The sequence below is a fragment of the Melozone crissalis genome, unplaced genomic scaffold (genome assembly GCF_028551555.1).
Source record: "Melozone crissalis strain CALT ecotype California unplaced genomic scaffold, PUWL_Pcris_2 ptg000033l_1, whole genome shotgun sequence".
Taxonomy (NCBI): Eukaryota; Metazoa; Chordata; class Aves; order Passeriformes; family Passerellidae; genus Melozone; species Melozone crissalis.
In genome coordinates, this window is record NW_026535811.1 from 8679786 (window position 1) to 8820057 (window position 140272).

At 42.5% G+C, this 140272-nt stretch overlaps 3 protein-coding genes across 3 annotated transcripts; 1 reads left to right on the plus strand and 2 right to left on the minus strand.

Moving 5' to 3' along the window:
• Window positions 1-1717: 1717 nt before the first annotated feature.
• MANSC1 (MANSC domain containing 1) lies at window positions 1718-5974 on the minus strand. Its single transcript, XM_054282155.1, has 3 exons — window positions 5755-5974; window positions 4777-4917; window positions 1718-2904 (listed from the first exon to the last, which is right to left on the minus strand). The coding sequence occupies exons 1-3, from the start codon at window positions 5972-5974 to the stop codon at window positions 1931-1933; spliced, it is 1335 nt and encodes a 444-aa protein (XP_054138130.1). The 3' UTR covers window positions 1718-1930.
• A 3839-nt stretch (window positions 5975-9813) lies between these two features.
• Window positions 9814-68471, plus strand: BORCS5 (BLOC-1 related complex subunit 5). The gene is made up of 4 exons (XM_054281975.1): window positions 9814-9899; window positions 10351-10494; window positions 50865-51022; window positions 66703-68471. Exons 1-4 carry the CDS (start codon window positions 9842-9844, stop codon window positions 66931-66933), a joined length of 591 nt encoding a protein of 196 aa, XP_054137950.1. The 5' UTR covers window positions 9814-9841; the 3' UTR covers window positions 66934-68471.
• A 6100-nt stretch (window positions 68472-74571) lies between these two features.
• Window positions 74572-97284, minus strand: DUSP16 (dual specificity phosphatase 16). Its single transcript, XM_054282056.1, has 6 exons — window positions 96695-97284; window positions 95358-95496; window positions 84082-84245; window positions 80867-81026; window positions 80059-80182; window positions 74572-76383 (listed from the first exon to the last, which is right to left on the minus strand). The coding sequence occupies exons 1-6, from the start codon at window positions 96923-96925 to the stop codon at window positions 75261-75263; spliced, it is 1941 nt and encodes a 646-aa protein (XP_054138031.1). The 5' UTR covers window positions 96926-97284; the 3' UTR covers window positions 74572-75260.
• Between the last annotated feature and the right edge of the window lie 42988 nt (window positions 97285-140272).

Consider the following 140272-nt stretch of genomic DNA (forward strand, 5'->3'; position numbering starts at 1 on the left):
GCCCCTCTGGAAAGATCCAGACTAGTCAGCTATCAATTAATTCCCTGATAGTTCTTAATCCAACATGTATTCTTCTCAGTATCTAATCTAAACCATCTCTCTTTAATTTAAAGCTACTCCCCCTTGTCCTATCACTGCATGTCCTTGTAAAATGCCCCTCTCCAGAAGAATACATATCCTGTGCTCTGAACAACCCTGAGATACATCTGCTGGTTTCTCTTGAATATTTTGCTACTGTACTGTAACCATATCAATTAATACCAACCACCTTTCCCTCCAACAAATTATTTATTGCAGCAGAAATGCACAGTGAGCATTCGGGGGTTGTTCTCAGCACCTCTCCTGCTGTAAAGACACCAGCAACAAAGAAAGTTCCTCATGAAGGTTGCAGTTCTTTTGAGAGAAAATGATGGTGAATCTCAGATCTGCATCTGTGTTTTTACAGCTAGGACTAGTACTTATCATTCTGTGAACTCATTTCCCAAAAATGGGAAATTTCCTCCTTGTTATGTTCCTTGACCAGAAACCTCTGAAAATAGCTATTAAAATAAAAAAGGGGAAAAAAATGAAGTTTAACAAAGAACAGTCAAAAAACAAGCTGATAAATTTGAGGTGCATTTCTAAATTTGAGGTACATTTCTTCTGTAATTTTGTTCAATTTTAAGAGGTTATCCAGACTGCTTTTTTTTTGACAATTGTCAGACTTAAACAATGTAGCAGACCAGCTGTTTTTATATATATAAAGCAATTTGCAGCCTCCATAGAGTAAGAATTCAAGTTCTTGACACAAGGAACACTGACTTTTCTTTGATCTCTGAATAACGGAATTTTCAGAGAATTTTCTGCATTTAGTTATTTAGAGCTTTCAGAAAACTTGCCTTGAGGCCATTTTTTGGATCACACCTGCTTCCCACTACACTAAGCTCAACAGATCTAAGAATCTCTTGGATGTGAGTCAAATTTCATATTTTGTAATAGAATTGTTTCCTTGCATTTGTGAGGCACCCTTCTTTCTCTGCTGTGACATTTGCTGTTGATCATGCCACCTGACATGAACACTTTGAAATCCAGCCTTTCATTCTAAAACCAGGTTTAGACTGACTGCACATGAAGGGAAATTTAAATAACATGAACTGGAAGTTGTGTGGCAGTAGATGCTCCCACTTACTCTCCCTGTTGAAGAGTCAGGAAAATATAGAATAATAGAGTTGTTTAGGTTGGAAAAAACTCAAATATCAAGATAACTGTTACTAAGCAGCCATGCTTATTACCAGCCACATGAAGGGGATGCTAGAAATGAAGAGGGTGTGCTTTGAGAGCACTCACATTTGCAGTATGTAGTTTTAAGGATACCTGTGATGTATGCAGAAGAAGAACTTTAAAGATATGTATATAACCATAAGCTATATTTAGATAAGGAAAATTAAATTATGCCATATGTAATACATTTTTTTCCTGTTTGTACCTAAAACCATTTGGATGCAAAGCTCTATTACTAAGTATTTCTTTAAAGCTACAAGTAGGGTAAATAGGATTGCACCAGCATTTGGTGCAAATAGCACTGAAAACACCCACGTGCTGCACAGGTACTCAATTTATTAGGTGTACTTCAATTTCACTAATCTTGTCATAGTACAGATTAAGCTCATGAAATTCCTTTTCTCCTTAAATGTAAGACCTTCTTAGCTTAACTTGGATTTAGATGTTTACTCTCAGGATTTAGGAATAAATCAAAAATGACAGACATTATAGTTCAGCACAGACAGAGCATTCCTTCTCACCACCAAACCCATCTCCTGTCTCCTGCTTTCCCATTAGAGCCCCAAAAAGGAATCCATCCTCTTCTGAGATTTCAATATCTACTGTTCCATTTCAGAGTTCTCCTCTCAAAAGTGAGAGGTGCTCCCCACAATTTTATTCCCTCTCCCAGTCAGACATCAGCATAAATTCCATTGATCAAATAATCCAGCCTCGTGTAACGTCTCTTCTGAAGAGATTCATGGATTTTCCTCCCTGTCAGCACAATAACCAGCAACAGGAACATCATCCCAAAGAACAAAGCTGCTACAAGGCTGCTTTTTTCCCCCAGCTGAAAGACACCTTTCCCTCTCAGAACACCTTCTGACAGGGAGCTCTCTGAGTCAGATGGGTCATAACCCTGAAGGTCATTTTGGGAAGATGCAGGGGAATCACTGGACAGAATGAAACCTGGAAAAGATGGCAGGGTCACAGGGCTGGAATCACTGGAAGTGACAACTTTTGGCTCAGGAGCCATGGCTGGAGTCCTTAGCCCTGACAGGGCAGTAGCAGATCCAGAATTCGTGGTCTCCTGCACGGTTGTAGAAGGAGAAGCAGAATTTGTGGGCTTGGAAAGAGGAACATGATGAGTGGCAGTGATGCTGGAGGCAGGGACAGCAGGATTAGCTGCAGGTGGAGAGGCAGCTGTGGTGGGGCTGGCTGTGGTTGGTTTGGCAGCACCAGGATGCAGAGAGGTTGTAAGAGACTCCAGCTGGGCAGTGCCTGCTGGCAGAGCAGCAGGAGAAGCACTGCTGCTTTCAGGGGCACCAGCCTGAGCAGTGGTGGGGAAGGAAGCAGTGGGGTTTCCAGCTGGAGCAGCAGCAGGAGTGCTGGGTGGCACATTAATTCCCTGCTGCCTTGAGATGGGGTCTAAGCCCTCAGATTCTTTTGCTCTTTGAGATTCAGGAGAAACTGTATGAAGTTCCATGTTGTCCAAATGCTTGCCTATGTGGTTCAGGAGTTCAGAGGCCTGATGAAAGACAGACTGCTCCAAACTTGCAGTGTGATTCTGATGGATGTCCTGACTGTGAGAAATAAAGGTTCCAGCATCCAAAGGCAAAGAATACTCATTTGAAGAAAAGTTCTCAGTTTTGATGGATTTATCCTCTGGAAACAGAAATACTCGTATTTAATTATTAAATCTATTTTTGACTAATGTAGACATACTCTACTTGGATTTAGAAATACTCATACTTAATTATTAAATCTATTTTTGACTAATGTAGGCATACTCTATTTTGTATTTCTTAGAAATATTTATGTGAGGGGGCTCTAAGAGATAATGACTAATGAAACTTCCTCTGTTTAAAATAAGCATAGTGACATTTAAATTCTATGTCATAAAAGCTGTCAGCTTCAAGCCTACTCACATAACAGTGTTCTGTGCAGAAATACCATACAAATAATAATCCTAAAAGATATGTGATTTTACTCTTTTTTCTACAGTATTTACCTGATTTACAGGTATTATAGAAAGTATTTGGCTGAGCATGAGCTGTTGGAAAGACAGGTTGTCCATTCATATTATATATAATTTTATAATTTTATTTATAAAATTATAGAAATATATATAATATATTCATTATAACCATTCAGCTGCTGCACAGAATATTTAAAGGGGAGCATGCTCTCAAGCAGTTCTGACTCTCATTCATCTCTTTTTAATACTGAAACAAAAAGGTTTGTTAAATGCACTGAAACTGAAATAAATAAAGTATCTTTTCCCCTTTCAGTTTGGTTTTCAGTGTCGCCACATACAGATTCTCATTTAAAGAACAAAGTTTGAAACATTTGTTGCTACCGATACTGCTCAGTTGCTACCTTTGAAAACTTACCAGGAACATTAAACAAGCTAGCATAATCTTTCCCAAGTTAAATGCTCACAGAAGATCAAGTCTCCAAAAAGAAAAAGAAGTGTTAAATGCAATCACGTTTTTCACTCAGCATTGCATAACAAAGAAGTGTTAAATGCAATCACATTGTTCACTCAGCGTTGCATTACATGCCGAACAAAAGCACAAGCATGATTGCATTTCTCGTTTCTTTGTTTGAAACCCCGATGTTCTTCCAGGGGAGAAAGAAGTGTAATTTTAGTAATAATTTTACAGAAAAGCAGTTTGTTTGTTGCACATTGCTTTTGCATGATGCCTGTGAGATTGGGTTTGCACAAAAGTGCTGGTAACATTCTGAGAGTAAACTTTCTATATTTCATACTCTTGCTCCTTGCACAGTTCCTCTTGGAAAAGTTCTCTTTTCCAGCAAAAGTTTGGTCTCTCAAGCAGCCATACAGAAACCACCATGGCATTATCCGTTTCTTTATCAGTTTCTTATCTGAGCTGTTCAAACAGGTCTGGTGCAAGTCAATGTCAATCAACAAGTCGGCCTTGCTGTTAAAAAAAACCAGCACAGGCCAGAGAGCAAGAAATTCCAGAGTGTGCAGCCCACATGCCATAAAGCTCTGAGTTTAGAAAGTTTGCTTCTGCACTCCAGGTTCCCTAACTGAATGCAGAAAATAATGATTATTTATTTTTATTATTACTATTGCCAATTATTCATCAGTGTAGCATGGGGTCCTTTAAATACACAGCTGGCTACAAGGGCGTGGTATTTTCATTGGTTTTTGTGATACTTTCCAGTATTATGTACAGGAAATTTTCCTTCCTGACTACATCTAGATGGAAGCAGCTTCTTTTTGTTTTAAGCAAGGACAAATCATGAGGATTTCTAATGTGAAGGAATATTATAAGGGTTGGGACATTATTCCAAGCTGGAAGTTGGGCCCACAAAGGAACTCACCACACACCTGCCCATCCATCCTCCACAACAAAAAGAGCAATATTTTTACATCATAATGCTTGGCTTAGAACGCTTTACTAAAATATGACCCCCAAACAGTTCCTGGTCACTACTGAAAGTTCACAGGTGCAAAAGTCATTTTGCAGTGTGGTGTAAGGGCTGATGGCTCTCACTATTATTTACCTGTAGTTATCCTGTAGCTCACGAGTCCTGTTGCAGGTTTCATTGGACAAGCCTCAGTGCTAGGACAGTAAAACAAGTAGCAGTTTGGATGTGTGCTTGTTCTTGCAGCATAAAAAATAATCAGATTACATTTCTTGTCTCCTGCAAAACAAAGTAAATGCCTGTTTCAGCAGTAAGAACTTTTATAGCAGTATGGTAATGAGATCTAGTTTAACTTTTGCTCATGTGAGTAAGAGGAAAACTACTAACACCTAACATTCCTACAGGGAAAAAACCACCAAGGACTGCAGAAGAATGGCCCAGGGCCAAAATATGAAAGGTCACACCTTCCTTTTCCTGTACAAATAAAGTTGGGGAAATTATGAGTCTAATCTCTCATCCTCCCCTCACGCATACCACACTGGCAACACTTTATACAACAATTGCTCGCTTACAAATCCTGATAAATCTGAAAACCTCCTCGATATACTCATGGGGAAGAAAATTATTTAAACATTTTTATTACATCCCAGGAATCGCTTGGCTAGTTTCTGCTTTGGGGGGTCACCTTCACCACTGTAATTTCTACTTGCTGCTCTGCCTCCTACTGCTCCAAGAGCTTGATTCAAACCAGCTGTCTCACAGGAGGGTGAGCATTCTCATTTTTGGCTAAAATTAAATACAGTGCAAAATGCCAGGTAGTTTTAGTGCGTTTACTAAACACATCTTATGCACCTTCGGGGTTGGGGATTTGGGAGGTTTTGACGCCTAAAACTAACGCTGTTTCTCCAATGCAACAATTTTCCTGAACACTTTAAGGAAAGTCTTGCGTTAAGTTTTAACATCTACTGGCAACAGAAGATACCAGCCGCCAGCTGGAACTAGGCGCAGCCTGAATGAGAGGGTAAATCCCGTGCTGAACAGGGAGAACACCACCCCGAGAGCCCAAACTGCACAATTATCGTCCCAGGCGGTGGCGGAGAAGGAGGCCGGGGTTACCTGCGAGCCGGTGCCCCGAGCAGCAGGCGCGGACACACGCACCCGCGCCGGGGACGCGCAGCGGCTCCGCGCCCCGCACGCCGCGGGGCAGGGACAGGTTTATATCGATGATAGAATTCTCCATCTTCTCCGCAGAGCACTCCTGGCCCAGCGCCGGCCCGGCCATCAGGCAGGCGGTCAGCAGCAGGCGAACCGGCCAGCGGCTGTCCCCGCGGGACATGGTGACCCGGGCCGGTCCCCACGGGGCTCCTCCGGGACCGGCGCCAAGGGGGCTCCGCTGCTCCCGGGGCGGGAACGCGTTCCTGGGACACCTCCGGGGTCGGGAAGGCAGCGGCGGAGCCTGGCCCGGCTCGGGGGAACCGCGGCTGTCCCGGCACGTCCGGGAGGAGGGGCCCGGGGAGGCGGGCCCGGGACGCCTGCTGCCCTTCTTCTCCTGCCTGCCTGCCCTCCTCCTCCTCCTGGAATTCCTGCTTACCTACCTACCTACCTGCCTTCCTGTCCTCCTCCTGCCTTTCAGCCTGTCCTCCTCCTCTCTTGTTTCCTTCTCACCTGGAATTCCTGCTTACCTACCTACCTACCTACCTACCTGCCTTTCTCCTGCCTTCCACCTGCCTTCCAGCCTGCCCTCCTCCTCTCTTGTTTCCTTCTCACCTGGAATTCCTGCTTACCTACCTACCTGCCTTCCTGTCCTCCTCTTCTCTTGTTTCCTTCTCACCTGGAATTCCTGCTTACCTACCTACCTGCCTTCCTGTCCTCCTCCTGCCTTCCAGCCTGCCCTCCTCCTCTCTTGTTTCCTTCTCACCTGGAATTCCTGCTTACCTACATACCTGCCTTCCTCCTGCCTTCCAGCCTGCCCTCCTTCTCTCTTGCTTCCTTCTCCCTGCCCGCCATTCTCCATTCCCATTCCTGCCTTTTCTCCTGCCCTCCCTCTTTCTCCCTTGCTTTCCCCTTCCTGCCCTCTTCCTCCTGCCTGACCTTCTCCTGCCTTCCTCCCGCCCTCCTCCTCCTGCCTTCCCAGCGGGGCTGAGAGGGTATTCCCGCTCCTACAGCCAAGGGTCCTTCCTAAGATCAGACACAAGGCAAAACCACCTAGAGAAGCTCTTGGTGGTCAGGCTGCTACGGTTTTACCCACAGTCAGACTTTTCCTACACCTGAGATCTGCTTTTGGGAGCTGTAATGAAAGAGATTAATATGCATATCCTGGACTAAACGGATGTGGACATAGTTCTGTGTGTGTAAAAGTCTCCTTGCTACATGAGTAATCCTGTTCAAATCATAACCAAGCATAAGATGTTTGTGGAATGGGGGAAAAAAATGAACAAAAAAGCCGGTCTACTGGGACCCTGACTGGTGTCTTGGCCATTCTTCCGTCAGCAGTCTCAGTGCAATTGCTTGCTTAAGTCATGTTTTTGCTTGGAAATTTTTTATTTCCTCTTGTTAGTTTTTTTTTTTTTCTTACTATTTTGGGGTAGTGTTTAGGAGTAAAAGTAGACCAAAGGAGTGCAAAGAATAAAAGGATTATAAGACAGATTCCTTCTTTTTCAGGAAAGAGACGATTTTATTTTCAGAGATGTGCATTACCAGAAGAGATCCCAAAGGGCAGGTTAGTTTATGTATTGTAATGGTTAGATGCCAAGGCATAGGTGGCTGTCTTGTTTTTCATGCCCAGTCAGTCCCCTTTGTCAGTACTGCTGGGTGTTGGCTTTTATTTGGGCATGAGTGTTGTAAGCCCACTGAGCCCACCATCTCATTTTGCACCCCATGGCCATCTTGGGGCAATTAATAATGTTTGTGATTCTCACAGTCTTGGTGGGATGGTTTCTCCTAAAATTCTCAGCTGCACTTGTTTAAGAAAATGTTCCTTTCTAGGTAAACTGGTGACATTATTTTCACTGTTAAAAGAAAAAGTCCCAAGAGAATCTGAACATTAAGGCGTTGCCTGCTAACTGCATCACACAGTGAATGAACAGGGGAATGAATACTAAAGGCAAGCACAGGTATTACCCCTGCTATGTATTAGACAAAGTTGCAGCTTCCACCTGCCTTTTCTTACATAGAGGTGGTGGAAGAAGCCAAGCAGAAAGAAGCTGAAATTAAGGCTAAAGGTCTGGCTGAAGTGGTCAGAACAGCTGAGGAAACTGTTTTTTCACCTGAACTGTTGGGATGGTGAATGTGAGAATATGCAGAGAGACTGGAATCTCCCAACTGCCAATAAATATCTCACTGTCCAAAGTGAGATCTGGAGTGATAAGCTGAATTTCTGACACACGGACACCTCACTTTACAACTATGAAAACCACACCAAACTTCCACAAAGCAGAAATCTTCTACATATTTCCCTGGAATTGTGGGGAGTTTCTCCCCTAAGCAGGGACACTGCTTTGTGGATACTCTCCTGGAGGCTGAGTGAAGGAATCTGTGAATGTTATTGACCTTTCAGTGGGAAGTTACATATCACTCCTAATACTATTTCTTTTGCTACCTTTAATAGAGGCACCTTGATATCATGCATTGTTTTATGTTATGCTGTACTCTACCCCTAGTTGTTTTAGTTTTATACTGTGTAGTAAGTAATTCTGATTAAGATCTTTTGTTTGTTTATCACTTGTCTGTTCAATAAATAATTCATTTTTATAAAGAGACCTGATCTGCCATCACTAGAACTTGCAGGCCAGAGTGAGTCCTTACATTTAAATGGTTGCCAAAATCTGAGCTGGGGCAGAGCTTATCTGAAGCTCCCACTCTTCCCATGGCACTCTTCTTATAGGAGAGATGCTCCAGACCCACATCATCCTCTGCTAGACCCTCTCCTCACCACAAACTGGGAAATGAGCTCTCTCACCCAGTTTGTTAGGTTAGAAACCTGACATTACTTTATTCAGCACACAGGTACATGGGTATTGCCTCACCAAACATGTTAATCAGTTATCAAAAATTTTGACTATTTATATATTTTGGTAAATAAAGGAATTAGTATTCATTGGTTACTGTTATGTAGTTCTCTTATTAATTAGTATTCTATCTTCCATTAGTTAATCATTCACTTGCTTTTCATGTTAATTAGTCCACATGCTCAGTTTTTCTCTTCTTTTGGGTCTATGAGTTTTTTGGTTTGGTGGCCTGTGATCAGTAGTTGGAGATCCCCCCTACCAGAATTACCTTTTCCCACTTGGAGCTGATTTCAACACAAACACTGAGCATCCCTGGCAGGGCCAGGCAGGGATTGTCCTGCTTTGCTCTAGGCTGGGGCAGCCTCACCTCAAATATTGTGTGAAGTTTTGGGTGCCACAATGTTAGACCTAAAGCCATTAGAGAGTGTCCAAAGGAGGGCACGAGGATGGTGAAGGGCCTTGAGGGGAAGCGTGTGAGGAGCAGCTGAGGGCACTTGGCCTGTTCAGCTGGAGGAGGCTGAGGGCAGCCATGGCAGTCACAGCTTGTGCTGAGGGGAACAGGAGGAGCAGGCCCTGAGCTCGGCTCTCTGGGACCAGGGACAGGAGCTGGGAACGGCTGGAGCTGGGTCAGGGCAGGGTCAGCCTGGAGATCAGGGAAAGGTTCTTCCCCCAGAGGGTGTCGGGCACTGCCCAGGCTCCCCAGGGAATGGTCACGGCCCCAAGGCTGCCAGAGCTGCGGGAGCGTTTGGACACCGCTCTCAGGGATGCACAGGGGGGATTGTTGGGGTGTCTGTGCAGGGATTGTTGGGGTGTCTGGGCAGGGATTGGACTCGATGATCCTTGTAGGTCCTTTCCAACCCAGGATATTCGGTCATAGGCTCCTTTTTAAAGAAAAATAACTTGTCCGGCAACACCGAGGAGCACAGAAGGGGACATAGCACTACAAACATCAGCCTCACTAGGGCCGAGCAGCAGCGGAGGAGCATCCTCCCATGCCACACAGATCACCGCCGCTCTGCCGCCCCCCCAGGCCCCGGGATGCCGGTTCCGGCGGGGCAGAGCGGGGCAGATCCGAGCAGCCCCGGCGCCGAGCGGGGCCCCGCCCGCCGGGCGGAGCCGCCTGACCCGGCGCAGCCGGAACCCCGTGGGCGGCGGCGGCCCCCGCGCTGCGGCGGGCGGGGGACGGAGGCAGCGCCATGGGCGCGGAGCAGAGCGCCGAGGCCGAGAGCCGCCCGGGCGAGCCCAGCGCCGCAGGTCGGTGCCTGGCGGGGAGCGAGGGCTGTGCCGGCACAGCGGCTGCGGAGAAGGGCACGCACGGCTGTTTCCTTGGGAGGGACAGCGGCTGTGGAGAAGGGAAGGGCGTGCGGAAGGGAAGGGCTGTTGCTGCGGGAGGCAGCGGCAGCGCGGCCCGGCCCTTCCTGTGACGGCGCGGGGGCACCGCCCGGGCCGGGGGAGCCGGGCCGGGCTTGGGCAGCGCCCCGGGCGCCGTGCGGGGCTGGCGGGGCCGTCAGGGGTGCAGGTGCTCGGAATCCGCTGTTCCCCAGTGGGGAGAGGGAAAGCAGCTTAGAGCCCTTCAGCGATCCCGGCGATGTGCTGTAAAAAGCATGACTGTGCAGTGTGGATTAGAGCAATATTCGCATAGGGTTGGGTTCTGGTGTGTTTACACTGCTTATAAGGGGTTATTCCTTCTCCCTCCAATATCCAGCATCTCCGTTGCCAGCCAAGCAACGAGCAAAAATGGACGACATTGTGGTCGTAGCCCCAGGAACACAATCCTCACGGAATGTCAGCAATGATCCAGATGTCATAAAACTGCAGGAAATCCCAACTTTCCAGCCCCTCTTGAAAGGTAAGTGATTGTTCTTCCTCTGTTTTTAAATGCCTTCTTTTTTTGTACCTAATGGCATTTGTGCATCCTGAGGTTTCTACTGAAGTTCATATTCTTTCCCTATTTTTCACTTCCCCTCTTGTTTTAAACCTTACTCTCTCTTTTTTTTTTTTTTTTCTGTAATTAATAATTGCTGTAATTAATCCCAGCCTTCTAAACAGTGGGTGAGCTAGTTGAGAGGTGTGCTGGTAATGTTCTCTGCAATGGAACCATCTACTGTGAAGACAGAACAGCTCCAGACATACCAGCTTGCCCTGTACCACTGGTTGATGAGAGATGCTGTGTTATTTTTTAATATATAATGGATGACAGTCTCCTGTTTTGCTCTAGTCTTTTAAAAACAGACTGTGTGTTACTCTCAGAGTCATAGCTACCTGTGTGTGCATTCAGCTGCTTGAAATCAAGGTACCCTGTGGGAGTTTCCAACACAGAGCAGGTTTTATTCTTGTTTTTTTGTAGTGGGGTAGATGGGCTGAGACTTTTCTTTGTTTCTTTTCCTCCCACTCTATTTTTTTTAACTTTCATCCCTTGCACTCATTCTTTGTTTCTTCTGTCGAAAGGAAAGTGAAGATTTCAATCATAGTTTAACAAAAAAACTGGCCTGTGTGTTTTGTGACTGGCTTCTAGCTATCTCTTTTTGAGGAAAATGCAGAGTGGTCTTAGTATCTGAAAAGTCATCACTAGAGGTAATCTACCAGAGGTAGCATCCCACCACCACTTTTTGGACAGAAAGTAATTTATTTTTTGTTTGTTGGTGTATGCCTACTGCATGAGGGTACTGAAACATGACTAAAACTTGTAGACATTATTATAGCCTACTGGGCCACACATTTAACATATTATTGGACACTTTATTTTATGAGTGTGTTCTGGATGTGCATGGCACTGACTGCTGTTTACTGCAGAAGGGGCAAAAAGATAGAGGGGCCATGAAAAAAAGCAGAACATGCTTTGCCTGTAAAGCACATGCTTTGTCCTGCTTTGTATGTAAGACAGAACCAGGGTCATGCCAGTGTCAGCTTGAAATGTAAATGCTGGAATCCAAATCCCTAAAAGAAATGAGGAAGTTTTAATATGAGAAAAAAATTTAGAAGATGCTACAACATCTGGCACGAAAGTTGTTGTGAGTGTGTAAGAGTGTGATGACAGAGAGTTTCAGTTCCACCCAAGCTCATGGGCAAACCTGGGTTGCACAAGACCTGTGGAGGGGAGTGAGACTGGTGATCACTTCCAGAGTTGGTGTTCCTGGGAGTCTGTTAGAGTGTCAGGGTTCCAGGGCTTGAGGTGGGAAGAGAGAAAGAACAGAGAGCAGCCATGTGGCTGAGATGCAAAGGTTGGAGGGCACTGCCTTAGATGACCAGTCCAGGTCCTTCAGCTCCTAAATGTGCACCCTTTAAGTTGTCTTGGTGACTGAGTTGCTTTTTCTGGATGTACCACAGAATCATTCTCTTCTGCTTTTGTCACTTGGCCTGCTGCTTCCCCTAGAGTCTCCTGAGACCTGGTGACATCTGGTGACTGCTCAAGAGTTTTGCATGCTCAATCACTTTGTGAACACCTTTTTCAGCCTCAAGTACTTGTCATTACTTGAACGACCAAACTGTGACACTTGTGTTCACTACAGAAGGCACTGTGGGCCTGCTGAGTGAATTGACTCTTGAGAGGTGGCACATCTACCACAGGCCCACTTGAGAAGCTGTTCTGGACTGGTCTCTTATCTGTATTCTTCCCATGCAAGATTGTTTCTGGACAGGTTGAAGAAGTTTCAAGATCTTTTAGGAGCTCATTCTAAAAGCTTGTGTCTTGTGATCTACCAGCTTGCAGGTGGACTTCATTGTTCTATTCAGTTTCTCCTTGCCTAAGCAAAGCCAATTGGTTTTCTGTTTCAGAAGGGGAATAATCATTAAATAAATGGACTGGCAAAGTACATGGTCATGTAAACACTGCATGTTCTTGAAAAACAAATGCCCTTGTTCCTCCTAGCCATAGTGGCTTGTGACCAGTGAACCTGGAAATCTTTAGCATTGTGCACTCTCACTTGACAGAAAATGCCAGTGTCCTGTCCATTACATCTTCCATGCTTTCCCTTGACTTCTACAGGGAGAATTGCACCCCAGAGGTACAGCTATAACCCCTTGTAAAAAGTCCCTCTCCGTATTTCTTGTAGGCTCACTTCAGGAGCTGGAAAGCTGCTGTCAGGTTGCTCAAAGCTCTGTCCAGCTTGACCTTGAGGACTCATGATCTGGACAGCCTGTTCCAGCCTCATCATAAAAAAATTTCGTCCAATCTAAACCTACTCTCTTTGGTTTAAAACTTATGTCCTTGCTCCTTCATTGCAGGCCCAGACAAAAAAATCTCTTTCTTTTCTTACAGGCTTTATTTGTCTCTGGAGGCTTTTGGGGAAAGGAACATTTTCTTATGACTAGAATTGTGCCCTGGTAAAAGTTATTCAGCATGAAGAAGCAATAGAAACAGAGGTTACTATATGAATGCAAAGGCAGTGTGTGAGCAGCAGAACCTTCTTTACATACTGTGCCTCCTCCTGTTCACATAGGATTTTGTGATTAGTTTCCTCTCCAATCTCATTTCATGGTTCTTCAGGTCAGCCTGGTGTTACTGTGACCATCTGAGAATCCTGACTGGGTGACAAAAGCTGCCAGGTAGGCAGTGACTGTCAGCTGCTGCTGGCAGCTCACGGGGGACTGTGACCTCCCTCTGGGGATCTTGTACATTAAAATCAACCCCTAACTAAAACAGCACCTGTAGTAACTTGTAACAAACTTTTGGTAACTGATCCCCTGTAAATACTGGTTATATTTTTGTGCTGCCCTTCCCTTGTTGTTTCCTCCTTGTTTGGAGGAAGCTGTTATGGCAGCATCCCTTGGAAGTCTGATACTGAGTATTGAGCATACTGTGAGTTCACTGAATATGGGCTTGTGGTTATTTAGAGATAATTCAGCAGCCCCTTTTGTGTTCTGACTTATTTCTGGAGGAAACCTTAGTACTAAAAGAACAATTTTAATGCTAGATATTTAGCTGTTGAAGCTGTTGATGGTAACTGCTTGGCTTTCTGCAAGAATATGATGATACTTTTCTTTCTGTTTTGTTTTGTCTGGTGGTGTTTGGATTGTTGTGTGCAGGTTCCCAGGAGAGCAGGGGTTGTTTTTGTGAATTAAGCAATGTGCTGATGTGCTGCTGGAGGCTGGCCTGTGAACAGTTCAGCTCTGTCACATGCAAATTGCATTTCTCATGTGCAGCATGTCTTCTCTCATAGGAACTCCTGGTGCCTCAAGCCCTGAGAGAAAAAAGGTCAGCAGAGGCTGCTGAGGCTCACCTGCATTCCCAGATGTGTCACATAAATGTCTTTTTTGCAGACATTCAGCAAGTTACTTGGGCACTTCATTCCCCTTTGTTTTGAAGACCACTTTGTAGCCTTGTGAAGGGTATTGTGTGCAGCTCATCCTCCAGCCCAGAATAACTGGATTGTTGTCTTATAAATAATCTGCTGTTGTTCTAAGAATAGCAAGTAATGGGAAGAGGTTGTTCAGTAAGGTTGTGGCATTTCTGCCCATAAAGTTGTTTAAGGGCATATTGAGCAAAGCTGTCAGTCATGAACTGGAAGTGAATTAAGTAAGTAATTACCTTAAGCAGTATACAGTAATAACTTTACTTACTGTGCTGCTTGTTGCCCATATTTATTATTGTTATTTATTTATTAAGAAAGGCATTTCATAAAGAACACAGTGAGACTTTTACTCTGGAAAGTCGAGGCTGCAGTTTACCTGGAAGTAGTGCAACAAAGAAACCCAGGTTACGTGGCAGAAAGAGTAGGTCCAGCACAAGGAGTTTCCTTTTAGGCTCAATATATTTTGAAGTGGCAAACTTGTCATATATTACAGCTGGTGTACATCTTCAGCTGAGAAGAGCAGGGAGATGCTGAGAAATCTGGGGTGAAACTTGTGATGCTGTACAGATGCTCTGTGGTTCTTCAAGAAGAAGAAGCTTGTGTTACCTTGAAATGATTGTTTATACTTTTATAACTTCTTTTATGAAGTTGTTTTTTAGGTAGGAAAGCCACTTGTCTAAAAAAAAAAAAGCCAGTGTATTTGTCTTTCTAGCAGAGAAAGGAAGGATGGATGTTTAGTTTACTGCATTTAAAGCAAGATTTTGTCACATCTCACTCCTCAATATTTTCTTACATCCTTGCTTATTCCCCTTTCTTCACTGTATGCTCCTACTTCAATTTATAGTGTAGGGAATTTAGCTAATAGCACATGTTAGTGAGCTTTATTCCTATAATGGTGCTTGAATAGTTTTATTATTCTGCCCCTGTGCCTTACAAGGAGGATCTGCTGCTTGCAGCTGCTGAGGGTATAGGCCTCTACTAGAATTTGAAACATCCATGTTTGTTGGATGGACCCCATGCCCAGTACTTGTAACAAAATGTGCATGTTGGGTGGAAAGAGGTACCAAGAGTGTGAGTACATCTGCCTGGTGAGTTTGAGTTTTTTTATTGTTATTTTGTTTGTTAGTGGGGTTGTTTTTTAGGTTTGGGTTTGGTGTTTATTTGGGTTTTTTTAGGGTTGTAGAGCAATATTCTGCATTGTAGAGATCTGTCTCTCCATTTTGAATTCATGACTTGAAAGTAGCTCCTGAAATCAGAATCTAGAAGGTGCTTCAGTTTTGAGGAAAGGAGCTTTCCCTTCAAAGGACAGCTGAAGGAGTAGATGATGATGTCTGACTTCCATGTATTCCTCAGTTGGTTGTTGGCTGTTTGGGGACCTGAACTAAGTCAGTTTTCTGTGTGAGAGGATTTGAGTCTGTGGTTAGACATATCCAGTCAGTATGCTCCATACCCACAGGGAGAGCATTAGGAACTGCAGATTCTCTACCTTTCCCTTCCTTTTGCCAGCTGTTCCACACCCCTTGGTGTAGTTTGTGTGTTGGCTGAGATCCTCCTTCCTTTACCTTCACAGAGCCTGGCAGAGCTGCCCTTGGGGATACATTGGAAGATGTGCTGAGCAAAATAACCATGTGGGAGGGAGTTAACTGTGTCCTGGCTTATCAATTTGCCACAGACTTTAATGAGGTGTATCTGCATGCTGGCCAGTGTGCCTTGAAATCACTGTTAACAGGCTAAGGTGAGAGGCAAATAACTGCTTACAACATCCAGAATATCCAAGTGTAATCATAAATGCTAACAGAATGTGTAATCTCTTTATGTTGGGAGGAGAGTGGAAATCAGATGCATCTGATTGATTAGGCAGAGGAGCTGGAGTGTGTTCTGCTGGAGTGTAGATGGGGAATCTTTCCAGACAAGGATAAGCATGTAATGGGAAAGCACATGGAGAACTCTTTTTTTGTCCTCAAGGATTTTAGGCATCAAAATCTGGATGGAATTTTTTCTTTTTTCTCTCTCTCCTTTACATTTGTGTATTTTATTCAGCATTACTGCCTTGTTCACAAGCTAAGACTTGATTGAGTCTTTGACTGAGGGGCCAGTTAGATTTCTCACTTCTTTTTAAATATGTCTCTTGGCATCTTTCTCTGGTGGATATCCATCTGTTGAACTTGATGTTTTCTATCAATGAAAATTGCATGCAATGAAATGTTCATGTCAGAAACATGTTTAGGAGATACATTTAGGAGATACCCTGTACATCTGTACTGTTTTGTAATTTATTTCAAAGGCACAGGGAGCACTGCTGCTAGTTTAATTACTGTATTAAATTTGGTGCTTCTCTAGTTTTTTACTTGCATTTCCAGAAAAGCAGCAGAAATAAGAATTTCAGCAGACAGGCATTATAAAAGAGGAATTAAGCACTGCATGTCTGGAGGAAGGATCTGTATATACCAGCTGTACATGTGTAGGTTGCTTCATGTGATGCTGTGTGACCCCTCCTACCCCTGTTAATATTTTTTCTCTTGATTGGTGGCTGGTTTTGGAATGATTCTGTCTTACTGCTGGAGCAGCATTGCATTGCATTGCATCACTTTTGAAAATTGAATGTTTCTGTTGGATCTTAGGCTTTATAGGAATTAATAAGTTTATCCAGGTTCAGAAGGTTACTTGCTTTTGGGCCAGTTAGTTTATTGAGAAATGTTATGCTTACCCAAGAGGGTGTAAATTATTACACCCTAATTATTGCCTTTTTTCCTCTATGGGTGCTGATTCAGTCAAGTGACTATGCCGGAGGTAAAAGATGAGAGGATGCTTCTGTATGTTCTGCCTGTCTGCAGTTAACTGCACTTTCTGTAATATCACATCATTCAAAACCTCCCTTCTTGTATTTATTTCCTGCCCAAACCCTATCAGCAGAATAAAGAGCAGATTCCAGAAAGTCATATGTGTAAATAATATGCCCCTTTTCTAATTAGTGTTTGACTTACTAAAGTAGTATAAAAAGGAAAAGGGTTTTAAGGTACAAATGAAAAAGCAGGTCTGCTCCAGCCCTTAGCCTTGTTATCAAAGCAGTGTGGTGGGAGCTGAGCTTTAACCATGTTCTCTCTGGATAATTGTGTAAGATGAGATCAGCAGCTGACCAATAAAGCACAGGTCAGCAAGCTCATTGTTATGAAACCTTGAAGTCTAGAATCAAATTTGATCTGCCTCTCTTCCTTTCTTAGGGCATCTTAACAAAAGGGAAAATAGGAATTTTGTGGTTCATTTGGCTTAAACAGTGAGGTCTGACACACTGAATATTCGCTCTGTTTTCCATGTGAGGCTGGCCATAGTATGCTTGGCTTGTTGACACCCTTGCATGCATCAACCAGAAGATGTGCAATTGCAGATTGCATAGTGAACCCTGAGGTGCAGATGATCTCCTGGACACCCTGATTTTCAGTTTGCAGGGTAACAAAGTGATGAGTAGTAATGTTAGTAGGGAGTGGAGTTGCTGCCTGTTGTAGCTGTGCATAGGCACCACTCTGCCAGCATGCCTGCAGCTGAGCTGAGGGCTCCAGGCAGCCTTTGGTGGGAGCTGCTGGGACACTGTGGTCATCCTTGGAATGCTGTAATGCTTATTGGTGTGGGAGATTAGTGTTTTTATTTTTTGTGGTGGAAATTCTTATCTTTCAGCAATCTTAAGCCACTTGAGAAGTTCTGAGGATGGCACTGCAGCGATGTGAGCACCTTCTGTGTGTGAGCTGGTATCTTGGATGCTTGTGGAGTTTTTTGTTTGAGATTTTCCTGTGTCTGACTGTTTACCTGGCTGCTTTTACCTGTGTTGCACATGTCTGCTTCTCTCATGTTTCAAAATATTTATAATATTATAATTACTTGTGTAATTGTGGCAATAATTTTGGAGAAGACACAATATGCCCAGACTGCCCCTTGATGTATTCATTAAATGCAAAATATGCAATATCTCCTGCCTGTCTGTTGTATTAAAGATCCACTATGAGTATGTTTATTATTAAAGATCCACTATGAGTATGTTTCTTCATGTGGTAAAGAGTTGAAGGGCAAAATTAAGTGCACTTGCTACTTAGGAGAGCTTTTTTAAAGAGGTTAAGGGTAAACAGTAAAAATACATCAGGCTGCTGTTTGAATACACTTGTATGGGGTTTTTGTTGTTGTTTTTTTAATATGCTGATGTATATAGAAATGACACTCTTGAAAAGGTAAATGAGTCTGTACTAACACAGTGAAAACTGAAGCTTTGGGATACTGTGCTGCAGTTGTTAGTTAGGATGTCCCCTGGAAGTCACTTGTGTACCTTAGACAGCAGTATTGAAGTGTGAAGTGTCATTCAGTGTTGCAGTAAAAGACCTGAGAAGCTGAGGCATTAAAATGAGATTATTTTCACCATGCTACATCAGCATGGCAGTGATGTATTGTACCCAAGGGAAAGGTGTAACAGCAAGTGGGATACTGGGACAGCAGTGGGTAACTGCTGTGCAGGAGAAATCTGTGCATTTCATGCCTTGGGAGTAAGGAGGTGCACCAGCAGTCCTTCAACTCAGACTTGCAGTGTCCTTTCTCTGTTTTCTGACCTGCTGTTTTTTACCTCTGTAGTTAAGAAAATGGATATTGAGGTTGGAAAGCCTGCAGTCTAGGTAAGTGCCACAGGGTGTCAGTGGAATACAAAAGTAGCAGGCATGGTTGAAAAGGGGTGGAAACCTTGCTGAAACAGCACGCTGGAAACTGCTTTCTCTTCAAGCTCTTTCCATGAATATTTGTGTTCTGTTTGCGCTGGTACCAAGTGACCAAGGTCTTGGTGACTTTGCTGGGTTTAGTACCCAGTTGATTCACACAGTGCTTTTTACTGAGAGGCAGCTACAGGCTGAAATAGTACTAGGTATTTGAGGAGGGGATGGTGCAGTGGTCTTCAGTTGGAAACCTTTCAGAAAGCTTTATGATCTTGCAAAACAGAAATTTTGGGTGCCACTTATTTTTGATTGTTGTTACTAGCAAACTTCTAAATGTGTGTGGTAAGAAAATGTGTATATAGATGAGCAGTAATTCAGGTGAAAGAATTTGAGGTTCAGAGGCTGTCCATGGCTCTTGATCCTCACCTCAGCACCATCTGTAACAGGGAGTTCAGTAATTTTTTCTTGACAACATTGTTTTGATCATAGGTGTGTTGAAGACCAAGGTGGTCTCATGCCAAGAGTGGTGCACAGTAAATGCTTCCCTGGTGGCCCATTGTGCTGAGAAAAAATGTTTGTTCAGCACAGGAGATGGAACTCCAGAACTGTGTCTAGAAAATGATTGCAGCACTCTTCCCTTCTCCCCAGCTCAGAAATGTTCAGTTCAATGAGGTGTTCTTTCCAGTTCATCACCAGCTCTACAAACCAGTGTTGGTGCAGGAGTGCAGATCATGGGATGAGCTGGGAGAGAACTGATCATGGGACAGACACAAAGTGAGAAGGGGAAAGGACAAGAAATAATCTGTCTGTTAAGAGATAGCCTAAAATTCCAGGCTTTTACCCCACCTTCCTTGTGTATGAGTACAGGTAATCTCTCTTAAATGAAGACATTTGTTTGGGAGAATCTTTGTATTGATCACATATGTCTGTTCAGCTAAATCCAGTGCTTTGCTAATTCCTACGTTATTTTTAGGAGAGGGAGTGTGGAAGAGGAATGTCTTGAACCTTAATCTCTCTTGCCTTGGAAATGTCATGAAGGTATCTTGTGTCCAGTCTATCATGCCAATAAAAGCCCTTTGAGTTGGCAAGGGATTGATGTGATTCTCTTCTCATCAGTGCATTAATGGGAGTCTGTACCACAACATCTGGACATCAGCTGCAGAGTACTGTCCTTCACTATGTGCTGCCCAAACCTTCTGGTGCTTGGGAAGGTTGTTGGTGCACACCAGGAATTTAAGATTATAACCTATTGGCATATAACCATTTAAAAAAATTTAAAATGCTAATATAGGGAATGTTACTGCTTGCCTGAAGTTGTTCTCGGTGAGACACCAGGCAAAATTACTTGGGCATGTTCTCCTGCCCCTGATCTCAGCTGTCCAAGTGAAATCCCTGGCAAGGCATGCCTCCATCAGCACATGATGAGCTTTTACACATTTGGTGTAAAAGCACTGGAGTCTGAGTTTCCTCGTTTAAAATTCACTCTTTCTGCAGACTTTTTCTAAACTCCTGTGCCAGCTGCCATGGATGGGAAGCCATGTTTCAAGTTAAAACAAGAAGCATAGTGCCAAGGAAAATCCTTATCCTAAAAAACCCTTTCCTTTTCAGATATTAGCTTGGCCAGACAAGTGATTGTCTCTTCCTACTGTGTTTTTACTCCGCTGTGTCCTTATTGTGGTGGGTTTTCTGCTGTGCATCCTCCACCTTCTCTCTGACTGTTGTGTGTCATTGAAAGCTGACCTGGGATCTGCTGGACTGCAGGTACCATTTGCAGTTGTGGTGCTGTAAATGGAGTGCTTCCAAAGAGCTCCTTGGAAAGTGTGATATTATGGACAGGGAATTATAAATCATGGTCATAAAGAGACTTCAAAACCCATAATTTTCATCTGGTAGCGTTTCAGTGAGTAACCCTTTGCTTTTAATTCTTAGTCAAGCTAAGATGGTGTTGATGAGCTCCAGGAAGAGCAAATCCTGGTGATGCATCACAAATTTTGGATAAAATTAAAGTGTTCCTTTTGATACCAAACACAAAACTGCTGGAGAGGCACTGCTGGCACTCCTGGTGCTGGCTGATCTCTCTGCAAGGAATGGCTCAGGGTTGGTCTCAGCTGGCTCAGGAGGAGGATGGGAAAAAAGTTGGTCAGAATTTTATCCATTCTCATTCTTTGTAGTAGGAGTCTAGGAAGGTTTCTGTCAGCAAAACAAAGCCTGAACCTAAAGGGGAAGCTTTATTTTCCTTTTAACCCTGAAATCTTGATTTCATCTGATTAAACAGAACCTTTATCTTTAATAGGAAGTGAAAGAGATACTGGAAATAAAACTTCTAAAGTACTGCATGCTGCTTTGCCTCCCATGAGAGCAAATCTTACTTTTTCTGTGATGTGAAAGTAGCAAGATGCAGGTGACCGAAATGGAGGTACATGTTTGCATTTATACATTTGCAGAAACAGGACAAATCAGGATAGAATACTTACTCTTGGTTTTGGTTGTCTCCCCTTCAGGGAACTTGTCACCAGTTTTAGTATGAACTGAAATTTGGAGTCAGTTTGGGTGGTGGCTGAATTGCTTTTTTTTTTTGCAATAGTTTGCAATTCTCCACTGTTGCACATTCCCTCAGTTATTCATCTGATTTATTATGTTCTGTGGTAGAGAAGACAGAAAGAAATTGTAGATTAATCACTTGGAGCATAAATGATTTCTTTTGTCTAATGATCTCTATTATGACAACTAAGCTACAGTGATTAAGCTACAGTGGTGTTTTAGACTTTCACTTCTTTATTTTAAATGCCAAATGCCTTTTATTACTATCTGAATCCAATTACTTTTGTGGTCAATGTTTGCATATGTATTTAGATGAGGAATGTAAAGGCTTGGCCTAGATTTTAATGTCAGGCAACGGGACAAATGTGGTTGGAGCAGAATTATTTTTCATGTCATAGCTCTTGCTTGTGCAGAGAAAATGGTGGTGGTCTGTCAAACTTTGTACCAGCTCAACTTGCAAAAGGAAGCCTCTAAAAAGCTTAAAGTTTTGATTGCATCAACTATTTAAGATGTAAGTAAAAATAAAGCAGTTTTCTATGCTGTGAAACACAGGAGTGTGAGTTGGATACTGAAGTACTGTAGTGCAGGAGTAGGATTGATGTGAAAAAAGGTGGTCTCTCCAAAAAGATACAGTGAAATGGTTGAGTGAGTTGGCTAAAAATGGGCTGTGCTGATCTGCCATCATGGTCAATGTGCAACAAAGATAAGGGTAGTGCATTCAGGACAAAAGAAAAGGTAGGAATTGTTAAATATTAACAGATTTGGTAGAGTTTTGGGAAAAGGTGGGGAACTGAGGATATTTGTTTTCCAGCCTCCAATCAATTAATATTTAACTAGTGGTCTTGAGTGACTCATCTCTACTCCTTGTAAACAAAATTTTAAGATGAAAGGAAGACAGGATGATCCATGTAACCAGGGAATTCCCTGGGAAACAAAAAGGAAAAACACTTCTGGCAGGCAAGGAACTTGATTTGGCTCACCATGGGATGTGGCAGGCACTTGGGCTGGTGTAGGGAGCAATCCCAGGGGTTGTGGACTGAGGTCATGTGGGCACCAGCTGAGGTCAGCTCTGCCAGCTGTCCCAGTTAGGTACTTTGGGACTAAGGCAAGCTCATATCCAAAATTAGCTTCTGGACTTGGTGCAGGAGAAGATGACATGGGCAGGATTTATTGAGGCACTCTGGCTTCCCACAGAGTGTCCCTTTTGGATTCTCTGATGCTTTGCTGACCAACATACTGCTCAGGAAAGTGGGGCAGGGTGGTTATGAAGCACTGGGTGGTGATGCTGTGGCAGGAGCAGAGACAGATGGACTGGTGGACTTGCACCTTTGGGCCTTCTGTACAAATATTTTGTATTCTGCTCTTTAATCCTCAGTTTGGTTTGGTGATTTTTCCAAGAGCAAAAGTGAGCAGAACAAGCTAAACCTAAATGGCTTTGGGACTCTTTTCCCTAAAACCAGCAGAATTGGTCTTTACTTTGGAAAGCTGCCATCCAGAAGGAACTGAGGTTGGAAAAGATAAAACATGCTGAGACTGTTCATAAACTTTTTGTTTGGAAACTGTTTTGATGCCAACAATTTTGATGGTTTTGATTTTTCCCGCTCCCTTATCTTAACTGAAGGGGCTTGGTAAGAAAACAAAACCTGTACTGCTTCTAATTTTTAACCCTCCTGAAGTTTTTCAGAAGACTGATCAAGTTCTCTGCTGTGCTAAACTGCCTCTTTATTATCCACATTGCTAGGCTTATTTTTCTTGCAAATCAAAATAAGTTACAGTGAAATCAAGATAAACTGAGGAGCAGATGGGCTGAGGGCACACAGGTTGGTGTCCCCCTCCTCAGCCACAGAGCTGTGTGCCTCTTGCCATGCTGAGGTGGAGCAGAGACAGCCAGAAAAGCAGAAATAACACCGGGTGAGATGCAGAGGGGCTGGATTCCCTTTTTGAGCACTAGGAAAAGCATCAGTGCCAAAGTTCTAGGTTATAACAAGCTGTTGTTGGCTGTTTTGCCTGTTTATTTCTACTCCCTCTGTGTAGTGGTAAAGTAAGGTAGTCACAATCACAAACTCACTGCACAAACCCTGTTGTCCATCTAGAACTGTGTCTGTAATTTCAGGGAGGAGTGAGTTCTGCTGGTGAGCTCTCAAGTACTTTTTCATTAAACTCTGGTTGAGCTGTTGCTGTACCACTTTGGATTTTCAGCTGTGGGATATTTTCTCTTGAAATGAAGCCAGGATGTGCTCACTTGCACAAAGTTGTGTGCAGATGCCTTTTTTTTCCCCTTGAGCCTCAGTTATCAAAGTTTGGAGTTTACTGTACCTTGTAACTATTTTTATTAATTTAACACACTAGGCTTGTTCCAGCCAAAATGTTGGTCATGAAACGGTGCTAAGAAAGAAAATTTTGTATTTCTTCCACAGGAAATGTAATAAGTGACCTTAAAATAGTGTCTTATCTCATGTTTATACTGAACTTCAACTCTTATTTATCAATATTTTCTTATGAAAGGAATGAACATTCTTTCAATCCTTAAGGATCAGAGAGCTGAAAGACTCCTGTGTTTATGTTTTTCTTCTTCCTTGTATTTTTTTCTTCACAGTGACATTTTAGGACTTGCCTACCTGAAAAGCTTTATCCTTACACATCCTAATGAAGTTGTATTTTATTGGTGAAGGAGCAGCTGCTCCCTTTGGGGTTCCCTGTGGTTCCAGGGACACTCAGAGCCAAGGTTGCTGCAGCTGGAGGAGGCTCTCATCTGAGCTGCTGCCTCACAGGTGATGGTGTAGGTATTGTTCTTGTTAAACAGGTCAGGAAATGGAGATGTGCTGCATCACTGCCCTGAAAACCTTAGTTTTGCACATAGTTTGGGTCAATACAGATGATTTCTTAACAGATGAGGTGCCTTGTTGGGTTTTATTGAGTTAGGTTTATTTTTTGGCTTTGGTTTCATCAGTGAGCCTTTGAAATGAGACCTGGGATTTCTGACTGTAGTAGAAAAGCAAAAAGTTTAGTAGCTGGTTTTGGTTTTCATAAATATTTACCATTAGGCAGAAATGGGTCATGAAGACTTCTGCACATTAGGAAGCAGTAGGACGAATGACAGTGCCAACATTTTTATTTTTGCCTTATTCTTTAACTTTGTGCTCCATGGGGCAAAAGACAGAGCCACTTAACAATGGGCCCTAATGTTCTAAATGGCCTCAAGTTTCATTGTGGTAACTTTTTATTTGGAGGTGAGGTAGAGAGGTCACCTCAGTATTCCTGCCCTTGGAAGGACAGTGTTCAGCCTTCACTGAAAAGCCCTCACAGGAGGATGATTGCATCAAAGATTAAGATTTTAAAGGCATTTGTTGCCTGAATGTAGGTAGGGGTTAACCAGTGGTAAAATGTACAGATTAATTCACTGCCTTACCTTCTCATTCTCTTGTGAAGTGACACTGTAAATATACTGAGGGGATCTCTTCTGTCCAGGAGGGCATACTGCCCAAACCTGAAAAGGAAAAAAATTGTTAGATTGATTTTTTTTTTAATTGTTGGGGTTTTTTTGGTTCTTACAATGTAGAAGACAATTAATTAATTAATTGCTCTAACCCCAAAGAGCTCTGCTCTTCTGAGGTGTCATTGAGGAGTTTGGCATGACACTAAATATGCTTGCCCTCAGGCATGTTCTTGTTCCACAGTTAATGATTCTGTCTAAAGGAGATGCTGTAGCTGATGGATTTTTTAAAAACTGTGAAGCAGGTTGTACTTAACTCCTGTCCCCCTTTTTGGGATAATAATCATAGGTTTGTGTTAGGAAGCTGTTCTGTATTGAGAAACTTGTTCCTCAGGTGCAATAACTTACAAACTTTTGACACATCTCTGTTTAATTTATGTTTTTGTTTTGGGATGTTGGCACCTTGCAGTGAAATTCATAAAGGTGACTGTGATGTGCTTTGCTGTCTCTGCTTCTGGGAACAGTTAAATTAAACCAAAAAGAACACTTTGCTTTTAAGAACATCATAAACCACTGTAGTCTTTTATTCAGTGACTATCTGTCCCTTTTCAGTGAATGTTAAAAACACAGTCACAAAGTTGAATTTTCACTGTCCCCTGCTTCAGATGCAAATAAACAGTCATTGCGTACTTTTGAAAGGAAGCTATTTCTGCAGAATGAATACAATCTCTCTGTTATCTGAGTCAGCAGCTATCCCAGTGCATGGCTGAATCAATCCTTGCACAGAGAGGATGCCTGAATTATACTTCAGAAATGTTCTAGATTGATAATTTCTTAATATATGAATCAGACTGATGCATTAGTTTTGCTTTTTGGGCACATCTGGTAACCCAGCCTTCATGGAAGATGTGGAAAAGTAAAATAAGGAAACATGCTACTTTTTTTTCCCCCTTCTTAAATGAACATTTGATTCCTATAAAAATAACATTTGTTGCCTTGCAGTCATATAGCCCTGTATTGAAGTGAGGCTATCACTGCAGAACTGCAGGTTTAAAGGGTATTTGCTCTGCAAACTTGCAGAAAGCAAAATTCCTCTGGCCTGTGTGTGGGAAGAGCTTGGCTTGGGCTCTGCCTGGAGGATGGGCACCATGGGGACTGTTGGTTGTACCTGGGGCTCCTGGAGTCCATCTGCCTGTGCTGATGGATGGGAGAACATTAAAATGGTGCTGAACACTGCATGGAGAGGCTGATAAGAGAGGCTGATGGCTCCTCCAAGGCCAAGTGGGGCAGTCTGGCTCCTCAGGGTATGCAGTGTAGCTTGAGCTGATGTAATAGCTCCCTCCTTTCCAAGGAGGAGAACACACCCACCCACATTCCTCCTTGGCATGTCCCTCCATCCTCATGAGTCTGACATTGATCTGACCCTGTGTGAAACTGATTTGTGCTGCTAACCTGGCAGAGAGCTCTTGTTGTGCCAGGTTAATTTTCCACTGTTATTAATCTGCTGTGGTCTGTTGCTCTATCAGACAATGCCAGGGCTGGTACAAGAGAGGAGGTGGATGCAGGGCCACCACCCCTTTGTGACAGTGATGAACCTTTGAGAGGGATCTGATGGAGCTTCATGCCAAGGCTTTGCTCCTCTGGTACTGAGTGTTGCTGTTTGATGACCCCGTCCCTTCCCTTCCCTTTGTGCTGCTGCCAGCCCTTGTTTGGGTGATGTGCTGAAACACACTGACACTGCCATGAAACTGTGGTCTTCAGGTGTGATAAAACAGCTTTTTATGTTTTTCCCTTGGTGGGAATCATGTTTCACTGATGGCATTAGCCTGGCATGTGTGTTCTGGCATCCCATGGCACACCCTTGCTGTTCTTGCTCAGAACTCCAGGGTGCATCCATACCTTTAGATAAAGTCATGGCTCCCACATCTGATTGCAGCATTTGCTGAGTAAAATAGGTCTAATAGATCATACTTCTATATCTTTATACATTTATATTGTCAGCCATGTGTATATTGTCCATTTCAGCTGAACTGTTTATTTTTATCAGCAAACTTCAGTACAAAATTTGGACCCAACAGTAAGTCCCTGGTGGAATGAAATTAATTTTTTTTTTTTTTGGCCATGACTGAAATTGTTCTGGATATCAAAGACACTCTTAAATTCTTTTTTGTTTTTGAAGACACTGAATAGCCATTCATTCTTGGCTGTTGTCTTCTATTTCTCCCCCTGTTAAGCGATTGCACAACTTGACATTAAAATCAATAATTCCTCATTGATAATTGCTCTCAGGCTATGACATCAGGATTTTCTGGAAATATAAATCCATAGTGCTGATAGCAGACTATATGATTTCACTCTGGGAACTGGCCAGTACAGTTGGATTCCCTGATGTGCAGGAGGTGATACAACACAAGTCTGTGTATGTGCCTGACACTTTTGGTCTGTGTTTTTGAGGGACTGATGTGTTACAAAAGCCCAGTCTGTAATTCAGGTGTGCTCTGATGAAACCAGAGCACCTCCTTGCTATGAACTGCTGGAATATTTTGCTGTTCTTATTCAGCTGTCCTGTTTTCTGCCTTTGCATTATTTATTTTTGCTTAGCAGAGTGATTAAGTGCTTCTTCCAAACATTGCTGCAGGGATTAGTCTGCCATAGGCTTTTTCCTTCTGGCATTCCCAGAGTTCCTGGCAGTTTAATGCCTTCAGGAGGCCTGGTGCAGCCCTGCATTGAGGCAGTGCTCTGCTTTGGAGCAGATGTGTTCACAAGGATTATCAGGAACATTCCTTGCTTGCACGTGGGTGGAGTGGGCTCAGTGTTTAAGTGAGACAGACCGCGGCAGGCGGCTCCAGAAGTTAGGAATTGCAATTAGATGCTGGAACAGTCAACCACAGGATGCTGCTGGGGCCAAGAATTTAACAAGGTTCAAAAAGGAGTTGGATGCTTGCTTAGGGGTTAGGAATAGAGGGAGTTGTCAGAATAAATGATTACCAAACGTTTTGGAGGGAGTCTCATACCTTGTATTTCTGAGTCTGTGCTGGCGAGGTTACCTGTCTTCTGCTGATGCCTGGGCTCCTAATATTCCTGTTAAGGAGAATTAGTGTGATCAATATTATTCATTCCTCCTAGGGTACAATGCAGCACTAGTCAGCCCTCTAGTTATGATCCACTTTGGCAGTTCTCTTTTTGAAAACTACGCCTGGGGCTTTTGGGGAGCTGGGAAAATGAAGTTTGCAGCTTTGGCGTGCAGTGCAGTTACAACCTCTTGGTTTTATGCACTTAGGGGAGGGCTGCTTTTGGTGGGGAAGGTACACACACCCTCAGCAGTAATACCATTGCTGTGAACACCCAAAATGCCTTGGGAAGGAGCAGATTTGGATGTTAGGGACTGACTTTTAGGCAGTGCAAGGCAGTGTCAAGGAGTCTCAAACCAGAGTAGTGGGGCAGAATCATTCTCAGCTAATAAAGTTGTTGCCCTGAGCTTGGGCTGTGCATTTCCCCCAGACCTCAGCCTGTATCTTTTGTAAGAGCATATACTGGGCTCTGTAGCTTTGCCTGCTTGTTCAGCATTGACTTTTACCTCTTCACCAAGCTTTTTAGATTTAAACATGTGCATTGTACACACCTCAGGCACTGCAGTGGTCTTTGGGGAGTGGCATGAGCACAGCAGGTTTCATCTCCTGACCTTCCAGCTGGCTCGCCAAGTTCCCTTGGAGCTTAGAGCTGCTTGAAGGCAGTCAGTCTTGTTTTCCTTGCTCCCTTGTGCTATCCCTGCTCTCATGCAGCCAGACAGGGAGCTGAGCCAACTGAAAACTTAACCCTACCCTCTCTAAAACACCACTGGTTTCTCTCAATCTCATTTCCCTGAACTAGTTTTCTGCTTAGCTGTAAAAGCAGCAGTGATGTAAAGGAGAGGTCAGTGTAGTGTATTTGGGTTGCATGTGGGGATGTAGGACAGCAGCTTTGGCTTAAATTTGCCTCCCTTGTGTGCTGAAATACAGGGTAGAAACCAACAATCCTGAACACAAATTCAAATCATAAACAAGTTTGGGGGTTTATACCCTTACTTTAGGTGTTTGAGCTTAGGCTTCCATGAACTGTCCTCATTCCTCAGGAGGTTATTTATTTATTTATTTAGCTGTCAACTTTAAGAGAAAAGAAAATAAGGAAAAAATCCTATGGGTTAATTCCATTGCTTTTAGATAAAAAGGACAGAATTTTCATTCTCTTCCTATGCTTGCTGGAAAGCCCTGTTACAAACAAGGACAGTGATATTATTGAGGGCTGTTCATTAATGTTTCCTATAGCAGCAGTATAATTTCTTGATAGTTAAATGGTAGGATTTTACACTGTGCTTCTACCAGTTTTAAAAAATTTCCTTAGGAAATAAAAATAGGATGGAAAGATACTTAAAGGATTTCAGGGGTGAAAGAGTGGATGAAAGAATGAATGAAGCCTTGCAGGATATGGTCTAATGGTTGTGGGGAAGGTGACATTTGGCTGTAGGGAGAGTCACCATTTTAAAAATAATTTCAGTGATGTGAGTCAAAGATGTGGTACCTTCAATGTAGTGTAGTTAAAGAAGGAAACTTGAGTTTCTTTACATTGTGATTTTTGTGCTGCAGCCATAGTTGAGAAGAGATTTGTTTCTCCAGAGTTAGAGTTTTCTGCCCTGTGTTTCCAGCCTGTCTTGGTGTCTGGCAGTGGCTGGGTGAAGGTTGACATCTGGGATGCAAACTGCCTCCTCTTTTCCAGGTTCTCTGCTTCCATCACCACTCTCTTGCAATGAAACCTCGAGGATGCAGACAGAACTCCTCCACTCCTGCCCCAGCTGGTCAAACCAGGACAGAGTGGTTAAAGCATGCACAGAAATGATGGTGCTATTGCAAAATGTTCAGCCCTCACTTCTCCTTTTTAAATTGTACTGAGACATGAGAGTGTTCTGGTCTCAAAACCAGTGGAGTCTGCCAAACATGTTTTGTGGTGTTAGTCTGATGGAGAAGAGAGTGTCTTCTTAAAGACTGAACATAGAGAGGTTGGAGATAAATAGCTGTGAAGTTTGGTGTGCTCTGAGAGGGGAGAGGTTGGGTTAAATGAAGCAAAGGAGTGGCTTTCAGTCATAGATCTTGGAATGCTTTTGGTCAAGAGCACCAGAGCAGGGCTTCATGCCCTTTGCTTGGAGGAGAGAAGGGTGAAGCTGCTCCTGTTGGAAAGACAAGCTCTGTGGGATTGTTGAAGCCAGTGCAGGTGGCAGGAGGTGCATGACTCATGCAGGAGGGGGAGTTGCAGCTTCTTCCTGTGTGACCTCGGGGGAGTGTTCCTGTGCACAGCTCCTTTGGATGACAGTCATGCCTGATTTTGAAGAACTTGCGTGGGCATCACAGAAATTGTAAGTTGAAGCGCCTGTGTTTACCTTAGTTCTCTCTGAGGAAAGACTTGATGTGGATTGAAGTGTTCTGGTTGAATGACAGTTGTCTTTATCAGCCACAAGCACTGAAGAGTCGCATGCTGACCACAGAAATTGCCACTTAGAGATTTTGCTTTGTAGACAAAAATCAGAAGGCAAATGGAGAAGTATGGGAAGAACATGTGTTTCAAGCTCTCTGAAGCCAGCATGTCTAGAAGTACAGGAGACAGTCCTATAACTTTGCTATTGCTGAAAGAAAAAATATTAAACATCCTGAAATTAGCAGTGCAGTTATGGAGGTAGCACTGAGTCCCAGAGTGTGGGATGGGTGCATGCACACATTCACATGTACATTAATTACAATGGCCTGATATTGTGTCCTGACCACAGTGAGCTTGCTCCATTTTTCAGTAACTAAGAAAGGAATTTGGCCCTGTGAATGAATTTGAAATGCTGTCAGAAGCATTCTTTCATGTTACAGGAAACGTGTGCATTCTGTGGTCGCAGGCAGTGATGGCCATATACCAGAATGCAAATGATGTGCTCCTTGCTGCTGCTTCTCCCACCCAGGCTGCACTTGGCCAGTTTGCATTGACCAGGTGGGAGAAAAGAGGCAGAGTGCAAACACTGAGTTAGAGCTCAGTGTAAGTTAAAAGTTCTGTCCTGGTAACATTTCTGTGGAGCTCTTTGTTGGAAGGATATAGAGTGATCCTATGGCAATGGGATAATGTGCTGAGAAGTTTTGTGATGTTCTTGAAGAGTAGCAGAGATTACAGCAGCACTCTTTACAAGTCATCAGTGCCCTTAAAGACCCTAACATTTGTCTTTGCCCTTGCTCAGAATTGCTGAAGGTTGCAGGTGCCTCTGGAGACACACCAGTCCAGTTTCCCTGTACAAAGCTAGGACAGCAAAAGTGGATTGCCCAAGACCTTGTTTGGTTGTGTTTTGAGTATCTCCAGGGATGGAGACTCCAGCTTCTTTGGGTACCTGATCCACTGTTGGATTGCCTTCACAGTAAAAAAAAAACAAATCAACAAAACAAAACCAAAAGAAGCTTATGTTTGTGTTTCAGTTTTTGTCCACTATGTCTTATCCTTTCGAAAAGAGCCTGACTCCTTTTCTGCCTCCCATCGGGTGTTTATCATAGATGGGATTCCCCTCCATGCTTTTTCTTCTTGAGGATAAGCAGCTTCAGCTCACTCAGCCTGCCCTCGTGGGACAGATTTGTAGTTTGGTTGTGTTTTGAGTATCTCCAGGGATGGAGACTCCCCAACTTCTTTGGGTACCTGATCCACTGTTGGATTGCTTTCATAGTAAAAAAAAAATCAACAGAACAAAACCAAAAGAAGCTTATGTTTGTGTTTCACTTTTTGTCCACTATCCTTTTATGTCTTATCCTTTCACTCCACACTTGAGAAGAGCCTGACTCCTTTTCTGCCTCCCATCATGTGTTTATCATAGATGGGATTCCCCTCCATGCTTTTTCTTCCTGAGGATAAGCAGCTCCAGCTCACTCAGCCTTCTCTTGTGGGACAGATTTGTAGCCCCTTAATGATCTCTGTGATCTTCACTGAACTTCCTGCCAGCCTGTCCATGCCTGCCTTGTACTGGGAAGCACTGGGCACAGCATTGGGCTGTGCTGGGCACAATGGAAGGAACACCTTCCTTGATGTGCTGGCAGCTCTTCCCCTGCAGCCTGGGATCTCTTGGCTGCCTCTGCTGCAGAGGCTTGCTGTTGGCTCATGTTCAACTTGCTGTCTGTCTGTCTGTCTGTGAGTCCTTCTCTGTGAGGCTGCTCTCTCCCCCAGCATCATCTGGGGCTCGGGGTGGCTGCTCCCCTGGTGTAGGACTCTGCATTTTGTGTTGTGAACTTCATGAGATTCCCATCAGCACATTTCTCCAGCCTGTCAAGGTGCCTCTGAATGGCAGAGGTGTTTTCAGCTATTTTATATAATCTGAAAATTTGCTGAGCAGGCTCTGTCTCTTCATCTAGGTCATTTATAGACATGTAAAACAGGATTGGCCCCAGTATCACAGTCTGGAGTCACACCACCAGTGACTGTCCTCCAGCTGGACTTCATTCCACTGACCACAACCCTTTGATCCTGGCAGCTCAGCCAGTTTTCAATCCACCTCACTTTTCTCCAGCCCATTTAGAGGTTGTATGAAGTTAAAATCTGTGTCACTAAGTAAGGACCCATTGAACTATTGCTAATTAGAAGGTCCAGATAAATATTTTTTGAAACAGGAAATTAAAAAGAAATAGTAATGCATAGGCAGAGACAGAAGGTTGCAAAAAAGCAGGGAAAGGAAAGGAGGTGGATAAAAGTATGGTTTTGGGTGGGAATTTGCTAATGAGCTGTGGCTTAGCTTTTCCTTTGTCTGTAAGAGACTTTGGAAATGTGGACTCATTTTTGGAGGAGAGCAAGTCAAAATGTTAGGAAGGAAAAGTTCACAATCTTCTTTGGAGATCTCAAAAAGCTGCACAGAAAACCTGAGCTGTGCCATGGCACAGTTTCACAGGGACAACTGGCTGAAATAAATGTACTGGATTCAAACCCTTCTTGTCCCCATAGGAGAACAACTTTCCTTTGATTATTGTTGATTTATACAAACTTTTCTCTCTTGAGTATGGGAAATGATCCAGTACTTAATTATTAGGCATTGTGGACCTCAAGGTTATGCATGCTGTGTACACATTTATCTCAGCTGGTTCTGTTTCAATAGATACTAATTGGTTTTGTTGAAAGAAAAGCTTCTGATAAGATGTCTTGTTATCAGGCTTCATTTGAAGCTAATTAAACCCCTGAGACAGCACTGCTATATGTTTTTTAATTCCTTTTGTGAAAAAGATGTGTTTATTTTGTTCCCAGGCATGTGAATTGCTGTATTGCATCTCTCACCTCCCTTGTTGCATGGGGTTGTATCCAATGGAGGAGAGCTCTGGCAGTTTCTGCAGTCTGTCTGTCTGCTGAAACAAACCAGCCAGGGAGGTGTCGGTCAGCCAAGCACCACTAAAATTAGATGGTTAATTATAGTCAAGGTCGTTTGGGAATTTGTGTTCCTGTCAGTATTTCTGTGAGCAAACATCCTATTTCTGGGTACTGGAAATACTCACATACTTCAAATGCTCTAGAAAAGACAGCCTAGAAAAGAACTCAACCCTAAAGTGAGCACAGGTGGGACCTGGCACTCAGGTTTCCTATGGAGCTGCATCCCTACTTGTCAGCCAAGGCTTGTTTCACCTTTAGGACAGCAAAACAACCACTGATGGGGTAGCATCATATGAAAATGCTTCTCTATCCCTCCAAAAACATTCCCCTCTTTTCCACTCAACTCTGTCTGGACACTGTATTAAAATATGTTTCAGTGCAAATGCTTGTAAGAAATTTTGTGCTAAAAATGTTCTTTGTGTATTCTGGAAGTCTTTTTAAAATTTTATTTTAAGACTGCTGTGTATAGCTTTTGTTTGTGTGGGGTTTTTATGCATGCTAGTTCATGTTTGGTTAAAGGTGTGTAGTGTTTCTGTGTGAGGTGTTGGTGCATCTGCCTGTCTGTTTAGTCATGGGAAGGGACAGGATAACCTTGAGGGCAATCTGGTACAGTGGTGGTGTAGCATCTTATCAGGCCTTCAAGGCAGGAGGAGAATTCCCATTTATTTAGGCTGCCTTATTGGAAAGAGAGAGGGGATCCCAATAAGATTAAGCACTACTTCGCAAAATTTGTATTTGATGGCTTTATTTTTCAGCTGCTACTAATATTTTGCAATTTTGAAATAACTGTTAAGAAAAGAAGAAATAAGACCCTGATCTTCCAAAGCACCTCTCTACAAGATGGCAACCTTCTCACTGAAAATTGAGATTAAAAACTCTCAGTTGTTGATTAAAGTTAATTTGAGAGCCTGGATGTTACTTCCTCATGGTTTGAGAACATATTTCTTGCCTGACCTTGACTATGATTATTACTTGTACTCTGCCTACTTCCATTAAAGCAGTCAAGGCTTTTAGAAAATCAGGTGATGAGGAGGAACTGTCTTGTTTGATAACATTTTCTGTATGAACTAGGAAAAAAAAAAAGGGGGAACCACACAAGAACAGAGCTTGCTGTTATGTGAGATGTTGCAGGGACCCCTGTGGCAGCAGGTACCACTGGGATTTGTGAACTTGCAAGAGCAGCTGGATCCAAGTGATGTTGGAGACACCACTGAGAGCTGGGAAGGTTGAAGAACCCAAGGACAGGTTGAGGGCCTGTCTAATCACTGGATTCCTGTGCTTTGCTTGAAGCCTGATTGTCATCTTGCCTTTCTTCTCTCTAACTTTCTAAGTTACAGTGGCAGGGCAAGGAGTAATTTCCTGTGGGTTTTTCTGGGTACTTCTAATGCTCTAATACAGCTGGCATATGTTCATGGTAATATTCAAAACTAAATTTTTTTCCTTACTTTCTTTCTGAAGGTACTTGTTGTTCGTTGTGTCACAGAGAAGCTAAAAGAACATTGTTTTCATGAGCTCTAAGAACAGTTGCAGCCTTTTCCTGAACACTGGGGGGGATTTTAGGATGGGTTTCCTAGAAAAGTGGGAGACTGTAGGTTGGTGCTAGCAGAATATCTTCCATTTACAGCAGACCTTTCCTTCTGGATAAGTGTACAAATGGATTTTTCTTGCTCCCCAGTGACCCAGGAAGGATGCAGTTGTAGTTGCAACATATCAATTATCAATTTGTAGAGTGCTTGCTCTTTGATGAAATTGTATGTAAGAGCCAGTCAGGGTAAAAGGTGTCTGTTTCCAGTCTTTATTCACTGCTAAACATTTCAGGGCTCTTGACCTTTACTCAGACATTTAGGTTTTGTCAAATTTACTCTGTTTCTTGCTTTAATAGATTGTCCATGGTCCCATGGACAGACAGCAATGCATTTTGTTCAGCTCTAGTTGTCTGAAGACACAGGTTGATGTACTTCAGATAAATGTCAGCTTGGGTAAGGGAGATGGAGAACATGCCTGGAAAAGGATCATTTGCTTCCCTTTTCTCCAGAAAAGGGAAGAGGATGTGATAAAGGAGGGAGGGGAGAAGAGGAAATCACAGGTTCTCCATCAGGTGGGAGGAAGGGACACCAGCCCATTAATCAGCTCTGGCTCTTCACTAACTTTAGAGCATGCTAGGAAAGGATATAAGAAAATCTGTTAAAAAAGAAACCTAAGGTTAAAAAGACATAGGTCTGCACTCCTAAATTTTTTTCCATTTTCATGTTTGTCCTTTTTTTTTTTTTTTCTTTTGCTTCTCTGCAGTATCAGCTTTTTCTTGTTCACAGAGAGACAAACAGACTCTTGTTTCAGGGGAAGGGGGTGGTGGGAGACCCGGGTAAGCAGCAAGGAATGTCCTGTTCACTGCTCCAGGTCGGAGACATGCAGGGGGGAGGATTTTAATGTATAACGAGCAGCAAAGTGTCAGCAAACAAACAACAATGAAAGCAAAACGCAGCCAGTAACCTTGGGGCTCTGACACTGAGCAAATGTTTATCAGAGGAAGATTCTGCTGGACATCACCGGATAAGAATGAGTTGATGTCACTCTTGGCAAGGGAGGGAGCTCGTTTTTTTCCACACAAACAGCACAACACAGCAAGAGGAAGGAGAGGGAATGGTGGGAAGGAGGGGAGGAGGAAGAGGAGGAGAGAGCTGTTTGCTGTAAATTGTTCTAATAAAAATGTACTAAAGCATGGCTTGTTTTGTTGGAAGGGTCTCGGTGCTGGGACATAAACAGACAGAAGTTAAGGGTGGACCAGGGCTCCTCCTGCACTGTGGCTCTGCAGACCTGCACACAGATTCCTGACAGCTGTTGCATAATTTGCTTTGACTTGCTCCCAGTCCAGAGTGTGCTACAGGCTTATTCCTGTGGCCCTCATTCAACAAAACCTCATTTGGCTTCAATGGGAATTTCTGCTTGAATAAAGAAGTTCAGCTTTTGTGACCTCTGGTAGTTTCTGTGCCTGGCCAATGAATACGAGGACACCCCCTCACCCTTAATCTCTGTATGTCCTTATTTTGAAGCTTCATCATATTTTATACTTCAAGTAATGCAGAGTTTGCTCTGTAGAAAAAGAGACTTAGATCGCATAGGCAGCAGAACAGTGAAAGCTGCCTTTCAACAGGGACCACTTGCTGACCAAGAAACAACAACTGGTAGATATTTGATGAATTTCAAGGTGAGCAGTGTTGGAAAGCACCTCAGAAAAGATATAGGTATGATGAGTGAATGTAGTGATAGAACAGTTCTAGGAAAAACTGCTCCTAGAAACAAGACAATCTTCTGAAACCAAAAAAACCATGGGAAATCTTTAATAGCACCTAATCTGTGGGTTGTCTATACTGAAACATCTACTGCTCATCATCCCCTGTATGAATGCTCCTGCAGAGCACAGAAGTGACAGGGATTCTAAGAAAAAATTGTTTTAAAACATATAACAAGACTAGGAGTTGTATGGTGTTTGCTCTGTGTTCATGCACTCTAGCTCAGAGCAGACCATTTCTACAGGTGCTCAAGTTAAACTAGAAAAGAGCTCTCCTAGGCTGGAAGAGGTGCCAGTACTGAGCCTTCCAGGAATGTGGATGTGAGGAACTTTTTGTGTCTGTATCCTTCCCTTTCTCACCCTCACCATGTACATACATTTGAGCTATGCAAACATCTCTGAGGTGTTTGTGTGGTTACCAAACAGCCCTTCAGGATACTGAGCACTTGTGGGAAATGGGGACATTCTCTTCCAGAACCTGACATGGTTTAAGAGCTGGGTTGTTCATAGCCCAAACTTTTCAGGTCCGTTAAACAATGTAATGTGTCCAGCTGGCTCTCACCACCAGCCTTGTAAGGAGGCAAAGCTTTACATTTGACCCTCTTGCTATGGAATTCCCTTAGGTATTTGTGACCCTGTGGAAGCTTTTCCATTTGATCACCTCCTGCTAGACCACTCTGTGTCCTTCAGAGCCCTCAGCTAGCTTGGCGTGGAGGGAGCAGACTGGAGTGTTCTGTGCTGAATGACCTCGCTGGACTCGTGTGCACTGGGGACCTTTGCAGTGACTCAGCTCTGGGCATGAGCAGAGAACAGAGCATCAGCCCTTGAGGCACCCTGGACAAGGAAAAGAAAAAGCTGTTGTGTTTGTGTTGGCTGGAGCCTTTGATCAGTGCAGGCAGCTTCACTTGGGGAGGAGGAACAATCAGATTTGTTGCATGTTCCACTCCTTTACCCAAAGCTTTCAGAATCGAACAAATAATTTAGCTGCTGCTGCAAGTGCTGTCCTCCTCTCCTAAATTAAGTCAAAAGAAGGGGGGAAAAAAAATCACACATTCATTACCTACACAGTTGCATGAAAATATTTAAGATTCTAGTGAATTTTTAGGAGAGTCTTAACAAGTCAAAGCTCTGGGCTTTAAAGTTCTAACATGTCCTAAATTGTTTTATACCTTAATTTTAAATAAGTTGAAGAGGCAGATACTGTTACATCTTGCTATTGCTTGTATTTATGTAGAGCTGGTTTTCCTATTTTTTCTTCTCCAGTCCAGGAAGAGATGCATATGTGTCTGCACTACCACAATTTGTTTGCTTACTGCTTTTAATCTTTTATTGTTAGAGCAGAGATGCGGAGTCAACATGTTGATGTGTATTTATATTAGTAAAAACAAGAAATGCTTCATAATTTCAGAACAAAAAATGGTTCTTCTGTCATCACCCGTGGTTACAGATGATCCCAGATGATCAAAATTCTTTTCCTACAACTTCAAAAAATGTGTGGCCTTTACTGAAATCTACCTGTCAGTCTGCTGTTGTTTGAAAAAGAAGTGCTAAAATCACCTCAAAAGTGGAGATGTTAGCATAGGGCCTGATATGAAAACAGCATCTGGAACAGCTGCTTTCTGTTAATAGCTGCAGAATTAATTGTTGTCACAAACCAAGTATTGTTTCAATGAAGAGAAAGTGAGCTTTATGGACATGTATATATATTAGTATTAAACTCAGCAGCTGAGTAACTGTGCAGTGTTTTTAGTTCTATTTGGCTGTTGTGCATATTTTCTAGTATGAGGAGCATCTGGTATTAGTATGTCCTTGTGTACCACAATTACTCTCCTTGGTGGTATTCCATAACATGATCTTCCTCACAGTGCAGGAGGATTATGCCAAGAGTGAATTCTGTGCTCAGGGAGGTGCTTATAAAATAAGTTTGCATGCCAGACTCTGCCCCAGACTGTGGAAGAATGTCTGTCTGTCTGTCTGCAGAGCAGGAGAGTCGATGTAACAGCTGTGAGGAGGGAGGACACACCTATGGCTTTGTGTTTTGTGCTGCTGCTGAGGCTTCTTGGCCCCCTTGTGAGCCAGCTTGGCTCAGGGGGATGAGGAGAATCCAGGAGGGACAAGTAGGAAGTTTTCTGGTAGGGCTGAATCCATCTGTGCAGGAGCTCAGTGAGAAACAGAACTGGAACAAGAAAGGCAAGGAGGGGTGGCAGAGCAAAAAGATGAATTCCATTTTTGGGACAGCACCCCAAGATCTACTCAGGGTGTCATTCTGAGAGTGTCTTTAACAGGGACAAGGGACTTTTCCAACTGCTGAGAGGCTTTCCAGCTGGAAAGGCTTTTTAGGTAGTGTAATGGACCTTACAAGTGCCTTTGTGGAAACTTAGAGTATTGCGAATATTTTTTTAATTTGTTTTGGGATTTTTACTTTTAGGGGAGCACTGATTTTTGACTTTTATTCATGGAGAAAGTTTCTTAGACTTTAAGATAGACTAGAATCTACAAAAGTGTAAAATAGATTATAGAGAGTAGTGTAGGTATACTACTTAGATGAAAAATTTAAGTTTTGAGATTTTTACTATGTTGTAAATAGAAGCAAGATAGAAGACACAGAGTGTAATCCTGGGTTTCTTCTTCATGCTTCTTCCTTCTTCATGGGTTTGGGTGGCATTTTGTAATTAAGCAGAAAAGTCTGCATTACAGACTCTTGGGAATCAGTTATTGGGTTAAAAGGGAAAATAATCTAAGTGTCAGTTCTTAATTAAATAGTGTAGTCTTAAAAGATCTTGTAACAAAAACTTGTTAACCATTTTGTACCTTCTAATGAAAAGCTACCAAACTCACAGTAATGAAACTATTTTACTAATAAAAATAATAAACACTTACGTCCAAACATAAATTACCATCTCAAGTGCCTTCAATCCAAACCCAAAAAAACCAATAACTAATACCCCAACATACCTTGAGGAAGATGTGATTTAGGATGAGCAAAACTCCACGTGCCACTTATTTAAAACCTTTGTGGTGACTTTTTGCTGTAAAATGACTGATCCTTTCCATGACAGACATGGGAAACTGTTCATGCTGTGTGTGAGCACACCATCAGCAGGCTGGATATAGAAAAATAAAAAAAAATAAGGGGGGATGTTTTGACAGCTGCCCTGTTTTGAGGGGGTTAAGTGGAGGAATGAATGAATGGTTATGTTCTGGCTATTTCTGACTGCACAGAAGTGGTGCACGTGCTCCAGTCAGGCTCAAGGAGCTCCCAGGCTTCCTGAGCCTGGGCTGTTGCTTAGAGCTGTAAAAGCAGCACTCCTAGAATGCAGTTGCCTAGAAGGACAGGATCACACAAATGTTGCCATTAGGTGTTCAAAGCTTGCTGAAGTAGCAGCTTATTTTAATAGTGAGATTACTCTCTTTCATAATATTTTTACTAATGAGTTCATTTACTGAACTGCAGAAGGAATGTAAACTGAGGAGGTGCAGTTTGCTTTATTTTTCCCCCCCTTCTTCTGAGAATTTTAACACACTTTGTGCTAAGGATTCCTTTTTGTGCTTTGTCTTTCTTCAAGGCACGTTGCACTTGACAGTATTTGACAGAAGATGAGAAATACAGAGGTAATACAGAGCACAGAGGGCCACTTACTTCTGTAAGTGTAACTGTTCAATGTTTTAGGTGCCATAATAAGGCCCTCCAAGCTGAGTGATTAGTTTCTTAAAAATAATATCAGAAGTAAATAGAGAGTGTGTGTGTGTGTGTGTGTTGTAGGCTGCTTCCCTCTCCAACTCAACTTTTAGGTCCTTTCAGTATCCTAAATTTGTTGTTATAATTTCATGCCAACTCCATGTTTCCCTCTGCATACTTTAGTAGACAACCATTTACCCTAAAAAACAAGAGAATCCAGTTAAACTTGTTATAAGAGCCATTTCCTAATTTCTGTAAAGTATATGATGTATGAGCTGTGTATGTATATCAAAAATCAAATGTTTCCTCAGCCCCACTTGGACTTTGCTACTCCTGAGTAGTGCAGCCATTTCAAGTCAGGCTGGTAAAGCCTTCAGAGTAGAAAAGTGTCATTCAAATTAAAATGGATGTGACATGGAAGCCCACATTGCTAGCAAAACTGCTGAGTGATAAGTTGGGTTGCATGTGAGAAAAGAAGATAAAGTGGAAGATGTCAACTCTGTTGCATTTACAAGTTTACTCCTGTTCTTTGCTGTATTTTCCTGAATGCACATGGCAGAGATAAATTACTGTTCTTAGTACCTGTGGCTAGAACATGCCAAAGTGTATTTTGGACAGTGCTTCTTGAATGTACATTCTGAATAATGCTCTTGAAAAATAGGCAAAGGCCATGATATGGCCATAATTCTTTTTATCATGGCAATGTGCCATCATTCTGTCCACTGTATTGTGTGGGTACAAAACTGATAGGAAGTAAATGAGTTGGAGTTGATGATTGTTGTGAGTCCCTTCCAACTCAGAATATTCTGTGATTCTGTGAAAAGTACCAAAGAGAAACTGTGTTTCATGAATATAAATGATAGTTATACCAGCACTGGGTTTGGTTTGCAATTATAAAGTACTGATAAAACATTCAATTATAAAGTACCGATAAAACATTCACCCAGAGATCCTGTTACTTCTTTAAAAAGGAACTCTTTTTGTGAAGGTTTTCTCCACCACTTTTAAAACAGTTTTCTCCATGCATGGAAAAGAACTGAAATCTTGGACTTACTGAACCTGTTGGTAACTGGCCTGTTGATCAGTCTTGCTCCTTACTGTGCTGTGAAAATAAATTGCAGACAAGACTCTCAGATTTACATCTGAACTGAAGAAAATGCCCAAAAGTAAACTGACACTGATGTTAATTTTCCCAAACTTCTGGGCTCTTGGTGTAAGCAGCACAGTGCATGTCCCCCATTGTTTACCTGGGGTTAGTGTGTGTACACTGACTGAAATAGCAATTATTATTTGTTTTTATGGAATTACATTGTTTGTTATTGTGGAATATTATTGTTATTGTGGAATAGTAAATGTACCCCAATTTCACAAGGGTGCCCTTGTGCTTAGAAGTGATTTTAGATACCACCTTTTCTCTAAACCACAAAATGCTGGTATTTTGGGGCTTTTTTTTTTCTGCTGGTATGGGCTGTGTCATGAATGAATGTCCATGCACTTTTGCCTAAAATAAAATAAAAGTTGCCGTGAGGCTTATCTTTAATACTAGTAATAGAATCAGTTGCATGGATTTTGGCTTGTAGATTTTTTTTAAAAATTCTTTAAAAGAAATGGTGTTTATTTGATCCTGCTGTCCCATTTCTCATCCATCTACAGCCTAGAAAACTTTGCAGAGAGAGAGACACAAAATGTAGTTAAGGTCCTGTTATTTTAAGGAAGATGGATGGGGCAGGTAAAGTTGAGATTCACTCAAGGCTTTGCACACATAAACTCACTCACTTTGCACACATAAAATAATTGAAGTGACATCTTGTTGCTGCTAGAGCAGAGAAGTTCTCCTCTGTCCTTTCCTTCCCTCTCTCCTGCATCTCCTGGGACTAGCTCTAGTATTTGATCTTGTGGTGCTCTGATTCCTTCTGCTACCCTAGAGGAAAGAGAAAACCACAGGATTAGTTGTCTGTGGTTTCAGAGGAGTGAATAATTTTCTGTGCAAGAGCTGTGGTGAGGAAGGTGGGAGTTGGATCCTCCTTTCTGTGGAGCCTGAATTTGGGAGTCAGAAGGAAGAATCTGTTGATTTGGCTCTGGCTTTTATGAACCTTCAGTAGATAATCTGGGAATCTGTGTGGGAGAGGCTGTGTCAATGCTCAGCCCTTGTGTAGGAAATGAGGCTCCTCTGCTGCCTGTCCCTCTGGTGTTTGGAATTTGAGGGTCAGAGAAGGGGAGGGATGTTCTGGTGCTGAAGTCATCAGGCCAAGGGATGGCAGCTTCCATGTGGTCTCAGATAAATTGTCTAATGTCTTGGTGTCTCAATTCCTCATCTTTTAAGATGCTGTTAGTCTTGTAGCTTTTGGGTTTGCAGATTAGTTACACTGACAGCTCAGAATATCAGCTGCAGCCCTTGGATGTGACATGCTTGTCTGATCAGATGATTGTACCCCATGGGTCTCTCATGGTGCATTTTCATTTTAAAAAAAAAGGGTGTTGCAAAGCAAACACAGTTCATTGCACAGCACAAGAGCATTGTCTCTCACTTCCCTGTGAATAACCCTGTCCTTTTTTCCACCCCTGTATCTATTTTTATGCTTTGAGGTCTGTTGCAGGAAGTTGAACCTATGATATTGGAAGTGTGTAGTCAAAACCACTTATTTTCCATATGGCCTAAGTAGGATCTTGTCACTTTTAGTTGACAGAATGCAGCTGTGTGCTTTCTTCTGAGTATACTGTGTACCTTTTTCCCTACCTGAAGCTTCCAAAGAAGTTTCCAGTTTTGTGGCACCCTCTAGGAACTTTTGAAGGTATAATCCCTGGGCAGTCTCATACTTGCAGAGAGGCACAGCTTTAGTGACTCCAGACTGAAATCTCAGCACCTGCAGATGGTGCACTGCTTTTTCCTTTCCTTTTGGACATTCAGGTTCCTAACAGCCTAAATGAGGCAGCATTTCTGATTTATTTCAGATTCACTTCTTTCAAGTATCACCAACAAATACTTACTGTAAATAATAGTAACAGCAAATTCCCCTCTTAATCACAGTTTCTTTAATGTAAGTTATGTGACCTCAATAGGTGGAAATATGTAACAGTGTGGGGGGTTTGTCTTAGAATGGTAGCAAGCTGCATTTTTATATAAGCCTAAATGTCCTGAATCCTCTTAATGTTAGTTTTTTAAGACACATGGTGGAGGAACAAAAGGGGAGGTGATTTTATATTTATATATCTTGGTGACTAATGTCTTGCAGTCTGTAACTTAGGGAGTGGTAGACCCAGGTGGGGAATTCACACTCAGAGCATATTTGGGCTCTGTGGTCAGAAAAGTTGCCTCTTAAAGGATTTGACAAGAGGAGAGTCCTCAGCCCATGTGTCACCCATGCAGAAGTAAATGCTCACATGGTACCCACTCCAAAGTAGAGGGAAAATCTGCTGCTGCAGCCAACATTCTTTGCAACAATACAAATGTGTTCTTTGCTCACACAATAGCTATTCAGTTTGCCTACAGTCATTGTGCTCCCCCACTAAAGTTCAAAGGAATTGAAAATATACACAGGCAACAAAGCCAACTTTTGTTTTGGAGTGAATATGTGTTTTAGTACAAGGTGTTTTTTCAGTGAAATTTTTAGAAAATTAACTGCTCTGAGTAAAAGATCATGAAGTCATGAACACTTCAGCTTAAAAATTTCTGGATGAATAGTAGTGATTTTATTTTTATTTCATTTTTCAGCTTCTTTATGATTGACTTTTACTTATTGCCTTTTTCTCAGGGGTGGCCTGAGTTTTCAAATTTGAGTGTATAAATATTGATGTTTCCTAACTCAGGTGTTCTTAAAAGCACACAAGCAAACAAAACCTTCCTCAACCAACCAAAAGCAAACCATCCAAAGCCCCACAACAAAACCAAAACAACCTTCAGAAAAGTTATTTTAACTGTTCAGGCTTTGCTGAAAAATTTAATCTTTTCTTGGTTTTTGAGAATGAGGAGGAAGCACAGAATTAGAATTCAAAGCATGTAGTCAGTAAGAATCCTGTAAAACTGATTGCAATATCTGTATGCAAGTATTTAATATCTTTTATTGTGCTGCACATAGGTGTGCAATTCTTTCTTTTCAGTAGATGATATTGAAGTGCACGTGCATAGAGAATATACGGAAATGAGCTCTCTATTGCAGCTAATGACAAAATCTGCTGCCTCCAGACATGTGCAGGCAGCAATGGTCAAGAAACAAGACTCTGTCTTCAGGGATGTAATTTCATCTGTTTCTTGTGTGGATCTTTTTTTAGTACTTGGGAATCTTGAAGGTACTGGCAAAACAATCTTCCCATGCAAACAGCAATGAGGAAGACCACGATGACAGTGAATCTCTGGGCAGACTTGATTTAAGAAGCTGATCAGACTGGGCAGTTTCTACCTAAGAGCTTTGGAAATGCTTGATGAGGCAAGTTGTGGGGTTGATAGTTTTAAAATACCCTTGGAACACAGAAAAATCCCTGGAGACTTGAAAAAACACTAGTTCTTTTTGAGCTGGAACTAATGCTGCCTTGATGATAGTAAATGAAATGATTGTATATACTATGTTATTCTATATACTATAGTAACTGTAATCTACTCAAATTCATGGGGAATAGAAGAGCTGAAAGATTTTACTGTCTTGGATTAATTTTATGAAGTGGAATATCATAAAAAAAATGAGAGTGGCAAGAGAAGTGGGGAATGGTTGAAATAAATTTCAGGCAGTACAGGTGGGTTTGGAGAATGGTAGAAGGAAAAGCAGTGTAGTTAAAGCAGTATGAAGGACCTGTAGGCAAAAAGTTACCCACACTCCACAAATAAACAAAAAACCCCCAAACCCAGACAAAAAGAAGCTTGTGTTAGGAGAGTGAAAGATTAAAACTGTACTGGATTACTTAGGGAATCATCAGAAAAGCAGAACAGAAATCTCCTTCAAAGTGTCTTGAAGGAAAGCCATTCTCTACTTGTATGTACTTAATAAAAAAAACCCCAAAAGCTTTTTGGGTTCTCTAGAAGCTTGCTGGAGAGTCTGTGGGATTGCCTTCAGAAAGGACTTTCAGAAAAGCATCATGCTTTACCAGGATGAATGAGAAGTTCACTGAAGAGGTTTTAGAAAAAATGGTAATGCCCCTTGTAATAACCCTCCAAAAGCAGGTACCAGCAGCAGGAATGCCTCTGTAAAGCTGAGGAACCATTGCTAACCATGGTGTGCAATCTGATGCTTTATTTAACCTTGGGAAGGAGTGATGCTGTGCACTGAAATGCACACTCTTAAAAAGGGTGTTGGTGATTAGCAGGTCCTGCAAAGGGGTAGCAGTTATAAAAGCATCTGCATTTTTTTGTGACCAATATACTCTGGAGAAGAATTGACTTGGCTTTTAAGGAGAGAAGTAAGGCCTCAGGTTAGAGGTGTTTGAAGGCATTACAGAGGTAATCCAAGAAATTCAGTTATCTGTGGGAGAGGAGACTGATGCAGTAGGGGTTTTGAGCTTGGAAAGATGTTGGAATGAAGTACAACCTGCTCAGACTTCTCTTGGGTCACAGCACAACTACAGAGCATAAAGCAAGTGAGAAGGGGTTTTTTCATGCTGTGTAAATAAGCATCATACTTATTGTCACAAGAGTTTGTGGAGATAAAAATATACCTTTCAAAAAGGATTAGTGAAATTTAAGTATCCACAGCTTCACTGAGCACAGTCTTTTCCGCCTGAAATTTTTATTAATATCTTGTGAGGCATGAAAAAGATGGTTTTTTCCCTAAATATCCACTGTTGTTAGATGGTGGAAGCAGTATCCTGGGCAAGGCAAACTTCTGGCCTGATTTAGGAAGGTGCAACTTCTGAAGTGCTCTCTTATATTCCACAGAAAGATTGGTTGGCTCGTGATAACAACTCCTTCTGGCCTTAGAATTAGTAACAAGACCCCACAACATCATCTGCTTTGCTGTCTGTAATAATAAATTAACAACCTGCTGGTTTTCTTTTTGTAATGCCTGCTGTTACTGGTTGAAAAGGGGATTGACAAGTGGAAGTACAGAAGTCAAAAAGAAATATTAATGCTTTTCAGGTTGGAAAGCACTCCAAATGTTGTTGGGATTGCCCACTAAAGCAGCAGAACATAACCATGGTGGGGTCCTGTGTTCTGTGTGTGTGTAGAACCAGCATTGCATGAAAAGCTTGCTTTCAAGAACTTCACTTCTAGTCATAAAAATGCTTTTTAAACTAACAGCTTTCTTCTGCTCAGTAGGATATGATTTGTTGGACGTGTATGTTGACCTGGAACCAGCAAGGAGATGACTAAGTAGGAGGAAAATGGTTTTAACATGCCTCTGCTTTGCCAAGGAATATGGAAACAATAACAGATTTGTCAAGTCTGTGGGTCAGCTAGCCTTGTAGTGATATATGATATTCCTCTGTGCACAGCATACTTGGTGTATTGAGCTGGTTTTTTCTGAAGCATCGTTGTGCTTTAGAAATGTGACTCTTTCTTTGTCCCAGCTGCCGTTTGTCACCTCCTGGTCGTGCTGTTTACTGACCAGATGTGTGGGTAGGTGGGAGATTTGCTGTCTCGTCATCATGGCAGGCACAGAGGCGGTCTGTGCTCTTCCTTGTTTTATGGTGTAACTGGATAGCCAGGACTGTGCAATGTTTGGCACTTGCCAAACCCTTCTCTGCACTGGAGTTGTGCAGGAGCCTTCTCCTGTTCCCCCATTCCTGTTCTCTCCAGCCACAACACCCCCGTGGAGCCCTCCCTCCCTCCTCATGCTGGGGTGTGTTGTATCGCTCATGTGCCAAGGAGCCTCTTCCCAAGGCTCCAGACAATCCTCCACACAGAGAATTCCTGGTGTGCTTCCTCCTTTGGAAGAGAACCAGCAGCTTGAAAAATGAGTATTCGGTTTAATAAGAAATGAAAGCTTTCTCGAAATGAAAGCAAGCAGAACTGTGCTCTTGTGGGGCTGGGAGTAATAATCCCAGAGAAGAAATCCTAGGAACACCATTTCCTCAGTGCAGAAGGGATAGTACACCAGTGGTTGGTTGCTCTGAGATATGCTGGTGGCCAGGTTCAAGTTCTGGATGTTTCAGGAGCGAGCCTGAACCACTCAGTGACCTCTGTCTCTCCCCTTTTTGGCACTTGTAAGAGTGACCTAATAAATATGTTATTGCAACAGATGTGATCTCATATCCTCTTACAAACCACATGTAGACCAGCCACTGAGGGATGGCCCTGTTCAGTGGAGAGGTCAAAATGTGGGACAAGGCTTTAAGAAGGAAGCAGTAATTTTTAAGAGGAGAGATTTTTACACTAATATATTATATTAATATAAATAAGGTTTACTAAAAACCAAAATGCAGCCAATTAATTAAATCATAGAATGGTTTTGGTTGGGAGGATGATCAGATGGTTGGGAGGTTTTGGTCAGGAGGATGACAAGATGGTCTTTGAAGATCATCTAGTCCAACCTCCTGTCATGGGCAGACACATCTTTCACTCCCTTTCACTGGATGAGGTTGCTCAAAGTCCCATCCAACCTTACCTTGAACACTTTCAGGGATGGGACATCCAACTTCCCACCACCCTCATGTTTACAATGTTTAAAGACATGTTTACAGCGTCTTCCTTATGTCCAATTTAAATTTCTTCTTGTTTAAAACTATTGTCCCTTGTTCTGTCACCTGGTAAAAGTCTCTCTTTGTCTTTTTCACAAGCGCCTTTAAATATTGATAAGGTCTCCCTGGAGGTTTCTGTTTCTCAGGCTGAACAACCCCAGCACTCTTTGCTCCCTGGAGAGGTGTTCCAGCCTTCTGACCATTTTGTGTCCCTGATCCCTGTCTGTCTTGTGCTGGATCCCCAGAGCTGGATGCAGAGCTCCAGGGGTCACACCTGAGCAGGGCAGAGGGGAATGTTAGTAAGAAATGTTAACATTTATAGTGTGGTTAGTAAGTGGTTACAGTGAGCAGCAAAAAATGGTGGATTGACCTTCTGACAATGGGAGTTCCTGCCGGGCTGCATGGCCTTTTGGGGCTCTTGTTTACTGTACTTTTTCCTTTCTTGCAAGTTGAAAATAAGCTAAATTGTTCTCTGGCATTGTCAGCATTGCCCCAGAGGTCTTTGGAAAACTAATTCCTTTGGTTTCTCCCTACTGCATCACCCAGAATAATACCATAGTCTATCTTTATGCAGCATATGATGTTTGTTTTTTATCCCTAGTCCAAACATTTGTACTAGATTGTATTTCCCCCTCTGCTTCTTATGAAGGCATTCCAGCTGAATAGGGAATGTCTCCCTTCACTCAAGCTTGTGTTTTTCAGGATAGGAAATGAGAGGCTTAGGTTTATTAATTTTTCTTTTAGCATTATGTAACCTGTGCAAGGCTGTAAGCACATGAGTTTAAGTAGCATGTTCTTTATTAGCTCATTTTACAGTCCTTGGCCTTTTCCACCTCAGAATTTTCATAAGCAGCATAAGTTGGCCAAAGTACATACTTCATGTTAATTAAATCTCTCAAACAGTGTCTAATTTTCTTTTTCCTCTTGAAGTTGGTGAGAGATTAGTAATAAAAGAAAATTAGCTGGCTGATAGCATCATGTATTTGATCAGTGCAGAGACAGGATAAGTGCCTCAGGTGTATGGTGAACTCTTCATTCCTATGTGAACATTCAGCATATTAAAAGTTGACAACATTATATGAACATTTATCCTGACAAGATAATATTGTAAAAGATCCCAGTTTGTGAACTGAGGAAGCACTAGAATATGAAACATAAACAGTTTTTTAAAGTCTTATTTCATTCAGTGGGTTTGTTCCTGTCACATTTTTGTACTTTACCTGAAAATAGATTTGAAAGATCTACATCTAAGATGTTGTATGAGATTATTCCCTCCAAAATATAAAAAATAACTTGACTGTTGCTAATACAGGGTTTTGAGACTAAATGGTTTGTTTCCTCTCCTGACCTCTTGACTGAGGCAACACAATTGTAGTGGACAAATCAGTAAAATTACCTTTTTTTAAATCTCTTTTGATGAGGTTTTTTTGTGGAGAGCAATTGAGAGCATCCTGGGAGAATAAGATGTTGAATGTTGATGAAATGTAAACCTGCTTCTTCTCCATATTTGATGAAGTTACTGTCCTATTTTATTTTCATTTTGGTCTGCAAATGTTTTCAAAAAGGTTTAACTTGCTCATATTCATAAGATATTTCTGACTTGCTTCTTGGTTTCTATTTTGTTCTTGAGCTTTAGCTAGAGCTCAATGTCACCAGTTGTAGCTTCCAATAGGCACGGGGGCCATTCAAAATAACATTCCATTTTCCACTGAGGTACATTCTTAGAAGAGCTTTTCCAATCCAAATAACTGGCATTTATTACTTTTTAATTGCTTAGTGTGATACTTGCTTACATTTGCTGTTTTAATGTCTTTTCCTGTCTGTAAAATGAGAGTCCCAGAGGGCACATGCGTGCAGTCACTGAATTCAGTTTACATAGCTTGATGGATGTTTTGGGAAAAGCACATTGTGTGTATGTGCAGTTTGTCACATATGGTGTCCCAACAAGAAGAGAGTTGTGCTAATGCTGAAGGAAAATTTTTCCAGCTGCTGTGGGGAAGGTGGTCAGTGTGGCACACACATGAGCTCAGCAGACATTCTCAAGTTGCACTATGTAGGCAACAAACAATGGGCAGGAGAAATTTCTCTGGGCAATTTTGCTCCTCTGAATATTAACCAGTGTCCCACTTTTAAGTACAATGGTTTTTTTTTGTGTTTTTTTTTTGGTTTTTTTTTTTTTTTTTGGTGAGATTTTTTTTTTGTGAAACCTGGTCATGAAAGTAGGTAGGGATCTTAATTCCATACTAAAGAAACAAAAAGAGGTATATTGCTAGTCTTTGAGAGTGTAAAGAAAAGCCTTAGGAGGTAGAAGAGTTCTGAAGCTTTAAAAAAGGCAAGGTAGGGAAAATGCAGACAATTCACCCCTAATAATTTAACTTAAGGTGGGCCATTTGTTTACTCAGGTTTATTTTGGGGGAGCAGTGAATTTTTAGAGCTCTGGTCTTGGCAGTGTGAGTCTGGTGAAAATAGTATGATTCCAGTGCCCTTCTGAGAATGCAGATTTCAACTCCTTCCTCTTCTGTCTTACATAAATTAGGAGAGGGCTCATTCTTCACAGTTTAGGATTGCTTGTGGAGGAGAAAAAACAGGACTTGCATATTGCTGAAAACCGAGGAGATGTGCATGATGGACCTGCATTTAGGCTCTGTTTAGGCTCTGTCAGGGAGGGCCAAGCTCTGTGGCGAACTGTTCTTTGCACTGCTGTAAATTCAAAATATCCTTAAATGATTCTGAATTAGCTTTTCATCACCCCTCACAAATCTTGTCTGCTGGGTTTGTTCTGTATTGTATTGTGGGGTGCCCTGTGGCAGGAAGGAACAGTGGATCTGACTCCATGTTCTCAGAAGGCTAATTTATTATTTTAAGATACTATATTATATTAAATATTATTATATTATATTATTTAAGATACTATATTATATTAAAGAATGTGAAAGAATACAGAAAGGACACTTACAGAGGGCTAAGAAGGATGGTAATGAAAATTCATGATTCCAGAGCCCTGACACAGCTTGGCACTGATTGGGCAATGAATGAAAACAATTCACAGCGGAAACTAATGGAACAATCACCTGTGGTAAACAATCTCCAAACATATTCCACATGTGAGCAAAATAGAGGAGAAGCAAATCAGATAATGATTGTTTTCCTTTTTCTCTGAGGCTTCTCAGCTTCCCAGGAGAAAATCCTGGGCGAAGGGATTTTTCAGAGAACGTGAATGCCACACTGCCGTCTCTTGGGTTGCACTGAACCAACAGCATGAGCAGTCAGAGTAACTCTGTGCCTTCTTTGCTCTGCAGGACTCCTCAGTGGGCAGACATCTCCAACCAACACCAAGCTGGAGAAGCTGGACCCGCAGCAGGTGCTGCAGCTGTGCCTGCGCTACCAGGAGCATCTCCACCAGTGCGCCGAGGCCGTGGCCTTCGACCAGAACGCGCTGGTGAAACGCATCAAGGAGGTGAGGGCTGGGCAGGGGCTGGGGCTGTGCTGGGCACGGTGCTGGCTGAGCTGTGGCAGCCCAGGCATGCCAGGGCAGCCCTGTGGCTGTGCCCTGCAAGCCCAGTGCCCGGGCTGGCACTGCGGCTCCTGCCAGGGCGGCTGTTGGGAAGGATGGAAGTTTGACCAGAAAGCCTCGCAGATATGTACGCCTGGCAGAATGTAGAGTCTGATGAAGGAATAGAGATGGAAGCAAGTTTTGATATAGAAGAAAAGAATTGCTGAGCCAGTCTTACTGGATAACCAAGGAGGCAAAGGGTGTGTTGGTTAGAAGGGGTTTTTATGGCTTAGAGCAATGGATAAATCCACCCCAAACAAGATGTTTTTACCAAGCAGAAAGATGGCACAGGCAAACAAGTCAGCAAAGTTGCAAGTGGAAAAAAGGTCTCAGAATTTTCTACTGCAAGAAAACTGAAAAACAACTTCTAGCTTAAACTGCAATGTACTGACTTTTAGTGACTAGAGAATAGTAACATGAATATGGTAACTATAGCAGTTATGATAGGCTATAGATAAAAGTTAAGGTATAGATTGGTTCTACTGCATTAAGATGCTCAGTAAAGTATAAAATGCAATGTATCCAAAACGAAAAGGTCTCCAGGCCTGCCTGCAGCTGGAGCTGGCAGCTGTGGGCACAGCTCTGTCACCCATGACTCTGGACTGCTGTAACCTCTTGGATGTAATAAGCTGCATTTTGCAGAGCTTCCTGGAGTCCCCACAACCCTCATTTCAGCTCTTACAGGCAGCCCTGTGGCTGTGCCCTGCGAGCTCAGTGCCCAGGCTGGCACTGCAGCTCGTGCCAGGCTGGCTGTGTGCTGACTGTGCCCCAGGGGGGCTGGCCTTGAACAGCACTGCTCCTCTGGAATGGCAGGTGCTGCAAGCAGCTCTCCAAGAAGTAAAAGATGAGTGAAGGTTTAAGGTAGCATTCCTTATTTAGGTCTGTACAGCATTGTGGTGCTGTTCACAGAGGTCACAGAGGATGAGGGAAGAGATGAGAATGTTGATTTTATGTTTTAGAAGGCTTGATTTATTATTTTATGATATATATTATATTAAAACTATACTAAAAGAATAGAAGAAAGGATTTAATCAGAAGGCTAGCTAAGAATAGAAAAAGAATGATAACAAAGGCTTGTGACTGAGACAGTCTGAGTCAGCTGGATTGTGATTGGCCATTAGTTAGAAAAAACCACATGAGACCAATAACAGATCCACCTGTTCCATTCCACAGCAGCAGATAATCACTGTTTACATTTTGTTCCTGAGGCCTCTGAGCTTCTCAGGAGAAAAAATCCTAAGGAAAGGATTTTTCAGAAAACATGTCTGTGACAGCATAGATTGTATTGTGCTCCATGGTTAGGCTCTAATTTAAGGAAGGAAGCATTTATCTGAACATCTGCTGTGGCTGGACAAGGTAGTGCTTCAGTTGATTTGTTCTCAAAGCCCATAACATGCCATCTCATTTCTGACCTCTGTGGCAAAAAGGTCTCCTGTGCTGCTGCTTTACCACTAAACCATCATTTGGAACACTGATCTGTTTAAATATTGAATGTTTGACTGATGTTTGATGATACTGTTTGAGATTGTATTAATTCCTGGGATGAGCATCCTGCAATGAGATTGTCTTTCTCATGTGTGAGTCTACTGATGTTGGAAGCAGTAGAATGGCTGCCAGAATTTATTTTTCAAAAATCAAGAGTCTGGCATGACAGGGAAATGTTGCTTCAGGTGTTTTCTCAGATACTCCCAGATGTGTAGAAGAGCTGGTGAATTCTGCATATCTCAAAAGTCCTTGAGACCAAATACCTTTTCAGTGTCAAAAAAATGTTTTTGAGCATGTGGTTAATTTTTATTCACCAAGTATAAACACTGACCTTGATTTGTTGTTGCTCTATTGGCTTAGAGTTAAGAAAATCCCACATGACAAACTGGGTAATAAATTTGATTCATGTGCTGTTTGGAGAAGCTGCTGTCATCATGAAGTTGTAAGTCCAAAATAATGTGGGAAGCATTAAAAAGGCCTTTTTACTTTGGTGTATCAAGATCTGAGGCCAGCTATTACACAAGATGTAAAGATATTTGCAGATGTTGGTGACTCAGATCACACAATCTCAGAAATGGGATTTAATTGCCAGCCTAATGACAGTGTACTGCATTAATCCAAGCAGATTGTAATTCTTTTGGCTGTTAAAGTGTGAGAGGGAATAGTGACATGATTTAAAGTCATGGTAGACACCACCAGAGCAATATTCATTAATTGGGTTTGCCTTCTGTAGGGCAAGTGGCAGAGTCCCTTTCAAATTAGCTATTCTGGTTTTCTTCTGCTTCATAAAGCTTGTGATTATCTTTCATCTAAAATAAATTAAATTATTATACTGATATTCTCACTAGCTTCTTTATAACAGCCTCCTCTGACAAAGTGATGGAGAAATGGGGAATTCTATAAGTCAGAGAACTGACAAATCAGCTCTGGTTTGGTTTTGGGTTTTTTTTTTTGGTCACAACTTCTAAGCAACTTAAGATGCTTTCAGTCTCTCTGCCAGATCTGGTGGGTTTTTACTGTTAATTTTCCTAATAATTTTTAAATATTTTTCTTGCTTTGGCTGTTCTGCATGTGTGTTCTGGAGGATCTGGGTGGGACCCACTTGGCTTAAATCATTCTTTCCAAATTGTTTGGGCTCTCCTTGATGCACTAAATTGAACCACTGCTGACAGTTGTTGACAAGCCAGGGTGCAGCTGAACCAGAGCAGGGGATGTCTCTCCTCACAAGTGCAGACAAAGGAAATTGCCTTTGGCTTCCCCCATTTGTCAGCAATGATTTCGTTTTGCCATGTACACAAAACTTTGACCCTTAGTAAAGCTTAAAAATGAAAGAGAAAATCAAGTGTATTGTGAAAAGCAGAATGTGTGCACAAGCTGGGACAGTAAATTCTTTTATCCTCATTTTGGTAGCCAGTATTTCCCTTTCCCTTTCTTTAACACTGTAAATACTGAAGTGTTTTTCTTCTGATAACAGATTTATCAAGTGACTGATGGTTTTAACTTTCTACAAAATGTTGGTCAGCTTCAGTCTCTGATTTCCTACTTTTTTTCTGGGTTATGTTCAATTCTCAGACTCTAACTCTACTAATAGTCCTGCTGTATAATATGCTGCACTCACACTGCCTGCAGCCAGGATTTTTTTAGTCTTTCCTTGACAAAATGTCCAAGAACAAATATCTTTTGTTCATTGTCTGTGTCACCAGGAAAGAAGTTTCCTGGATTCTGTCAAAACTCAGAAGTACTGCTGTAAACTAATTGGCCCTCAATAACTCAGAATTAAGTGTGGTGGTTTGCAAATCAGCACACAGTCTGAATTACAATGGTTCTGAATAGGAAAGAGAATGAGCTAAATAAAAAAAAAAAATACAAAAAAGAAACCTACTTGCATGTCAGTGACTGCAGGTCTGAGCAGAGCCATCTGTGCCTTCAGGGAGCAGTGCAGTCTGGCTTTGCTCTCCATCCCATTTCCCAGTGCAGCCAGAATTTCTTTGCAGTGTTGGCTGGATCCATGTCTGCTCCTAAATGTAGAACCCTCTGCAGCTTCCAGGTGGCTGTGACTGTTCTCTCTTGAGCAGAAATCCATTTATCCAAGAGATGCCTTGAAGGGGGAAGCATTGAAGACAGGATGGAAGGTGATTGACTCAGGTGCCTTTTTTCATGCCAGAATGAGTTTTGTTTTTGGGAGAGAGTGATTTACTTCTGACAAGAGGTTTTGTCTTCTCTGTCAAGAAAAATAAAAAAGAGGATGTGCTTGCATCTTTTTAGGGAAAATACTATAGATTTGCACTGTAACTCATTGGAAGTTTTGAGGAACTCCAGCTGCTGTGGATTTGATAGAGCCACAAATGCTCTCTTCACCAGGAGTGTCTGCTCCAGTTCTGTGATCTGCAAAACAGGGTTTTGACAAAATTAATTTGAAGGCAAATGTTGACCAGCTCTAAAGGTTTGAATGGGGGAAAGCAGCAAATGAGAGAGGATTACTTTACATTGAGTCCTTACCAGTGGAGGATATCTGTTTTGGGTGCCAGGGAGACAATTTCAAGAGTAATTTAATAAGAGTAATAGGGGATGGTGAGTACCAGGGAATGGGAAACAAGTAGAATAGATAAAAAGCTGGGGAACAGAGCTAAATTTTCAGAAAGTGCCCATGATTTTGTGTGTTTTCAAAACAGTCTAGTTTCAGTGACTTAAAAAAGGATTATTGTGCTCACAGTGTACTAAGCTTCTCAAAAATCACATCTTACAAAATATCTGAAGGTAAGCTTACAAAAATTACCTGTCACACGTGAAAATTGAGGCCTGTCTTCTTTCTATGAAAGCAGAGAGGAAACTGAAAGCCCTCTAAGCTCCTTTCAAAGAAGCTTTGAGTGAAAAGATCTTCAGCATTTCTTACTAGACCTCCAGCATTGTCAATGGGGTTGTGTTTTTGAAGTATTTGATGTACCCTTAAAGGCAAATGTAGTTCCTACATACACTGTGCTTAAGATGTATTTGGAAGTGGGTTACTGGGAGGGCTCTGGTGCTTTGCCTTGAAAACAAATGTTGATGCAGTGTTATTTGTAGCTTTTATCATTACCAGAGGAATCCCAGACTGCCAATAATTTTGAAAACAGAGCAGTTTTTACAATACAAAGTGAAATTTCAAATGTCTCAGTCTAAGCTGTCACACATCTATGGATGGGAGTTGGGGGAAACCCCCCACATTTTTAAATATAATAAATATTGCTTTTATATTTGTGATAGTTTAATGCATCTTGTCCAGGCAGGCATTATGGCTTGTTTCATACCTGTAAATTCTTTGGGAGGGCTGGCTGTGGTAGGGACACCTTGTAGCAGTCTGAAAATTGAAGGGCAATGTCCCTGAAGGTGGTGATAAAGGGAGAAGCTGCCCTAAGTGCAGGAAGCTGTTCCACCACCAGCAATGAATGAGATCTGGGCCAGGAACTTTGGCAGAACGATGCCTGGCTGGGGACAGTGTCAGGCACAGCTGCAGTGAGACTCAAGGTGCACATTGCTGCAAGCACACAGAGCTTCTGCTGTGTGAGACACCACAGGCACTGCTCCTAACTCCATCCCTCCACAGGCAGAAAGATCTGAAGTGCCTGGGATTCATCCCATGCTCCAGTCACAGCTGGGCTGTGTCCCTTCAGGAAATACACTCAAATGAAGAGCAGGTTTCAGGGAGGTGTTTTTTGCCTGGTCTTTGGTTTGTTTTGTTCCAGGACTCATCTGAGTGAGGTGTTTATTGCCATTTCCTCTTAGTTATGGTTTCCCTGTAGGTGGTTTCAGACCTGAGTTTCCAAGACTGTTTGTGGAATATGTTTTCAGCAAACATGCCCTGAGAACTTCTGACTAAACTGAATTAGGCCAGGAGAAGATGAATGGCCTTATTAAGTCCAAAATGCATCTTCAGCTTCAGGCCTTTGCTTTAAGGCCCATATGGAGCAGCCCATGAAGCTACATTTCAGCTCATTAAAGGGGAGGGCACAGGGAATCAAAACGGCCAGTTGAAAGAATCCTGGCCAAAGAGAAAATGGAGATGTGCCTAATTTTGAGACAACATATAAAGATGTTCTAGATGAGGCTGTGTTAGCTTGCAAGCAAAATTGAGCCTTTTGGTTCACAGACTTAAATTACCAATGCCTCAAATCCAGGGAAAGGGGCCTGAGATTGCTTGTGCTATAATATTTCTGAAAAGAAGAAGAACCTTGGTTCAAATGCCACTTGTATTTTCAAGGGATTTAATGCCACACTGCCCTTTAGAAAAAAATAGGGAACATTGTGTTCTATAAGAAATAAATACCTTAAATTTAGTCTTTGGCATCTTGGAAGTTGATGGATGAGGACTGTGACAATCTATCCAGCTCTTTATGTCTCCTCTCATCAGCAATGAAGTGTTGTTTATAAAGACTGGAATCTCAACAGGCACCATCATGCAGAAATAAATGCACAGGATTATTAAGCTGGAAACATGTTAATCTTCATGTCCTTTAGTTGATCTTGCTCATTTTTCTCCAGTCTGCTGTGCAAGTGGCTTGAATACCTGAGTGGTGGGGTGGTGTCTTAACCAGCCAGCACCAAAATGTGAAAATGCTCTTGAAAAGGCTTCACAATTGTTGTTCAATATAGAGAATTAATGTCTAGGAGTGTATGCCTGAGGCAGATGCACAGTGTACAGTGCTCTGCTGTACCTGAACTTTATGAAGGGATCTAGCAGTTATAAAGGAAGAGGAAAGATTGTTTGCACTGGTGGCAGTCTGAAATCTGTTTTGCTGACAAGCACTGCTTTGTATGGTGTCATAAAAAAGGCCAGTCCCTTGCTCCTAGAATAAATGTGTGTAATCAGTTCCAGCATGTTCCCTTCTCTTGTGCTTTATGGCCTTTTGAGAAAAGATCTAAACTGGAATCCTTTCCACAACTGAATTTCCAAGGAAGAAAAGTAAGCTTGAACAAGCATCTAACAGTCAGAAAGGTTTGTATTATTATAGAGCTTAGGTGCTTAAGAGACTGTCATTGAATATCCCAAGTCTGGCATGCAAAACCTTTTAGTAACACTTTCATTGGGATTAGTGCATGGAGTTTACGTTCATCAGGTGCCAGAAGGAACATAATCCACTTCCTTCTCACAGGATTATTATTAACATATTAATTAATATATTAATTAAACTAGGAAACTGGCTTTCTTATTCTAGCGTTCTTTTCCCAGGTGGAAAAACCCTCCAACAACCCCGTGCCCCAAGTTTGTAGAACTTCAAATAGAAATACAAAGTGCTAGATTTCATTACAGAGTAGCAGACTTGATGGTGGACTTGGGCATGAAAGGGGTTTGAGATAGGAAAAAAAGAAGCATCAACCTGGGGTGAATCACAACTTGTACTTGCAGGAGAAAGGAGAGGATGCTGATTGTCTTGCACAAAGCTGGGATCTCATCTGACACACTGTGTGCAGCTCTCATAATGCTCAAACACAAGGAAAGGGCTGTAGGGATGTGTGGGGAGTGGAGAACCTCAGGGAGGAAACTGGAAAAGCTTTGCTTGTTTGGCTTGGTCAAATGATGACAGAAAATGACATGATTTCTCTTTCTAAATCAGTTTGGCATTAATATAGACTAAAACAGGCCTTCTCCCTCCCTGAAGGATTGTGTTGATATGGGAAAAGTCAATTCACAAGTTTCATTCTTAACTGTTATGTCCTCTTGCAGTGTTGAATTGAAATTCTCAAGGTGTCAACTCTGCCCTGAAGTGAGAATTGGGCTGGGGCGTGGAGGTGCCAGGAATGTTGGCTAGAAGCTTTTCAGCAGTTTAATCTTTGTTTTAGACAGGTTAGCCAGCCTTACTTGCAAGTAGTTGGAGTTGCACTGATGACTTTAAGATGGTGGTTGGTACTTGAGGGAGCAGGGTGGACCTTGTGTTGGCAATCCCATAATGAGCATTGTGGCAACGATCAGATGTGATCTGCAGAGGTGACTTCATGTTGAAAGCATTACAAAACCTTAGTGCAAGTAATCTGCCCATCTTGCTTTTTATGAAGGGAAGGGTTTCCTAAATGTTTCTGTGCCACTGGGGCATGAATGCCTCTGCATGAGAACATTGATTTGCTATTATTGCAACACTGCTCTGAGGTATGAAACATGATTTACTATTAATTAATTCCTGTGGGCATTGCTCCTGACTGGATGTGTCATCTACCTCTAGAAGCCTGGATAAAATGCTGAACTATAATATAGCAGAATTCCCTGTAATCACAGGTATGAACTGTGCCAAAACTGTAGTGAACTGGACAAAAAATAAACATTTTAAATTTTTTTTTTAACTGGAACAGCAAATGATGCGTTTGAAGAGTGGCTGCTGGACTTGCTGCAAACTGTCTGAAAGATAAAATCCCCAATCAGATGAGTTCCAGCTGAAAAAGAGGCTCAGGTAGCAGTTGTAAAAGAAATCAACATAACAGCAGTCTATGGTAAAGAATTTATAGGAGTTTTTAACATCAGAAAGGATTCTTGGGTCATAGCTTTTCCTTTTGCTTTATCCAGTCTAGAGAATTTAATTCTTCCTTATGCCTGACATAAGACTACACAGAAACTGAACTACTTTTCAATTACAAGTTCTTCTACCTGACTGTAGTACAAATTTTCAAATGCCTTCTTGCATTTGACCAATTGATTCTAGAGATTCATTAGTAGACATAAAAAAGAAGAAATAAATACTCAGATTTCTGTGAATCTTGAGGCCACTGCAGCTGAATACAATAAAAGTGAATGCTCAGAGTGGATCAGAGCTGGCACTGCTGCCACACTGAACTTTTGTGTGAATCTCTGATGGTTTTGTACTCTTGTTGCTGTATTTTGAGCAATACTCTATAGCCTAAGAGGAGCTTGGTCTGTAAATGATATACAGTGCTCAGGATTTCCTTGAGGCTTTCCTGAAGCCAAAGATTCACTGTCCAGATGTTGGGACCTCCAGAACATTGCTGGGATGTCTGAGCTTCTGCACTGTGGAAGTTATGGTGGAGTCAGCCTTGAAAGTCTCTCTTCTGGGAATGAAGGAGTAGATCCTCCCCTTAACACCAGTGGGGTGTACTTGGCTCATTTCATGTGGCTTGCAAATGTAGTGGTGCTGACTGTTTTCACTCTGAAATGAGAATGTTGGTGTTTTCTGAGAAACATCTCATTAATGATAGTGGTCATCTCTTTTCTAATCAAAGCTTAGTTGTGATGGGAAAACCAACTTGCTTAAAGCTAGTTATTCTGACATGCTGAAAGTACAAAACTGAAATTTATTATAAAATAACACCCTAAATAACATAATAAATAACTGTAAATAACATTTATAATTTCTGTTGTCCTGTAGCATTCAAGTAATGTGTCAGCAGTGTAAAATCAAGAAATTAGGAGATTGAAGGTTGTGTTTTCTAGCAGAATTATTAGGTAGCCTGAAATAAGAGTTGTGCAAGTTATCCTTTAGGCAATAGATCTGTAACAGACACATATTTGTTCTTTTCCAGGAACAGCTGATTAAAGACAGATCAGGAATGTGTTATTAATTACTGTGGAATTATATTCCACAAAAGAGAGGTTTTGTGAGAATATTGCACATACAGGTGCAATAATCTTGTTTGTGTGGTGTATTTGTATTTCTTTTTCTTAAACTTGTTTATTTAGAATAGGTATGGAAGCACTTCTAATGCTCAGGATGTAACTTAGCATTTTTAGCCATGATAAATTTTAGAGGTGAGTTCTTAGATGGATGTAGATTGTTCTACAAAAGCAGCAAATGACAGCTCTTATTAATCAAAGACAATGGGCTGGAAATTACTGTGACCTTTTCTTGGTGACAGTTTAGAAGGCTTACTAGTAAAATTTGATCTTTTGGGGTTTTTTTCCTTTCTGCTTTTTCAGGAATCTTGTGCATTAAGTCTGATACAGCCACAGAAAACACTGGATTTGATCCCAGGATCACATGCAGGGGGAGAGATGGTGCTTTTCACCATGAGACCCCGCTGGTTTGTGAGTGTCAGGCCAGCTCCTGGGCCAGAACACCAAACCACTGCAGAGGGAGGCTGGGAAGACTGGGAGGTGAGGGAGGGACAAACACCTCCTGTCTGATAACACAGGAGGCAGGGAAAGACTGACATAAAGGTGGAAAAGCTTATTTCAAGAACAAACCTTCTTATTCTTTGGAATTCTAACACTTTTGTGTGTCCCAAGGCCTCCCAGAATAATCAGATTTACAGGTGCAGCAGCTTATTTTGATGCATGTTTTCATGTATCTACTGTAGAACTAAGGGGCTAAACATGGATTTAATTTAGATCTTTAGGAGTAAGGGCCTTGATGTACCTATTAATACTGCTATAATTCAGTTCCAGAGCCAGTTAAAATGGTTACTCTTATTCTCTAGCTTGATTGTGATCTGTGCAATGCTTAGACAGAATAACCCTTGGCAACTGTTTGCAGATCACAGAGGGAGCAAAAGGAACATTTTGGCAGTGGTTTTGATCTTAGATAAGGAAATCCTAAACACAAACTGTAGTTGTTTATCTGGCAGTGGGGCAGAGGAAGGGTACAGCTCCATGAGAGCTGGAGCTGGGATCTGTGGCTGGGCATCCCTGGCACAGAAGCTGCCCTGTCAGGCTGTCACTTCCCAGTGTGTGCTGGGTGGGAGAAACAGGGGATGCTCCCAGCATCAGGAAATCATCGTGATCTATTGCTGGCTTTGCGTGACATTATCAAAGAGAAAGGGGAAGAGAAAAAAAACCCATTCATGGAGCACATTTGTTTTCAGGCAGTAGAGAAAGAGGAGCTGTCTTCAGTCTGAAGTGTGTTGATTGAAAAGTATTTTCACACCAGCACAGGGTGAGTAATGCTCCATGCAGTCGTGTTCCTGCCTGCTGCCTTCTGCTGTGGTTTGTGTGCAGCTGCAGGAAAATGTTCCTTTAACCCCAGTCAAGCACCTGACAATGGGGAGGAAAGGCTGCTTGTGCTCAGAGTGCTGTTCCAGAAAAGGAACTTTCTGGAATAAGGATTGCACCTTAAGAGCTGTGTGTTTTGGAGGGAAATCCATAGGATGGGTTTCCAGCTGAGAGGAAATTGTTGGGACAGGAGGACACATGAATGTCTGGATGAGCTCTTGAAGGCTGTTACTAAATGTGAGGGGAAACAAGAACATCATCTTGACTTTTGGGTATTTTAGGAGGGACTGGAGAAGCTGGGAATGTCCGAACATCCTCTTAAGAGACGTATTTGTTTTGTTAGGAATGTCAGCAGTGCCTCTCTAGAAATTTGATTCCAAGTTTAATGAACTTTTGATTGTATTTGCATGTTCTGCAACCAGGGAAAATGTGTCTAGCTGCAGTTTTCAGTCTCTCAGTCATTGAACTAACAAGATATGACCTCTGTTTCTGAGAGCTTAGGACACTCATGTGTGTCCTAAGGTACAGGGGTACTATAAAACCATGCCAGGTAAGAAGTGTGTGTGTGTATGTATATATATATATATGTGTGTCTGTGTGTGTCTGTGTGTTTATATATTATATATATGGGCACTGGTTTGTTTTCAGTGTGGTCTCTTGAAAAGAATTGGGCATTGGCCAGTGCTGACCTCAGTCTTTTTGTGGGCTAAATTAATGTCTTTATTCTGCTTGGCAGTGTGGGCCAAGAAGAATTTTTAAATGAATGCAAGAATTTATGGTGTGCAAGATGTCTGACAGTATCCTCAGTTGTTTTTGTGTTTCATCAGTCTGGTGTTACAAATGGGCCTGTGTAATGCAGAGGGGACTCAGGGCTGACAATGTGAATGGTGTAGTAGGAGGGACTGTGCTGGGGCCCTTTTAAGTGAGGAAATATCCATCTTGCAGTGTTGTTGGAAGTAATTATTAATCTGGTTTCATTTGATGAAAGAAAAGCCCAGTAGATGTCATTTCATGTTTAAATGTGAAGCTGAGGCACAAATTAGTGTCCTGCTGATGATAATCCACAGAGGAGGCATGAGCTTTGAAACAGAAACAGACACAAATTCTGAATGGAATTGGCTGTACAAAAACAGTGTGTCATGCTGGAGGGTGAGTTTTAGGCTTGTCCATTTTTATGGACCTGTGCTTCTGAAAGAAAACTGAAGAAACACCTCCATCTTTTTTGATGTAGGAAGGGCAGAAAGATCCTCTCTTCTGCTCTGGGCATGTCCAGCCTCAGGTTTACTGCTTTGACAGGAGGAATGATTTTTGGAAAGAAATAACATTTGCATTAGGAGCTCTCACGCCTTCATTGAGAACACATCTTTTTATCTCAACTCCATGTGGGGCAGAACCTCTTGCTTTGATGAAAATTAGGACTCTGACATCACAGGCTGGGCTCTGCCCTCTGCTTTGTTCTGTTGCTTCTTAACAGGCTTCAGTCTTTGAACTCTCCAGAAGCTCGTACACCACTAAGCTGGGGATGTTTGTAGCTTACTGAGTGGTGATGTTTGAAGGACAGATTGGTTGTCAGGGGCTGGTGACAATGCTGCAGCTTCACATCTGTCACATCTGATGGGTTCAGGGCAGTAGGATTCAGTTGTCTGCAGCTCTGGTGGCCTGGCATGGTAGGAAGCTTGGAGCAACCAGAGCAGAAACAATGGCTCAAATAAACACTCTCAGATGGTTTTGGGACAGTGAAGAACTGCTGGCTCTGGGGTGTCTTGCTGGGCTTCCTAGAGAGCTTCACAGTCTGGGATGGGCAAGAAGGCTGAGAGTTGAATGTTTTCCAGATGAGAATGTGGCAGGGCTTTGTGGCAGGGACGTGGGAGTTGATGGGAACTGTTCAGAGGAGGCGACTTCACTCACTGACCCTTGAGGGTGTCTTGGACTGCCTTGGCTGTAGGCAAGGGACCAGACTCCTTCAGCTCCCCTTTTCCAGGTGCTTTTTATTGCTCCTGTATGAGGTATGGAATGAAATAGATAGGAATGAGGTGCATTCTTCCCTGCTCATTATGGATTCCTGCAAGCCAGTGTTAGTCCCTGTGGGGGGTAAACAGGGCTGACCCTCAGAACCTGAAATCCCCCTCTGAGTGCCAGAGGAATGGGACTGCATGCCAGGAGAGATAAAAGCACAAGGAGTGGCACTGGAGGAGCTCCCTTGGAGGAGGAGGAGGTAGGAAGGATGTGAGTGTGTACTTAGGCCTGCTTCAAGGAAAGCTGAGAGAAACATTGGCATTTATCTCCAGGAATTAACATGCAGTTTCCTTTTTTTTAATAGTTAAAAAGACCAGGTTCAGAATGAGTAAAAATTGACCTTTCCTCACAATTGCTCCATTTCAGTTCTCCCTGTTGTGTCTCAGGCTGTGCAGCTGCTGTGGCCTCCCTCAGCAGGCAATCTTGGATGTAGGTGTAAGGAAACACTCACTTCCACCCTTTCTCTTTCTTGTGAGGCAGCTTTTTTATGGCTCTTGTGAATGTGTCCAAAGTGCTTGGAGGCCACTTTGCATTTCTTCTTCCTACTGCAGGTCAGTATCAGCTTCTCCCCTTGTTCCCCATCAGTAAGTGGATGTTACTCATACTTACACAAGGAGCATAAAGTCAGCAGATGGAAATTATTGGAATGGAGAGAAAGGGGGGCCTTGGGTGTTTTTTGCTTGGAAGCTTGGTAGGTGCCAGCTTTGCTTCTTGTACAGTGCTGTGAGGCCACGTGGAGAACCTGCCAGTGGAGGAGAACTTCAGAACCAGAGGAGGATTCTGCCTGGGTCCCTGTGCTGGTCCATTTAATGAGGCATGCTGGCTTTTGGCAGCTTTCCCACTGGCTGCCCCTCCAGGCCACTGTCTCTCATTAGGTTGGATGTTTTTAGGCACTGGATTGAACTCACTGGTTGGTGGTGGTCTGCTTTTTACACACTGCTCTTTACAGAGCTAGTGCCAAGCTACTAAATTATTAAGCTGGGGTTTTAATAGAAACCCCTGTGTAGGCTTAAATTGTTTCCACTCTATTTGGAGTTTCCTGCTCTGCTGGTTTTTATTTTGTCCCGTGCATGAAGGCACGGAGGAGGGAATTCACAGGAAAGCACAGAGGCAAAGAGGAGGAATTCAGCCTGGGAGCAGTAGAAAGTGTAGGCAAAATAAAGGGTCAGTTGGTATTGTATGCAGCTCTGATGGAGGGGATGGGGGAAAATGCCCCCTAATCCCATGACAGTTCAGCAGAAACTTGTGTGTTTGTTTTCAATGCTGTTTGTAACTTAGGTTTCTCAATAAAATATTTTCTTGCCTGACTGTTTTTCACTTGACCTCTTCCCCAGGGCTTGAAAGGGACATTTGTGAGCACATCCAGCTGCAGCAGTTTATCCCCAGTGCCAAACCCTGCTGCCACCAGTGGGATGGCAGAATTCTCTCTGCTGCCCTCCCTCCTCAGTGGGGCCTTCCAGTGTTGTACCACTTCCACCCAGTCCTCCCTTGTTGCAGGTTCTCCCCTTCAGACCCAGAGCACTGGACAGGGGGTCAGGATTGCACCTGCTCAGTGCTGTGTTAGTCAGGTCAGGTCAGCACCTTGTGTTTTCTTAGCACTGCACTGATAAATGTGTGCTGTCCTGGGTGACAGGTACATGTAGGGGGATACAGTGTGGGTAAGTGAAGGTGGTATAGAATGTGATCTTATCCCCTAAAGAGTTGCAGTTGAACCAATTACTAAAGATTAGGAGCAGGCCTGATGTTAACAGGCTACACCTGTAGCCAATTAAAAGAGTGGATTGGTGGGAACTGGAATCAGTTGGCTGCTGTGGGGACAAGGAATAGTCAGTGCTTAGAAGAGCTGCCTATAAGAAACATCAAGGAGGTCAAAACTCTGGCAATATGGAACCTTTGCAATGAAATGACAACAGAACCTTTGTACTATAATGACAACAGGTACAGTCACTGTCCTCCATCAGATGGGTTGATTCTGTCACACAGTTCAGGAGAGGGATGTTGTTTGAACCTGTGCTTCTTGGTAGACTAGGAATTCTCAGCATTGATTCCCTGAGGCTGCTTCATTGTGAGCAGTGACCTCTTTCCTCTGGGGGTAATTAGATGGGAAAGGTTTGGGAAAATAGTGGTGGCAGTGGGCTAAAGCTGCTCAGTGTGTGTCCTCTCCTGCCACTGTGGGCTTGTACTGAGTGCCAAGCCAGGGGGCTGCTTTCCACAAAGACATCCCAGCTGGAAGTGACACTGGAGTCACTGGGGTTGTTAAGCACAGCTGCAGTGAGCCAAAGTAACCGAGCTTGGAGTGTGAACTGAGGGCTTGGAACAGCCCTGTTACTGAGCTCTTGGAACATGTGGTGCATGTCTTAGGGTATGTAAAGGATATGTATCTTAGCATGGTTTACAGCTTAAACCATCTCACTGGGCTTGTGTGTAAGGTACTGGCTGAATCCTGCCTGGAGATTGCAGGTCTGGCTGGACAGAAGAATGGGCTGTGAATTATAAAGGCTGCCTTCACCACTCAATGGCAGGAACAGCACTGCAGTTCCTGTCATTGTCATCATGCTCAAGCCATGGTTGGGTACTGACTGTGTTTAATCGCATGGCTAATTTACCTAATGTCTCTCCTGGGGTCACTTATAACACTCTTATTTTTGGGTTTCAGGGAAATTAGGGACACTAGCAATCCATTGTGGTTCTCTCAAGGCAGGAGTTTTTCCAGATGATGGCAATAACAGCTGTGGCTTTGCTTGCAGAGTAACCTGGCTAAACTGAGAAAAATTAGCACTGGCAACTGTGGTAGAGCTTAATGCTTGCAAATGAAGGATCTCCAGTGAAAATATAGTTCAGGTGTAGGAGGAGGCCATGGGTCCCTTGGGTCTGGATAACTTGGAGGATGTGTTTGTTGGTTTATTGGGAAAACCTCAGTAGCGCTTGCTGGCTTTGAGTCCTGCAAATGAAGAATGTAGATATTTAGGTATTTGGGTGGAGAACTGAGGTCATCATATGTCTTTCCTGGTAGACAACTATGAATCATCCCATTCCATGACAGACTGGTTATGTACCTGTTACCTCCTGTCAGTGGAGCCTCCAAGGTGGTTGCTTTTGGGAAGGGCAGTGTGCTGAAAGCTCTGTGACAACAGTTGGCCTCATGAGCCTTGCTGTGCTCCTTGTTTTTCCCCAGATGGACCTGTCCGTGGAGACTCTGTACAGCCTCATGCAGGAGCGCCAGAAGAAGTACGCCAAGTACGCGGAGCAGATCCAGAAGGTCAACGAGATGTCGGCCATCCTGCGGCGCATCCAGATGGGCATCGACCAGACGGTGCCGCTGATGGAGCGGCTCAACAGCCTCCTGCCGGAGGGGGAGCGCCTGGAGCCCTTCTCCATGAAAGCCGAGCGGGAGCTGCGCTCGTAGCGCTGCGGCAGCGCCCCCTCCTCACCGTCCTCGCTCCGTGGAGGCGCTCCCAGCCGGTGCACCGGGAGCGGGCAGCGCTGCTGGGGCTCTGTGCCGGGCAGCGCAGGGAGAGCGGCGGCGCTGCCCGAGCCGCACAGCCAGGAATGCAGGAGCTCCAGGAGGAGAGGATTTACTGCTCTCAGCTCCCTCCTCTTGCCCTCCTGTCTCCTCTGCCACTACGCCGCCTGTGCAGACACATTTGTTTCATTGCTGTGACTAGTTGAGGTTTACAGAGGAGGAATTTCCTTTTATCTGATTTAATTTTTTTACTAAAAAAATTCAAAGGGATATAGGGTGTGATGAACCCTCTAACATGTTTTTTGTGCCATTGGGGTTTAGACAATTAGATGGCTGGAAGATCCACTGGCCTTGGAAATGTGTGTGTTTTATAGGTGAAAGTGTGGGAGCCAGGAACTGGCTTACTAAAATCTGGCCATTATCATAATTAATGTGGTTTGCACTGCAGGGTTTTGGCATGTCCTTGAGGCTCCTGTTCCTATGGGCTCACTAATTTATGAGGCTGTAAAGGAGTAAGTGTTCTAGATATGTATGTCTGTTAATGTAAAGCAGACCTTAGTGTTCCTCTCCCCCTTGCCCTGGCAATGTCCCCATTCCCCAACTGGTGGCATTTTGTGTCCCTCTGACAGGCACCGGTACAACCTGCTCACTTTGCATCTCAAAGTTGCACACAAGGTGTCTTTTTTTGTTGGGACACTTGAGTTATCTTGGTGCTGTCTTTTTTACCAGTGGGGTGCAGCTGCTTCTTCAAGTGCATGAAGGTGGAGGGGAGACACATGAGAAGTCCTCTGGCTCTTTGTGTTGGTTTAGCTGCCCTTGTGCCAGGAGCTGGTGGTGGCACAATGCTGAACAACTGAAGCCATGGAGCCCTCCTCAGCTGCCTGCTCGCAAGGCAGTGGGATGTTCTTGCCTCCTGCCAGGCAAGCCAAGGCTGGAGAGCCCATGAACCCCAAGGGTTGCTGTGTGTCAGGGGTGCAGTTCCAGCAGTGAGGACAGACAGGGACAGCCCAGCTTCCAATACAGCACAAGGTAGGGGCACTTGCCAAAGGCAACTTGTTTCAATATGTCTTAATACTTAAGAGCATTTATTAAGCAAAAGGTTGTCTCTGAACATTTGGACGTAAGAGTGAAGTAGGTTTTTGACTGTAATAATTATTGTCTGCTGGCAAGAAGCAACAGGCTGTTCTCTTGTTGCATTCCCAGAGATCATGTAGTGTGAATTTTTGTCATGCAGACTGCAGCCAGCTTAGATGTGCATCTGAACCATGGTGGTGGCTGCATCCCAGGGCCTGCTGAACACTGTCTAAATGCAGAGTCCTGTAGAGGTGCAGCCCCCTAGAATGATGCCCTGGGAAGTGGGACTGACTGCTTCAGGGAGGGCAGGGAACTCAGCAGGAGGGTTTTTAGCAAAGGCAGCAGGTTTTCTTGCCTGCTGCTCCCACCCCAGAGGTTTTACACAGTTGTTGGTACATAGGCATATGCTGTGTAAAACATCAGAATTCCATCCTTGTTCAAGCTTCCTGCCACGTTTTACACTTGGATTGTTAAAAGCTTACATGAGACCTAACCAAGGAAAAGCTGCTTGTCATGGCCATGCCCTTGTGGGTCTTCTTGTCCATCATGGAATGTGTCTCTGCCTCCCACCGTGAGACACAAGAATATTGAGCTGCTTTAAATAGTGGCTGCAGCCATTTTTGTCCTCTTTGTCCAGATGATGCTGTCTGGATGTTTAAAATGTGTGACATTCAGCTGTCTGCCAGACGGGATCAGGAGTGTCCCACACCCTGGTGTGCTGGAAGCCTGTGCCAGTGGGAAGGTCCTGATTCTGGATGTCAAGGCAGATGCTCTCTCCTGTAAGACTTCTCTGAGGCTGGTGGACATTTGGCCTCAGGCCATGAAGATCAGATCAAAGCACTGCTCCCTGCAGTGCTAATGAGGGCAAAGCAATAGCACTCCCAGCTGAAGGCTGCAGGGGTGAGCACTTCGAATAAGTTCCTTCCTCATTTGCCAGAAAACACCAAGGCACTGGGCTGGGAATGGAGAAAACCTTTGTAGGAACAGTGCTCTTTAAACTTGTGGCTGTGCTGCTGGGCCTCACACACAGAGATTCTGGAACAGCAAGGGCAGGTTATGGAAGGTGTAATAACTGAACTAGGAAGAAATTAGAGCTGAAATGTGAAGGCCAACCTTTTCCAATGCTCAGATGCCACTACCTTCATTCCACAGGTGATAGTCTCTCCTATGGGTACTGTAAGAAGCGTGCACCCTGTAAATGCCCTTGAACGATGGTTTACAGTTTTATTTAAAATATTGTGACTGCCTTCAGGAACTACAAGTCTTTGGCCCTCTTGCTGAGGGGGAGATGTGTCCTGCCACGAGTTCTTGAGCTGCTGTTTGTTGCTTGGCTGCTCCCTGTTGGCTTTGCTCCACATGCTGCTCTCAGCTTCAGCTCAGATGCAAGTGATGCTCAGGGTAAGACTGAGGCTCCCTCCCACACTGTTTAGCAGGAGCTTGGAGATGTGACTGGAATCACCTTTCTGCCTCTGAATTTTCTTTCCCAAGCCAAATGCTCTTGGAGGAGGCCTCAGGTATCTCTGGTGAATGTACCAGCTGTTACTTCTATCACAAATTTAGTGCTGTGAACAGTGAATAATCTGGTGTGCTCCTCTGAAACCAGACACTGCTGCCCTTTTCTGCTTTCTGCTGGTGTGTGCTCTGGGTACAGGCTAAGCTTCTTGATACCTGATCTTGTGAAAAGCTGGGGAGCAGGACGAGTCACTGGAGCTGGGGTTCTCCTCTGCCCTGAGCTGCTCTGGCCCTTCCCTGACTCTGCTGTTGCAACTCCCTCATTGTGCTGCTGCTGGTGCTCCTTGTGTCTCACACTGGTCACTGTGCTGCCCATGCAGAGCAGGTTTGCTTTGTTGTTTCCGTTGTTTTTGTCACTGTATGCGTTGACAGGGTGCTAAAGTGCCAGCCTACCTGCAGGGCAGTTCCTGTGAAGTTCTGCTCAAGGGGAGAGAAAAGAGTTTTTGTTGTTGCTTTTTTTAATATATGTATTTTAAATTAAATATATTTAAAGATCCTTAAATATTTTAGAGTGTGTTTTCCCCTCCTCCAAGCTTTTACACAGTAGAAATATACATTTTCACAGGCCCATTGGGTGCATGAGCCAGCCCCTCTCTCAGACTGTGTGCCAGTAGTTCCCAGGTGCTGCTGTAACTTCCCTCCTGTTCCCAAGTGCCAGGGGGTATTTTGATTGCCAGCCTTGTGGCTGAGCACTCCATGGTTTATGGGTGGTGACCCTGTTCAGCTTCCTACATGCTCCATGTTCCACAGCTCCAGCATTAAAACTTCTGGTGTGGCTCTTTTCCAAGCGTGTTGTTTCTCCAGTTGCCTTATTGCTCATTCTTCATTCCCACCGTGGTGTCTGGGCAGTGCAGGCTGATCTCAGCTTTACTTTGCACCCACTCTGTGACATGGAGGTGGCTGATTTCAGCTGCCCTGGGGCTGCCTCTGCCATGGGATTGAAAGGAAGCATATCCCCAGAATGAAAATAAATGCTGGTTGGTTTTTTTTCCCCCTGATGCTGTCCCAGTTCTGGTTGGCAGTGATGTCCAGTTTGAGTAGATGTGAGCAGTGATGCTTGGGACTTGGCATTGGGAGAGCAGAATGGTCATGAACTCTCACCTGCACAGGTGAATAGAGAGGCACATGTACAGGGTTTCTTTTAATTTTGCTGCTGTTTTGGTGTTGCTTCTGTTTTTTTTAATGGCCTGATGGCCCAGTCTCATTGCTGCCTGTAGTGTGACACTTTGGCTTTGTACAGTAGTGGAGCATGATGAGGATCCCTGGAGATGGCAGCTGAAATCCACTCCTCAAAGTGAGCAATCCCTTGCAGCAGGACAACTCTCCAGAAGTGTTTGGCAGCATTTTCCATGCCAGGAAAGCAGCCCCTTCCCAGAGGGGTGGGTGTTACAGAAGGCAAGAAATAGCTCCCTTTCCTTTTCTATTTATGGTGAGTCTTATTAATATTCTTGGAAGTGCAGAACTAGCTCAAGGCTTTACTGCAGAAACATTTCAGTTTGCCTCAGAGCAACCATTTGGACCTGAGGGCCAAGAAGTTCTTTGCAGGCAGCATTCAAAGGGGCAAGTGCTGTTGCCAGGCAAAGCTGATGGATTAGGAAGACTGTTCTACCTGAATTCTCAGTTGTGGGTTTGTGTGTGTAAGTGTGTTATTGTGTATGTTATGCTGTCTAAAATTGCTAGAATAACTACTTCTATCAGAGATTAATACCAAATACAGACTAGGTGTATGGCTGCTTAAGTTAGATGTCTGGCTAGGTAAATTTGGTTGAATCACAGTGATTTTGGATTTAAAAAGTAACACTCTTATTAGAACCCTAGTGCTGTTCCCCTTGTTCTGGGCTTTTCATGCCCTCACTTTCTGGTAGAAGTCAGTACAGCTTGTGCTGTGAATCACAGCATATTGAGCACCTGATTACCACATTTCTACTCTCTTATCCTCCCCAAACCTGATCCCTGCTGGGAGGAGGTTTGCTGTTTGCAGTTCACTTCATTCTGGGAATGCCATTGTGATGGTTACATCAGGAGCCCGGTGACCTTGGGGACCTCTTCCCAGTAATGCCAGGCAGGGAAATAAAATGAAGTGTTGGTGACATGCATGAGGCAGATTGCAGTTGCCCCTTGGGTCTTTACTGGAGGTGGAGTTAGATTGTCTCTTCCCAGAGCTGGCTGCTGGCAGGGCCAGGGATGCAAAACAGGCAGGAGGAGTGCTGAAAGCTGAAGTGAATGCTTCAAAAAACAGAATTTGAGGGAACAGAGCTACTGCAGTCAGAAGTGGGCTTCAGAGTGGGGTGAGCAGCTAAATCTTAGAAGATTGTCATGTCAACCTGTTGTGTAGGCTCAGCAGCTGATGGTGCCCTTGAATCTGCATAGTTTTTGTTTTGTTCTCTAGGAGCTGTTAGATCTTGTTTGTAGAAAATAAGCACAGAAACTCACACAGGTTATTCCTTATTGGTTTGGTTTCTTTTAGAGAGGCTGAAGATTTTGCATTTCCCATTGTGGGATTGTGCTTTGAAATTCTCAAAAGAAAAGGCTTTGTTACTGCACCCTGTTTGAAGCTGCTGTTACATAAACTCCCAGCTTTCTCCTCTAAGGATAGTACTGTGGCAGCCTCCTTTAATTCTAATCTGTGCTATATCTGTGTGAGCCATTCTCTGAAGCAGCAGTGAGGGGTGTGCTCCAATCTCAGTGAGCAGAACTTGCTCTGAATTCTTCAAGACTGACAGCATCAGTCAAAACAAGTATTTAAACGAGTAATTAAATTATTCTTCAAATAAGTAGTATGGGAGGGAGGCAAGAAAAAGCATGGAGTTCATTCTGGGTAGCTTCAACAATTTGAATGGGGTTCATTCTGGGTAGCTTCAACAATTTGAAATAGTTGCTGCACCAAGAGCACCCCAGCTGCCTGAGGAACAGGTTACTCACACCTGGATTAGACAGTGGGGGTGTTAATGCACACAAGTGCCACTGCTGCTCATCAGTGGAGCAGAAGAAGGGGGATAATCAGGGACAGGTAAGAGCTCTAAATGGCTACTGGTGCTGTAAAATCACTGCTGCCTGTGAGAAGTGCTCTAAAGCTGCTCCTGTCATTGATGACCACACCTGCAGGGAAAGGGGCGTCCCATAAAGGACAAGGCTCCTGCTCTCCGGGTCCTGCTGCAGGTAAAACACTCCACAACTCCTTCCCCAGCCTTCTGTATAAACAGGTACCATTTCTGATTTTATTTCATCATAACATACATGTAATGCTCATGACACAACAAGATGAGAAACTCACATCTCTCTGAACCATTTCACCAGCTTGCCATACACCAAACATGCCAGGTATGCCACACACCAAATGCCATATGTTATATTCATTGTGAATATGTACACATTTTTCCCTCTCACATCCTCCACTTTGCTTTTCAGCCTTCTGCAAACCATTTCCAGTATTGTTCAGGTATGAGCCAGGGCACCACCCTGTGCAGGACATGGGGTTAAGGTTTCCTCCTCTGGGAACCTGCCCTACACCTTGGATTTATCCAGAACACACTGGGAATCATGAGGAGCCACCTCAGACCAGATTTCAGTTCTTCAAAAGGCAATCAACCAAACCAACCCCAAACACACAAAGAAGGGGAGCACATACATGTCTGAGGAAGCACAGAGGAGGAAGAATCAGTTTCTGTCCCTAGGGATTGATAGGTGTTCACTCCCATTAACTGGTTTAAATCAAAGCCACCCCCTTTTCCTGAAATGTGGCTGAGAGGAGCCTGCTCAGCTGTTAACACAGGCAAACACTCACACAGCTGAAAATAGCTGTGATGTCATCACTTCCACTGCAGATGTAAACAGAGACAAGTGGCAGCACGTTCAGTGAGCAGCCAGCACCTGACACAGTGGCCAGGCTGGTGACAGCCTCTCCCTTGCCCAGCCTCTTGCACACACAGCACAAAGAGCTGAGCAGAGTCCTCTGGGCTCAGGGACTCCTGGTGCCTCCTCTCTCTGTGCCTTTTGCACTTTTTAGGATCACGTTAATCAATGCTGTAGCTTTCAGTGCTATTTTCAACGGTCCATTGTAGGAAATTAAAGTCACATCCTAGCCACGAAAACAAAACAATGACAAAAATCTTCTCCACTTTTCAATATAGTAAAACCTGAGATTTGAGTCACAAACTAGCTAAACTTACAGTAAAAAAACCCCAAACATAACCCAAGCTGCTGACTTGAATTAGGGCTTCAGTTTGCTGCTGACAATTTTTTTTTTAAAGCTGTTGGCCAGGGCTAATTATTTGTTACTACAGTTTTCAGCTGCCTGCACTGAAATGGGACAAAAGAATACAGCCTCTCCTCAAGGTGTTCTGAGGGTGCTGGGAAGGCCCTGGGGGCAGGAAGGATGCAGCTGAACACAGTGACTCGGTACCATCCCTCGCTGAGCTGACCATAAACCTCATGGCAGTGAGCACATGGAGCCAAAGGTGAGCAGCAGCCAGGGTGAGAAGGGAAGCAGCTGGGTCATTGTTAAAAACATGAGAAGGGCTGTGCCTCGTCTCATGTGAAACCTCCATCCTCGAGATGGGGGTGTCTGCCCTGGGTGCTGAGGGGGAGGATGTGGCAGAGCCTTGAGCATCTGCAGTTCCACCCTAGAACTGCTCAGTTAAGAACAAAACCCACCACAGCTCATTTTTACCTTAAAAAAAAGCCCCAAACATTTGAGTTGTTTTTCGGCAACTGAATTGTTAATGGGCAAGAAAAGTGTGTTGTGGCCACTCGTACCAGCCACTTCTCTTGCATGTAGCTCTATGGATCAACCACTCCTTTATAGCTTAGAAGCCAAAGCAGCTACCCCTCTCCCAGAAGCCAGTTTAGTATCAAAAATACAAATACTTTATCAAAAGACTGGGGGAAACAGTCCTAAGTATGGTTCATTCATCTTTTAAGATTAATTGCTGCTGAGCCAACTGAAACACTTGTGCGTGGACAGCTTTAAAAAAAAAAATTAGACGTGGCCAGTCATTACTTGTTCACATTGTTTATGAACTCACTACCAGCATGTGGCAGCCATAAAGCCCTAGTTTATTTTATGTATTTTTGAGGTACTGGGGTTTTTTTTTTTTTCTCTGAAGCAGCTCTCTAGCGAATCACCTAAAGCCTATTCATTAGAACAATAGTTACACCAGTATTTACATTTGTCTGAACGGTGTGTTCAGACCAGCCTTGCTGTAACCGGTCCCTATGGCCTTTGGAATCGCTCCCAGTCTCCTTTTCTTTCAGGAAAAAGGTCTCCCTCCAGAGGTTGGCTCAGTGTCAGGGCTAAGGTGCACTGGTGAGGACGTGGGGCACGGGGAGGGAAGAACACAACTAGTTCTGACAGGTAGGAGCGTGGTTCAGTGGGAGCAGAGAAAGGGTTTGACACCAGGAGAGCTTCCTTGTTAAAAGCCACTGAAAGGACGGGCAATCCATTGCACAGAATTGCTTCCTCTGCCAGGGAAAGGTCTGTGAAATGTTCTGCCCTTCTCCCAGAGAGGAGAGGAGAAAAGCCCAGCAGCAACCTTGGTCTCCCTGCAGTACCACCCTTTCCCTGGCTCCCAGCAAAGCCTCCGGTTCTTCCCTCCCCGCACCTTTCTACCCAAAGTTTCAGATTTACAGGGACCTCTCACACGCCGGGAGAGCAGCTCTGCCACAGTCACAGGAGCCTCCGCCCCTCAGGACACTTCAATGATTTCCATGCTGCCTGAAAAGCTGGACTGACTGCCCACTTTGCCCAGTTCCTCTCTGGACCTGTTGTCCGCCAGGATGCTCTCCCCGAACTCCATCTGGCAGCTCCTGCGCTTGAACTGCTTCTCGAAGGAGCTCTCCTCGTGCCAGCTGCGCCGGGAGTCGCCGCGGTCGGCCTGGCGGGCCCGGCGGCGCACGGCGCTGGGCTGCTCGCAGCCCGAGGGCAGCTGGCTGCAGCTGTAGGCGGGGAAGGCGCCGCCGCCCCCGAACACCGCCGAGGCCGAGTAGAAATGCGAGGAGGACTCGGCGGCGAAATACCAGCTGTTGGTGAGGGACGAGGGCTGCGGGGCCAGGATGTCCGAGTGCCAGCCCTTGAGGCCCAGCCCCGCGGCGGACTTGGCCAGGTGCTGCTGGCTGGTGGAGAGGCCGAACACGAAGTTCGTTCTGTAGGTGTCCTCCACGCTGCCGCTGCGGTGCAGGGGGTACAGCAGGGGCCGGCCCGCGTGGGGCCGGGAGGCCGCGCTGTCCAGCGGCCACGGGCCCGGGGCCTCCTGCGGCCGCGCCGCCTCCTCCTGGTCGGGGCTGCTCTCGGGGCTCTGCTCCGCCACCTCCTGCACCGGGGAGAACTGGCACAGCTTGCCGCTCCCCTCCAGGGCAGCCGCGTGTTTGTAGTACTCCAGCGTGTCCTCGGAGGAGGCGAAGCCCTGCACCGATGCGGTGACGCAGCTGCTGCTCGCCGAGTAGGACACGGATTTGATATCCAAGGAGAAGGAGCGCTTCAGGCGGTTGCTGTCCTCCACCTTGTCCAGGGAGACGTGCATCCCGTTGATGCCCTGCACCAGCGGGCCGTCCTCCAGCGGCGCCGGGTGCCCGCGGGTGTCCGTGGGCTTGGGCTCCAGCAGCTCCGAGGCGGCCGAGAGGCAGAGGCTGCTCTGGCCGCCCTCCAGCACCTGCACCTGCTCGCTGCTCTTCTCCAAGTGCAGCAGCTTCAGCTTGCTGCTGATGGGGCCTGGCTGGCCGCTCTGGTTCTTGAGCTTCTTCTCGAAGTCCAAAAGCTGGCCCAGGAAGTTGAAGTTGGGAGAAATGGTTGGCCTCTTTTCTTTCACAAATCTGGTAAGAAGGGGACCAACAAAGAGAAAATTAATTCAAGAACCTGTTGCTCAGATAACCCTACACTGAATGTTGTGAATGTCTACAGCCTATTGACTTGGACTAAGGTTCAGTCAAGCATAAGTGACTTGAGGTTGGAGTTTAAAAAAGGCAGTTTAAAGCAAAATGATGCTTGCTGCATGCTCTAAATTGTCTCTGAGAAAAATGCCAGTCACTTGTTTTTAAAATTTTGGAAGTTAATAGTAATAAAATGGTTATAAAAATAATGATACAATTAGAGTAATAATAATTTGGACAAATTGAATTAGGACAATATGAGACAATAGAGACAAAGAGTTGCAGACATTGGGGTACCTTTTTCTGGGCAGCACGAGCCTGAAAAAGGACACCCCTGAACAAAGGATTAACCCTTAAAAACAACAGCCTGTTGCATATTCATACACTTCATACATGATGCATAAATTCCATTCAAACACAGGATTCTGTCTGGTCAGTGTCAACAACTTCTTCTGACTCCTGACAGCGCCTTCGAGGTGGGAAGAAGTTCATTTCTGATAAGAGGGCAATAAATTCTTTTTCTCTGAAATATTCGGGTGTCCTGTGGCTGCTACCTCACTGTGAGTCCTTTCTTTAAAAAAAGTATCCTACATAGCTTAGTTTCTATTTTAACATTTTTATAACCTAAAACTATGTTTAACACACTACTTAAGAGAATTAATATAGCATTACTTTCTAACACAACACATAGAATATTCATTTTAATATTTACGAAAAGCCAATCATAAAATACACATTTTTCACATCTCTATAGTTTCATTTTTCACATCTCTTCTTTCCTACCTGTCTGATTTGCAATACAGATAAATAAGGACTTTGCTTTTAACAGGCTGCACAACAGAGGTGCCCAAATCCCTCCTCCTCCAGTTTTGGTTTTGGTTTTTTTTTAACAAACATTCCTGGAACTGTGCTTAACCACATGACAAGAGAATTAACAAGGAAAGAAACCTTGAGGAACTAAATCTAGTACAAACATATATATGTGTCACTGGGAAAATTAAATACTATTAAAAATGAAACCTGTCTGAGGAAGTGTACAGAAGATGAGTGTGCAGTCATTAAAAGCAGAGTGAGAAAAATGGAAAGGTGTACTTGTGGATGTGAGTACATGCTAGCACATGAACAATGTCAAAACTTGCATTTTGTATTACTATTTTTTTTGAATTTGCCAGAGAACAAACAAACCTAGGAGTAGTCAAGCTGACACTATGACCTGGAATATCAGATTGCACAAACTGATAGTGGAAACTTCCACCAAGAAGTGTAACACTGGCAAATGGAGAAATCTAGTGAGTCTCCTCAGGAGAAACTCTGTAGTTTGTCCTCTTAGCATTTGATGTGAAGGTTTTTAGCAATTTGCCCAAGAATTCATAGTCTTTGTTAATTTCCTTCCAGTCAAAATTGTTGTACTTGGGTTAGTTATTAAAGGAAGGTCTTTCTTGCCTGTGGCCTGGTAGCCTCCCCAACACTGTTCTTTCCACTTTCTCCTCTCCCTCCAAAATACAGGGCAGTCCCAGATTTAAAACTGAATTTTTAAAAACGAAAATAGTAGAGAAAGCATGCTGGATCCCCTGACAAGTTTTACAGATTTGCAAGCTTTTTCATCTCAAAATATGCATTGTTTTTTCCAATTGGAAAACATGTATAATGTTTAATTCTTATGTTTATTTCTGTTAAATAGTTCATTATACAAAAGATTTTAAAAGTTTATTTCTTTGACTTTGGCTTCAAGGAATAGTATCACCTTTATATTTTTGTAATAGTGTTAGACAAACATTTTATCTAATAGCTTCCACTAATTCAAAGAAAAGTATTTTTCTTTTAAGCTTGGCCAACAAGAGATCCCAAACCAATGAGTGAAATGTTCTGCAGATGATTCTCCCTGAGCCATATCAAAGGAAATATGACAGAATATAATCTAAATTTCACAGCAGTTGCTCACTGCTAAGAGAAGTAGACTTACTGGGATTAATCCTTCACACTCTGTTCATGCTTTTGATTAAGATACAAATTAGAATTTAATGCAGAGATTTCCTGGAGGAATTTAGAAGCTCCCTGAAGCAGTTCCTTGAGGTGTGTGCATTTTAGCAGTGTTTGGTTCTCTACAGCTCTGCCCTCAGCCACTACAGCCTGAGACCAGGCAGGTTTTTTACTGAGCTCACACCTTGCACAGTATCTGTCCACACTGACTGTAATTCATGTTGTTATCTGTACCTGAAAAACCAAGCTTTAACTTCTTAACCAAACCTGTTCCCCGTTGGAATTCCTGCACAACACCAAGCTACCACAGGCTCCAGTAAGGAAATGTGGGAAGTGTCCCAACACAGCAGGAGAGAGCTGTAGCTCAGGCACCTCCTGCATGCAGCTTTGTCACTGCACACATAACAACATTCAACAGCTTAAAAGAAAAGTGTCTGTGGAAATCACATTCCACACATGGCAATACCCAGTGCATATCTCTCTGTCCTCATCCCTGTTTTAGGGATGGTGGTTTGGAATCACACACAGGTGACAACTCCTTACAGTGATGCCCTAGCTGTGCCAGGGAGCTATCAAAAAGAAAATCATCATTTTCTGTACAGCACAACAAAGCAGTTGGTTAAAGTAAATAAAGTAAGAAGTAACACTTTCCTACGTGGTGGGTAGGAAAGTGTTCACAATCCAAGTAGAGATAAAATGGTCTCTGTAAAGGAGGAAAGGGAAGGGGGTCTCCACAAACACTACCAAATGCCAAATGAAGTGATATTTCAAAATGCTTTCCCACACAGTTTTTGACTGACTTCGAGAGCAACAAAGAAGCTTTCTCCATTCCTGGGCATTTCACTTTCAGGCAGCTCTCTGTGAGCACTACCAAACTGTAGGAGACAGATCCAGCCCAGCATTTGTCCCAAGTGTGGCTCTAAATACCCTCAGTTCTCTCTTCAGCCCTGATCATTCTGCTGTCCCTGTGGCTCCCAAGATGCTGTTACATGTGTCTTTGTACACAACAGCTGTGGGTCAGCAATGATGCTCCCACCAAAACACTCCCAGACCATGCACTGCTCCTGTGCAGCAGGATGGAGAGGAGAGCTGGAGGACATGGGCTGAGATAAGAACAATTTACTGGAAGCAGTGATGAGATTAGAAAATGAACAGTAACAGCACCATAGTAGTGGCAGAGGGTGTGAGAAAGAAGGCAAATGATTCACACCATGTGGGAGCCTCAGAGTACCTGACCCTGCCTCAGAAGGGACCCTTCCCCTGCTCCCAGCAGTGACAGGAGGTGGCACAGAATAACCTCCAGGTCCTGGCCATGCCTCTCCTGGCTACTGCAGAAATTAACCCTGTCCTGGCCAGAAGCAGGACAAGACACGTACCTTGAATAGGCAGTTTACATTCCATGTATTTACCTGCTTGGATCAAAGATATTCTGCAGTGACCAATTAATATTAGCTGTGTGATATCTATTCAACAGCATTAATCTGTTTCTGGAGGAAACCTATGCTTAAAACAAATGTGGCCAGTGAACTACCAGGTAAAATGTCTCCTTCTACCCTTGGTCATAGAACCTTTTATCATCCACCCTAAAAACAGGGCAACAGGCACAAGAGTTAGTAGGAAAGGAAGATTTGTCCCTACCTGTAAGCTTCATCCAAGGACATATCCATTCTTTTCATGATGTAGGCAATGGCAATTGTGGCAGAGCGAGATATCCCAGCTAAACAGTGCACCAACACATGGCCATTGGATGCTTTTGCTTTTTCTGCATGGCAAAAGAAGTTGGAAACTGTCAAACTCAGCAGCATCATACCAGGATAAAAAGTTTTTAAAGAAAGCAGTGTTATTGAAAATTATTCAAAGCTTCTAATTGAACTGCTAATTGCAAATCTCATGGAAGCTTGAAACAAAACTCACTTATTTCCTCTAGCACTGTGTAGTAGCATTGAGTATAGAAAAAGCATGACTACACACAGGAAATATCCTGCAGTCACAGCATAGCTCATTTTAATGTGCACATAAACAGCCCTATTTAGATGTCTGGGAAAGGTGATTGTTTCTAATTTTATATGCAAGTAAAAAGCCAGCATTCATGATGGAACAATCTGTCCAGTTCAGACATGGCTAGTGCACTTCCCAAAGGTAAAGGCAGAAGTTGTATGTCCAAATTTCTGACCCACCCTCTGCAGACATACATCAGGCATCTGAGAGGCTGCCTGACAGCAGCTCTGAAGTGTCTTTGTTCTGTAAAGCAGCAACATGCAGTGGCACAATCTCCCCACTTTTTGCTGCTGTGCTTATGGAGTGATGCTGATCATGTCCACAGATCCTGAGGGCATTTTCACACTGCCCAGAAAGAGCTCTGGTCTTCTCCAGCCAAAACAGCACAGCAGACACACAGAGAAACTCAAGCACTGTTTGAGAGAGAGAATTAAAATTTTCTACTCACCTATAAAATCCACTGATTTATCCAACCAAGGCAAAATTTTCTCACAAAAGCTGTCATTCACAGGCACTCTGAGGAAATGGGATTCTGGAATAAAATCAGGCTTTGGGCAAGTATTGCTGGCATTCAGGACGTAGCCAATGTCATTCTGCTGCATCAGCTCCTAGGAAAGAGAGGAAGATTAAGCCTAGAAAAGTCAAATGGTACCTTTGGCACATTACAAAGCTAAAGACCAAACTGAAATTTGTGTTGGAATTGCTCTAGCTGTGTAAGGAACATTCTTCTAGGAAAAAGAGAACTCCTCAGCTTTGAATTCTTCTAACAACCTCTAATGAGACATCCAGTGTGTCCAAGTAACATATGGCCTGCAAATCCCATAAAAATGAAGTTAACAAAGAACAGAAGTAATGGTAGAATACCTTCTGCTACTCTGAAGCATCACTTCCAAGAGAATGAACTTTTTGCTACTTTGGTTTAAATTCTCAGCATGCAAACTGACAACAGACACTTCCCACATGCAGTTTGCTGACCTGAATATGTGTTTTCCAGATCACATATCTGGGACTGAAATTGCCCCATCACAGATATTGGTGGGAAATAGGAAATGAAATGGATGCCTCCTCCAGTCACCTCTCAAGTCCAGGATTTCTAAGGGAATGTGCAAAACTCTCTCAAAACCTCAAGGAAAGAGATTAAGATCTTTAATTAAACCATTTCCAGACAGCACTGAGTGGCATTTTTTAGGAGTCCTGCTCTGTGATGTACAATTTCAGTTTTTAGTCTCTAGGCCTCTTGCCTCTCACAGAAATGTCACAGGAACAAGCAAAGACTCTCAGTGTACATTTAAAAGTCAACTGGGCTTTTAAGTAAGTCAGTTTTCATGACTGAAATAAAAGAGAGGTACCTCTTTTCTGCATCTCTCCATATGCATGGTATTCAGAGTTGTGCAAAGTAGTTTGGGATGCAGTGGGCAGCTTAGTACAAAAAGAAGTAGTACTGGAAGAAAATATGGAAGAAGTACTGGAAAAGTAGAGATGGCTCCACCACAAGCCATCCAGTCTCCTCCAAGGAAGCATCTTGACACAGAAAAGCACTTTAGCATGTTGGACTAATGCTTATCAAACTGCCCTGGTTCAGAGAGGATCTGGCAGTAAGTGACATGCAACATGGCTTGGACACTACTTACACTGAACATAAACACTGGGGAGCTTCTGGCCAGATTTCTATGGAAGCTCTTATCTCAAAATAAACATTAAGAAAAAGAAAACAACCCAAAATCTGGTTTTAATCCTTTTTCTTTCATAGCAGATATATAATAAAGTTTGTCAATCCATAGGAGCAACAGCATGAACAAATTCTTACACTGCTGATTTCAACTGGAATACAAAGTCACAGAGCCAAATGATTGATTTTTCCCCATATTCTTGCTGGAAGCATAGACATCTTTTAGTGAGGAGAAACAGGGAGATGCTTATTGAGCAGAAGAGCCAGAACTCTGTCCTGTTCAGTCAGAGCAGTCTAACCTGTGATGTTGAGCTCTGGTACCCCACACTCATGGCGCAGCGTGGACAAATGGACTGCCATGGTCAGGTTTGTTAAGAACATAGCTAAGGGGGGGGTGATGAATTGGGAAGAATAGAAAACCTTATTATTTCTTTTAAAACATAACCATTGATGGGCTGCACGGTCCAGCCATCACAGTTATGCCAGGTTTTTGATGTAGGACTGATTATTCATATGGAACAAGAAGGCTGCAGATGCCAAAGTCCGAAATCTGCAAGCCAAGAAAACCACCCCAAAATATTAGTGCTTGTCTTTCAGGTTGAGGCTAAAGAAAGAAGTTGTGCTTCCTTCTGTTCTGAAGAATCAATCATTCCCACTGTGACATGCTCCAGTGTAATAACCATAACAGTGCCTTCATTGTAAGGCACCCAAGAGGAAAAAGTGAATTACGATGGGAGGAAGATCCAGAAATCTTAATACTAACAACTCTGTGAAAAGAAGGTAAATGCTCTTTTGTAAGCTTATTTACATTTTATGACTTGTTTAATCTGAAAATTAATAGCACCTTAAAATGTTATTTTGTTCCAGGAAATAAAATCCAGGTCTGGAAGAAAAGAATAGTTATGCAAGTGGGAAGGCAGAAAGTTATACATTTTAAATGCTAGCACAAGCCATGAAGTGTAAGTAGGAAGCTCCTTCAGGGCCATAACCACACTACAGATTGCTCTCTGTCACACTAACTTTCAGAAAGGACACTGTCACTCCTATGTAGGTTAGAATCCAATTTTCCTCTCTTTCACAAAGAGCAAGGAAGATCTGTGAAATTAAATACTGTCTTGCAAAGCCACCAGTCTATCAGAGGAAAATTACCATAATGTTAAATGAAAATAACCACTGAGACCCAAAATGAGCAAACTTTTCTTAGAACTCTTAGGGAGTTTAAACGCTGTTTTTTCCTAGCACTTGAAGGAAATACTAAAACCAGACAATCTTCCTTTGTCCTGCTGTAACCATGAATATAATTGTGTCAACCTCCAAGACCTGCCAAAACAAAGGTCAGAGCTGTGACAGGAATGCACTTGACCTGCTGTCATGGCAGATGTGACAGTAGGGTTGACAGGTTCCTGAGGAATGTACCATTCCATCTGCCCCAGCATGAAGGAGAAAGACACCCAAGTTTCATGACATGACCCATAGATTAATTACATGGTGTGTGAATCACTGCTTCTCCCACAGCTTTCCATGGCTTGTGCATTACCTGCCTCCACTGCTGCTGTTTCACAGCTGTAATGATGCCCCGTGATGGAAGATCCCTGGAGATCAGATACTCCTTCCAGTGACCCATGTGGCACCCAGAATGCTCACCTTGTTGAGGACATCTCACTGAGGACATCCAGTGACCCACGTGGTGTTGCTCTGATTTTTTAAGTTTTTCTAAGCCTTCTGTTGTTTACATTCTTGTAACAAACTTTCTCACACACTTTATGTAAATAACTTATTGTTTTGAATTCTTTTATGGAGGAGGAGAAATTTGATGGACTGTTGGTTTGTCCAGTGTCATTGGAGAGGTGACTCTCCAATCCACTGTCACTTTTGGAAATCTATAAATGTTGGAGTCCAAAATTAAAAGTACTTTTTTTACCTTGGGAGAGCTGCGTGTCCATGTCATGTTATTTTGTGTCCTATAGTGACAACATCGTACCCAGCATGCTCACCTTGTTGAGGACATCTCGCTGACACCCAAGGTAGAGATGAGGCAGGATTCTGGTTGGGCCAGTGTTGGAAACAGGTAGGCAGGGTTGAGAAATGCAAGTAGGGATGAGTGTGGATTTTCCTTCACAGAGACCAGGGAAAGAGCTGGAGAACTCAGCAAATCCACCTGTGAGAGGAAGAGCAGGTATTTAATCTACAAACGTGCTGGTGCCCGTGCCAGTTGTGGGAGAGCAGCATTTAGCATGGGAGATGGGGAGGCACTGAGGGGCAGCAGGAAAGCCTTGGCAGAGAAGCTGCACATGTGCCTTTCCTTAGGTCAGCCTTGTGGTTCTCCAGACAAAAAGGGAATCACAGTAATCCTTGGTTTTTCACTCCCTAGACTATAAGAAGAAATACACATCTTTCTGTGGAGCCATACATCAGCAGCCAAGGCCTGGCTACATATTCCCACTCTGTCTGGAATAGTTATTTCTCTCCCTCCACTTCTCAGAAGGTTTTGATGCTTCTTCCCATTCTTAATATGTGGAAATGATTCTTCAGAAAAACAGGCACAGCACCCACCACACCATAAGCTGGCACACCTTTTAGTCTCCACCCTAGCAAGATGCTTTCTAGACACTTCCTTCTCCCATATCAGCTTTATACTGAGAGCTCATTAAAAAAATTCATACTTACTCCATTTGGTAAAAGCATTAATATGCATTTGGTAATGCTTACTTTTAAAATCCTACATTACTAATTAAAATCCTGCAGTACTATTTAAAATCCTGCAATCATTTTGTGTGCTGCTCCACAATTAATGTATTTCATCCAGGACACTGGAAGAAGTTTCATCTTTCAAAACCACACCAAGCCAAGGCTTCTCCATCTCAAGTGGGGGAGGTGAAGCAGAGGGAAGACTTGCAAAGCACAGTGAAAATCCTCAGCTCTTTCCTCCCAGATGAGCAGAGTTTTAACTGAAGGAAGAGTAATTATAACCTATTCAGAATGGAGCACCTTTTTATCATCAAGGAATTGAAGCACTGACATGCTCAATCTGCCAAATGCTATGTTCACTATGATTACAGTTTGAAGATGTGAATTAAAATTACTAAGGAATAAGCTAATGTACTGTTTTGCCAGGGCTTGCATTACCATTGCCTGAATTATTCCTATTCTTTAGCTTTTAAAATCTATATCATTAGTAAATGTTGAAATACCAAGGCAAGAGTGTGTAACAACCCATTTTATCTAATAAAAAAGCCAGCAAGCAGATTCTAGAGCAAGCATTTTATGAATTAATTCCTGTTCAGTCTCCTGAATAAATAAATAAATGAATGAACAAATAAAATAAAAAAACTGACTATTTTGTGAGACAAGCTAAGGCACTTCTCATCAGCAACACAGATCCTGCTTGTTCCATCAAATGAGAAGAAGGGTTTGCAAAACAATTCTCTCACATACTTGCTAAATTTTTTTCTGTATAGCCCAGTGTTTTCCTTTCTGTTACAGGAAGCATTCCTTGAATTTATAGGCAGTGTGTACCTCTGAGATTGAATGTAAGCAGTTATTTGAGAGGATAGTGAAGAAGAGGAAATCAAGGATTTGCCTTGGTTTCATTTGCTGATCCTTTATTTTCTGGGAGCACTGTTGGCTGCTTTGTGGATCCTCTCACTGACATGGCTGGAACTAGAGAACTCCTTACAAAGAAGCTGCAGAAGCAAGGATTTTACATCTGTGCTATCTTTGCAAAAGACTACATGGGAAAAGTTCAGCAAAAAAGGTCTTTCCAACTACCTAGGGATTGGTCTCATTTCTGTGTGAAACCTGTGGCAAGAAATTAAGCAGGAAGCTAATGTGCAAAACACCTGAGATTTTGGGGAGATGGAACCCATGCTCTGTCACCCTAAGATAAGAAGCACTCTTTTATTTTATTTTTATTCTAGGACTATCGAGGCAATTTAAAATGATTCAAGATCAGATGCTTCAATACTTCCTCTATGGCATGCATCCTTTCAAAGTCATGTTTTGTCTTTTCCACTCATGCTTTCCTAGTAACATGTTGCTTCAGGATTTTTACAACATGAATTACACTCACAAAACTCTCAAATCTTCAAAGTCTGACATTACACTGCCTGCCTTTACATGTGCACCAAGTGAACCCTCCTTTCCTCTGAGCATATTTTAACCTGGTATTAGTATCTGTGCTGAACTGATTTGAGAAAGCGCAAACCCAGTGATTTGTTTCAAATATTAAGCTGTCTTCCCTGCCATCCTCTAGGACCAAGTTTTCAAAAGGTTAATAGCTTTTGAATCAATCTGGCTTTGCTTTCTGGCACTTCCCAATATGAAAATCCCTTCTAGGTCAATGTGTATGGAAAAATTGCTTTAAAAGCCCACAAGCAAGCAAATCCCAAACCAAGAAAACACACTCAGATATGCATCCTGCTTAAGTACCAATTTCTTTAAGTGCCACAAACTGTCAGGGGTCTGGAACAACAGCATCTACATGCACAATCTCTAAGCTGTCATGGCATTATGAGACTCATTTCTGTTCAAAAGAACTGTACTCATCACTCTTTGCTTGCACTAACTTATAAAACGTACTTATTTTTAAAATACACAGGGAAATGTATTAAAAAACCCTCAGCACCTAAAAGTGTATAGAGAAAAAGGATTTATTTCAAATGTCTCTGTTTTCTAACACAGATGGTGGCTCCCCAGATGAACTCTATGACCAGTCTACATGAGGAGCCTCTTATGAGGAAAGTGTTTTAAGCACTCAGACCACCTGTACACTTCTGCTGTAAATGAAGCAGTTTTCAAAAAATAAACATTTGGAAAATTAATTTAGTCTACAGGTAGGAATGCAGAACAGAAAATTGAGCCTTAAAAGAAAAATGGGACAGGTTTTGTTTCACATTCCATAATTTGGGGATGACCTTTGCAAGAAGGCAATTTTTTTCCTTGAAATCTCCTTACCTACCTCAGTTGGAACAGGGACATTGGCAGCACTGTGCAGTTTGTTTTAATTAGAGAAAATACACTTTTCTTCTGGAGCTAGGTTTTAATAACACCCTTTCTCCCAGCACTGCTCCAGCCTCACGTGAATAATAAATCAATTGCAAGAGCATGTTGAAACTATGGGGGGGAGGAAAGCAAAAAATCCACACATCATTAACAGAGCTGCTAGGTTAATAGAGTTTCCCTGAATTCTTTGATAAATGTCACTGGGCCTTGGAAATACATGACTGACAAATAACTCCAAAATAGTCTCTCCTCAATAGCTCTGAACCACTCAGGTTTTCTGTATTCTTAGTGGTAAGCTGAGCTGAAACAGCTCTCTTGACATTCAACAGGATGTCTCTACAAAACCATGTCAAGGTGCCAAAAGCTCTCTGCTTTTGCAGCCCTTGTGTGTGGCAGACAACCCAACACCTCCCAGTCCTTACAGCAAAGTGTTTCTTGCTTACAAGCCTCCACATCCATTAGCAGAATTCTGGCAAGAGCCAGTAAACCACTTGATTGCCCTGTTGCTATGGTTCTGCAAAGTGGTGACTACAGACTTCCCTTTGATCCAGGCTTCCCTAACTACAGCTGGGATCCTAAAGGTATGATCTCTAAAGGAATCTTGGTATCAGAAGTGTCAGCTCCCTTCTCAGCCAGCTCAGGAAGCAAAACAGGGCCAAACCCAGAATGGATGAAAAAAGTAACAAAATTCTGTGGTAAAAGTTATTCCTCCTTATAGATTCACTGCCTAAGTCCTTATATAAACAGAATTCCCAATTAACTTTGCTAGAAACCGAAGAGGCAGGGAAAGAATATGGGATCAGGAGGCAATAAATGATAGAGAAATATTGTTGATTTGGGAAGAGCTTCCTTTCACTGAGGGAATGGAATCCATCCAGATCCTTATGATTAATTAGTTTAACTACCACTAAACGCAAATCACAAATTAATTCAGAGGAATGGCTCCTGGGAAGCACAAGCAGTTACAGCAGCTCATTTCTCTGTGTTCTGTGGAAACAGAGCAGGAGCATTCCAGTGCTGCCATCTGCCCTGCTGCAATCACAGACAGCTCTGCAAACCACTCTGCAGGATCATCTAAGCCCCAAAGGTCTGGATTGAACATGTAGTTGTTCAATCAAAAGTTGTGAAGTACTGATCATATTTCATTGTTTTTATCCAATATTTAATAAAACCTTTCCAGTTAAATGACACCCTGACAGGACAGGTAAATGGTTCTTATGTTCATTCCATGTTACACTGCTTTCTCTTCTTCCTCCTGGTCTTGATATTTCCTTCACTGGGATGTCAAACCATTCAGAGATGTGACCATAATTAGACAAATTCACAGAGAACATACTAAGTACTGATTTGGCCCAGGGAAAAGCAAAAAGGTTAAATAGAAGCATCAGTTACTACAAAATCCCTTTTCAAAATGCAAGCATTGTTTCTCATTCAGAAACAATGACAGACCACAGATGCTCCCTCATACATCCATCCTATCTCTCAAATGTATTTCTAACATATAGGAAAAAAAATCATCAGGAGGCAATCCTAATATCTCTTTATAGTTGCTCATAACATTACTGTTGAAACAGCCAATTCTTGAAAACAGCCAAATTCCTTTTCATCATGAAGTGTCTGCAGAGATATTTACACCAGAATTTTTCTCCTTAATCATCCAGAGATGCTCTTGCTGATCAGGCATGTGCATACTGACAAAGCAGACAAAGGAACAGAGATCTGACTGTGCTTCAAAGATAAGGTGAGAGACACAGAAAACATGGCAACCCCTAAGAGCTTGGATTCTCTAAAACTCCAGGCTAAGAAAAGCCTAAGAAGTGTTTAATACAACAACCCTGCAGCTCCATGTGCCTCACCCAGGAGGCACAGAAAGATCCTGTCTGGTGCTCCTGATGGAGTAAGAGACAATGGATGTGTTCTTTTTTCACATGGAGTCTGCTGGAAAAGACCACAGACAAGGCACACTGGTAACAGAGTAAACTGGCATTTTTCTGAAGTACCATTTAAATCAGATATTGCTCCTTTCCTCCCTGTTTTGGATTCTGACTGTTCTGAAAAAGCCAAAGGGAGAAATTGGTTTTCTTCAATGAATTCTTGGAAACAGACTAGAAGCTACTTCCTTCCTTTTCCCACAAGACCTACTTGTCTGCCAGTACATCAGTGTTAATTCAGCATCAAAACCCATTATTTTAAAGCAGGGAGTGGAAAAGGTCTGAGACCCAAGTGATGAGTCAGAAAACCAAAGACTACATGCATGTACTCAGAAAGCACTGCAAGAAGGAGAATATGAAGCTTGTGGATTTAACAGGCAATCCCACCTTTTTAAATCCAGAATTTTCTTCTTCATTAAGGGCACTAGTTATTCACAATTTTATATAACCACATACTAATAAATCTTATATTGCTATCCCTTTTTAAAAAGGAATATTGCCATACTTTTTTTTGTTGTTAATTTAATTTTACATTTTAAAGGAAATAAAGATTAAAAAAGCAGGAAAATTTGCAATTACCTCTAAAACATAATATTTAGGCCCTGTGATTCTAAGTAAGCCTCACCAAATGCCAAAGGTATGCAGTGGAGTAACTCATATTTAGCTTTTGGGGCTTTCTTTTCCTCTCCTAAATAGCAATTAGAATTTGTTAGTGTAAATACTGATTAGTGCCAGGGCAGTAAGGTAACATCACCAAAAACTAGGCTAAAAAAAATAAATCAAACAGCACTACAGCAAACACAAAATATCCAAACACCGAAGTTTTCAGTTTGCTTTGCCTCGGAGGCTCTCGGTGCTCTTTCCCAGTCACATTCCTGTTGAACATTAACGTGTTTATCTAAAAGCTGCAGTATAGATTTTTCCCCTTGCCTTAAGGAAGGAAAGCTGTAAACTTTCTGACTCACAAGTTTTATGTATCTGCAATGTTTCCACTCTGTTTAAACGAGGCACTACAATTGCCGCATTCCAGCCCCGCTCCGCAGGGACCCGTGCCATTTTCCATTACATAAGCTCAGGCTGGAGAGCCCTGTTGGGAGGGCTCCCATCCCATTCCTGTCCCCCCTCCTTCCACAGGATCCAAGGTTTCAGAGCTTGGGGAAGCCAGGGGTGTTTTTATTCCAGAGGTGCCCCGTTATTCCAGGTGTTTTACAAGCACAGCAGCAGGGGAAGTTCTTTGCCCTGGAGGGTTTCTGCCTTTGGTAAGACAAGGTTAATAGGCAGGTTAAGCAAACAGGGAAGGGAAGATGTGTGAGAATGGGGTCGAGCTTCCCATCCCACCCAAGTGCCATATTCCATGTGGCATGGCAAGTACAAAGAGCAGAGTGGAGCCCCTCACTCGCCTTTTCTGCCTTTAAGGGGAAAAAAAACCAAAAAAACCTTCACCATAATTTCAGTCAATTAAATTTCACAGGCATCCAGAGGTATCCAAAACAAAAGCAAACTTAACAAGTTATTCTTGGGTTTGAGAAATGTTATGTGAGCTCTACTTTAGTCAAATCTTGTTCTCTCTCAAAAGACAGGACACACATATGAAAGTAATAAACCCTACTCCCATTCTTCAAGTGCTTAAAACAATTATGGCACTAAATGAACACTGAAAATTGCATTTTAAGTACAGAGGGTGGGAGGATAGTCAGAGGCCTGACTGTAGCCAAGGGTACTTGCTTTTCTAGGCTCTCTTAAAAACTGATGGAGAGGGAAACTTTTCAAAGGGGTGATTCAGAACGAAGCTCCTCTCTCACTCTCACCTCCTCCCTGCCAACACTGGCTGTACTCCATGGGTTATGGGACCACTTGGGAATATTGCATTCCCTCAGCAAGATTTTACCTTTCTCAATAGAGGCTTCCTTCTGATGGAATCAACCAGTCAGAATGCCAGAAAAGCTGGCATCATTGTGCAACAATTTCTTCTCCTCCAAATAGAATATTGGCAGGATATTTAACAGCTCATTCACACTAAACTTTCTTTTAACTTCACACTAAACAGATAAACTGATTGTTGTAATTGATGACCATCACCATTTTAAGGTGTGCTGGGGTACTCTACAAAGACTTCTATGTAGGAAACACTCAGAACATCAGTAAGCCATAACTGAAAGTTATAAAGCTCAAAATCCAAATGTTTAAAAGGTGTCAGGATGTTTGCCAGAACCTTTTGCCTTCTTTCAGTCCACACTGAACCACATGGCACTCCCTTACTTGCCATAGGGGACTGCAGAAACTGGGAATAAAGCCCTGTGTCACAGCCCTGGTCCCTTCAGCACATGGAAATGACCAGCCCTACCTACAAGAGAATATTCTTCAGATTTCCTGCTCCCCTGCCACAGGGAATTCTTCCTTGGAGATAAAGCAGGGAGAAAGCACTGGGCTTCTCTTATCTAGGCTTTTCTTTAGGCAAGTAAGACAGCACAATGGTGAATATACCCTAGAGATGCTTTAGTATTTTTACACTAAAGATTTCTTTAAATGGGCTTCCAATTTCAAATATTTCTAAAATGAACAGCAGGGTAAAGAAGACTGAAGTAGAGTTCCTGACTTGCTTCCTTCTCCTCATATCTTCCATGCCAGTCTTCCATTTGGTATACACACCTTGTCAGGTGAGGGACAGGTTGGGGAAAACAAGGAATCGGGAAGTTTCAACAAAAACATACCTTTTGCCACACTCCCTGGGTAATCACTCACTGCTTTGTTTCCAGGACCTTTGTCCAATCTCACTGAACTCATTCTGCCTAGGGTGCCCTTCACTGTGCATGCATATGACCCCAACATTTGTCACTGAATAAAAAACCAATAACTTATTTATTTCTCCTTATTACTCCTTCTCCTAGGAAGAATCCACTACATCCCATTACTGCTGATATTTTTCATAGGCAGAAGTGTAACAAGAGATTAGAAGGCAAGTCCCCACCAACCATTGCTTTGAGAGGAAGGCACACAGTGTTTCAGTGTTAGGCTATCACAGTTTTTAATGACACTTTGTACATATAGAAGGGTTTTGTTTAGGTTTCTTTCCTGTCTTTTAGGATGCCTTCCATTTAGACAAAGTGTTCTCAACACAGACCAAAAAAAGTTTTTAAAAAGTCAACACAAAATAAAAAGCTGTGCTTCACCTTCTTCACAGGAAACATTTGAAAGGTAACTGTCTGAAGACATCTGTGCTTGAATGAGTAGAACTAAGCCAGATTAAAAGCAGGGGAGAACAAGTATTTAAGGCAAGTAGAATATGAATGCTTCCATTCACAAAGTGAAATAGAATTTAATCAAGACTCTTGATGTTTACTGCCTTAATGATGATCATTCAAGCAAAAATCACTAGTCTCTCCTAACTGTTTCTGCAGAGCAAGCAGGAAAATCATAACACGACTAACTAGGGAAAGGACTACATTGCAAATCCAATTCTCAAACTATGAGAAGGAATCAGAGGACATCTCTGTGTTTAAGTCTTACTTAAGTCAGAGTAGAAGATGCCATGATGGGAATGAATTAAGCCCTTGGTGCCAACATATCAGTATTCTGTGCTCTGTTAAAAATTAAGTACCACATGGAATATTTAATTCCTGAAAACATTCCTCACCAAATTATGAGTATTTTTATGAGGTTATATCAAGATCTTAAACTAATTGGTAAGGGTTCCTTTGAGGTCTTTACAATAATTACTTCAATCAAAAACAACCTCCAGGGCAGAGCACGCCTTTATGAACAACCTAAATAAAAAACCACTTTACTGAGTGCTCAGTAATGGGGGGTTTCAACAAGAACAGAGGCAGGAATTTCAGATATTTGTTAAATACTCCTTATTCCATCCCAACAAAAAATATTTTCCTACCCCAAAATGTTTAAGGTCACTGTTTTAAATAAACCAGATTTAGTGGCATATGGAAAACTCAAGTCCAAAGGTTCTTCTTTTTACACAGTACACTGACCCCTGCCCTCATTATGGGCTATAAACATTTATTAGATTTCGTCATCAGCTTGCTGAGACAACATATTTTATCTAGTTTCCTACAGCCACATATCAATAAACTCCAAGGAGCTTTCTGCAAGACTGAATTTACCCAATTCTCCTTCACCTCACATCCTAAAAGGTTTCTTGTGTATGCATTGAGTAGCTAGATTTTTAACAGATGTAAAAAAAGTACATGAAATAAACACTGAACTGTAATAGATCAGTAGTAAATAATTTCCTTATATTTCCCTTTTTTTCTTGTCCTCCTCTTCCACTGGTTTTAAAGCTATCACTTGTTTTTGCATTCATAAATATCCCCATCCTAGCTATAAACAAAATTTAACAAATATATAAACAAATATACAAAAAATAAACAAATTTCTTCTTATGTAAACAAACATAAGAGGAAATTCTCAAACCTGATGTTTGCCATTTGACACACTAAAGTAAAAGTCCTGCTTTTTATGAGGAGGATTTTGACACTTTAGATTCCCAAACTAACCCTTACCAGCTGTGTGTGGCTAAGTTCACCCCAGCTCATGTGCACAACCATCCTGCTTGTAGCTTAGGAACATTTTCATCTTGAACAGAAAACACCCACATGCTGGAAATGAAAAGAGAACCATTTCTCCCAGTATCATTATGATACATGCAAGTGGTGATTGGCCAGATGATGCACTGGGAAGCTGGGAACAGCTGGAAACAGCTTCCCTTCCTGGTTCTGGGCATTCCTAGGAGAGCCACAGGCCAGTCTGAGAGAGGAGACTCTGAGCACTTCTTTCACAGGGTCCAGCAGATGAGCCACAAGATCAAAGACATGTCTCACACAAGTGAGGAAGGGAAGTTCTTGACACTTTCCTGTGCTTGGCCCCTCCCCAACACATCCCTGCCATGAGGTCTAATTCTCAGTTGCAAGAGAGGTGTTTCTGTCTTGGAAATTAAATTGAGGACAGTCTGATTCCTCCCTGGAGCTGTAATCTGCTTCAGGTTATTGAAAAACCCTCAGGACAGCTGAGCAGAGTTGAGAATTTGAACGAGAAAAGGATTTCTGAGGAGATACTGTTTCTAGACTGGTTTCTTTTTCAAATACCAGTTTTCAGTTTAAGAGAGTATTACCCACTTCTTTGAGCACTTTTGCATTAAGCATTTACTGTGCCTACACACCACACAATTCTTGGTAGCTCATATGTAAGAAGAGTTACCTAATCTAATACTGTAATCCACCACCCACAGGTGTAATTCTTACCTAGACAGCAAAGAAAACAAAATCACCAACCCTAGCCAAAGCAAAACCCACTTGGCTTACTGTAAGTAAAGCTCACAGGAGCACCAAACTCATGTCCAAGTGCAGAAATCATTCATTTTCTCTGCAATCACTTTCAAAACAAGTTGAGAAAAGTTCTCTCTCAGTACCACAACCTCTCACACTGTCATGTGAAGTCACTACAAACTGTAGTGAAACCCTGTTGCTTAGAGGAAGGATCTCTCGGGAGTTATTTCCTTTCTCCCACCATTATTCAGTGCTTGTGTTTCAGCATTTCTCAGACACAAGGTGTACACCTCATTAGATCACTGATCCACTCACTGCAATGGATTTCCTACTTAAATTTGTCATTCCCTCCTTTCAGCCTTGGATCTACTTCAAGCCCCTCCTTGCTCCTTCTTGTGAACACTTTCTGCTGTTCCATGACTGAAATAATGGCACTAACACATGCTCAGAGCAGCAAATCCTGTGTTATAAGGAACTGAATTACTATAGATTCTTTGACCTGGGATGTAAAATAAAAAACAAAAACAGAAAAAAAAAAAAAAAAAGAAGGAGAGTGAAGGAAAAGACCTAAATAAAGTTCTACCACTTAGGGAGCTGAAGTTTAAAATGTCACACAAACTAATCTCAGTAACTCTGGAAGATAATTTCCTTTGTTCTTATTTTAGCAATTACCAATTCAGTAAGGAAGAGATTTTCTTCCTACCATGTACAATACTTAATAAAACAGGGAAGCCCATTTTTTTGCTATTTTTTGACCCTAAAGTAGAAGACATATGCCTCTAAAAACCTCTGCGTTGCTCCATTTCCATTTACACAGACTAATCGTGTAATATATCCCCTGTAAGATGCAATTTCTAAATACTGCATGTATTCTGAGTGTCACTATATGCAAAAAGAACTACAGAAAAGTCTCTGCTGTAACTGAAGTTTATACCTGCACTTGCAAAACTGTACAGGTCTGCTATACCAACAGCATTTTCTTTTTTCTCTTTATTCAAGTGTTTCAGAGGTTTCTTTTGGTACATGTCACCTGAAAGGGGTTTCTTTTTTGTTACATCTTACCTGAAAGCAGATGCACAGAGCTGAAGTTCTTCTCCAGTTTGCCCAGGAGCACAGTAAGAAAACAGTCAGATGAGAGAGAGGTCACATCTTTAGAACTTTGGTCATACACCACCACTTCCTGCTTGCAATCAATTTCAATCTGAAACACAAGGAACTCAGAGTAAAACAGGAAGGAGGAAGATGATTAAAAGCCCCACATTATCACCTCCATCAGGGTTCCTACATATTTGCTATAAGAGCAGTTCAGATATATAGATTTCTTATGCACTTGTTCACTAAACAGTTTTTATTTTATACTTCATAAGCCTCACAGATTTAATTCCATGGAGAGTTTGTAAATTGATTATTTGCTGCAAGTTGAAGCCCACTACACAAATTTCTATCATTTGGTAATTTTATGTCACTTGTGAATTGCTCTACCTTCAGCCAGGATGGTGAATTTGTTTAAAAGCTGAGCTTTTGAGAAGGTGGCCCTGCCTCACTTTCTGCTGGTGAATTTGTTTAAAAGCTGAGCTTTTGAGAAGGTGGCCCTGCCTCACTTTCTGCTTCTGAGAGTTTTCTACATAAACAGTAAAGAGACCTTAAACTGCCTCTAAGCCGCGCACATTTTGGTTACCTGCACAACTTTATATATAAAATAAAAAGCTTCATTTTTAACATGTCAAAGCAACAACATAGTAGATTATTTTTGTACCCAAAACATGTGAAACAAATATCAATGGATAAAAACCCCAATATCCCCCCCACAGACACACACACACATATTAATTTTAAACAGCATAGCTATTTTCTTTTCACTGATAACACTATTTGGAGAAAACCACACCCCTCCTCCCAAATAAACAAACAACAAAACAAACACCAACATTCATCAAACTACCCCATGAAATGCCCTTTAAACAGCAAGTAGGAGCCAGGACTGACAGAGAGGCAGTTTCTTTGCAAACCAAATGACCACTTGCTAAGCAAGCCCCACCACCACAGACCCCCAAGAATCGTTCAAAGTTTAGGGGAGACTGTTTCCTGCCTTAATTATATAAATTTGAGGGACCGTGCTTTGCAAGACACACAAGAATCCTGAGAACATTTTTTCCTGAGTAATTTCTAAATCCCTTCCCTTTGTCACTGATTCTACAAAGAATCTAAGGATAAACTCAATAGTAACCAATACCCTCTTTGATCAGGTAACATCTCAGTCCTCTAATCTTGTCAGGCTTTGGTTGTTGGTTTGGTTTTTTATTATTATTTAATTAAATACTGAAGGAAAAATCATTACAAGTTTCTTTCCAGCCACTCCTTTAAAGAAATACAAGGAACAGGAGGAAAATGACCCCTACCTTGTGTTTTGCTGAGTGCTGAATGAGCTCTGTGATCAAAACTTTGTCCTGCTGCAGCCTGCGCTTCATGAGCTTGGAGCAGTTGATGTTGATGGCATCCAGGATGTGGGAGGTGTTGTACTCCACAAAGGGGCGGCTGTCAATCAGCAGCAGCTTCTCTGTCCCACTCTCCAGCAAAGCCACCAACTTCTCGGGGACAATGAGCTGGGTCCTGATCATCTCATGGGCCATGACAACAGCGAGGCCTCTTTCCCCACCGCCCTCTCTAATTTGCTGCGATGATGTAATGGCTGTGTACTCAAAGGCTTAGCCACACCATTGTGCTAGAAGTGTATGAGGTCATGCTGGTAGTGACTGGCAAAAGAAAAGTTAAATCCATTTTCAGAGAGAGCTGTTGGACCGAGCGTCGTCTCCTGCTCCCGGCCGATGTACAAAGGGTTGGCTCCACAAAGCGCCCCTCACGTCTGATTCATCGGGACACGACTACGGAGTGGCCATTGCACAATTCACACAAAAGATGCTTTCTGGCTGCTGCTGCATTACATCATTCTTTACCTTTGCTCCCACCCATCAGCTTTACACCAGATTGAGAGCCTGTAAGAAGGGGAAGATGAAAAAAAAACCAAAAAACACAAACCAGATGAGGCCATGAAACTTCGCAGAACAAAACATTCAGCTCTGAGGCTTAGCTCTACAGTGGGCCATACATGGAATAAACACATTCCTGAGGAGTTCTCCTCTCCGCTGCATGTGCCAAACACCTAGAGAGAGCATTGGCAACTGCAGCCTCTGAATCCATTCCAAAGATCTTGCCTGGACAATTATCTTGTATTTCAGGCAACATAGCCAGCCTTAATTGCAGACTTTTGTTGCCACTAGCTCTGCCTCTTCACAAGACTTTGTTAGAACATAATTAAGAGATGCTGCCCTAAATCATGGTATTCCTTTCAATAGCAAAACTATTTAAATGCATTTCAGCACTGCACTGCTTAGTAAGAAGTAAAATTTGTTTTTAAAACACTTAAACATTTTAAATATTAAACATTTCAAAGTTTAATGACTTGGAAAATATTTCACAAAACAGCACTGCAAGTTGGGAAACTGAAACTACACAAAGGAAAGGACCAAACTTAGATCCACCTCTCTGAAGGAAATGCTTGAATAGAAACCAGGACAAGATGCCACATGAGGACACAAGCATTTTATTTGAATTAATCACCAGAGATGGATGAGGTCTCACACTATTGGAAAGTAAAGCAGTGAGCACTCTTCTGTTCTTCCTAGAGCTGTGTGATACTTACGTGAGATGTGTAACCCCCAGCACTCTAACCTTAACTAAAGATTATGCTAAATAATCTTTGAAACAAACTACATTTCTCTACAATTAGATCCTGACAGCATCTGAACAACATCAGCTGAAGGAGTGGCAGCAGCAGAGCAATAAAACCCCAACACCTTTATCCCCCTCCTTGTAGCACTGCCTCACAGCTGCCCTTGGGATCCTCAGAGTGTCCCAAAACATATTCTGATGGCACAAGTCCTTGTAGGAACGCTCCTCAGAAAGGAGCCACCACAGGGCTACAATCTTTGGGGATTTAGCTCACATTTGAACTTAGATTTTATAGTGTTGACTTGCTGCTTCCATTTGAGAGGTTTGTTATTTACCTTAATTACAAGAGAAGTAATGAATACTAACCATCAATAGATTTATATTAAAAGTCCTGTTATACCAACAGGCCAGTTGCATTTGGCACTGGGAAATCCCAGGACTGATGTTTTACTCTTTAGATATATTGTACAAATCTACATTTACACAATGTTAAGCAAAATAAATTCTGCAAAAAGTACAAACTTGATGTTAACAACCCAAAAGAGGAAACTGGAAGTTGTTTCATGAGTTTCACGTGGCAATACAAGAAAAACACCAGCTTCCACACAGACAGACATTAGGCTGACAAAATGTGATCTTCCATTTGTCTGATTTAGTGCTGTTGTGACAGTGCTGTTAAGCTTGCCCAGATAAATGGAAGCACATAGCAGTGAAGTGCACACTGCTCTAAACTACAGTAAAAAGATTGGAAAATGTACTATACCAAGTTTTAATTAAATGTTTTAAAGAACCTGGTTGGCAGGTGTGCTCCTCCTCAAAGAGCAGTCATTATACACTAGTCTCAGGAAGGTATCAAAAGAAAATTGATTATCAAAATGACATTATGCAAGTGGGGGGGAGGTGGGGGAGGAATCTTGATAGTTATGTTGAAATTTTCCCACCCAGGAAAAAAGTATTCTGCAATTTTTAAAATTTCTCTTCACATGTCCTGTCACAAATCTTGATTCTCTTTTATTCACATCAAAGGTTGCCAGATACCAAATCCACTGAACTCAATGAAAACTTTTCCACTGGCTCTAGTGGGAATTGGCTCCAGCTCCTTTGCAAGCTAGACAGTTTGTTCATGAACTAGACAGTTTGTTTTGATGGATAAATCGCTGACTTAAAGCTCAAGTAATAACAGGAAAATATAGCAGCAGAGAAAGTACAGAACTCTAAAACGGATGCTGTTAGAAATAACTTAATCTTTAATTTGCAACTTTCAGTTTGGGTATGCTTCTTATCTTCTAAAAGCTTGCTGTTTGCTTTCTCAGCCTTCACTTTCATACAACAGAGGCTTGTTTCAGAAGACTCTTGTGAAGAACTCAAACCAGTCATATCTGGTGACAGAGTAAAGAGCATGTAAAGAACACAGGGCAAGTGGGCTTCAGTCAAGAATCCTTTAAAATAGCCCTATTACCTTAACATACCAAGTACCTTGAAAGGATTCTGTCCATGGTTTGAAAGCAACAAACTTAACAATAATGTCACTTTGAGTTATTGCAACTGAAGTCCTTTATTGACAGGAACATCTCAATGGTGCTAGAGAGAAACAACATTTTATGAAGTACAGGATTTTATTTTAATTCTCTCAGTTTCTGGAGCTATCAGTGTTTGGGTGTCTTGCCTGGGACCAATCTAAACAAGAAGAACTGGCAGCCTCTTGCTTTAGGTAAACACTTGAGCACTCATCCTATTCCTCATGACTGCTCTTATCATTCAGCTTCTATGAGGTGTTGAAACATCTGTTTAATTTCAAATGCATTTGTAAAACAGACAAAATTAAATTTCTTGACTGTTCTCTTTCTACTTGTGACTTAGATCTCAATGGTATAGTATCTCAAAATGATGCCATACAATGCATTGCCCCAAACAGGACATTGTGCTGCTGACCTTAAAGCTAGGAAGCCATCCTAGTCACAGGGTGTTCCATGCTGAAATCAGGATTATGAAAAGTGATCCATAATTGAGCCATAAGAATCTCCCACAGGGTCATTCATGTACCCACTGGGAACACTGCATGGCTGCTTCCTCCTTCTAGAGGGACTGCAACACTGGCACTTTTAAACAAGAAAATTAAACATCTAACTCACGATGAAAGAAAAAAGGTCTACACTTTTCCAGTACCTTTACAGCTTTTCCTTATTGTTTAAAGAACCAAACCAATAATCCTCCTCCTATCTTGCACACAAACAACAGTGGATGACTAATGTTTACATGTATGTTTAATTTTATAGGATCTCTTCCCTCAGGGATTCCTGTCCTCATCCCAGCTGGTTCAGATGCACTGAAATAAGCAAGTGCCCCGTTTTTGGTGACATGGTTGTGTTTGGTTTTTCAGTCACTATAACTCACATTTTGTATGCACTCCTTTAATTTTTACTGCTATCACTTTGACTCCAAGCAATTCCTTTCAATCACAATAGGATGATTGTTTGAGTTCTCAGGCTTTGGCTCATATAGAAATCATAGAATTATTTAGTTTGGAAAAGACCTCCAAGATCATTAAGTCCAACTGTTAAAGTAACTTGGACATTGCCAAGTCCACCACTCAGCCATGTCCCTAAGCTCCACATCTTTCAAATGCTTCTGGGGATGAGAGGCAGATGTGTTAGGAATACATTTTAAAAACTCTCAGAACAAGAGTCTCTAATTCTACCCCAATTAAGGAACTAGAAAAGAGCTTAAAGCCTTGCTGCAATCTCTGAAAGATTCTGCCTCACTTAAGAAGATAACCTTGAAGTTGAACCTTGCTGTCATAAATGTGTGGCTACGTCATTAATCCTGCTTTGTCAGGAGCCTCAGCAGTGCTCCCACGTCATCCATAACTGACAAAATCACTTTACAGCACCTGAACAAGGTCCTGATGGGCAGCCTTTATGGACTCAGCTGAAACACCTGAGAGTTGGCTTTTTTGAACTGTGTATTTTTCTATTTTTAACACGTACAAATGAGAAAAACATTATCATCCCCTAGAGTCCTTTTCATGGTTCTTAGGGTGGGCACCCTTGTAAAAGAAAAACTGAAAAGCTGAATTAAAATGCAAATGTAGAACACCCCAAACTGCAGGACACAGGTTACTGCTGGCTGTTACAAAAGGGGTATTTGGCTTCAGGGTTACTGGGAGTGGCAGTGGTTCAAAGGCTGATGCCAATACCACCAGCACCAGAGCCACATGTGATACTGGACAAAGAAGTGTACACAAACTAGAGAGGAACTCCAGATCCAGGGACCACAGGGTGAATTCCTACTCCTGCAAGAACCATTCCCTCACCAGCCTCAAAAAGATGGAAATAAATTGTGTTCTGGAGGGTTCCTTTTCCCAGTGCTACAAGAGACTAAGTGACAGCTGAGAGAAGTCCAACCCTTGCTCAAGATGCTACTCAGTGTTCAGAAACACAGAGTGTCTATGGAGCACAAGGGAAATAAAATTTTTAATTGAAGTTGAGGAATAGCTGTTCTTTTGAATGCAGCAAGCAAGCCAGTAAATTCCAGAGATCAACAAATGTGTAATAATGTGCAAAGACTGGGGGAAAAAACAGTAGCTGAAGTTAGAGAAGCACATATGTATTACCTGCCATTGTGCAGTACACATAGGAGTGAGATAACAAATGCTCATCAATTCAAAGAGCTCTGTTAGCAAGGGCTCGTGTCATTCCCTCAGCTCAGGGGAATGAGGGTGTCTTGGGCTTTTTGGATGAGTCAAATAAGCATCACTATCTCATAAACACATCATTTCCTCATGCTTCCTGGCAGGGAGGTTGAAGAACAGACAGTTTCCACCACCCTCTGAGCACTCTTAACTGTGGTGCAAGATTGGACAGCAGCAGAGAAAGTCACTTAAATAGAAATACATAGATTTTATTTTTTTTTAATGTCACTCATGTACCATGTTCATAAAAAAGAAGCAGTTTAAAAAATTTCACCCTTGCTTATCTATGGGTGTTCCCTCTTCTACTTTTAACATACCTGTACTTTTATCCTATATATGCAGTCAAAATGCAGTGTTAATTTTATCTTCCTGGTAGAAACACCAGCCACAAACATTTTAGATTACACACTCTACCACCATGAGAAAGGCAAGTGTAATGCGTTGGAAAAACTATAGATGAAGGTGGATTTTCTGTTCAGTACTCTTGTCCTTCATCCTGCTTGACTAATCATTCAACTTTGATTACTAGTTCTAAAGAAAAGTCTCCCCACTTCTTTGTGCTCATCAATGTGAAAACAGACACAGAGAGAGTCAGAAAGGAAATCAACCTGCCACAAATACACTGCATAAAAGACATCCAGTTAAGATCTTTAAGCTCACTCTATTTCTACACCTACTGCTCAGCAACATTTTTATCACTGGCACTCTGAGACAGCTGGGCTAAGCAAGAGGAATGGGCCTTCCATTTAGATAACAGAAATTTCCTGTCACACAAATAATCATATTTGAAATATTATATTATTTCAAAATAAAACCAAAAATCATACCAAACCACCACATTTTGCTGACCTACTCAGCATAGCTCTCAAACATCTGCAATGTTCGTGCAAATACCATCCAGGCACCATCACCATCTCTAAACCATAAGCCAGGTTATCATCACTTGCTCTTACCAAGGAGCCAATCTCTTTGACATTCCCAGTGAAACAATAAACATTTATTAAATGTGACCACAGGGAAACCTGGCTGGCAGAACATGGCCTCCTGGGAAGCATTAGAAGATGCTGTTGATATGTTACATCACTCTATTCAAATGACACTCAGACTTAATCTGGGGACTCCCTTCTCCACCCAATTGAGCGAGAAACTCTTTCCATTTCAAAATAATTTTTCACTGCAGGTTCACAGCATATAGGTCTGGGGCAACCAGAATGAAAGATTATTTAATTTGCTTCAAACATATCCTATAATACATTACATTTTTAGGTTCCTATTGCCCGGGACACTAGACCACCAGGAAAAGTGTCAATGCATTTTTTAAAAATGGTTCTCCCTCTATGACCTCCAAGTCAAAGCAATGGAAAATTTTGGAGTATGAATTTTTTATTTTCATGTCAAAAGGTGTTACTCACCTGCATTTAAATCACAATTTATATGGTCTGAACAGGACAGAAGGTGGTCCACATACAAAGGCCAGCAGAAAGAATTACCTAAACACAGGAAAATAATAATATTAATAATAACAGTAATAAAATCCTTATTGCAAGATTTAAAAACACCAAAAAAACCCAGACAAACATCCCCCAACCCAAACCAGGAAATGGATTTTACACATTCACTGCAGTCATTTGCTGTACAACTCGCCCAAACACATGAAAACCTAGGTGAGAAGTTATTTATGAATGCTGGCATTCATTTATATGGAATGGGTCCAAAATAGAAAGTTATGCTACACTGATTTTCTAAAAGAAAAGAGGAAAAACCCACCACAGCAAACCCCTCTACTATCTTTAAATTGAAATTTAAAAAAAAAATTTGAGATGCTTTAAAAAACCCTAACAAACAAAAACCAACCAGTGATTGCCTTCCAAACTCTTTGTCACATCTCACTGCTAGAAAACCAATGTACAGCTCAGCATTAAAGGTGAGGCATTTGCACAGAATTAAACAAATTCACAATCGCTTGATCAGTACCTATAAATGTGAAAGATTACCACAAGTAAGTGTGAATACAGCTGCATTTTGCATAGACAGAGACCAGTGAAACAGGACATTTGTGTAATTAAGCCCACCTCCCCACACTCTAAAAAAGCCAGCACTGGAAAGTGGTGACACTAGAGTCACCAGTCATTACACACAGTCATACCCATACAACTTCTACCCAAAGCACCTGCTGTTCAACAGGAACAAATTAAATTACAACTTTTACACAGGGAAGAAAAGATAAACACATCAGCATTGCTTCCAAACCGTTTCCTGGGCAGCTAAACCCAAGATTCAAATCATGGCTGCCAAGAGATGACAGCTTCCCTTAATCACTGTGGTATAAACCATGACAAGAAATTCTTGCCAAGCAGTGCCTTGCTGTGAGATCCAGGAGTGGCTCTGAAGCACAGAGTAAAGGATATGACAACTGAGAAGAGCCACACCAGCAAAGGGCTGGGGGTGTTACAGTGAACAGCCTGAAAATCCACAGCATCCCACAAGGAAAAGAACTACAGGTATCAATCACCTCTCCGTCTTTAGGCAAATGGCAGCAGTAGGAATGGGGGTAAGAACCCTTCAGACAATACTGAGGTTACAACCCAGAACAGGCTTTGCTCACTAGGCTCATCTCTTGACTGGGACCCTGTGTTTTTCCCTGGAAGGACCCAGGCTGGAGATCCTTTCTCTTCCATCATTAGTATGCAGGCATCTGTATGTGAGAGCAGCAGGGCAGAGAGCTGGATGAGAAGATCTGTTGAAATTGGGCTGGGTCCTTTTCCCCACTCTGCCTGCTCCAGATTCTCACTCCTTTCTGAGCCTCAGGAAGAGGCTCTGCAGACCTCTCTTGCTCCTTTCCATAATCCAGTGGCAAAAGCCTGGCAGAAGGCAACAGAGAAAACCCATCCTACTCATTGTACTTGTTGCTATCCCTTTTTCCTATCTCATCCCAGAAATGAACACTGAGCTAATGCTCAGCACTGATGAGGCCCTGCCTAGAGACAGAGCCCTATGATCTGAGACCGCCTTGTGACAGCCCAAGGAAACAAAGTCCTGAGCCAAAAAGCATCTCCTCTTTTGTTCCTTAGTGCCTCACATGCAGCTCCTGAAGTCCCCCTGAAAGCTGTCAGGTATCCTTCACACTCAACAGTTCCTGCCTCTCTGTGCCATCCATGCCATGCCATGACTCCTTCTGCCAGCCACACCTCTCTGATGTTCTTACAAATAAATCAGCTCTCAGGACACTATATTCTGTTTTCCCCACTTTAATAAATACATGTAAATCAAGTGTTTAAAGCAGCCCCCAAGAGGGGTCATTTCACCACAGGGAATGATTAATTCTGCTGAAGAGCAGATGAGAAACAAAGCATATACTTAATTTCAACACAGTTTACTAGAAGGAGGTGTCACATTTTAAGAACAGGATCCACTCATGATTGAAGACTGAACTGCTGTAACTTCAGCCATAAGCATTAAGCATATTTGGAAATTCCCTGGCAAAGCTGTTTAAGGAAAAGACATTTCCTGTAATTTTCAGAAACATTTTATATCCCTCTCCCCTCCCCTTTTCAGTCTTGGTGGTAAGGAAGGGAAGAGAGAGAGAGAGAATACCATATTACCATTAGGTGAAATATGAATGAGCCACCCAAGTTTAAAGTGGAAACTTCAGCTATTTGTGCTTAGAAGAAAGTTTAAAAAAAAGTCTTTCATCATTAAGAGGCCAGGATTTTTCTGCTGACTTTAGAAAAAGAAATATACATCCTTTCAATTAGGGTGAGTTACAGAAGGATATAAACTTGTCTTTATACTCACTTCTGGTAAATAAGAAGTCCTCCAGGCCTTATTTAAATACCTTTTTCTCTTTTCCAGAATTAAAAATTGAAGCCTTTTTTTCTCTTCTCTTGCTCAGGGCCTTCCTTAAACTGCAGCTAAACAAACCCAACCAGTGGGGTCATGCAGAGCATTCCTCCCACAGCAGAGAGTGAGGAGAATCAAACAAGAGAGAAGCCAGGGAGAGATGGAACAGTCAAATGTGACAGCATCCCACTAAGGACATCACCACCTTCCTCTTTCTCCCAAAAATCTAATCTTGTATGAAGTATCTGGTATAATATTTATAAAATTTACAGTAAGTTAGAAAATTATTTCACTTATCTATGTAATCCAAGTCTGAAGAGAACCAATCCAAAACTACAGCATATAACATGAATTCACAAACCAAATTAAAACTGAAGGACAACTGAACTGAAAGACAACTGCCTATCCCCACAAAACACACCACAAGTGCTACTTTGGCCCTGCACACCAAATGGCAAAGATTGATCAATTGTGTGGGCAATTAGTGTGACCAATTGCTCACACCTGCCACCCTCTACCAGCAACTGTAGGGTAGATTTCAAAGGCACAAAGAAAACAAAGTAACACAATGAAAAACTTAAGGTGTTGAACTAATTAATAAATCCTCAAGCTGTTGCAATTCCAGCATGTCTTTGCTATTTTTATGACACAGGTGCTTTACAGCAGCATCTTTCCTAACACCAAGGTTTCCATCTCCTACACAAGCTGCATATTCTGAATCACCTGTTCTGCAGCTCTGCAGATCAACACAAACAGAAACTTCTGTATTTTCATGGTCATCTTTTTGCTGAGAAACAGATTAAAAAGAGGAGTGCTCTGAAGAGTAGTGCTAAAAGGCTTACCAGGAAAGAAGGTAAGATGGGATCTCAGAGTCTTCGGATAGTGGTTAACTTTTAAATATAAGGCATTCTGCCTAGTGAGAGCCTTTGAGGGGGAAACATCCAAATAATATGGCCCTGCAAAATAAGGAGTCAAAATTTTTATTTAAAAAAGGCTAACTCTGATCTACTTTGTGGTCACTGTATGATAAAAACAGAAGGTGGATCTGAAACCAAGAACTAGGATGGATTAAAGACAGGATAATGATGGCAATTCTATTAGGGAAATTAATCAGAATAGCTTCTGGGCAAGGCAGGGATGAATTTGTTGCAGCAGACTTTTTATTGACTCTTCTCCTAAATTAAACTGAATGACTAAAATGAGTCAATCTCCTTTAAGGACAGAGACTTGTAATCTGCTTGCGTGGTGTGGAACAACGTGGGTTAAAACGTTCTGGTCTTTCACCCATTTGAGGAAATGACACCAGCTCTCCCGGAAGGCAACATGCACATTCAACCCCTTCACATCAGGGCATGAGAAAGTTTGAAAGGAATTTATTTTTTTTTAAACTGTCAACATTAATACTTTGTTTCTTCCTGCTTGTGTCTGAAAACAGAGCGCTGCACTGCACTGCATGCATGTCCTGTCAGCTGTACAGGGAAATATCTAGAAGTTAAAAAAAAAACCTAATAAAAGTGTTGATTAAGTTTGTTATCAAAATCATTTTAAAGCTCTCTGCATACAAAGTAAATATTGCCACCAGTGTATGCTACATAGTGATAAAAACATGCAGAAGCATCTTCAGAAGGGAGGCTGGGCCAAATAAAACATTGACATTACACATATGTAAGCTCAGTCCTACTCATTACAGCAGTTAAATTTAATTGGGTTTCTCCTTAAATGACATTTACATGGCAAGGAAACAGAATAGATGCCGGAAAACAGCAAGTCCACAAACAGGGGACAGCCCAGCTATCTTCAAGTGGGAGTAGAAAAGGAAACTTTGAGGAATATGCTGTACAGCAATGGCTCACAATTAACAAGCAGAAATAAATCAAGTTGTTATATGCTCCCAGAAATTAAACAGTTGCAGTAATCCTGCTCAGAGGCCTCCATTCTGGGCTGTTCAGGCTATGATATGGAGTGATGGCTGAATTGCAGATGAGGCACAGAAAACAAATTAACAGACCCCTAGATCCAGATCCAGATGATTGTGACTCAAATCTCTCACCATGGTGTAAGACTACTGACAGCTCACACTCTGGGAACAGAACATGTTTTCATACCTAATTTGTACCCACACAGGTAATTATGATGGCTTGCTTATTATAATTGCTTTCATATATTAACTCAATTGACAAGATGGTACCAACAGGGCCTCAGCCAGGAACAGAAGCAGGAGTCATGGTACCTCACTGAGCTGTGATCCCAGTCATGTGCTCTGGTGTGTCTTTCCCAAAGGATCCCAAATGTTTCTTTGGATTTGAATAATGTTATACAAGACCTGCAGCGGGGCCAAAGTCACATTTCTAACATGGTAACCACATGACTGAAAAGAGAAGCTGCACACATCTGTACAATGGGAGAAAGAGGGCAGAGGATGACTTCTGTTCCCCAGCTGTGCCTCTTGTATCACTACAAACATTACCACTGAAGTAGAATCAAAGAATGGTTTGGGTTGGAAGGGACCTTAAAGTCCATCTCATTTCAACCCTCCTGCCATGGGCAGGGACACCTTCCACTATCCCAGGTTGCTCCAAGCCCTGCCCAGCCTGGCCTTGGGCACTGCCGGGGATGGGGCAGCCTCAGCTGCTCTGGGCACCCTGTGCCAGGGCCTCACCAACCTCACAGGGAACAATTTCTTCCCAATCCCTAAACACACCCTGCCCTCTGTCAGGTTGTAGCCATTCCCCCTTGTCCTATCACTCCACACCTTGGGAACATCTCTTGTAGGTTCCCTTCAGCTGCTCCTGCATGATGTAGAGGATGAAAAGTGACCTAACCATGAAATACAGCAACCCCCTCAAGAACAACTGACAAAATACAACCACCATTTTATGTAATCGGCAAGAACCAAAAGGGACCAGGATTTTTGTAATTTTGAAGGAAAAAATGCACAATACCAAACCAAGGGAGTAAATGATGTTGTTATTATCTGATAGGCATATTACTCAAGGACCAGGGTCAACAAGAAATGTTTTATGGCCAACAAGAAATGTTTTATAGCAACCTCTCTGGTTTATAACAGAATTCTGAATATCAAAGAGAAACTAAATATACTCCCTTAAAATACACCCATATTATCCCATGTGATGTGTGCTTACATGTATGCACAGCTCTGTACAAAACTATAAATGTTACATTTCTTCAGAATCTGTAGAAGTGTCTTGTTTTACAGCCCTTTAAAAAGCAACTGGAAAGGCACTGACTGTTGTCAAAGTAATCCCAAGCTTGGAGAGTTTATAATATTTCTGCAAAAACTGAAGTAATACATCAACAGAATGGATCAACTTCAGGGCATGCAGAGCCAACTAAAATACTTGGAAAGGAGTTTATCATCTGCAAACTGCAAGATCCTTGTATTTCTTAAGTATTCAGCAATGGAAGAAGCATTGGTTCCTTGTCAACAATCATGGATACATCAATAAATGATACTGATTGGTTTTATAATAGTTTACTCAGTCTATATAAATTCCTGCTGATACCCTTGGCACATGTTCTGGCAATTTGCAGACAGACTTCCAGTCTGCATGTGAGCAGCCAATAAGAACGAGTTGGGATTTGGTAGCAGTCCTGAGGTTTATACCTCCAGAAACTGATCCTGAAGGATGAAGGTATATGATGGGTGGTCCTTAATCACTTCCTTTATGTGAAAACTGAGGTCAGAGTAGAAAAAGAGCCAAGGAAGGAAGTCTGCAGCACCCCTTAAACACCCCCCACCTTCCTGAACGACTCCTTTAACAGTTTAGAGGGTTAACTTGCAGTTTAAATGAAGTAGTCAGAGGTTGGGATAGAAATAAACAGCTTGCACAAGCAAGATACTGTGCTATTAAGTTTTTATAAGTGACTTAAAAATTAGGTCAGTCTAATTTGTGGCTGATACTTTGTTCTTTCACTACTATGAACTCACAATGATGTCAGTCTCATGTTCAAACATGCCACATTTAGCAGCGCACAGGCTTCCTGAGAGACTCTCTCAACCTTCCTTTGTGCAAAAGGCTTCTGCCAGGTTCTTAGCTCATACTTCACTGACTCAGGCATGCCACTCCAGTTTCAAGGCAGTTACACTGGCTTCCCGTCAAATACTGCACACTTTGGTTTTTTTTCCCCTTCCTTTCCTATTTTTTTTTTTATTTTCTCTAACTTTACTAACTAGAAGTTTAGGAATATGTGTCTGTATTCAGGTTATAATTTCAGGCCTCACCTTCCTCACAACACCCAGAAAAGAACCACTCACTAAAAGGTGCAGGAAACAGGTGTTTTTGACTAATTCAGCCCAATAATTTCAATAATTAAAGGGGGCCTACAAAAAAAGTCAGGGAAGGGCTTTTTACAAGGGCATGTAGTGATAGGACAAGAGAGAGTGGCTTCAAACTGAAAGAGAATAGGTTTAGATTAAATATTAAGAAGAAATAGAAATTCTTCCCTGTGAGGGTGGTGAGGCCCTGGCACAGGTTGCCCAGAGAAGCTGTGTCTGCCCCATCCCTGGAAATGTCCAAGGCCAGGTTAAACAGGGAACATTCTCCCAGACAGGTACAATCAGATTTTTGTGTGAATATCCTCTTAAGATGAGGGCACAAAAATTCTTAGGTGAGAGTAAAGGAAAGCTGTCTATAAATACAATGGTAGGTAAAAAACTCCCACAAACCAGGTCACTGTCTAAAAATGGTCACCTGCAAGTCTGTTCTTAGCAATCCCAATTCTCACCATTTGACTCAAGTTTGTGCCTGTCACTAAACAGCTATACTAAACATTGCTGCAGTGAAGATGCACACAGTCTGTTTCCCACTGCAGAGACTTTACCTATAAACACCAAGCTGGAGCAGAAGGAAAAGAGGAAAAAGTGGCCATTTTTATGCTGCTAAAGCATTTCTCTTGGGGCTATGCTGTGAGAGATGTAATGCTAGCCCAGGCTCTCCCACTCTCATTCATGAGATCATGTTCATAACTTATACAGACATTTTTATTTTGGTTTTTTTGGTAGATTGTAAAGTATCATGCCAGTATGTTCAAACCTGTATTACATATTCATGCAACAATGCTATTGCATGAACCCTTAACATCCTTAGAAAGGCATCCCACTCTGTCTCAGGAAAAGGCACATCATCCCACAATCATTTCCAGCACCACAGTAAATCCCAGGTTCTTTATGATAGAAAACAAACAGATGTGGTCCACAAGAACTGCATATCCAACAGATCCCTGCTGTTCCTGCTGCATCTGCAAGTGCCCAAGGATACAGGAAAGGCAGGTCTTGCAGGGAGAGGTGATATCTTTTATGAGAGGTTAGTATGAAGTGATAAGGAGAGGGAGGGCATGAACTCCAGATGCACAAGCCCTTCCTCACATGCACTGACGTGAAACAGAACCAAACTGTGACACAGAAACAGCAGCCAAGGCTTCCAAAACATCTCCACATCCAGCCTGTCCCTCTTCCCAAACAGGAAAAGAAGTCCAAAGCACATCCCCAAGCATGTCATAAATTACACAGTGAATCATATTCTTATGGAAACTGTCTGGCTGAAGTCACACCACTGGAAATATGTGATAAATGCACAAAGAAACCTAAAAGATAGCCTCAAAGAAAGAATACTCTCCCCACCCAAATTCTTGGAGTTAATATTAAGACAAGAAAATCCTGGAGTCATCATGAAGTTACTAGATTTTTGGTAGATTTTTCCCATAAACAAACTTTTCCCTGGATTATAAAGTTTATTGCTATTAATTGACACTTGACCTAGCTTTATATTCACTGGGTTTTTTTCAAGACTTAAGTGAAGTTTGTGTTCCTGAAACCTTGCCTGTTTTCAGTCAAATTTTGTCAAATAAGCAGTTGAAACCGAAAAAATTCTTCTCCTTACAAACCCTTCTTGCAACCTATTTGAAAATACAAAAATGTTTGTATTTTCTGAAAAATTAAACAAACAAAAATCCACCCAAACAAATAAAAGCCCTCACAAAATCACCATAGGAAAATTCCTTTCCTTTAGAGTGTTTTCCAGGTTACTGCAAAACTTTGACCATTTCTAGATACAACTTAAAATGTAGTGCATTAATCACAATTCTAGAATTAGAAATTTCATCCTGCAATGCAATGAGGAGACATTAATAACTTAATAACTTAACCTAATAACTTAGGTCTTTTAAAGTAAAACAAATTTTCTTCTCCTGGAGTTCCAAGCTGACTTAGGTAGCAGTGACAAAGACAGCAGGTGAGATTAAGCATATTTACCAAAGATAGCAGGGGAAATTAAGCACGTTTACCTTTATAAAGTCATGACAGAGATAGATGTAGTTGATGTGTTTGTTACCTGGGGTCATTCTGCTCATTTTTTAAACTTTATTTGAAATGTTATCTGGAACTGGTTTGCCCCTGGGAATGGTGTGTGCACTTAGGTCCTCCCCAGGAACACCAAGTGGCATGAAAAGATTAACCCTGGTGCTTTGAACCACAGAGTAAAAGGAGCCAATGCCTACCAAGGAACACCAAAAGCATTTCAGACGTGCAGACTAAGGTGAGAAATGTTTTCCAGCAGGCTTCATCCCTGACTGCCCCTGCCCTCCCTGATAGGATTCTAGCACGGGTCAGAACGTGCAGGAAGAGAGCTGAGCACACGCACAGAAGCGGAGGTCACCAGGAAAGGGGGGAAGGAGAAGGGCTCCTCCCACCCTCTTCAGCCGTCTTCCTCTGCAGCCACACCACTGGGCTCAAGGCAGAGCAGGAATGCCTGGGGCATGTGCTTCCAAAGGCAAGTAATCCACAGCCTAGGAGATGGCAAAGATCAAGCACAAATCCAAATAATTCTTTAGAACATCTATGTTTTAATGTAGATTAGACTGCCTTGGAAGAGGCAAAATAAATAAAACCTATTACTTAGTTCTAGTAGAAAATGTACCTAGGCTGCAATGCCTATCCAGGACTAAAACATTCTTCCTAAACTTGTTCTCACCATCAGCTTAAAGCCCAGTCTTGCCAAGGTTTAGCTTTCTGGCACTGTATTGAAAGCATAACCACATAAGACCTTGCTGAGAACCAGCTTTAGGTTTGGCAGGGAGACCACCTGACATCAAAGGTATGCTTAAGGCCATATCCATGAATTTTAGTGAAAAAGCAAGAGGCTGCAGGTTTTAGAGGTTTTTTAAATGGGTTTGGCAGCTAAATTATTCTGATATTGCACGCATGCTTTGGTGCAGGGACAACATGCAGGGGAGATGCTTAAACCAAAGACTTATGAGCTACCTCTGAGCCAAACCACCAGTGTAGAGCTCAAGCCAGCCTTGATAAAAAGGAGAGTTTATTTGTGCAAGCTCACTTCATGGCACAGCTAGAGAGCTTTACAAACCCAAGCTAAACCTTTCCTCCTTAGCAATCCACAGTGTAGGGCAGATGGACTAAGCTGAGCATCTCTAGGTGCACCATCCCAGAGTGCCATGTCCAAAATTATTTGGTACTGTAATGGCAGTATTTGCTGCCATTACATTACCAAACACTGGACAAAGCAGAGATCTCTAAGTTAGTGTTATTGCCCCTGCTCAGATACACAAAGAGTGTAAGGAATGAAAAATAAACTTGCCACCAGCACAAACAGGTTGCTGCAGACAGCAGAGGCTGTGTATGGAATTGAGGGAGAAGCATGCTGGAATAACTGAAGGAGAGGAAAAATACCCTAGTGCTCCAAGAAGATCAATTAATCTGTAAAATGTACAGTATTCCCCAGGATACACCTTTGGTTTTAAACAAAGTACGCACTGCTTGGATGGGAAAAGGGAACTTGGCCACACAGAATTCCCACTCCACTGGTACAAATGGATGGTGCCAGGGCATGAAGGTCCAAAGTCCTGCTGCACAGTCTGAAGTACAGTATTGTCCCACATGCTGGACTGCCATGGATTTTTGGTGTGTTTGAGGTAAAACTGAAGTCACTAGTGCCTTTCAGCACAGGTCTGTAGAGTCAGGTATGAGCCAGCCCCAGCGTGATGATTGCTCACAGTGTCAGCACAGCGTCCTTGTTCTTACACAGCACAATAGGGACGCTCATTATTACATAAGCACCTCCCTCAGGGCTGTTCCCTCAAACAAGGAGCAATTATTTAACCGCAGTCCCATCTCCTTTGCATTCCCGTTAAAGAAAACCTTATGTGGAAAGGTAAGAGCTTGGCTACCAGTCCTTGGCCCAAATATCCTCCTGCTAGAGCTCTATTTCTTGCCAAGGCCTCACTGTTTTTACTTCAGGAGTTTGCAGCAGACAGACTGTGCCAAATCCAAAGAACTTTGTCATTAAAAGAAAAAACTAACAGTAGCAAGTGCTCTCCATGCTTTGCTAATCTTGTCAAACTGTACAGGCAATTACAGTTAATAAAAGTATTCTGAGGAAGCTTAATGGCAGTTTTAGAGCCAGAGCAACTGTGCTTCAGGTAGACTGGTATGAAGAAAGCAGCAGGGAAGAAACTATCTCTTGCTGTACCTTTAGCCTCTCTCAAACAAGAAAAGGACTCCCCAGGGAAACTGCCCTATTTCAGATAGCAATTTAAGTAGCACAGATCTACCCAGGAACATCAGCTTCTCTCTCTGCCTGCCCAATAAAAATACCCTTGCTACCAGCACCTGAGCTTGTAACCACAGAAAAAGCATGATCCTTCTCTGCATGAGCTGCTTAAAAGCATTTGAGGTCTTTCTTCCAAAAGAATAAACAGACAAAGTTCACCAGCTCCAAGAAGAACATGTGAAAAAACACTCACCCTGTCCCAACTCAACAAAGATAGAGATGTGCAGTAAAATGGTCTGATCCACTACACTTGGCACCTACTACTGCATGTGACACCTACAACTTAAAGCAGTGGCTCCCAGATGGGGCAAGGAATAGTCTAGGTAAGTATCTTTTAAGATGTCTAGCTTGGAAAAATCATAGTTATATCCAAAATTCTTTTGGTGAACAACTGACAACAAGTGAAAGATTTACTGACTTGGAACTCATGTTTCTTTTTAGGGATAAATGATCACAGAGAACCAGACTAAGAATTTAAATATGGGTGCCTTTTTGTATTTTTAAGGTATGGTCAAATCCTCCTGAGGCCTTTCACAAGCTGTATCTCTATCCAGCAAGACTAAAAGGCAATTCCCATGGTAATCCACCCCACCCCTGGGTTTTTCAGACATTCAAATGCATTCAGGTCTATCCCTGAGAAAGCTTTTCTGAGGAGCAAGTTCCCTGTCTGAACCCAGCAATTAGATTACTTTCAGACACAGACAAAATTGCAAAATCCACCTCCAGACTACTGATGCCCCAAGCAGGAATGGTGATGCATCCACCATGGCAGAAGCATTTGAAACTCCACAGAGAGAGCAGCCTGGAGGAAACAGTGCCATCACTTTGCTGAGATAGGCATCTTTTGATTGTCTCACAACAATTAAGAAAACCTTAAAGTTAAATAATTATGAAGGAGAAGAGCAACACTGGGCCACCTTTTATGATTCACAGATTTCAACTAAACCATAAAGAACAAGAGATTAAGTCTCCTAGAAGGAGTGGTAATTTTGTTACCCTATTTATACTGTCATCATGATCAACTGTGATTTGATTTTAATGTTTGAATCCAGAGGAGTTATTTAATCTGCTATAAAACTATACATATAGCTTAATTGTTTGAGGTTGACATCCTCACTAAGAGATAAATAAATCTGTGGCAACATATACAAAGAGTTCAGTGAACATCCAGCATTACATATTAGCACCTAAAAAGACACAGTCAGATCTGAAAGTTCCATCAGAAGACTTGGCCATTCATTGTAGCTTTGAGTTTTCTAAGAAAACCAACAACCTGAAAAATAAATCTCCATTCAACACACACCATCTGCACTAAGTTCCAAGATACCACAGCAACAGCAGTGGTCAAGGGATTTGTCCTGATAGAGAAGAAATAAGTTTACATGAAATGTTTTAGGGATTGTCAGCAACCATCAGGTGTAAACCAATCACCTCGACAGCTCATCTCATCTTAGACTGGGTGTCTCAATATTTAGCTCTGTTAAAACCTCTACAGCAAACCTAATCAGACATTAAGAAAACCAGTACTGTTTGTAATACAGTCTCAAGAGAAAAAGCAGAAAGACAGGTATTTACACCAGAAGCTACAGAAAAAAATGTGGGTTTATTTGTTAAAGACTTACTTTGAAAATGTCTTGTGCATGTCAACTCTTGGCATCATCAACAAAAATAAATTCTTGCTTTTAAGATAAGTAACTGAAAAGACAGACAACTTAAGATGTCATTACACTTTCTCCTGGATTTTAACCACCACATGTTGCAATAAAAGCAGTGACAGAAAGAAAACATGATTAACTGATGGCCAATCTAGAATGCAACACTAGGTAATGGTGTCTGTCACTTTCAAAGCAAGTCAGTGCACATTCAAAAAATTTCCAGTACCCTCCTGAAGGAATTCAGCTACCTGCTACAGCCAGCAGGTTCCCTTTTTTCAGTTTTCTTCTCTTACACCATTTTATGTGATGGATTTCTCCCCAGACTTCTACATTGAAGTTAGAGTTCTTCTCATTTTTCCTAGGCACACAATTTCTTCTCTAGTAGCACAGTAGTGTTTCTTTTTGCCTTAACTATGCTGCTCACACCTACACACTGCAGCAAATGTAATTTTTCAGACCTGTTCTTAGACCAGATGCATCTTTTTCTTCTTAAGCTAGCTAAAACAACATGAGACTGTCACCTCTGTCACACTCCCTCCAAACCATTATTTGCTGAACTGTCTACAAGGACTTTGGCCTCAGTACCAAGACTTTTTGTGCTGATCAGAACTGCCTAGGTGAACACTTTGCCTCTGAGACCACCCAACACAGCAGTCCATGGTTTGTGTCTGGCCTCCTGGGTTCTGTAATAAATCTCTTTAATACTGTATGGAAGGGATACTCTAAAAAAAGTGTACACTAAGTAAAAATAAGCTGTGTCTTTGGTTTTGCGTGCCAAAGTAAACAAGATTAGTACTCCACAAAGAAAATAACCAAGTTATTTACCACTTTGGAGTTTTACCAAGTATTTGATACAACCAAGCTAAAGCTGAGGATTTTAGGATATTTTCATTACAACTTGTTTTTGAATAATTGGGTCTCAAGACAGCATTATTTTGCACAAAAAAGATGCAAGCTCCAATACCTTTTCTCTACTTTTGGAGTAGAACTTCTTAATCATTCCATTTCACAACAGTGATCAAAACAAGATGAAGAAACAAGTATTTTGATAGCAAGGTCTCTGTGTTCAGCGTTTCATAACAATTTTGTGGCTGCAGAGATGTCATTCCAGACAGAGTGTATCTCAAAATGGAAACCTATCCAGAGGGAAAATGAAATGAACAAAGCTGACACAGAAGAAAGAGTTCACTCTCCTGCAGCCCAGCCTTCCTCAGCTCCATTGGTGAAGTGGCACTGAAGTCAACTGAAGCCCTCTGCACACAAGGAACCATAAGTTGCCAGGAGGACTGATGAGGTAATGTCTTCTCCTAAGGGAAATAAGAACTAACCAACTCCCCAGAGAGTCCATCAGGGGAGGAGGGGAGGAACAACAGGAAGGAGGAAGAACTCACTACGAATCTGGCATCTTTAATTCAGAAAAACATCAGAGCTCTTGCAATTCCCACAAACTAAACAAGGAATCACACTGTGGAAAAGGGGGAAGGGTCCAGCCAATTCTGTTTAGAGAAGGAAGTAAGGGGAACACCGAGCCAAGCCAAGAGGAATTTAATTTGATGGAGAATCTACATTTCAATTTAGCCATTGAACCACTGCAGGTCATGCCAAGGGACATTTTTTTGTTCTGTGCTTGTTCTTTACCTGGCAATAGGAAAATAAGCTTTTCCCCTGCTCTTCACTAGAAGGATCCTACAATATGTTGGAAAGGCAGGTCCCTGCTGAATGACAGTGCCCATAACACAACCAGCTCACCACATTCCTGGAAGAGCTCCCACCAAAACCCCTGCCATGCTGCTGTGCTTCACAAACAGTGGTTTAGACACTGCTGGTTGGTCCAAAAGATCCTCAATTCGAGAAGGGAGAGGAAATGAAAAGCTGTGTGTTTAGCTCCCAGCTGAGTCTGGAAGTTGTGGAAGGTATACATACCACTTCACAAGGAAAGGGAACAGGAAGCCATGAAAGAAAAGAGTCATTATGTTGAAATGGTAACATTTTCTTGAGGTTACACAGGCCAAATGAGCACATCCCAGAAAAATGTGAATCAAAGCCTCGGTAAAGAAACAGAAAGCAATATAAGTGACAGCAGATAGAAAAAAAAGGGAAAAAAAAGAAAAAAAAAACTTTAGAAGAACAGAAAGTATCAGATATAAGAAAAATCCTAAGAGCTTATGCACAAAAATCAAAGAGTGCAATTAAATTTGATATCGGGAACTAGATAATAATAACTGAGAAAGCAAAACCAAGTTTCTTTGCAAGGGCCTCTCCCACACAGGGTGCTGGCAAAAGGTAAGTTCAAGATGGATTAAGTCAGGACTCACACAGCAGAAGAAGAGGGGGAAACAAGTTGATTAACTAAGAGTAAAAAAGTTAATTAACTAAGAATAAGGCACCATGTTCTCAATATTTATGAGGGGATTAAGTATTTAAGGGTTGAACAGAAAACAGAAATATGTAATGGTCACTAATGATCACAATAGTCACAAAGCAAGCTATTCCAGCATAGGTACAAAGCGTTTGTAGAAAGTGCTATACATGACAGAAAAGAAGAAAAAGACAGAAAGATTGCTGAACTTTAGTACCAGGACAAGTCAGGTAAGAGCAGCCACACAGAGCTTCTGACAGACCTTATGACAGGCATAAAGGAGGATATGGCAAGAAATAAGGGGGATACAGAACCATCCTTCTCTCCCAGACCCAAAGACACCATTAAATTTCCTCATGTGTCTTTGGGTATGTCACCTCCATTGCTTGAAGGGACTTTATGTAGACTTTCTAGAAAGCTCACTTTGAAGTCTATAGCAAAAAGCTTTTAAAAATCTAAATTTTAAGATAAATGTAATATTTACAACCATATGCACTCATTCCCCTACCCAAGGAGGTGGGAATAAACCCTCAGTAGAGTGGTAGAAGGGGAAAAACCCCCAAATTTATGTGTCTGTTGATAGTAGCAACATTGGATGGAACCATTGGGAAGTAACCACTTTAGATTTGCGCCTGGCTGAAGGGCAGAGCTGTACTGACATGACAGACAGGCTACTTCAGTTAACTGGTTTGCCAAACCCACATGCAAATTTGGCACAAGTTAGCAAAATGCAGTCAATGATCTGGCAGAGGGAAAAAAACCCTCTTCCCTGAATGACAAAAGCCTTCAGCTGACAAAATGTCACCACTAATATGACTGGTCCCAACATGCTGTAGGGATGCAGGCTCACCAGGAGGATGTTCGGGATTCCCATCTGCACAAGACAAGATCTTCTGCAACACCATCTCTTCCAGTGTGGACACCATCCCATTACAGCAGTGCCATGCAGCACCAGGAGCTTGGCAGAGCTCCAGCTGAACCTGCAGAACCCTTTTACCCCAGGCAGGACTCCAAAAACATGTCCTGGTGTCACCATGCTATTACTTAGAGTAAATGGAAGGAATACTCAAAAGCCACAAATGATTGGGATTGAAATGATATAAAAATATAGCATTAGGATTAAAAAGAAATCAGACACCACTACTTGAACAGGAATGGGAGTGCTAAATGGAGTTGTAGGTTTAATCAAAACTCCCTCCAGAGCAATGGGCAGAGATGACACAAGCTATTAACAAGTGAGAACAGAGACAACTCTGAACACACTGGCACCCTTTAAGTTAATTTGAAAAGGAAAGAAAACCAGGGTTAAAAATGAAAAGACATTACTAGCTATGCATTCTCATGTCAGAAAAGAGATTTTTCATTTTACCAAATAAGTATGATACAAAGTAAATGCTTTCGAGTAGGAAGAGGTTTTTATTTCACTTTCCTTTGAAAGATAAGTAATGAATATGCTTGTGACTTCTGATCAGACAGACACAACATAACCTACCAAATGTACAAAATTTACCTGCCTACTTCAGATAGCTATGACACTAAAACTACCTCCTACATGAAGACCATGTAACCAGATTTTCTCAATTCATTATCCCTATAAAGAGCCTAAGAAGCCTTATCATGTGCAAGGCCATTTTGTTCTCCTAGCTAATTAATTGCTTAAATTAATAATTTTTCTTGTCATATAAGCCATCAAAAAAACCAAAAAGAAAGTCACATTGAGTGAAAGCTTTATAAGACACAAACTCTGGAGGAGTATATGGGTATATATTCACATGTGCACATTCATGTGCATGGTTTGTATGTGGTGTATATATGAAAACACATACACATATATGTCTGTGTCCTGGCCATTTTTTAGAGCAAAAGCATCCTGACAGAACCCAAGCTCTGAATTTGTCAGGTGGCAGGCAAGAGTTTCCAATGGAGCACAAAGCTCCTGGAGCCCTGGGAAGCCAAGACAAGCCAACTTGAATGCACACTGGCAAAGAGTAATCAGCTTAATAGCCTGAATCAATGGCTCCAGCCTTGGTTTCCAGTGGGTAAATCCATGCCATGAATATACTTCTTGCTGCCTCTGCAGAAGACAAGCTTGAGGGGGTACATTCCATGGCAGCTTAAAACAAGTGAAGTCAGGGCTACCAGTGAGCAGCCTCCCTCATGCCAGCTCCCAAGTTAATCCAGCAAGCTGACTCAAAGAGCTACAGCAGTCACAAACTGACTGCACAACCAAGTAGAATAAACAAATGCAGCAGTAAACGACAGCCAAACAGTCTTCAGGCATTTCTGGTTCCCAGCTCTGGCTCACTGTGGGATCTTGACAGCCATTAGAGAGTGAGTTTGAAAAGAGTGGCTGGGAAGACAAGAAAGAATCTCAGTACCTGCAAGGCTTTGGTGTTACTTGCCACAGAAATGCACTCTGTGTCATCCTCACGTGAGAGACAGAGCTCCACTACTTTCAGCAGATCCATGTTAATGTTCTCCAATTCCACTTTTACTGTGACTGAACTCACTTCTTTTGGACAACAAAGGTAATAGCCAGTTGCGCAGAACACAGAAGAAAGGAAAAGACAGTCTACAAAGTATTTTACTTCTAAGATTTTGAGAAGGCAGGTAATTTAAGGTCTGGCATGGAGCAAACAACCACCTAGAGTCTATGGAACAAACAGTATGATGGATTTCTGGTCTGCTTCAAACCAAACACAAAGAAAATAGGCTACTTGTGAATTTATTCTGCAACTTGGCCTTGAATGAAGTATGAACAGTCACACAAACTACCCTAAAGAGCAGGCTTAGGGTAGCAGCTACAGGCAGAGGGACTGGGTCAAGCAGCCAGCCGTGGTAACCTTGTCTACATGCACAGCTGGAAAAAGACACTTTGTCAATAGTCTTTAGCTGCTGTTCTTCTGCTTTGTGTATTTAGGTTCAGGCTCCTTGGGGCACTGACTACTTGTACTTACAAAGCACTCCCACCAATGGTACCATTTAGCATAACCCCAAAATGTTAGAAGACAAACAGCTAAGGCCTGGGGGAGCTGGCACATCTGTATCTACAACATATTTAGAGGATATCAGCCTCTTGTACTCAACATATTCTGGAGGAAAACACAAAATTTGCTAACTTTTTTCTTTAATATAAGTTTCTCTCCTGTCTAGAATAACTCCATACATACCAGATCTTAAAAGAGCCAACAATAAATCACTAACAGCACAAAGACAAATAGCAACTTGTAATAGAAGCATTCAGACAGATCGTTTTCACACTTCTTCCCATTCCCTCAGTTACACTGACAGACATGTCTTTATGTGGACTCAGGAGCATGCTATTTGAAGCTTAAGCCTCTGAACTGTAAAGTTTTCAACATGAAGGTATGGTTTATAATGAAAAGTTCTGAAATCAACTCATTCTTCAATATTTACAAATCCCTAGTGATAAAGGCCAAATACACAAACCCGCACAATGTTATTTTCTCAAAAGCCACCACATAATCTCACCCAACATTTCTAGGTTTTAAGGTGTATCTTCAGTTACATTAATTATAACTTTAACAATCTTCAGAAGATATTTTCTAGATGCACAAATAGTATTTACTACTATGAATCTATTAGAAATTACACCTTTCCCTGTACTTCCTGCAACTTGTCATTAAGACTTTATTTAGACAGCCTGTCAAAAAGACTTCTCCTCATACACAGAGAAAATAACTCTTCTGTTATCTACTCCTGCAAGCCTAGCATTACCAGCCAAAGTGGAATGATCCTATTCTGTTGTCAGACAGAACAGACATTACAACTACAGCTTCTGTGATTTAAATGAAATGTCATTTTCATGTGCAATTAGTGCAGAACTTTTCTTCCTCCTTCTTAGAAATACTTTTAGACTCTGTTGACTCTACTTTCTTCTTTCCTTCTCCCTTTATTTAACACACATAGGTATATTTTCTCAACATCTGATCATTACCTCTTCTTTCTATTGTGCCCTGTCCTTTCTCTCTCTTCAGTTCTGTTCCTTACACACATCCTCCTTTTCTAGTATTTTCACTATGACAGAAGTTGACCTTTATAACATACAGATTTTGAAACTGGATAAACTGTTTGAAACTTCAGCTTGAGAAAGTGATAAGACTGAGTATTCCACTGTAGTACAATTTAAGTGCATTTTGAGTAAAAGCAGTATCACAGCTCTGTCCACAGACATCAGAAAATAGAACTACATTTCAAGTTAAACATTTAAACATAAATTAGAACAAAATGTGCAGAATTTGGAATTCAAGGAAGCCCATTTTCCTGCTGTTGGAGAACCTGAAGGATGTGGTTACATGTTGGTGGTTCAATGTCTTTATCAACATCTTGCCCCAAAGCAGCTGATCTACTCAACACCCATCCCACTTCACCTTTAAGAAAGAGTAATTCTATTTTCTATACTACTCCAGCTGTGCTTTCATACATAACAACTGACATTTGAAAGGGAGAGACATTTCAAGGAGGAAGTAAGATTTGTATATTCTCATTTTGCTACACAAATTACAAAACCAGGTAAATAAGTAATAAATAGCTAAGTAAGCACAGGGTATGACTGTACAGAAAAGCAGTACCACAAGCTGAGCCAAATACTAAGCACTCAATAGAAATGTCTTATTTTGGTGGATATAACAAGAAGATTTTTGTAAGTGCACTTAATAATTCAGTTAAGCTAAGATGTATAAAAATGGTGCTACTGGATATCTGCTCCAAAATCAGGCAGGTTCTAGGTCAGGGAAAAAGCATATTAGGTGATGTCTCTTTTTTCCTCAGGATCTCTAACATCTACTTTGTACTGAAAGGTTTGTTTTCTTTCTTTTCTTTTTTTAACCAAAATTTAACTGGAGATCACATGTCTGTAATACTGAGGTGTGTATATATACATATACATACATACATATATATATGTGCTGAGCATGTACATACACAAAAACTTATATGCCCAACATTGCTCTCAAGTTAATTCATTATATAAATTCTTGGCTTTGAAATATTGAAATACTTAAATCATCAACACAGTCTTACAATTTTTAAAATGATTCATCATGCCATGAAAGCCATTTTTCCATCAAAGTAGACAGCCTCTTCAGGGGAAAGGGGGAAGGAAAATAAAATGAAAAAAAAGTGGGAAAACCACCATAAGCTTTTAAAGATTCCCAAACCAACTCATGTCTCGCAGCATCTGCTAAGTGTTACTGTATCCAGCTTTTTTCTGTGCCAGCCACTAAGCAGCACATTCAAAGATATAGTCCCAAAGGCTTCTGAAAGGCCAATACCTGAACCTTTACCATGGATCAGTCCCCACTTCCCACCCACCCACCTCTCCTACTGCATTACCTCCCTATTGCTGATTTAAACAGTAACAAAGTCAGTGACCGAAAAGGACATTCTGCCTATTTTAATGCTAAATACTCAAAATCCTCACCATGACTCAGTTAGAAAGATTAGATGATCATTGGTTGAACCCTCAATATCATGTAAGTAAAAGAAAAAGAGTTAGTGTTAAACAGCAGCTGTATTTTCACTTAGCTATGCAGACATTTCATAGCCACTTTGCCATACTGGTTATGTCTGGGGGTTTGAATAAAAATAGCTGATGTGCTTGCTTGTTACACCATGAAATGAAGTGCACAAAGCAATTGTGCCAAGTCTGGTTTTGCCCATGAAAGGCAATGGTCATTAATAGCTTGTATTTGCAGAAGCCTGTCAGAGGAGCAGCGTGCCTGTGCTTCCTCCAGTTTTCTATAGTTTAACCATACATGAGGCAGCAGGGACAAATGCACCACACATTTCCTCATTTCACAACAGGTCATGCCTGCAGGAGAGATGACAAGTCATGCAAGCCTCAGTTGCAGAAAAATATTCAAATCCTGTAAATCTGAGGGGGTGGAAAGATGTGTGTCTCTTCATGGAAACAGTATGTTGGGAAAATGTGCAATGACAGTAATAGTTAATCAATATTTCATCACTTTCTTTTGCTGTCCAGACCAGCATCTTGGAGATTTGAACTGCTGCTCTTTTTCATACCTGTTTTTCTTGAAGGAGATAAATTTCTTTCAGTAATATTTATACAGGAAACAGGCAACAAATGGACTAGTCATACAATCATGTCTGGGCTGGATAGGCAAATTTTTCCGGCATCTTCAAAGAGGTCTACCTGGAAATCCCAGCAGACAGCAAAGTGAGCCACACTGAGGAAACAGGCTTTGTCACCTGGATGGTAACCACACATGGATCTCTATCTATGGTTATTAAGTGTGGCATTCTATCTCTAACATTATCAATTATCTAACAAGCAGAACAGAGGACTGAGAAGATGACAGCATGCCCACACTGTATCAGCCATGAGAAGTCAGGGATTTTCAGCAGCTGGACAAGAAAAAAAGGACCAGGAAAATCAGACCTATTCAGCTGAAAAGTTACATGCAAGAAAAACCAAAACAAAAAAGCGACATTTTGAGAAACAAACAAGGTAGCAGCAGATAGTACAAGTACAAGCAGCTCTCTTAGCTTTATTAGATTTCATTGTAAGTCTCCTAGCCAGGAGAACATGAAGTTTACCAGCTCTCATAAGGGTGGTGCCTTCAGCTGCCCCTGCCTTCCTGAGACACAGGAATGTGAACATACAGACCAGTTGCTGGAGATGACCCTGCTTCAGTAAGGTCTTCCAACACCCACTGTGTAAAAGCTGGAGAGCTTTTAGGAAACTGAAAGGACATGGGAGAAAAGGGAAGAAGGAGAAGAGACTTGCCATCAATGCAGAACTCCAAGCAGACTATGGGAAGAGTCTTTCACAGCCCATCCTCAGTTTGGAGCACACCTGCCTTAAACACAAGGTCTTCTGACAGGTGGGGAGAGCCCTCCTAAAGTGGTGACACCATTTGCCTTCTGCTGATCTGGATTCAGTCTATTGCATGTTTTGAAACTTACTAGAATCCAGTCTGGACTCAGTCTATTGCATATTTTGAAATTTACTAGAATCCAATAACATGTCAACCCAATGCACAAAGATTACTGCTGTACTCTGCTGTAAGCTGCAATAGTTTTTCTTCTTGCTTAGAAATTGGAAAACATTTATGAATCTTTGTAGAAACCAAGCTGAAGCTTATTCTGTTTGCTCCCCAATTGTTCTTAGTAAGAAGTCTCTACCTAAATTCTCTTAGTTTGGAAAGGCAATTCTGAGTGTGATGGCATTAGAAGAAAGACATGTAACACAAAGTTTCTTCCCTCTCCACCTCTCCTCCCTCCCAGTTTTCCAGAGTTCAAACAGACTCCTATGAAAGTCAGGGAGAGCGAAGCTGGAAAGCAAGAGAAAACACTGTGTCCCAAGCAGGAATTTTCAAGTAGGGAGGTATGAAACCCCAACACCTAAGCACTTGTAACAAAACACCTGTGGGAACTGGATAGGTGATAGGTGCTATATCTATTGCTGGTGGCATTAATAGAATGAGCAGAAAGTAACCCCATGCCTGTTCTTCAGGTGATTTCAATCCACCTCTGACATTCAGGCTTATTTCAGTGGCAGGATGGCTGAGAGAAGCCCTGTGAAATGTAGCTCAGACTCTTTGCATGTATTTGTAAGATGGTGTTTAGAAGATGGGTGTCCTGCTTAAGGAACTGCACAAACTTAGTGAAATATGCATTGTGGAGAAAGGACCATCTTGCAGGCAAAATCCCAAGTTCTAGCATGGGATTTGAGTCTACCAAGTCTGGGATGAATGATTCTTACCCCTAGCAATCAAGAAGCAAAAACAACATGCAGGCTATTAAAAGTGTGGCATTTCTATCTCTAACACTATGAACTATTCAGCCTAACCAGAACTATAAAGCCTAAACATGCTTTCCTAGGGGTTCAGTAGGAGCAAAATGCAGCACTGAATCAATTTTATCCGGAATAGCGTGGGAGGAGGGAGAGTTCCTTTCCTATTTTGAGAGCAACATCTATGCTACACATGCAGAGCCAAAGCCTTCTAATCCAGCAGGCTGAATACATACTAGTTATTCAAACTCAAGAACGTGTGCATAAAAGGAATTTCATACAATTAGTCCCCGTTGTCCTCCTCAGTTCATGCTCTCTGTAAAGTTCTCATTCCAGTGTTGCTACATTACACACTCAGACCCATCTTTTTGCCTCCCACATTGCCTTAAGTAAAGTAAAAACATTAGATAAGCAGGCAGGGATGTGTAAAAAGAGTATCTGTACAGCCACTGATCTATCATTTAGTCAACAGGCTCCATTCATAGACCATTTTAGCAAAGCAAAAATCAAGTGAGGCAGAATGAAAATGGGTAATGCTATTTCAGTCTCAATATTAGGAAATGTGTCAATTTTCTGCCAAACTAATGTAATGGAACACAGTTCCTCTATGATTTTATGAAAATTTTTTTTTCATACTATTTTAGCAGACCATCACTCTGACTCGTGTGCAAAAAGATCTTATGGAGAAAAAAAATTACATTTATTCTCAAGTAATGAAAGCCTTTGCACATCTCTTTTATACAAAGATACAAACTTTTGTATCTTTATTTGCTAAATAAGTGACACAAGTTTATATCTTCAGCTTGAAAGCAAAGAAGAGTGCAAATGTACCTGAGGAGGTCTGAGCAAGGAACTGATGCTAGTTTATGGGAAACATCATGAGAACTCATACAGCACAGGGAAAAATTAGTTCCAAAAACACACTTAGAGAGAAGCTGTGTAAGTCACTGGCAACATAAGTATCATACTGTAACCAGGAAAGAGAAGAGATAACTAATTCCCCTCAAAGAAGAACCTTGTTTCAGGAGCTCCTTTGATACCTTCCAGCTTGGGACAGTGAAAGCACAGAAAAGCAGCACCAAGGGAGCTTGGGAATGTTCCCACTGAATCCCTGCAGCCCCATTGGAAACCTCCCATCACTGAAGCAACACTTTCCCCTCTTTCCTAGCTTGCCCAATTATTAATTTTGGTGGGGGTTTTTTTTCAGCTGCTGGAGCATTTCAGAGGGACACAGCATGGAAGGCTGCCAGCCTTCCCAGAGCCAGCTCTGAGTAGAACACTCTTGGCTCAGCAGCAGACCACAAAGTGCAGCAGAAGGAAACACAGGGCCTTGAACTCACACCCACCTTGTTCTTGCCCTCCATTCACACTCCCTACGTGCAGGTCTGCTCTGAGCCCTGAGCAGTAACACTGGTGCCCAACATCATCTCTGCTGGAAACCATGGTACCTGCCAGAAGGCCTTTGATAGAACTGCCTAGTTAAAACTAGGCAAATCTAGAAGTTGAGATGCCAAACTTGACCATTAATATCTATTTTTTGCTTGCTTAAGGAGTTACAGGAACTTAGAGTAACTATAATTCTAGTCAAAACTAGATTCCCTATTTGGAGCTGACAAGACAACACCAATGCAAAGATCAGACATGGTGGAGCAGAGATGTGGTGATAGGTGCTGCCCTGTTGTCCTCCGACAGCAGGAATACTGCAGGAGCACAGGGCATCCCAGCCTCCTGCCTTGCTCCAGAGGCAGTTTGATCTCCATTGGTTTTAGTATTGGGGTGAGGATATCATTACAATAGTGATGAATTCCTGGGGATAGGGTCCCCCAAGTAACAACTGCAAAGCAGCATGAACTTAGTGTTCACTTCACTTTCTTGCAAATGATCCCTGGTCTTCAGTCAATTAGCAACTTTAGTCTAGAACAACATCCTGACACTCACCACCAGGCCAGCCATCACCTGTGGCTTTTGATTTGTGCAGAAATAGAGGCCATGTATGCAACTGGCAGCCCTAAAGGATGATACACTTCCCTTTGTTTATGAGTGGGATACAAACAAACCACAGAAATACTAGCAATACTGATATGTTCTTATTGGTGTTTAAAATATTCTACAGAAATCCTCCATGTCACAATGCTCATTCTGGAAGCCATCCCTAAGGAATTGTAGGGAAAGTGAGTGTAGCATTTGACACATAAGGGACACACTTTCTTCCCTATTACCAAGAAAACCAGCTTCTTGAAAATTCTTAAATAATCAAGGATTTAGCATTACACAACCATGCACAAAACACTACAAGATTGCAAGAAGCATTTAGTCACTATCATAACAACAAATCCATAGGGGCAGATTCAGTGGAGTCACAGACCAAACCCATGTTTCTTTCAAAGGCTGGAAAAAAATGTGGAAAAGAAAAAGGAAGGGATGTGTCAATCCTTCCACACCTCATCCTTTGACAGTAACTACTCTATGCCATCTGGCTATTAAGGATTGTCAGCACTTGAAGAACATCCATGATGCTTTCCTGACTGCTTCTACAGAAAGGAAAAAGAAAAAAAAAAAAAGTCCTAGAAAATTCAGCTGACATGCTACAAAGTGAAAGCTATCATCCTGCTGCCTCCTTTTTCTTTGGGGGGAAAATACCTCAGCTGTACTTACTGTATTTTTTTAGCAAAATTGCATTTTGAAAACAGTGCTTATTGCTGAATTGGTGTGAGGATTATGGCATTGAATGTTAAAAACCCAGGTGATGGAGCAAAGCCCTCACCCCGCGCACACCTCTTACCGCCCAACGCGTTGGAGCAGAGCTCCCTTGAAGAAAAATGCAAGTAACAGAAACCAACATCTAACTTGTCTATTTGACATTTCTTATGAAGGCCGGCCTTACAAAGAGAGCCTGAATTCAGCCCCCGAGGGCTCCGGCAGGCCTACGTGAATCTCTTATCTGATAGGCAGAGGAGCGCCTGGCCCATCTCACACCCAGTGACTGCGAATGACTTCACTGCCGCTGTGGCAGCAGCGCTGGGCTCGCAGGGCAGAGCCCGTGTGCCAGGGAAGGTGCACGGGCACATGGCAGATCCAACCACAGCTCCTCCCACGGGCTGAGCGAGGGCTGGCATCCCGCCGGGGCTGCCTTGGGAGACAGAGCTCCCAGCGAAATCCATTTAACACATTCCTGCACAGCTTCTGCCGATACCGTCCCCATGGTCAGGCCAAGCTAAAAACAAACACCCCTGCCCGGCCAGCTGTCTTTGCTGGAAGAGGAGCGTGCATTTTTACAGAAACAAAGATAACTGAGCTCGCTATCTTCTACAGAAGTTTTTCTGGTGTGATTTTGTTCCATTACATCTGCTTGGGTAGCTAACAAAAGCAGAGCTACTGGAGCAAGAATGTACTCAGGTATCTTCATACATGTTACATTTTTAAATGCTTGGTTTGTTTTTCTGGACTTTCCCATATGTATTAACCCAAAGCATTTTGAAGCTACCATCTGTAGCACAGAAACTGACACATTCTCTGGTGCCTTTATGTGTTTGTTCATTTAAAAAGGGACTTTAAATTGTGTATTAAACAAGCACAACCAGTGGAACTTACTACAACTCAGATATTTCTTATAGATTCCATCCTCAAAATATTAATGAGCATAGACAGTAAATGCAAGATTTACTTGTGAGTATCACTACTCTTTGTATCTTTTGTCATTAAAAATAAAAGCTAAAAATACATGTACACCTCCCTGCTGCATACTTCGGTCCACATTCAAGCAGAAACTCCCAGACAACCAACATAAACAACTGTGATGAATGTTTCAATCTCCAATGGGCAGTGGGATGAACACCATAAAAAGAAATTAAGACTTACTATTTTTCCACCTTCCCTCAAAACACAAGAGTCTAAACCAACTCCTGTTTGGTCAGTTGTGACTTTGTAAACTCTGTATCTACCAAACCACACACTGCTAGGAATAGCATAAATCTCAGAGCAAGGATTACAAAATCATTCTCGGGTTTTGGTTGGGGTTTTCTCTTTCAAGAACCCCAAGAAACATCCTTGCAAAGAGAAACAGTTCAATCTGCTTTTAGGTTTCAAAACTAGCACAGATCTATTTTTTCTGCTGAGTATACACTGAATGTTTGAACAGAAGAATTAGTCATAGGTCAGACAATATAGCTTGTTATCACTACACCCTTCATTTGAAGGAAAACCAAATAAATTGGTTTTATATGTCAACCAGCTGAAATGACGGTAAAAGAAAGTAAATTCTCCTGGTTTCCTTTTCTAAAAAAAATGAAAATAAAAATAAATTTAAAAAAAATTTAAATCCCAGCTTCTCATCTGACATGCAACCAAATGTTTTTTGGCCGCTGAAAAATCCTGCCATTGGTCAGGCTCGGCAATCGGCACATCCCATACACCAGGTGATGCGCGCTCAGCCCCGCATCCCGGCCCGGGGGGGACAAAGCCGGGAGCGGGGATCTGTCAGGCCGCGTCCCGGCGCCAGTCCCGGGCCGGCAGCTCAGGCGAGCGCGATGCCAGGTTAACAATTTGCCTCCCTCCTGGACGCCTCCATTTTGTCAGCCGCCTCAATTTAAACGTTTTCCGAGGCGAAGGCAGAACTTCAGCATTTCTTCGGGAGCCCTCCGGGGCTTTAAAGCATCCCCGACCATTTTGCGGAGCCGGCGCTGCGGGCTAAGTTTAGCAGGGCAGCGGCGCACGCCGCGGCTCACGGGCAGCGCCGAGCCCCCCGCGGGGCAGCCCGCGGGCTCCTTCCCATCGCTTCTCCCGGCGGCGCCTCCTCCCGCCCCGCGCTCCGGCGGCGCCCGGCTTCCTCCCCGCACGGGGAGAGGCAGGTGGATGTCGGGAGGAGGGCAGGGAAGGGACGGGAGGCAGGAGGGCAGGAGCCGCCGCGGGCAGCAGGGTGCCGGCAGCAGGTAGGGAGGGCAGCGCGGGGCGGCCGCCGGTGCCGTGCGGTGCCTGTGCCGTTCCCCCTCCCTCCGGCCCCCGTTCTTACCACCTGCGGAGGCGGCCGGAGTCCGCCCGGGCCGGGGCAGCGACCTGTCCACTGCGGGCGCTCTCCTCCGGAGGTGAGGGGGCGGCGGGGAAGGGCATGCGGGAGGAGGGAGGGAGGGCTCCCGCCGCCCGCCTCTCCCTCACCTCCCTCCCCCTCCTCCTCCTCCTCCCCGCCCAGCCCGGCCCAGCCCGGCCCGGCCCGGCTCCCCCCGTGCCCCTCGCCCCCCTCCCGGCTTGGCTTCCGCGGTGCGGGCCCGGGTCGGGGTCCCCAGCGCTGCTGCGGCACTTACTGTGTCACCCCTGTCAGTCTGGCTGCCTGTCCCCTCGGCGAGGATAAAAGCAATTGCCCACTAGCCTCGCCGCTGCCGCCCGAACAACTTTGTCCTCTTCCAGTCGCTCCTCTTTTTCCTTCTTCTTCAATAAGGAAAGAAAAAACCAACAAACCAAAAAAGCGCCCTCTCTAAAACAACGACCAAGCCTCAGCAAATCTAAAAATTAGAAAAGAAAAAATATATTCGGCTTTTTTTGGTTTTTTTTAAGAGTAGGAAACGTGAAGGTGGGAGGGGAGAGGAGCAGAAAAAGGAAGCATTTGGAGCTTTGGAGCTCTGTTTTCCCTCTCCTTCCCCCCTCCCAAGATGGCTTGAAAAAATTAAAAGGGGACAGTGGTGAGGGGGACGCACACACCGAAAAGCTCGGGAGGAGGGAAAAAGTTTGGGAGGTTGGGGGTTTTTGTGTGTGTGTTCGGTCTTTTTGTTTGTTTGGGGGTTTTTGGTTTTTTTTTTTTTTTTTTTTTTTTTAAGCCTTAGAATTACAGAAGAGACTACAAACACCCGGGAAGAGCAAGCACAAGGAGAGGAACGAGCGAGAGAAAAGAGTTTCGCTGGTCAGTAAACTTCAAGCTGCTGCGATGAGGTCATTGGTGTAAATATAAAGCGATGGCGTCATTTGAAACCAATCCCAGTGAATGAACTCAGCCGGGGGGTGAAGGTGGGGGGAGAGGGTGAAGGAGAAAGAGGAGGAGCAGCGAGAGAGGATCCCTGCGGGGCCCGGCAGCAGCGGCGGCCGCGCAGCTCCGGCGGCGTGAGGCGATGGCGGATGGGAGGGGGGGGCGTCTCTCACTGTCCCCAGGGCAAACACGGGCCCCGCTGCCCGCGGCCTCCAGCGACAGCCGCCGGGCCGCCCCTGGGAGGAGCCGCGGAGCGATTCAACCGAGCCGCCGGCACGGCCCTTCCCCGCCCCTCGCCCGGCCCTCGCTCGGCTCCGGCCTCCCCGCAGGCCCTCCCCGCCCACGGCCCCTTCCCCGCACGGCCCGGAGCCCGCCCGGCGTGTGGCGCCTCACGATGCCTCGGGCCCGCTGCCGTGTCCGCTCGGCCGCTTCTCCTCTCCTCTCCTCCTCTCTGCCCTGCGCCAGCTGAGGGGGCATCCGTGAATACCGCCCTGGCCTTTGCTTTCACTGTGAGCCGCTGTGCGGTGCCACGCACAACCACCTGCGTGTGAAGGTGTCACATCCTCCTGTGGTAGTGCTGTGAGATTGTACAGCCACAGTGTTTGAGGGAAGGGAAAGGAACTTAAAGTCATCCAGTTCCAACCTCTGTCACCGAGGTCGGCAGAGCACCCTGTGGGTCATGTGGAACACTGGGGGCCTTTGCCCTTTAAATAACCTTCTTAAAGAAATTTAAAAATCTGAAATCACACAGTGAAAATCTATGCAGATCTACAGAAGCAGATGTTATTTTTGCCTGACATGTATCTGTTATGGTTAGTACCATAGAACTGGCAAGGTACATCCTTCAGTAGCTGTGGGATGTCTGTTATGCATCCCTCTTCCAGACATGACAGAATATTCTGCAGTCCTCTTTCTCCCTTAGGGGCATCATTACTATGGGGAACCTGCTGGCACTGCTGGGCATGCAGGAGAGCTTGCACACCAAAATTCAAACTCCAGTCCATCACCTCTGACAGCTTTGAATCCCTGTGCCAGAAACCCTTAGAAGACAGCATGAGAAGGAGGATTAACTACATGGGTCCTTACGTTCTTGGTGGCTGCCTCTTCCAAAGTCCCATCAGAAAAGCACGTGGCTATCTCTCACAGTAGAAGGGTTTGGGTGTTTGGTGTTTTAGGAAGAAGGTAACTCAATAAATTGTGTGGGGGGGAGGAGGCTCTGTCCTGTCAATATTGACCAAGAACCACCTTGATGAAGGCCCTCGTGCTAAGGAGTTGTGAGCTGTGTCATGAGAATGCCTTGTTAACAATTGTACTGAACAGTCACGTCCTGTGAGAGGGAGTGCAGAGCAGACAGGGAAGAGGGAAGCCCAAGCTCCACGACAGAGACAAAAGCAGTGAAAAAATTATGGTAAAGCAATTAACATTGGGATGTTCACTGTTTTGCACGTGTCCCTTTCCAGTATCTGAAAAGCAATTTTGCCCTTCTGTCTCAATAAAGCAGTGGCCCCAAAGATGCCTTTCTCAAACCCCCAAAGTGCCCACAGCATTAAAAATCTGCACAATTAACTGCTGGTTAATGGAGCTAGAAGTGACCCATTTTGACGAAGGGGATCAGAGAGCATGCCAGAGGAACTGGAGGTGACGGCCAGTGCCCTAGCTCTTTCATTCCAGAAAATTGCAGGAACAAACAGTTCCAGCATGGTTATTCTCACAAAGAGAAGTGGGGAGCAGTGGAGAGAGGTGCATGTTGAGGAGGAAAGACATTTCAATTCTCTCTTCCCTTTTCTCATCTCAACTTGGTAATACCTTATGTAACAGGTTTGGGTTTTGTTTAAATGTAACAATAAGAAATACTTGTCATCTTTTGAAAATATTTTTCTTTTTAGCAAAAAAAAAAAAAAAAATGCAGAAAAGCCTGTACTAGAGCAGCAAATTAAAGCCTTTTCAGTATAGAGTCATGATATTTCTTTGCCTGATGTAATAAAGCACGTGACAAAACCAGTGGTATCACATTTAATTCCTGCACATTGAAATTATTACTAATAACTTTTTTCTTTTCAGCCAAGCTTGAATCAAAAGTCTGATTTGGGAGAACATTGCAGGGTGAAACTGGGCAGGTTCATTGCTAACCTCAAGACACAAACAGAAGGAAGACTCAAACACAGCAGCATCAGACCTCTCTTCGTTGAGAGTAGGAGCTGCATCCTTTGCCTCCTGTTTGCAGTGGCCAAAGTTCGTGTGTTGGCAGCTGACATCCCTCAGCTGGCCATGGCCACTTGTGTAGGAACAGAAACTCCTTTACATGTCAGAATCTTAACATAATTTTACTCATTTTTTCCCCCTCTGAGAGCCTTTTGTTCCTCCCTTCCACTCGCACAGCAAGCTCCTGGAAATGATCTGAACTGCAGGTGCAGACCAGGAGAGGGTCAGGCCTTGATTTGGCAAACACCTGAACCATCTGGGAGAGAGAGTGCTTGGCTTTGCTGGTGTCCCTGGCTGCTGACCACCCCTCCCCAAGTTTTTTGAGTCTGTCAATTCCATGAAATGTATTTTGCTGCACTTCTGGTGATGCACTTTTTGGCCTAAGTTCACAGTTTGTTTTTGTGAAAATGGTACTGAAAGAGTTAAAGTTAACGTTCCTTTCTTGTGCCTTCTTATGAGGCTTATGAGATAAGGAGATCAGAAGTGTCTATATGGGGTGAAACAAGGGCAAAAGACATTGTGGCTATCCAACCAGCTGTGTCACAGCCCTTGAACTTTGACACTCCCCCCTGTCCTACCCGTTCAAGGCTCACTTCTGGCAGGAGTGGCTCCAAGTGTGTCACCCCTCACTGCCCCTGTTCCTGGGGGCCAGGGAGGGGCAATAGCTGGCTACTTTCAAGAGCTGGAGGTCATGCACCTTTTTTACAAAGGTTTCTCTTTCTTTATTACTAAAAGCTAGTTCAGCTTTTTGCTCCTTTTCCAGCTAATGGACTTTGTGGCACTTCATTTGGTTAATCAGTTAGCAGTGATTAAACAGGGGAAAAATAAATGACAGCCTGAGTAACGTCATCACAGTTTCTGCGTGGTGGAAAGGAGTAGTTTGCCAGGGAAACCTCTTGTGAAATAAGCGAGAATTGAACTATAAGCACGGAATTTACCATGCTTTAAAATCCCCTTGTGGGTGCTCACTTCCTCCACAGGCTGAAGTGGAGTTGTTGAAGAAGTTGCCATTCCCACGCAGCTCCCAGTCACCGTCATGGCTGTCTTCTGCCAAAGGCTACCACCTCCCCTCCCTACCTGCAAGCTGCTCACTCAATCTCTCCCAAATTAGCTTTGGCCAAAGTCAACCATAGCAGCTTAAGCAGTTTAAATAGTAGAAGTCTGTTGCACTGGTTTGTTTTGGCTGAAACAGATTAGGGGAAACCCAAGTCACCAGATGGGAAGTGAGGTGATGACTTTTTCATGGACAGCTTCAGGGGCAGTGCGAGGTTGGGCCTAATCTGCTTTCAGAGCAGGCTTCTGTACCACACATAACTGCTACCGACTGTTCTTCAGGGTATTTAAAGGTAGAAGTGTTGCTGAGATACTCACATTGAAACATTTGTAGCATTTTTAGATACCACTTCCTTTGTTGGCATGGAGAGCAGGGTGCAGCAGTCAGAGCAGCACAGGTTTGTGGGAGAGCGGCAATGGGAGCACGAGGATTTGGAAGCCATAGGAGATGTAGGGCTGAGGGTGGGGAAAGAGCAGAAGAGAGAAGTCTGTGGCTATAGATCAGTGGGAGATCTCAGAGCTCAGTCCAGAGAGCAGGGATTTGATGGGAAATGCAGCATGGGAAATGCAGACATCAGAGACCTGGGGTGGCGAGTAACAATGCTCAGGGGCAAACAGGGATTCTTCCCTTCCATGTGTGCATCCCACCTTGGAAGCTCCATCCCTCTGGAAAATGGTTGAATGGGAATAGCCTCACTAGTCTGTCACTGCAGGTAGTTTTCATAGCTCTGCTTCCCTGCAGCTTTTCCAGGAATGCCAGATTCCCAGCCCATCCAATAAGCTGGGGGTGGTATGCAAGTGGAGGGGTCTAGGTTCGATGCAGATACGGGGTTTGGGCAGGAATACAGGACAAGATGGAGCAATATTCTTATTCTCTGAAAGAAAACAGTGGGTGAATTGAAGCAATGAAAGAGAAAAGAAGAATTACAGGAACTGGAGCAGCAGAAAGTACAGAGAAAAAAGGAAGGAGAGCATCAGCTGTTTGCTTCCCTGTAACTCCTTACTTCAAAAACCCTGTATCCATTACTCAATAGAAATGTACATTATTCCTACCTCTACAATACCCTTTATTTTTCTAATCCCTTTGTGGGACAGAGTAGCATCATGAAACAATGTTTTATGGATGTAAAATTGAGTTACTGACATGAAGTAAGTCATCCAAGGTAGTATAGCAAGATGGTTACAGATCAGAGAAATGAAACAAGTTCTCTTAAATTTCAAGTCTAACACTAATTCATCCTTTTCCCTCTCCTCTCTTGCATCTCAGAAAAGAAATAGTAACTTTGGCTTTATTTACCTGCACAGACAGTTATTAAAATTAAGCACTTGCACGAAAGTTTGTTGGTTATCTTGCAATTCAGGGACACACAAACACACATGGGTTATATAACATAAGACAATGTGAAAAGACAAAGGAAGAAGTAACAACTATTTCTGGTTCTAGTCATGGCCTTTATCAAGCTTAGGGAGTTTTGCTAAAATTCTAGTCATCTTGGAAAAAGAAGTTACTATTTTGATGGTCAAGCCACTTCTCTATGAAACAGCAAGATGAAGTTTCAAGGAGGCATTTGAAATTGGAGATCATAATAAATGTTATTTACAGAAAAGGAGCATAATAACATGTTGTCATCAGGAAACAGAATAATGAAATACTGTTCTCAAGAAACATCAAGTTCAGACAAATCTATAGCAACTGAAAAACTTAACTAGTAACATTTCTCACTTTCTAATATATCCAAAGAGAGAATATTTAAATAAAAAACCAAAAAAAGCTGATACATTAAAAAAGATCGCAAACACATCCCAGAAATTAAGATAGTTGTCACAATAAACACCCACCTCACTTACTTTTTGCTCTTACTCACTGTTAGTCACTTGTCTGTAGGCTGGTACACTTCTATGGAAATGAACTGCTAATGGGCTGTAAGCACAGATGGTGTAAATCATCATTGCTCAACTCACACTTCAGTTGCTATCCTAATTTATACTATCTGAGAATGGCTTTGTGTGTTCATGTTTTGTTTGTGGCCAATGATGAATCAGAAGTAAAATGTATTTGCGTTTATTATGAGGGCAGGAGAAAATGTATGAGGTCTTTGACAATTCATAGCCTCTTTTTAACTGCTTGAGTACTTCAAATTATGTGGGATTTAGTAATTACCAGCCTTAAATAAATTTTAGACTTCCTGTTTTTCTAATAAGAAATATTTTCTTAGGAATACCAAGGATATGATAAAAAAAGTACAGCATTCACAAAATGCTTTAAAGTTGTGATATGTGAAATGTCATCTGGCTCAATATAAATCATTACGTACAAAGTTACAGTCTTGACAGCATGCTTAACTGAGCTCACAATCAAGAAAATAGTTTATAAGTTTCAATGTAGAAAGAGAATATATAACCTGTGATAATGAAGACCAGTTTTATTTATGTTTATTTATTTTAAAATATTTTCTTTTCAAGATATGTACACAGGAAAGGAAATTTTCAGGCAGTTTTAGAATCTTTAGCATTTCTCATAATCCATTTTGTTGTTTCTGCAACTTTTAACATCTCCTGACACTTACAGGTATCCTAAATGTTGTGGATTTGATAGACTGCTGTTTATTTAATTCTAAAGTGCAGTTTGGGTGTTGCAGTAATATGCCAGCGAAACTCCATTGTTATTCAAATGGATTGTGAAAGAGATTTCGATTCCATGGGGTCATTAAAATGTACTTAATCGATAAAAAAAACCCCCTAATATGAAAAAGGGAAAGACAGAGAAACCCATACTGGACATGAAAAATAAACTTGAGTTCTAATAGGGGAAAGAAAACGAAGTTAATTACAATTTGTTGTTGCTGTGGGAAAGAAGGGCATGAGCACCACAGTGACCTGCATTTATAAGCTCTCATTCATATAAACTTTTAAGTGGATAACACCCAGAACATCAATATTTTGGCCTAACAGTAATAACATTCTTAGGATAAAAGACTGTTAACTCTGAACAGAGTCTTATTTTGTTGAATGCACTGGCCAGAAAATTATCAGTCTGAGATTAGCTCAATTGTCAACCACAGAGAGCAGAGTTTGTTGAGAAAGACAGGTGAAAATCTCAGGTTACAGAGAAAAGAAGCATGTGAAAATTTCAGAGCGTGTCTTTCTTTTTTTTTTTTTTTTTTTTTTAGATGGAAGGTGGAGGTGAGGTGAAGGACTGCTGGTTTATTTTTACATTGCCTCCTTGACTACCCTTCCATGGTCAGGCACAAGCTGGCTTCCGTGTGTTAGGCATAGGTAGAAGTCTTTTAGCTCTGCAAGGGGTTGAAAACTTTGCAAGAGCATATCTGCTTCAAAGCAGTTTGCCATTTGTTCTCCTTGTAGCCAGGGAAGAATCATGATTGTATTAAAAATGTTTAAAACCCTGGTTTACATTCAGCCTGCAAAGAGAAGGGGAGAAGATCAATGAAGGTGAAGCACAGGGCTGCAAATATAATGTTTCATTTTCTTTGTGAAGGTCTGCCTCAGACTCCTCATGACTTATTTGAAGCTGCTTGTGCTTACCTCAGATATAAATTTGGCTTGTTGACTCTCCAGTCACTAAAAATTGTTTCAATCCATTGATGAAATGATGATGAGTTCCAGATAAAGTTAAGCTGAAGAATGTGCCCCTTCATGACCATTTAAAATCTGAATGGAATATTATGAAATCAAATAGGGCAGAAGGTTTTTTAAGAGGGGGAATTTCAAGTAGAGGATGTGACTTTCCAAGACATTTTTTCCCAGCAGCTGTGAAAGCTCAGAAGAACTTCCTAGACAGGAACATATGAGGACACAGTCTTTTGTGAGCCAGTCAGTGGAGACATTTGTGGCAAAATGGTGGATGCAACTTGAGTTCCAGAATATAAAAGGAAAAAGAAGCCCCTGTTAGAAGAGCTTGTCTAATTACTAAGTTGCAGAAATTATATGTTTATTCATCTGTTATTTTGTAGTAGGACCTACAATTAAATGATGTCAGCCACAGTTTAAGAAAAATGGCTATTATAACTGATGATTCATTTAAAATACCTTCTTACCATCTAATGCCAGCAGGACAGCAGGCTGCAGTTGCACTAATGCTGAAAGCTGAAAAAGGAGCAAGGTCCCTCTTTGGTTAACAGCACCTGAGCAAAGGCTTCAGCCACAGGAGAGGAGATGGCAAAATAGGAAAAAGGAACCCAGCAAGTGGTAGGGAAAGAGAGAACCAACATCTGTCAGTGGCATGGGTGCACAGAGCTTGGGAAGATGCCTTGGCTGAGCCAATCTATCAGGTGACGTTCTACCTCACAGTTTCCTGCCCTCAGCTTCTTACTGTGTGGTCCTGACCCTTCCCTTGCTGTGGATCTGGCACTGCTATGGTGCAACATGAGCCAGTCCTTCTTGCCAAGGCAGCAGAAGTAGAGAGACTTACTCTTTTTGTCAGTCATTAGTTGACATCTGTTGTCTGACAGTAGAGAAAAGCTCTTTAGAATGAGAGTGGTCAAACACTGCAACAGGTGCCCAGAGAGGCTTCCCCCTCCTTGGAGTTAGTGCTGGAACAGACAGGGTCCTGAGCCACCTGGTCTGGCTTTGGAGCTGGACTGAATGTTAGCTTGGCTCTGCTGGGAACAGGGAGTTAGGCCAGCTGGCCTCCAGAGGTCCCTTCCAGCCTGATTTGTTATAGGAGGCACTCATGATCCCTATATCTTTTATTTATTATTTATTATTTTACATTGAGAAATGTCAGTGCATCAGTGTCCCTGGCTGAAGCTTTATCTGTCAAACATCAGGATAATCTTGTCACTATTATGAAATTTCAGTGTAGGAACTTCTATGTTTAAATTTTTGTGAGCAAAGGGATTTCAAGAGGAAGTCAGTTCTTTTCAAATATAGATACTGTAAGGTTAATCCTATTATTGCTAAACCAAATATTCTAAAGTCAGGTTATTGAAGATGAATCTATACTGTAAAAATTACTAAAGTAACATGTACACAATTAAAGTTTATAAGCAAGCTTAACTTTATGTTAAAGACACAGCAATAACCATACAATAATACACAATGTATTTTAACTGATTCATCTCAGTGGGTGTTAAAAACCGACTCAGATCCTGTCTCTGCTTTGCCTCTCTGGGG

Bases quoted from the DNA above. Each gene is read 5' to 3' on its own strand.
- MANSC1 (XM_054282155.1), bottom strand. From the start codon at position 5,974: ATGTCCCGCGGGGACAGCCGCTGGCCGGTTCGCCTGCTGCTGACCGCC. The intron at 4,918-5,754 runs GTAACCCCGGCC...TTTGTTTTGCAG, and splicing joins CTCGGGGCACCGGCTCGCAG to GAGACAAGAAATGTAATCTG. The intron at 2,905-4,776 runs GTAAATAATAGT...TTCTGTTTCCAG, and splicing joins GAGCTACAGGATAACTACAG to AGGATAAATCCATCAAAACT.
- BORCS5 (XM_054281975.1), top strand. From the start codon at position 9,842: ATGGGCGCGGAGCAGAGCGCCGAGGCCGAGAGCCGCCCGGGCGAGCCC. The intron at 10,495-50,864 runs GTAAGTGATTGT...TTTGCTCTGCAG, and splicing joins TTTCCAGCCCCTCTTGAAAG to GACTCCTCAGTGGGCAGACA. The intron at 51,023-66,702 runs GTGAGGGCTGGG...GTTTTTCCCCAG, and splicing joins TGGTGAAACGCATCAAGGAG to ATGGACCTGTCCGTGGAGAC.
- DUSP16 (XM_054282056.1), bottom strand. From the start codon at position 96,925: ATGGCCCATGAGATGATCAGGACCCAGCTCATTGTCCCCGAGAAGTTG. The intron at 80,183-80,866 runs GTGAGTAGAAAA...TTTGCCATGCAG, and splicing joins TAAATCAGTGGATTTTATAG to AAAAAGCAAAAGCATCCAAT. The intron at 76,384-80,058 runs GTAGGGACAAAT...CCTTCTTACCAG, and splicing joins TCCTTGGATGAAGCTTACAG to ATTTGTGAAAGAAAAGAGGC.